Here is a 106,226-nt window from a genome sequence, read left to right as displayed (position 1 = left end):
GTGAATCAAGTCTGGGGAGTTTAAAAAAAACAAGCATAGAGAATGCCACTTTATATGCCACTGGAAGTTACCAAATTGTTCCTTGTGCTTTTTCTATATTCATGTTCACGCACAATAATTTCAAAACATGAACTCATATCAGAATAGAATGGGTAAAGTGGAACAGGATTAGATTTAACAGTGTTGCAGGGTTTAAGAGAAGTTCAGTTCGCAAAATAATCCACTAAATGGCTTACCGAGATAAAGATGTATGTTACTTACATTATTACTACTCCTCTCTGACTTTTGCTTTAGTCTTGGAGTTGATACTCAGTCATTTTCTATTAGATCCATTCAACCACCCACCATCTACTTCTTATTTTGACTCTATCAGTCTTTGTTCTTCCTCACATGACAAGTCAACACCGAATGGGATAATAACGTTACCTTCTTGTAGGGATCAAACACTATATCAAGAAATGTGCTTATGGTACCAAAACGTTCTGTAGAGACATCAAAAAAGACTCCCCTGTATGTACCTGTCTCTTAGCAATGCAAGATACATATCTAATTAATGCAAGTCTAGAAAGCAGTGGCTACAGAATATTTGTGGTAAAGACTGCTGTTAGCATATACACCACATTTACTTTATTTATACATTTTATTTTACATTCATTATAAACAAAGTATGATGATGTATCATGTCAGGACTTGGATTTTAGAAACTTGACCCAGTTTGACCTTAAGATTTGCCAAGTGGACTCAGTATGATGTGTACAGATTTTGTATCATCTGTTGATGTAAAACAAAATGAGCTTTCAGTGAAGAAAAAAAATAAAAATAAAATAAATTATAGCAATAATATGATACTTCAATAATAATAACAACAATAGTAATACTTATAATTTGTTCAGTGTTTCATTCAGTGTCATTTAAAAATAATGTGAATTTAAATATGTTTATCAACTAATTACTAATATCCTGAATTTGTAAGATTTAAATACAAATTTTGTGCATTTTCTTGCAATGGAGCCAAATCAGAGGTTTGGACAATCTTTGACTGAGTGAGTCAAAATTCTTACATTATCTCTTCAGCAACTTTCAGAACTTTGCAACCAACACTTGTGCACATATGCAAACTATTTCTTTTGACATGCACACTTCGATACATTTTGTATTCGGGATCAATATTAAAAGTATATAATTTAAAATACATAAAGAGATTTAACACTTTAGAGTTTTAAAGTTGATCATTCTATAATGACAGTGGATTGTAGTTTTATTTATGTCCATCAAAAGTGGCATCAAGATTAAATGACTGCATAAGTGCGTACAATGAAAGAACCAAAGTGTCTTGGGTCATTGTGACAATTAAAATTTGTTCACCAATAAATGGGAAAAAAAAAAAAAAAAAGAAACAGAACATGCAATCAAGATAAAAAATAACTTTTGAGTTCCTTTATCCACACAGTCATGTGAAAATATATAATGTCGGTGTCTCATCGGTGGGATGCTAGAGAAGTGTCAGTGTGGCTCATCGGGCTAACAGCCATGCTCTTTGTCATCCATACTTGAGCTGGAACTGTGGCAGCTGCTGACGTTGCTAGAGGCATCTGGGGACATCGAAGACAGCAGGGGATCACTTGGGGAAATTGGCCCGAGGGTGTTGTCCCTCACCAACTCCTTCATTTTACAGGTCCTGGAGTTTGCATAGGGGCCTGAGTCCCCAGCATCTGAAGGAAGCTGGTCGAAGGTGATGGTGCCGTTGTTTAGGTCCAATGTGGTCGGAGGGGACATGTCAGGAACAGAGCCATGCTGGTAGAGCTCTGATGGGCAGTCACTGAGGACAGGCTCCTGTTTAATGGCTCGAGCCATCAGCTCTGATGTGCAGAGAGATGGGGATGACACCACTGTAAGGCCATGAGCACGGGCCTGGATTTCCAACTCCTACATCAATAAAAAAACATGATATACTGAAGTACATTGCCACATTTGGAAAAAAGAACAAAATTACCCCCATCCTCTCAGCTTAAAGTAAAGAACTGTTTTTGGATCAAAAAAACAAGATCCCGGCTAATAATGTTTCACTCTAAAAACTTTCAGAGAATGCAATTTTCTCTTAACGTTGTCAGCAGGGAGTTTTGGTTGTTTTTTTCTTTTGTTCCCTGAGTTGTTTTTTTTAAAGGTTGGATACATTCTCTAAAATCTTTCTCAAAATATTTTGTGTTAGAATGTTTTTCAGAACATTGTCAGAACATTAGGACCAAATTCTTAAACTGTTTTCAGTGGCAATTTTTTTTTTTTTAAATAAATCGTGCTGAACACATTCTTACAACATTGCATTTTTATCAGTTGGGATGTCATGTTTTTCCTCACTTGGGCATGAAAAATAAGGTACCTTAGGTTTCGGCACCAAATAATAACGTGGTTTTAGGAAATCCAAATTTTATGTAAGTAATGTTACCAGCTAGTTACTTGAAGTTCTGCGCAAAACATCACACATTTGACTTATATGTAGTATATATAACGTTTTATGTGAGTTAAATAGTTTACTGAAAAGAAATCTAAGTCACTTATTCACTGACTTGAACCCAGCCTCCCACAACCTGTCTCCCTCCTCAGACTGTATCACCCTTTGTACTTTGTTACATGATCTCCCTCTTCCATGCTAGTTATATGTACTTTTCAAATTAAGGCAAGGCAAAATATGACACTGACATGGTATCCTCTAGTGGACCACCGGGTGTATTACACATCGGTCTGTACCTGGCTATGTCTAGTGATTATAAGTAAATCTGCATTAAAGCACCTTTAAGATTCACTAATTAGTGTTCTATTTGTTCAATCAGAAGAAAAACAGAAATGTAAAAACAGGGGTTCTGCAAGAATAAAGAGAAATGTGCAAAAGTATAATTCTGAGTGGATCAGTGTTGTATGGCAACAGCCAACTTCCTGCAAATACTACAAACACTGGTTTTGTGGAGAGGTTCTGGTCGGTGAATTTAGTTTTTTTTTAGGGCCAAGCTGTGAAAAAATAGCAGACAGAAATGATTTTGCTGTATTGATTTCCTAGCACTTAAGTGGACAATGATCTCTGGTACTATGTTCTGTATGGGATCAGTCTACTGTTTAGTCTGATAAAACGTACAACTTTTTGGTTGATGTCTCATGGCCACCTTGACCCACCTGTATACGAAGCATCAGATGGCGGTTGGCATGCTCCAGCTTCCTCTGTCTGCACTCCAGCTCCTTGGCTCTCTGCTGCTCCCGCTGTAGTTTCCTGATATAGTCTACTGAGGCTTTCAGAATGGTGCCCTTATTCCAGCGCATGTCTCTGGGATATAGAGGAGACAAAGGTCTACAGTCAGAGTCAGCTGACCAGCTGACCAGAACAGCACAGGATGCTTTATGGCCTCTCTGAGCAAACAAATCATTGCACTTTAGGGATAGTTCGACGCATGAAGAGTAGGGTGTTAAGTAAAGCTAATTAAGTTAAATTACTAAACAGGCATTTGGATGGCTGGGTATATGTATTCATAAACGTGAATATATATAGAAATACTTACGGATCATTTGACTTAGGTATTAAGGTTCCCAGCTCTTTAATGCGATCATTGATGTTAAATCTCCTTCTTCGTTCAACTAAAATTTGTCAAACAAGAATATACAGTAAATACAGCAGCCTGGTAATCCATTACTTTTGACTAAAATGGTTTGATTGCAAGTCATAAAACTAATTAATAAACAATTTAATTTTACAAATAAACACTTTTAACAATCTATAATACCTAAATTAAACCATTTTCAATTTGATTCAATGTGATTAAATAGGAAAAATCACACGACTTACACACAACACAATCAGAGAGAATAAGAAAATTAGCTCTAAAAGTTAAACTCTATTTTAATTGACTCACTTAAATTGTGGTTGTCTTTCTTCTGTCTCTCTTTAGCCATAGCCCGAACTTCAGCCTCTGTGAAGCAAAGAGAAATATGAACACCAGTGCTTTGAGAAAACGTCCTAATTTGATTTAATGATAATTAGGCACCATGTCTTTAAAATGAATGAAAATACAAATTAGTATTCCACATACTGTGAAGTAAATCTTTTACTTTGTATATTAGCACATTTGAAATCTGTTAATTACAGCCAATAAGAAATGATCTACATGATCTGAGGGCTACAGTAGCAAGATAAGGTTAAAATTAGTTTCTCAAATTTTACAATTACAGATCATTCCTATTGTGTGCAATTTAGTCGTAGAAAACATACAGTTTCTGAAAATCGGATTGGAAACAGGGTTTACATCACATCATCCTTCTCATTTTCTACATTTTGCTTTGCTTACCTACTGGAAAGCCCTCTGGCCTTTGATAGTTTTCATACTGGCCACAGGATCCAGGCTTGTCCAGTACTTGCTTCATTCCAGGAGCTGGAGTAATTATTTGGAACATAATTGACTCAATAGTATGTTGTTGTGCACTTCCACATTGCAAACAATATTGACATGAGCCTGAAGTAATGCTCTCACTTTCTATAGTCTGATGAAAAATATTTCTGATTTTCTGATGACTGGGATTTAGTTATATAAGCAAATGATATGTAGTTTAATGTTTCATAAAAAAATGTTTTAATTTGATTTGATAACCAGATTAAGGTAGGTCACTGAAAGTAACAGAAAAGTGTACTAAACTGACTGTACAATGATTTCACAGTCTGAATTTGCAATGTCCAAAACATATTTAAGTACAATAAAATCAATATTGAAAAGAATAAGCAAATACTAATAAACTGGGGTTGTGTTTGTCTCAGTAGTTTACCTGTGAATTCCCTTTTAATGTTGGGTGGGCAGGAGTTGCTGATGGCGAGGCCTGAGAGTGGAAGTCCTTGGTTGCCATACACATCCAGTAAATTACCAGACACAGGGAGCTGGAGTATTAAAGACACACCATTACAATGTAGACTTCAAAAGAACAAAAGTGTTTTGTGTTTGAATGAACTCATAGACATACTGTAGGTATTGACATTACACAGTTAAAGAAAAAAACAAGGATCTTGATAAATTACCGGGTTGTTAAGTTGGAGTCCTGGGTCCATCAGTCCAAGAACTTCTTCATTGTAACTTGACTCCAAGCTGATAATGTCATCAATGACATCATCCATCTGTGTAACAGAAAACCACATTTCATTCAGTAACACTGTAGCAGGGTGTATAAATGCAATGACATCAAAGGTTTTACGGCGATGAGCAGGTGTACCTCTTTCTCGCAGTTGGAGCTGAGGGTGAGCAAGGCCATGGGACTGTTGGGCGCGCTGCTGCCAGGTCCGGGTGGCATGCTGTGCTCTGGGGGCTGGCTGCCAGCTTTACCACCCAGGGTGGTGGACAGATACTGCCTCACCTGCTGCCTCTGAGCCTGGTGGAGGTGATACTTGGTGGGATTCTCCAGGTGGGACGGCACCTACGGGAGCAAGACGTTAACTTTACAACCTATGATTTTGGACTCATTCTTTAACTAGATTTAGTATATTATAGAGGATATGCTATTTGCACTGAAAAGAAAGATTGGTAAGGTTGATGATCGAAATCACAAAACTCACTTACAAAACCTGTAAACCGAAAGGCGTATTCAATTTAATCTTGTGTTTGGAAATTTTTGAGAATAAGGTCACCTTAAAAAGTAACTCAAGCAAATAAAACCGTTCTACTGTATTGCAAATTAATATTTTCTTTTGTACTACGCCTACCAACAGATCTGAAGACACCAGTTTGAAGGTCAACTTTTATTTATGAAAGACTAAAAGTTCCTCTCCCCAAACCCCCAAAAGTATTTCAGCAGTGTCACATGATCGGTGACCGCTAAAACTATGTGCAGCCTTTCAACAACTACTTCAAGCAATATAAAAAATGTTTGCCTCTGCCAGCTTTTCTGTGTTAATGCGTAGTTTTCATGGCACCACACAGTTGTAAACTGTATTTAGTGAGCATACATAATGGTCATGCAGAAATAATAACACAAAACATAAAGAAGCTCCAAAAAAGTATCATCTTGTTTTTAGTCTAAAACTGTGTCCATCATTGATTTTTGGAACAATATTAAACAAAATAATCAACCCATCTCACCTGATAGTGGCTGTATTCAAGCATCTCCAGCATTGTCTTGTTGTTATTTCAGATTTAACCGATTAAAAACAATGTACATGCAGTAAAGATCCCTTTATCTTGTTAGCCTGTAGTGTGGACAGCAAGCTAGCTTGTGCAAATCTGAAAGCAGTCTCCAGACCTGCTTAATTTATCCAGAGTTTAGGGCTCATTAGTTATGCAAGTTAAGAAATGGAGGAGGACACCAAGACTCATCCTCCCACTGCTGTGTTGTTCCAGATTAATTATGAATTTATGTCTTTATAGACCCCATTTGACGTCACCACCACCAGCTCACAAAGGAGCCTTTCTACTGATTGGCCAGTAGTCTGCGAACTGACGCTTGCTTAAGGCCAACTAACATTTAATCTTTAGTTCTGCTCATCTAGCATAAAACATCATTTGTTCTGTCCACCAGAGACACAATTGACACCACTGTTTCACTACAAACTAACCGTATGAAAACCCAAACGTATGCTGTGTTTACTAACCCCATCCATGTTTTGGGATTTCTAGAGGTTAATAACATTTAACCATTGACTGTTATGCAGTCACATTTGCAGGGTAAGGAAGGTAAACAATTTGATTTGGATGAAAACAAATTTTAAGTCTGAGGAAAGATTGCTGAATTTGACTATTTAGATACGGTTTTCTCTGCTTAATTAAGTTCTCTTTGTACTAGAAAGCATTTATTATATAATGAAGGAGCAGTCAAGGGGAGTTTGTCTCTTGTAATGCTATTTTTAAGCTTTATATTTGTGAATCGCTTGATCATGACGCCAAGCAAAACTCACTGATGCACTGCAAGGAGCCCAGAGGGTGTGGTTATTAACTTAGAAAAATGTTGTGGCCAGAGATGCATGGTGGAAGTGTAGCGCTGGTGGAAATAGGCTGGGTTCATGACCTGTCAAATCATATGATTTCTCTCAAAAGCAAATGTAAAATGTGGATTTACCGAAAAAAGAGTAGAAAACTCAGCACAAACATCTTTTAAACAAAAGACAATGAGTGACTATGACAGCAAGGAAGACCACCTACTGGTAGCAAACATGCAAAGAAGATGATGTATGCAGACGATGATACTCATGCTGTGGGGGCATAAATCTGTTTTTTAACAAACAGCAAGTTCAGATGATGTCAGTTGTTATATTTTAGGGTAAAGACATCATTTAATAAGTAAGGTAAGTGTTAAAGTTAGGCAAAAATAAATTAATGTAAATCAATGTAATGTCCTTTAAAGTAAAAAAAAAAATACAACTGTGTGTGTGTGTGTGTGTGTGTGTGTGTGTGTGTGTGTGTGTGTGTGTGTGTGTGTGTGTGTGTGTGTGCAGCACATTTTCTATTGCCAGCAGTCATTTGGCATTGATTTTCTTTATTTTCTTAAAAACAATGTCAAAATGCATAATACTGTGGTCATCAATATGTTATTTGTGATGTGCTAATAAAAAATGGACATAACTGAGTGGAAAAATCCTGCATGAGAATCTCAACCACAAAGATCTGCATTGTAAGGCTTGTTGTTGTTGGTGATGTTATATGTACTGAACATACTTTATTCCAAGGACAGCAATGTGCCGACACTCTGATATTTTAAAAAGAAAAAGGCCTGCATGCTGGAAGAGCTGTAATGACCAAAACCATGGGCATTTAACCTGACGGGATATTTGAAGAAAAAAACAAAAGCACTGGCAGTAATGGTTTTTCCAGCCTGTTTACCAACCCAGGATTGGTAAAAAAAATCCTCCATGTCTTGATGGCTCACAGCTAGTAACCCTTTAAAAGCAGAATGCCCGTGTTGACACACAATTGTTGTAACTACTGTTTTGTGTTATAACAAATGAAGTTATTTTACAACTATCTCTGGGACCTCAATCAAGGAACCCTAATTTGTTGGGATGAAAATAATCACATTTGGAACCTATATTGGAATAAAAGGGGTACATAATCATCACTATTTTGGACCGTCATCTCATTCACATTCCCAGGGTGTAAAATACTGCCATTTTGTCAACACCATTGGCGTCAAAGAGATACACAATAAATGCTCTTTAGTGTCAACACATGACAAAGCAAAAGTCAAAATGGATTACTTTTAAATAACACAATGTTTTTAATTTACCTAACTTATGTAAAGTATATAATGTTACTTATGTAAAATTACAGATTGTAACCCAAACCATGGTATTTTCCTAAACCTAACTATGTTGTTATTTTTGTGTCTTTTTAATGCAAGCATAAAAGGCAGTTTTAAGAGAAAATGTCTTGCACTTGCAATTAAATATATATTTTTTTTAAGTAAAAACATATGAACTGAGAATGAAATTATCTGGATTGCAAGCAAATTATCTCTCACAGATTTGAATTGGCTTTGGAATCCTCCTTACTGTGTCACAAAATATTTTGATTGCCAAACAGGAGTCTTTGATTGCGAGTCAAAAATCTTTTGCTTGCAAGGTGGACTTGATGGGGAGGGTCATGAGATGGATGAGACCAGAGTTTTCATTGGTGGGTTTGACCAGGATCCACCGCATAGCTGTACACACAGCTCCCTTGCTCAACCACCAATATAACCTTTTGTGTCTTCCATCAGCAAAAGCAAACCTTTTTTACTGCAATCAAAGAGGCCTGATTCGTAAGTCGAACGTTTTGGGACGTAAAAAGAGTATTCATAAGCAATATATTAAAGTGTGATTGAAACTAACAAAACTCTAAGGGATGACTTGTTTGCAATCATGATAATTTTGTACTCAATTATGTTTTCACTAATAAATTGGATTTTTGATTGCAGTGCGATTTCTTCTCAGAACTGTCCTGTATGGTTGCATTTGGAAAGACAGAAAAATAACTTAATAGTTCGGTTTTGGAAAAGATCATAGGTGCCAAAACCCATGCTCCTTGTGCTTGTCCATGAGACACAAAAGACCATGACAAAGTGGCAGTATTTGGCGCCATGGCATAAGAACGGGTTGAGTTGACAGTAGTTTGTGTGAAATGTGTGAACTTTGATCTTTGTCCATAATAGGAAACTTACCAATCAATTAGCCAGTACCTATGATTGTGAAGAAAAATGATTACATTTACTAAACTAAATTATTGTCAAAACTTTACAAGTTTCATCTTCCATGCACACCAAAAATCTGAAATTATTCAGCTAAAAGTCAGTTCTGTCTCTAACAAAAAAAAAAAAAAAAAAAAAAGTTTTGTATGTTATCGAAATGGAGATGCCATTTTCACTCTATTGTTGAGTCTCGAGAAGTTTTCCAGTTTTCTGAATTTTCAATCAAAAATCTGGACTTTATGTAAATTTGCTAGACTCATACCACTTTTCAGACATCTGTCCTCTCTGTTTATTTAAAATGTGTATTTGGGACATTTCATTCATAATAACTTGTTGTAACAGCAGCATTGGATAAACTGTACGCTTTGTACCACCGACACAATAACTAGCTTTTTAGGCTGTAATTAATACTCCACAGAGGGATAACATCAACGTCACACTAAATTCTTTTCCAGTTCAGGCACCGCAATTTAACTGTTTAGTAGATTGCCACACTGTGCTCCCGATTATTAACGCGCTCATCTAAAAATACATGAAATGTTTTTCTCTTTAAAAAACTGAAGCATCGATTATTTACACTTTTTCAAATTAAATGTTGTTGATGATGATGATTTGAGTGTGCTTACGAGGAGAACACAAAGAAGCAGGAGTTAATACCCTGTGCTTCAAGTTGATTTTACGCCTCTTTATTCAAGATAGTGATAACTACCCTATCTCCAGAATATTGCATTTATACAAAGAATGAAACTGCTGATTGGGATCCTCACATATAATAAAGGGCAATCATGCCAACGTCTGACGCAGAATCTCGTGTAAAGCTGCTAGTACACAGGATATCATGTCTATGTCTGGATAAGTGGAAAAGCTGGTGAGGTGAGCACAAACACAGGGGAAGTGTCTGCTGGCTGGATGGAGTTTTATTCAATAAAACAGAGAGGGCATTCTTTGTAAACCCATAGTAGAGTGTTTCTTTGTCTCCCCTTTGCAATTTGGCCTTTTCCCTGAGCAAAACCTTTGGGTTGAGAGGCAACTATTAACAAGGGATGCATTTCATCTATCCCTACAGCAAGCCAAGCACTCACTTTATTCATAGACTCTTTGTGAGATAGGGGTTTATTACCTTCGCAAGGAAAGCACATGGGTCCGTGTTTTCGTCCTATGCCTTCAGGACCAATAACGTTTCGAGAGATTGTCGTCACTCTTTGACTCTTGAGGAGAAATAGATCCATTCATGTACTTCTGCTTCGATCCATACTCCGCTGTTTCTCACTTCCTTGGTAAACAGCCACACTTGAGGGCATTTTGTCAAAGGAAGATGCTAAACATTTACTGTGTGCTAAAATGTAAGAAGATGGCTACAGTAGAGGTCCTGACGGATGGATAATTAATTAAAAAAACAAATAAATGTTAAGTAATGAATACCTAAAGACCTCTCGAGAGATATTAGTGTTGGGAAATTTTATTCTTTAACTGACTCAGTTCTCTGCTCTTACTGTTGATAATAATTGACTTATATCCATTCATGTCATTTTAATAGATTTTAGAATATTGTGGTGATACAATTTTAGAAAACATGAGTTTAGCATTGAATTTGAGATTAACATAATCATAGCTTCAGAGTTTGTGATTTTAAACTACAAATCATACACTTTTCAAAGATTATTTCGGTCTATATACAGTAGATAGTTGCTGTTGGTAAGGTCAAGTTGAGTGTGACTGAAAGTGGTATTCGGATGGCATGAGTGTTATTGTTTTTTCGAGCAAACATATCAATTTTGAGGTTATAGTGGAGCAATAAGACATGTAATGGGGGTCAGAAAATCAGGAAAGCTCATAAAGCAGGGATCATGAAAGCACACGAAATTAACAGAATGTCCAGGTCCATGTGACCACCTGACTGTTTGACCGTTGTCATATTAGTGAATTGGCTTTTATCATCCCACCTCTTTCCCTAATATTTGGGCTAGTGTAGGCCTACTAAACCTGTAAGCAGGTTCAGGAGGCTGTTATTAACCACATACCATTGGATTGTACCAGTGACCAGTATACCAGACCTTTGTCATGGTAGTAAAACTAAACACATTTTACTTAACATAATGTTGTGACAGGCGTAGTAAGGATAGGTTTAGACACCAAAACTATTTGGTTAGGTTTAGGAGAAGATCATAGTTTGGGTTACAATAATAAGTAATTTCTTACAACCCAATTTCCAAAAAAAAGCTGGGACGCTGCGTAAAATGTGAATAAAAACAGAATGCAATGATTTACAAATCACACAAACCCATATTTAATTGCAAATACACCAAAGACAACATATCAAATGTTAAAAACTGAAAATTGTAATTGTTTTATGAAAAATTTGCTTATTTTTAATTTAATGCCTGCAACAAGTCTCCAAAAAGTTGGGACGGGGGCATGTTTACCACTGTTTTGCATCACTTCTTGTTTTAACAACACTCTGTAAATGTTTGGGAACTGAAGAGACCAATTGCTGAATTTTTGGAAGTGAAATGTTGCCCCATTCTTGTCTTAGAGGATTTCAGCTGCTCAGAAGTTCAGAGTCTCCTTCGTCATATTTTTCATTTCATGATGAGCCACATTTTTTTTTTAAATTTGAGACAGGTCTGGACTGCAGGCAGGCCAATTTAGCACCAGGAGTCTTCGACTAGAGAACCATGCTGTTGTACTATGTGCAGAATGCGATTTGGCATTGTTTTGCTGAAATAAGCAAGGCCTTCCCTGAAAAAGACATAGTCTGGATATCTGCATATATCGTTCAGCAATAATGGTGACTTCCCAGATATGCAATCTACCCAGGCCATGTGCGTTCAAGCATCCCTATAACGTCTCGGATGCTGGCTTTTGAACTGAGAGCTGATAACAAGCTGGGTGGTCTCTCTCCATGATTTCCCCCCAAAATTTCAAATTTATTTGTCATACCAAAGGACAGTTTTCCACTTCACGTCAGTCCATCTTAAATGATAGATGGTAAAGTTTTAACTAGCATTTGTGGATGCAGCAATGAACTGTGTTCACAGGCAATGGTTTTCAAAAGTGTTTCTTTGGCCAGAAAATAATTTCCACAACAGAATTGTGTCTGGTTTTAATGCAGTGCCACCTGGGGGGGCTGAAGATAGCGGCCATTCAAAATTGATTTTCAGCCTTGTCCCTTGTGTACAGTGATTCCTCTGGATTCTCTGAATATTTTGATTATTCTAGGTATTGTAAATAATGAAATCCCCAAATTGTGCACTTTGCAATTTTATGTTGAGGAACATTATTCTTAGATTGTTGCACTATTTTCCCACACAGTCTTTCACAGAGGGATGAACCTCTCCCCATTTGCACTGCTCATAGACTCAGGCTCTCTGAAATGCTCTTTTTATACTCAATAATGTTACTGATGTTTTACCAATTATCCTAATTAGTTGTGCGATGTTTGACCATGTGTTTTTTTTTGTGACACAACTTTCCCAGACTTTTGTTGCCCCTGTCCCAGCTTTTTTGAGATGTGTTTCTGGCATCAAATTCAAAATGAGTGATAGAAACAATACAATTTCTCAGTTTCAACATTTGACATGTTGTGTTTGGTCTAGTTTCAATTGAATATGGGTTTACATTATCTGTAAATCATTGCATTATTTTTATTCAAATTTTACGCAGCATCCCAACTTTTATGGAAACGGGGTTGTATGTAAGTTATGTGTCATACATTATGTATGTACCATTACATACATGACGTTACTTAAAGTCCCTCTCCTGAAAATGATAAACCTCTCCAGATTTGTCACTGTTAAAACTACAATCCCGCATACTGCGTGAGACTTTTCTCCAAACTTCTACTTTAAACTAACCGGTTTAAATAATAACACTTAACCAAAGAGTTGCTGTGTATGTTAGTTATGTTACCAATAAAGTAAAAAATGCTAATCTTTGATATCTTCCACTAACATTTACCCCAAAAAGATCCTAATACAGGGGCTTTATGGCGCCAAACTATACAAAGGGAAGAAAATGGGATGCTGTGGGTTATAACGTAGCTTGGTGAGCTGTCAGAGCAAAGTGCTATTGTTAGCTAGCATACTACTTTACTTTGTAGAGCACGACTAAAAGTCAAATATTTCACTAGTAATTTGCTCACCTGCAAACGCTGGTCTTATGTATGCAACTCTTCACCCACCCTACATTTAACCCACCACTGCAGCTCTTGATCTGGAAAGCTCCCACCTGCGAGTTGATTGGATTGGTTCCTTAGAGTATATGATATATGAAAGCCTGTCCTGTCTGAATCATCGTTTTTGAGACTGTCAGAGTAACTGCAGGTCCAAAGCAGAAATTCTTAGCCATAATGTTGACTACCTATTTCTCTCATGATATGTCTTCTAGCATATAAAAAACATTAGTCATTTCAAAAATTACAGATTGGACTTCCCCTGATATAAACAATTCTTACTTCAACTACAGTAAAGCTGGCTGAACTCATAAGCGAACTAAACGCGTAGCTCGAAATGTTTCGTTTTCTTGTGGCATATAATGCTATGACAAAGGTGATAACTTGATGCGTGGCGTGTGCGTTACCTGTCGCACGCTGCTCAGTTGCGGCTCGGGTTGCGTGTGTGTATCCACACTGGCTGCGTGTCAGCTGCATGTCCTACCATTGAATCAATGCGTTACTCTTTGATAATGGCCATCAGTATTGAATTTTTGAGGTCCAACAAGAAATGAGTTGTAACTATAGTCTGTATATAAAAGTGGACATAGGTTCTGGGTCTGAAAAATGAGGCCAATGAGGTCGGCTCCAAAAAGCCTCCGGCCCCATGGACTCCTGTTCAACTAGTCTCAAAATTCTCACAAAAGTCACTCCATGTTTTCCACTACTTTTTTCTGTTAAACAGGCCTCAAAAAGCTGTGTTTTGGGGGGGTTACGGCTATCGGTGGGCCGGACGAAGTATCTTCGGGTTTCCAATCACATCGAGTCAGATCCACTGCTCACTCTTCCCCTAGCTCCTCCAAATATAGTCACTTCTGGCTCCAAAGGAGTCACATGACTTTTGTCTACCCTCGTTCAGAGCGAGACACACAGACACACAAAGGCACTGACACAGAGACAGAGGAGGGTTACAGAGAAGGAGCGAGAGCAGCAGGGAAAACCCTGCCCTTTACCTGGTACAGTGTAGTCATGACATAATTAGAGCCTACACTGGGTTTGTGCTATCATTATACATTGCACATGTGATCATAAATCATTTCACTGTACATTTTACATTTGACATAAGGCGTCGGCTCTATTCTCTGGATGACGCACCGCACACGCAAGGTGTGAGACACACTTGAAACACACATCTTACGCAGGCAGCATGGCCGCTCTAATCTATTAATATGGACGCCAAAATTAAGTGACACCAAGCAGCAACAGGGAATACACAAGCCAGAACATATGGCAGTGCGTTCCGGGCCTAATACTGCTAGTTTATTCAAATCCCACTGCGTTCGTGAGAGCTTGTGTCAGGTTCATGTGCATGCACACTGAAATGTATGTTGGTTTCATTTTCATGCATAAACAGCAAGATCCCACCCCCACTTTGTCAAAGTGTGTTTTTATAACCTTGAAAAGTGGGGGGAAAATAACACCATCAGATTGAATTGCGAGAACAGCTATCAGGTAAACTTTGATTTTCTGCGCGACAAGTTTGATGTCAGCAAATAACAGTAAGTTTAAGCTTTCTTTGCATCTCCTTCTGTCTCTCTTGGTCTGTGTTGCTTGCTGGGTTGTTTGCCAGCCACTTCCAGGCCTCTGGCAAAGGGAACAAAATACATTTTTTGCATCTGATAAACGACAACAGCACAAAGTGACACACGTGTCCTAACAAAGTGGATGTAAGATATCAGTGTCAGTCAGTTCATCCAGGTTGCCATTTGCAGCTTATGCACTCTAACTTGTGTACTGAAAACAATCTTGCAGCTCCTGCTTTGCCTCGCTGGTTAATTTCTTCAATGTTTTGACCACAGTCTTTGCACAGCTTAGTTTATGCCTGTGGGTTGGAATATGATAAACCAAGCAGTGATTGGAGTGCCCCATGGCAGCCCAGGAAACAGAAAGATATGCATCTTCAAGAATCGTGTAGCAGTAGTCCAACGTGTTCTGATCCCAAGTGAAACAGTCAGCATCTGTCTATATTTTGGTAGTTTGTGGTTTAATTTTTCCCAAGGATTTAAAGTAGAATGAATTCTCCTTTTCTTTGATTTTAAACTGCTGCAGTGATCACACAGCAACAGCAGCACAGTACAGCAGACACTGTAGAGTTTCTACAGTAAAATGATTAGGTACAAAGCAGCTGTGCTCATGATGAGTCCTGCACTAGTGGAGCTGTTTCTACATTTACCACTTTAAGCAAAAGTTCTAAGATTTTTTTCCTCTGGAAAATCACAAGAACTTTTTCTGGCGTTTCAAGTGGATCCTTACAGGGAACGAGAAAGAACTACAGACACGTGAAGGGCTCTTTCTTGATAATGAAAACAACCAATCTTAGTTTTAGGTAATTACATACTAATGAAAACATGGATATTATGTTCAATTTAGGCCAATAGATTCACGGGAATTCCACATACTAAACATTTGGTGAACAAAAAATAAGGCAACAAATAGTACACCAAATAGCAAAAACAAAATTTATTGTGCAGCGTGTAGGTCACTGCAGATACTGTAGTTGCTTCAATGCACATATATGGTATGTCTGTTTGCATGCATGGCAAAAATGTCAGTTTTTCCTGAACAATAAATTAAACACAAATTCTAGTATTGTACCAATAATAATGCTAAGAGGAATCTGTCCCTGCAATGTATTTGGTTACAGTCTAGTATATTTCAGGTATGGATTATTGACCTTTGGGACCTCATACTGCATCACAGTAGTGGATGTTTTTGCCCCAACTTCCTTGAAAGGCTTGTCCCACTAAAATTACATACAAATAAATAAATGCATACATAAAATATTAAATATGGCATAGTTGCTTCTACAGTTTCCGAAGTGGATGTAAATGAAATGTAGTTTTTTAGTCTTAAAAAATTATAACTACAAATTTCAGCGCTGACATCTCTCCAGAAACAGTGTCACTGTGACTTTGGACGATTCACAGAACACAGTGTGGACGTTTTTTACTGGAAACGTTTTAGATTAAAGAAATAGCCCCAGTGAAAACTATCAAATGTAGCCTATGACCCCTCCCGCCAAAGCTGCACAACCTCATTGGATAGAGGGAAAAGGGCGTTTCCTTCTCACAAATCCAAATTTAACCACCATCTTTCATTTGTTCATTTGATGTGCAGTTAGGAACACATTTCTGTGTGTTGTAAGATATATATTAAAAAACACTGTCTTGGTGGGGGCTTACATTTAAACAAAATGTTTATTTTACAGGACATTTAACTCAATAGTACATTTAAAAGTATTTATAAGAGGAATCTCAAGTTGAACAACTACAGCATGTGCTAAAAGCTGCCATCGCCTCAACGAAGCACATTTTGCTGTCTTGCCTCATGTTCTTTGTAACGCATCTCTACAGTAAATAACAGCTACAGCAGAGACTTCATCGCTTCATCAAGAGGAGGAGCTTGGGACAAAGAGTTTTCTTCACTGCTTCTTACCCGGAGGATACTGGGTAACATTAGCAAGAATGTAACATCCTCTTCCAAGAATGAGACACATTGTCCAGTCAGTGTGGGATTAGAAACTTGCACTTGCTTAAATTCCAAACAATAGAGCTTAATTTAGCAGCTACATGAACACAGTCTCATTATCATGCTGGTGTGGAGCTACGCCATCAGCGCCGCTTGCTACAACAGAGTGAAAAAGTAAAACGCTGCAAGATTTAAGCTTTAGATTCCCAACAAACAATAAGGACAAAGGTCATACAGTTCAGCACTATCATATTTTACAGATGAAGTGCAGTACTAAAATAAAACACCAAATTGGACAAAGCGGGAGGAAAAAAACAAAATAATTTCTGTGAATTCTAAAACTTGTACAGACATGTTCCCCTCTTTGAAAACGTTATCTTGAAGAATCTACTGGCTACTTGAAATTGAGGACAGAGCTCTAGGTATACTCTGAAGAAGTGTTTAACAAACAAAAGGCTCTCTCTTTGCTCGGCCTCAGTTCAGTTTGAGCCTACCCAGAAAATCAAAAGAGCACAAAGATGCAGCATTATTCAGCTCAACTGAGTTTGAGGAAAAGGTCAGGGTAAACCACAAATGGTTGCACGTGGAATTGTATCTGATTATTTTTAAAGTCAAGGCTTTTCAGGGCTATCAAATACAATTCGAAAGTCTTTGATGCCATTGTAGAATACATTTAATGCCCAAATTTAGGATAAATATTTTCTAGATAAATCAGTTTAATGGTCTGACTTTTAAAAGTATGAAGACTGACTACTAAATTTTCTCTAACATTTTTAGTTTATTAGTTTATTATTAGAGGGTTTTCTTTATAGACGTACTGTATAAACAGAAATAGGAATACAGATACAAGCTCCCACGTTACCACAGCAGATTACATATGCAGCTATGCAAATGTCATCATTTGTGTAATATAACTGCACCATTATAAAGAGCCCTCAAAGACAATAAAGTATGGATTAAAATGGCAGTTTATATATGGACAATATATTTAATTTGGTTTGATAGAAATTACCAAATACAGTAGTTACCTTATGGATATAGAATTAAAAATAAGAAAATAACTGGCATTAAACATTCAAACCATACTTCAGAGATGAGGTTCATTAAAAAAAAAATGGATGCAATGCCTGTGGTGTCAGACATGTAAGAGAAAACCTGAAGAGGGAAATGGCATTTCAAATATACATAATGATAAATGGCAAAGGCACAGGACATAGATTTTAATATTGGATTCAAACTAAGTGGTATCCTACTTTTCTTTGAGCTGCCATTTTGAAGTCTTGAGTCTGTTATTTTAGCTGTCACTGTCTTGGTTTTTTGGAGCCAATAGTGACCACATTTGGACACGCTACTGTGGAGCAAGTTGTGGATCTGACAGAGATTGAGGATATTATGCCCCACCCACCGATACCAGAAACTGAACTGCACTCCAGGCATGTCAGTCAAACCAGGTACCCCCCAAACAAACCTTTCTTTGAGGCCTAATATCTAATTAATCACGACATTATTTTCAGAAGGACCACCAGAAGACTGATTAGAAAGAGTGTGTTTAGCTGATGACACCAAAATGACTTGTGGGAAGAAATGTATTGACTTTATATTTCATGAAAGAAGTTCATACTTTTTGAATTGGAGTCTGTTGGAGGGCCAGAGGATTTTTGAAACCAGGCCACAGTGGCTGTCAGTGGTATAGCTCTTTATGGCACTTTGTATTGGCTTAATTTTTTTTGAATCTGAGATCCAAACATGAGATGAGTTTTTTTAGTCCCATAATTGAATAAATTAATAAATGCATGTTTTGCTTCTGTTACTTGCCACAAATACCTGACGTTCACTGTACACTGTATAAATGATGGACAGCACTATATTTGAGGAGTTTGTTACTTCTTGAAGGTTGGAGTACAACTGTAGATGGACTTTAAGCCTTTTCTCCAAAGTTAAGGGAACACTTTCAGTTGAAACTGAAAATGGAATGAGGAGCTTTGATTTCATCACTTTTGAATACAGTTGACAATCAGCACTCACATCCTCCGGGGTATCTAATATACCGTAGACCAAAGATAATCGCCAATACTTGCTATCTGATTTGCTACAGTTTTGTAACTGTCCTTTCTGAAGGGACACAAGTATAGATACATATTATGTTACATCTTACAGGGGTCTATATTACGAGTAAAAAAAGTATATTTAAAGTCTATTTAAAGTTAAATAAAAGTTGATTTATAGATTAGGAGTAACTGTATTCTGTTGTATAAAAACAAAGTTACTAAAACTATCCTTCATTATCTCTTTCAACAGTTTTATTCTGGTAGAGAGGAGGCACTGTCTCTTATTTTTAGGGCTTTGTATTATTATTTTATATATACATATATATTATTTTATGAAAACTATGTGATATTCTTATACAAATTTCAAAAAATTCCTTTTTAAGAAAAAGAAAATTACATTAGACCTAACAATGCAAATCTGTAGTTCTCATGCATTTTGGAGGGGGACAGTGTAACCCAGGTTGTTTTCTGTGGCTGCAATTAAAATATGACCCAAAATGCCTCACAAACAAGTTATGGCAAGACACTACTAATTACCCATTTCCTGAAACACCTCATGTGTTCTCATTGAATAGACACTGGCTAGCTGGCTGCAGAGAAGCCTCACAACCCAGACAGGTGTGTGGCCAACATTTTGCTTGAAAAGAGTAAAATAAGGTGTCCTTATGTAACACTATAACTCCAGAATTGGCCTGAGAATCATTACATTTTAGAAGTTGTGTGCACTATCTACAATAAACTTGAGATGTGGATGTCCATAAACACATTGCAAACAAGAAGTACCTAATTCTGCATGCTTTTATTGGTGCTAAATTGACAAAAAGTACACCTAAAAAGGCAACACAACAACAAAATCTGTGTTTAAGTTGTAACCCACTGAATGTTTACATGTGGGGGATTTGATTATCTTCCAGTATTTTAATTTAGTGTTCTGCTTAAACATGTTCTAGATTAAACCTGATTATGAACATGTGTGGCTGACTTGTGAGCTGAGTGTCAGATAAAAGGCTGACTGCCTTTGTCTTCTTCCCTGAACAGGTTTTACACTTGATTCCCACTTGGGTCAGAGGTCACCTGGCTAATTGAGGGTCCCCCCTCCCCTTTTGGACAGCCTCATCTGAGCTTTATGTTTTCACTTTCATGGTCCAGCAGGTCTGCCTGGTACTTCTAAGCTAATTTTGCCTTGCCTGCTTGGCTTTTGGAGGTGAGCACTTCTATAATCCACAGACAGGTTAGGTTCAAACTGCCAAAAACTGTTTGCCCTGGAAACTAGCATCATTGTCTGGAATCTGTTCTGTGAAAATGAAGTTTAAGAAAAAACTTCCTCCTAATTGATTTTCCAAATAATTTTCTGAGTTTTTCTGAGTGAAAGACACAATTGGAAATTAAGTACAAAAATATTATTAGTGAGACACAGTAAAGTAACTTTCTGTTTTGCAAACAGACACAAAATCACATGAAAATCACAGAGCCACTTGCCAAGTAACATTTTTATGCTGCAATAAATTGAAGAGGTATGGAGCTGGAGGATTATGTTTCTCAGTTATCAATAACCACACTGATCTGTCAAAGACAGAATTGTACTTCACACAAGTCAACAACTGATGTTTATGACCTTAAAAGAATGTCCTCAATCATCCAACAGCAGACATGTCACACTCATCCTAACCTAATCATATCAGAAGCATATCTGTAATAACTGGCAGAAATGATGAGGATTATATTTATTTAACTCGTATGCACAGAAAATCCATAAATCCAGTGCAAATAACAACATGTAAATGATCTGACAGCTGGATTTTCTTCAACAGATGCTGTTGACAAACTTAAACACTTTGAATTTCATGATGGAAACTCATATCGTATATTAACCCTCAAAATGCAATGTTTATATAATCTCTATTATCTGATATTAATATAGTACGAGTTTAAAATGTATTTATTTCCAGTATTTGTGCAGGGTTCTTTCTCTTCACAAAACATCTTCATATTCTCACATGTTTAGGGTCCATTTGGTCATACCAGGGCTCAAATGAATGAAAATATGTCAGTGTAGTCAAGCAAATAGGATTAAATGAGTTGAATGCCAAATGTCTGGAAACAGGAATTCTGTCAAGAGATAATCCCCCTATGGATTTAACACAGTCCACTCTCAAAGAACTGTGTTTGTCTCTCAAGAGCTGACACAGGAATTTCTGAAGCCCAAGTCCATAATCATGTGGATTTTGTGATTTAAAGAAATGTAAAAATTATTAACTCGGTTGGGAAGACGTAAAGTCAAGGATCCAGAAGAGGGTGTCCATCATCATGTTTCGTACAGAGTATTTGTCAGTGTTCACTCATACAGGTGTATCAGAGAGTTTGTAGCCTTACCTTCAGGACTTCCATGGACGGCTGGCTCACAGCAGGCCGGCCAGGTGAAGGTGGGACACAGGCAGCGAAGGTGTGTTGGGTGCGGTGGTGCAGAGGTTTGCTGGTCCTCCTCTCACAGTCCTCCCTGTGCTCTTGACCCTGGCAATGGGCTAACACCGGCTGCTCTACGAGCTGGACCCGTGACGTCACGGTGGGGAGAGGGGGGGAACTCCGGTGGCGCTTGTGGAGGCCATGCAGGTCCGGGGGAGCACTGAAGACCCCAGCCCACCCAAGGGCAAAGAGAGAAAGGAGGAGTTAGGGAAGCCAGGCTAACTAACACACTGGTGTATGTATGCCAGTGGCATTTTTCTGAGCCATCCTGAGTCAGGCAGCAATATGAGGTATTGTAGTAGAGTACAATGTCATGATTGAGTGTGAGGGAAGCCAGAGATTCTTTTACTGAGAATATGTTATTGTTCTGTGAATGAGGGTGAAAGGTGCATTTATGTATCGGGGAGGTTATACAATATAAGAGAGTGGGGTGAATAACTACACAGCCCTGATTAAATGTTTAAATAAAGAAGTATTATTGTAGAAAATGTTTCCTTTACAGTTGTATCAGGTGATCTTTTTCTCGTGTGATCTCAGAAAACTCTTGAGGGAAATATCTTTTTAGCTGCTAAATACACCACAATATGCACTACCTATAGGTGCTAACTTTGTCTGCCATATAAAACCTACAGCATCTTAAAATAGCATTTACGATAGTGGTGTGACTGAACCAAAACATTAAAGTCGTAGACCATTAAACCAAAACAATAAGCTGACCTGCTCCTTAGAGCTGAGGGGAACTCTTTATAGGTTCATTGTAACATGCAATGCCTTTCACATGTAGTTTGATCCGTTGGTCACATAAAATATTGACTGAAACAGCTTTAAATCATGATTTGTTGCTCTAATTCAAAACTTCCTGGATTATTAGAAAGGAAAAAACAATCTCTGACTGAACTAAGGAGTTACATCGATTGTTAATTCTGTTAATTAGCCCCCCCATCAGCAGCCAAATCAGTTTGGTAATATTATTAGGTCTAAATTGGTTTACCCTCCATACCCTGCCAGCACAGAGAATGATTTGGAGGTAAGCTGATGTGGATTATGTACCACCAGACTCCCAATAACTGATCTGCTGTGAGGTCGAAGGCAGTACCTTAGCCCTGTGGAAAACGTCTAATCACTTCACAGATTTACTCATGTGCAATAATACTTTGAGCAAAAACTCAGTCTGTCCACTCTCGAGTTCACCCATTCAAATCTGCCGCATATTTAAGCAGACAGCAGCTGCACCTCCGAAACTGCAATGGATCTGGCAGTGTACACGCTGTCAGGGTGAGGCATTCGCTGAGAAAATGATCCTTTTGATAAAACCACTTCAAATCCTCTCAGACTCTGCAGCTGTGTGATAATCGCACTAATTAGGTTGGCCTGTCAAATCTAGCCCCAGCCGACAGCAAGTGCTTTAACATCACCAGTGGCAGTGCCTCAGGAAACTCAGTGATCTTTTTTGGTTTTAGTTTTAGTTTTTTTTACCCAACAGTATCTTGACAGTCCATAGAAATCTGCACCTTGGCTGTGAGATTTTTTTGGGGGGATGTCTTTTTTTATGATTCTATGTATTCACAGATAAAAATAAAAGTGCCATATGTTTTCTGAGCAGATGTTTATCATTCTGTGTTTATCCAGATTTTCTGGCTATGACTGTTTGTGTACATATTTTTTATTCTTCTAAGTGATGATTCTTTGCCCTGTAAATTATAAATGATATCTATATGTAGATATAATTAGATATAATATAATACATATAATTATCTATCTATCTCGATATTTTTATTGTTTTCCGTATGATTATTACAAAGTATTTTTAGTATACCAAACAACAGAGTTTACTGGGTTACTGCAGAAGTGCCACCACTTTGAAAATATTTGAATCTTCAAGGAAATTATACAATTTCATTGTTAAAAATGAGTTATGCTGGCCATGGCAAGCATTTGCACAATCGGTGATTTAAAGAAAACATTGACAGTACTGATGCATGTTCAGCTGACCTCTCCGCATTGGTCATGGCTGTGCATCCATGACCAGGTCGACAAAGCCAAATGTTAAAACTTTACATTTCAGATGCATGAATTTCTGTTGTGGGTTAAATGTTTTTGATGAGTTATTCAGGTATGAAAATAACAGTTAATTCAGCAAAACATAATTTGACGATGGCTTTTCTTTGTTTCTGAATTTGTTGAGAGTCAGTAATATAATGCAATACAGCATGTGTTATTTCATCAATCTGTCAATCTGAACACTGTAAAGCAATGTTTAATCATGCAGTTGGTATCACACCTGTGAGCCATCCAATAAACTATTGTTTTAGTGAGCTCACATTGTAAAAATAACAAGTAAGACATTTAGATACCAGATGTAGCCTACAACTAGGTTTTGTATTCTTTAATGTAGGGCACAAGTAAAATGAATGAGATTCGACACACACACACACACACACACACACACACACACACACACACACACACACACACACAGTAGAAAAAAGTACAGAATTGAGCTTGAATAATTTATTTAAAGCAATATATTGATATTTTGAGAAATTATCTTTCTTGCTGGGAGGTGAGAAGATGGATATTGCTCTTCACCCATCACACATAATACAAAAACAATAATCTATTAGCTACTGTCACAGCATAAAGTCTGGATGCAAGAGAAAGCACCCTGGCTCTGTTCAAAGGTACAAAACTCCACTTGTTAGTATACTAGCATGGCAGAAGATACACACATGTTTGTACAACTATCTCGGTGAGGACATGCACTGACATAATGCATTCATTGCCCCGTACACTCAATCAAACGGTCACAAGTAAGTGCCTAACCTGAACCATTACCATAGCAGTATCCGTACCTAATTCTAACCTGAACCCAAAAAACAATTCTAAACCCTCAAACAACCTTTGAGGGTATGTGACAAAGTGAGGACCAACAAAAATATCCTTACTGTAATAGTCTAAAATGAAAACTAGTCCTCTCAAATATAGTTGTACACACACACACACACACACACAAACACACACATTTTCACCACTTTACAAGACACTGACTTGCCCTATAACCATACCCACTACTTACATAACCCTAACCTTTACTCTACCCTATAAATAAGTCTTTACCCTAAAATTTTGTGATTTGCTCTATGAGAACTTTTGTTTTCATCACCAAAAGTGGGTCGGGTCACCATCGTGTCATTGTGTAAACATATTTATGTTCCTTCAACATAATCCATGCAAACACATACACACACACACACACACACACACACACACACACACACACACACATACACACACACACACACACACACACACACACACACACACAAAGAAAAGGAAACATGCACAAAAGTAATACATTATTTTTTAACATCTAAAGGAACAAATGGGATGTTTAGTATATTATGCTCATGTGTAATGTTACAGAGTAAAATGGTTAAGGCTTGCCAGTGTTGTGCAACACCACTGTATGCTTTATAGCAGAGGCTCTGAAATCACTGTGATAAGGTTTTGATGATCGGGGGAACTGTGGAGTGGAACTAAAGATTTGTTTCAGGACAATAAACAAAAGACTCCATTCACACAAAACTCCATCATAACATGTTCTTATTATTGGTAGATTGCCCAATAAATTAAATTATTTTTTACAGAGGCATCTGCAGAAAGATTTTCAGAACCACAGCTTCATAGTATTACCATTATGACATTTAGAAAGTATGACACTTATGTAAATTTTTGTGCTTCTGTCATAGGTCAACAGATTTGTAGTGACCTAATAAATTCCCTAACCTGCATTTAACCTTTAAGTAGTCAAAATAAGAGAGAAATATGCTTCACATTCAACTTCTTTAATGTCAATCCACCATATGATATACAGACATACAGATGGATACATATAACTTGAACCCTTAATATATTGATAACACACTTTATGTTATTTTCACATTAATAATGATCATAGAAACTGAATATGTACATCAAAAGACTCCAAGTTAACTGCTGGGAAAATGGGAACTAGCGTGAGTGTTGTTCTGCCTACCACTGCACATAGCTTGTTCCTCACATCTGTTTTAGGACTTGCTCATCACCTTAAATTGAAAAACTATTATCTACAGTAACCAAGCTAAATTAAAACCACTGCACACATGCTCACACATGCCTCAGCAGACTATTGTTGACTGTTTATTGCTCAGGCTTTTTTAAGCACAGGCAGAACACAGATTTCTTGTAACTATTAACATTCCTTGACCTAACAGCAGTGCACTGACCTTTTACTGTCCATTATGTCATTTGCATGTTGACATGCTGCGCTTTAATTAGGTAATGCATTGTCTCTACACCAAAATCAGTCTAACAGAATTCTGTTTGTAAAATTAAGATACTGTCCCCGAGCAAGGGCCTGCTGATTCCGTGAAAACCACAGAAAGCCAATTTTCTACAGTCGGCATTTAACAGTGGCACTTAGAAAAAGCTGCACTTGCAGCTAGGGCACACAGCTGATGTATTGTACAATTGGTAAGATATGGAGCTCAAGCATAACACGCTTATGTTGATAAACATCCATCAGTTAAACATGGAATACGGATACAGTGAAAAACATCTGTGAACTTCATCTCGAGCCCAAGAGGCACAAATATCCAAAACAAAATAGAACAAAATAGAATTTATGGAGAATAAAGGAGGTTTTCTTACCTTTTTATTTTCATGCTCGTCAGTGATTCACAGATCCCCACTTCACTATTGCTTTGGTTTGAGGAATTAGGTCTTTTTAAAGATGTCAGAACTTCCTGGTGTGACACAATAATGTCTCACTTGCAAAGTTGACACGATGACGAGTCCCGGATGTCTTGGCTTCTTGTCAAGAGATCTTGCAGTTCAATACATATATTGGTTCAGGAAGGGGGATCAGCAGTTTTGCAGTTTGCAATCGGAACAACCAAGCACGCTATCTCAAATCACTGCTGCAACTGTGAACGAATCCATGAAAAGGTGGATTGTAGAGTATTTTCAGGACCTTTTCTATCTCTGTCCTGGACACAATCTCAGTGTCTGCTGGACCATTAAAATATCACTGACTATTTGAGGAAATGTGTAGATAGTCACAGAACAGAAAATGCCGGAAAGAAAGAAAGAAAGAGGACTCTGGCACTGATATACCTCCAGGTGCACTAACAACACCACAGAATCACACCAACTGTGTTCTTGGGGGGGGGGGGGGGAGGCTCCTGAATTACTCAGAAAATTTATGTTAAACACTACAAACTCTTATTGTTGCGCTCAAACAAGCATCAGACTCTTCCAAATGTACAACATTGAGCTTGGATAATTCATTTAATGCAGTTCTTTGATATTTGGAGAAATTCTCTTTTTTGCTCGGATTTGAGAAGATGGATATCGTTCTTCATCGATCAAACAGAGCAAAAACAAGAATCCACTATCTTAGCTTAACATGAAGTCTGGATGTAAGCGAAAGCCGCTTGGCTCTGTTCGAATGTAGAAAAGTTCCCTTGTTAGCTTATTAGCAGTGCAAAAGTTAACATGGTATAATTCCAAATCATGTTAACATCTTTCACCAACACACATGAATTTGGGATTTTAGGGTCCAAACAAACAAGCTCTGCAATAACCATCATTATGCAAAACAAAGATTTAAGCTCCAAATGTTTGTTTTATTACATTTCGGGGCCATGAAAAAGCGCCTGAGAGAAGAACACTCTCAGCAAAGGCTTGTTCGATAAAGGATAGTCACGCAAAAGCCATGTGCTCCTAAAAATGAAGTAAAATCTGTCTACATGTGTTCAACTCAGGGCATACCTGATTTAATGTGAAATTCATCACAGCAATACATCTTGTTCAAATCAGCAAGATGATTAGAACGGCGCAACAGAGGCCGTGTCAGTAAAGATGTGCTTGTGCAGCACATGTTTGGCTTCAATTTTGAGGTAAAATTTCGCCTCAAACCAGGTCTAAGTGCAGCGCAGCCGATAGAGTGATATTTTCTTGGCTTCAATGGGCAAGAGTGCAAACAGACCTTTCCAAATTCCCACAGGTTTCCGTGATGTCCTGTGTATTTTGTGTAATTACTTACATAAACAATTAAAGCAAGATTTTTTTTTGGAAAGCAAACTTCCAAGACTGTTAATAGTATAAAAAGATAAGCAGATCGTCTATTGAAATAGATATGAATCAAGCAGTTGGCGCGCATCATGACGCAGTACCTACTCTCAGCCATATAATATACCAGGCAACTTGGGTTGACCATGAATGTATTATGGTTAAATTATACATAAAGGGTAACAATTTAAAAGCCTTTTCATCTACTCATCTGGTTTAGTAATCCACAAAGGCGGTGTACACTGCTCACATGTCACAAGTACAATAAACACAATAATAATACTTATTTCATCAACATAGACGCCTTTGCACATCTGGTTTTAATGTTTTATTGTTTTGCTATGCCACTTTGCTGATTACATTAGTCGTCAGTATATAATATTATTAGGCCACATGTATTACGTACGGGTTCAGTTGGTGCTTTTTTTTGTTGTTGTTGTATTATGTCTTTACTGTGCAGATTATGTACCTTTATTATTTGTACCTTGTATACATATGTGTGCAGCACTTGTGGCTTGTGCAAATTTTGTTTTATATCTTATGTTATCTCATTATATATAATCAATTGATATGCTTCTGTGTCTGCTGAGCTTTTACACATTTTTGTTTCACAGTGGTGATACCAGATGTGAAACACAAAACAAACTGTGCTATTTAGTCCACAGGGTTAATGTACTCATACATCGGATTTGGAATTTTTCCCTAGTTTCACCTCTTGTTTATGTACACTGAATGAGAACGTGTATATGAATGTCATCTTGACATCCCTAAACTGGATTTCTAATGATTTGTTTGTTGTTAGAAGGTTGTTTTACTGTGCTATATTGTCATTGTGGAAAGTTTCTGTAAACACAACCTTAGTGACCTGTTAGTGTAATTATGTACATTTTTCTCAGAAAGATCCCTGACTCCACTACACATGTACAGATGGACTAATGGAACATTGATAAATATGGCAAAAAAAACTTACGTCAGTTTTCCTTTAGAAATGTACATTTTCCGAGATTGTAAATAAGACACATTTAGCGCAGCCATTAAAAACAGGAAGCGTAGGTTGTGATTCAGACATTTCCATGCTGAAACTAAGCTCTAAAATTGGTGCTACCCCTCCACACCAGTGGCAGCCACTGCAGGAGGCATTTAGTTATTTGAGTTGTCCGTGCCATGTACTTCAGGCTACTTCGGTACATTCTGTTCTTGTGAAGGCAATATTTAAAATACGCCTTGAGGTAATATTTTAAAACTTGGCAAAACCTTTACTTGTTTTTTTTAGGAATGCTTTGAGGGACCTTCTACAAATTTGACACGAATGTTTATTTGGACTCAGCGATGCGGTGAAATGATTTTGTTGATAAAAAGTCAGAGGTCAAGGTCACGGTGACCTCATGCCTGTCCCATGCATTCATCCCATCATTGTGAACACGATATCTCAGAAACATCTGATGAAACACTAGCAAAAACGTTTACTTGGGCTCAAGAATGAGCTGATTAGAATTTAGTATTCAAAGGTAATATGACCTCACAAAACATGTTTGTGAACACATTTCAATGTTTCATTCATTAATTGTGACAACATGCCATAACTGAAGGACAGAATCCATAATTATGACATAAATGTTATTATATTTTCCATTTATGTCAGACGCTGAATTAATTTAGTTTTTTTAACAGTGAAATATGTTTCAGAATACTCTGTCATTTATAGTTCCTAACAACAACAATAACAAAATCTCACATCCAGTGCACAAATTGCCATTCACTACACCAAGTAACAACAATACCCGCCACAGATTGTGTGAATTAGGAAAATATGGCTTGTTGAATGTGTTTGCTTCATGCAGTATTCACTGGAAAAGATCCCCCTTCCATCCCTCAGCTCTCCCTACCCCCAGCCCTCCTGTGTCTCTCTGCTCCATAACTGGGTGAGGTATAAAACTGTATTTTGCTGGTTGATGTTTGAGGATGCGACTTGTTACGAGGCCAGTTGTCTTCATACAAAAGGACAATTCAAAGCAACATCTTGTGTTCTCTCTCCATGTTAATCAGTCATTCACAGAATCTACTGTAGAATAGCACGGATAATGCTTCCCTTTTCCAAGCCCATTAATACCGTGGGTACGGAAAGTATTCAGACCCCTTTAAATGTTTCACTCTTTGTTTCATTGCAGCCATTTGCTAAAATCAAAAAAGTTCATTTTATTTCTCATTAATGTACACTCAGCACCCCATCTTGACAGAAAAAAACAGAAATGTAGAAATTTGTGCAAATTTATTAAAAAAGAAAAACTGAAATATCACACGGTCATAAGTATTCAGACCCTTTGCTGTGACACTCATATTCGCACTTAGCTGGTCGCATATTGATCCGCCTTTAGAGTAGCTTGTACGTTAATACGAGCAGTCTATCCAGGCTATCATCACAGTGAAGAACTGAAACTGTGACCAATAGTCTGGAGGAACCAGGCTAGATCACAGAGGAGCTAAAGCTTAACCCAGCTGACTTTAGCCAATTTAAAATCACCAATTAATCAAACATTGGGAGCTAGTTGGAGCACCTGGAAAACCCCCACAAAAGCACAGGAAGAACACAAAATCTCCACAGGCACCAAGCAGGTTCAAATCCAAAACTTTCGTGCTGTGAGGCAACAGTGATAACCACTGCATCATCATGCTGCTCTAGTTGAGTATTTATTCCTTTTAATTTCTACTTTTATAACTGTTGATCGAAACAAATACCAGCCAAGTGCCATGCTTTACAATGGTCTTGTTGTTGTTGTTGTGACTGAATGACAGAGGGATCATAGTTTCATCATTGGTTGGCTTAATGGGATGTGACTAAATTAATTTGTACCACTCGTCAGTCAAAAAATGTACAAGTAGAATTGGAAAGAATACAGTGTTTTCTTTATATTTGTCTAAGAAATCCTTCACTGCCCTCTTTACCTTCACCCAGCATTTGCTGGGATCCCTTAACATTCTATACTTGGTCCCTCTCCAGCAGCAGTTAATTCATTTGTTATAACCCCAGCTAGCTAATTCTGAATCTTATTGTAAAAGTCCCCTCTCATACATGGACAGATTCAAATCAGTCAAGTAAATGGCTGGATTATGTATGAAACGCTAAAGGGAGTTTTTCATTTGAAACAAGGTTTTTTTTTTAATGTAATTTGGGTGGGAAAGTGGCAGCAGTAATGCAGTCGCCGTACTGTAGATGGGAAGAAGGAGCTGAGTTATAACAGCCTGGTGTCACCAAAATTTACTGTGTGAATAGATAGAATCTACCATATCCCCATTTAGGATTTTTTTTTTTTTTTTCCCAGTCGTTGCATCCTAATAGATGAAGACCTTGAGTGAATTTGGAAACTTTTGGAGCAGCCTTTAATCAATCGGTATTGACCACTAAATAAACACATATTGTGTGCAATTGCCGACCTTGTTGGAACTACTACCCCCTACTCGTTCCTGATTGATATACCCTTCAAGTGAGCAAACCTTAATGCAAACAGGGTTTCCAGATTAAGATTACAACAAAGACTGAGCAATAGTCATCAGAATCCAGACTAGGGCCACAAGGGAAAGCTGTAAATTTACAGGTTTGTTCTACATCGCTACCCTCACCCTCACAGGTCATGTCTGGAAGAATTAGACTGCAGAGCAGCTCCAGATGTCCGGAGACAAGCTGAAGGAAGTTGTGGGGAACAAGTACATCTAAGCGTCTCTGCTTTCGCTATAAACACTGAGATGTGCTTTTCATTTGAAACGGAGAGTTCCTGCTTTTGACTGACGAGTAGTACAAATTAATTTAGTCACATGCCATTAAGCCAACCAATGATGAAACTATGATCCCTCTGTCATTCAGTCACAACAACAACAAGACCATTGTAAAGCATGGCACTTGGCTGGTATTTGTTTCGATCTAGTTATAAAAGTAGAAATTAAAAGGAATAAATACTCAACTAGAGCAGCATGATGATGCAGTGGTTATCACTGTTGCCTCACAGCACAAACGTTTTGGATTTGAACCTGCTTGGTGCCTGTGGAGATTTTGTGTTCTTCCTGTGCTTTTGTGGGGGTTTTCCAGGTGCTCCAACTAGCTCCCAGTGTTTGATTAATTGGTGATTTTAAATTGGCTAAAGTCAGCTGGGTTAAGCTTTAGCTCCTCTGTGATCTAGCCTGGTTCCTCCAGACTATTGGTCACAGTTTCAGTTCTTCACTGTGATGATAGCCTGGATAGACTGCTCGTATTAACGTACAAGCTACTCTAAAGGCAGATCAATATGCGACTAGCTAAGTGCGAATGCCGCCGGAGTTTACTGTTTTTTTTCTAAAGACAAGTGAAGCTGTGGCAGAGTGTCGGCCAGTTTTGGCACGTATTGATTGGTTAAAGTTGCTCTAATAGTTTCAAAATGAACCCGACATCCACTTCCAGTTGGATGCAACGACTGGAAATAATTCCAGTATACTCAGACCCATACACTCAGTGAATATTTGGGTCTGCGAACACCTTGCTACCCTTCACCCTGTTCAGGATGAAAATCAGGTACAGATAATGAATGGATGGATATATGGAAATAGTCAACAAATACTTTTTAACTTTGGAGTTAGTCACACAAGCTGTTAGGCCGGGGACACACTGGATGCATGACGTGTGTTGTGCCTGTTGCTGCTTTGTGGGTTTTCATTTCAGGGTCTATGTTACCAGATTACAGCAGCCACACTGCCTGGAAGACCCTGTGTGTGTCCGTGTGTCTCACTCTGAACAAGGGTAAACAAAAATCACCTGCCTGCTTTTTGGTTACAAATCATCACTTGTCGGATCTCAAAAATTCAATACTGATGGCCATTATCAGAGAGAAACTCATTGATTGAATGGTGGGACCTGCAGCTGCACTGCTGCTGACATGCAGCCGGCGTAAATACACACACGCAACCAAGCCGCCGCAGCTGAGCAGTGCGTGACTGGTAGCACTAACTGTCCCAGGCCTTGACTCCGCCTCAATATAGACTATTTACCTTAATATTGCAAACACATAAGAGTATCACTAAAGAATATTAAAAAAATATATATTTTTCAAAATTCATTGTCGCTGACCTGAAGAAAATGTGTATATCCACCCACCTGAATAGCACCAACACTTTATATTTTGCCATTATGTCTTAATCCCATGTCCATCTTGTTCAGAATTCTAAAGAAAGGCTCAAACCTCCTCCACTGCTTCCCTGTTAATTATTGAATTGAACTTCAAATCTTGCTGTTTGTCTACAAAATATTGAAAGTTCTTTCAATACATTCTTTACATTCATATCATTTTCACTCTATTGATCCTTTTAAAAGTCCACTTAACACACACTTTCTGTCCCACAGTAGGAGTTTGTTGTCACCGTGTGCTCCATTTCTCTGTGCACTGTAAAGTACACAGAGAATGTTGTTTTACATGCTACATAAATCACGCAGAGTTGGATGTAGCTCAAACTTACAGTAGGGTTTGATCATAATTAATATGTATGACGTCAGTACATTGTACGGTACATTGTTTTTTTTTCTTTGTTGTGTGGCTGAAATAAAACGTTCTGCTGTTTCCTTTGACTATCAGTTGAGCATGAAATTGTAGAATAGACTTGAGTTATATTTTGACATGGTGGATGTTCCTGTAATTTTACACAGGTTAGTCAGTCACATGTTGCCACTGCTGAATATGTCTATTCTGCATATGAAAGCGAGTTCATCGAATAGGCGATCATCTCTTCTTCTACGCTTGCATATAGGCAGAGGTCGTATACGTTGAATGTTTAACCATTGTGGAGGGCAAAGATAACGTAAGATAAGAACATCAATTAATAAGTATAGACATGCAGAGAGATACCAAGCATAATATTGATAACAGATTATTTGATTTCATGTGTTGCCTAAAGACTGGTTTGTTGTGGTTCAGGGTCAGCCAGACTGGAGTTTACAGGAGTAGAAGAAAGTCATGCAGCTGATTAAGGCACGACTGCAGCACACAGCTTGAAGTCAGATGATCAGTTTAGCGGCTGTGTGTGTCTACTAGACTGGAGGAGAAATACCAGAGAAAAGAAGATGTATGTTTATGTGCTGCAAAAATTACTCAACACTGAAAGGTTGAACTTTAGGGTGATTACTGTAGCTAAACATCTTCACCAGAGGGCGCCAAAGACAAATAAGAAAACACACCAATAGTACCATCATCTTTACTTTAAGTAATGTCTTTTGCTAATTTAATTTAAATAAGGGTTGAAAGTAATTATCTTTAATTCATCACAATATCGTTCTCTCTAATTAGGGCATGAAAATATTACAACGTTGGCCCAAACTTTAAATATTTATGTTATTATTATTTTTTTAAATATCTACCTATCTGAAAATATCTACCTAACATTTTGCACACGAGCCCTTAACATGAAGCAACATGTCCTTATCACAAGTTGCCTGTCTATTAGTTTTAAGCACATTATATCAAAGAGCATTTATTGCCTTCTCATAATGTTTCAAATGAATCATTTACCTTTCAAGGTCTGAAAGGGCAAAAATACAGTATTCTCCAAGAAAGAGGAAGAGAGCTGAGTAAAATCTGAGAAAAAAAACCAACAGATTTACATGCACCACTATTTACTATTTATTGTTTTATTCTTCTTCCCCACACATCCAAGACATAATCAGAGGAGCCGTAATGAGTAATTTGTGATACCTGTGATTAACTGTAACTTTTAATCTTTTTAATGCATTGCCTTCATCTTTCATACTCAATTTTTGTTTCCAGTTCGTATCTCATTCTATTTTACCACTCTAACTGTCATTTTAGCTTTAAATCTATCTTTTACATTTGTTTTATTTTTATTGTCTTGCGTGCATTGGGCTCAGTGTTTTTTAAATCGTCTTATTTTCCTTTGTATTTGTTTTTAATCGTGCTTTTAATTTGTTCTCAAATTGATTTTATTTTTCTGGTATACAACTGTCTGTCTTATCATTGACCTGTTAATCACTTTGAACTGCACCAAAATGTACGAAAAGTGTTATGTAAATAAAGTTTGATTGATTGATCTATATGATGTTAGAAGAGCTGTTGACGATAGCACAATACGTCTACCCTACATGGTGGTACTGCAACAGCAACTTATAAATGTAGTTTTACTCACTATCAACAAGCAGTGTTGGAAAGGTTACTTATGAAATGTAATAGTGTACAGATTACTTTAACCTTTTAAAATGTAATAAGTAATTTAACTATTTTAATTACTACACTACAAAGTTACATAACTTATTACATTTAATACATTTTTGACTACTTCTCCAGCAAATGTTCAAAACTGGGCAATTCTAAAAAGTACATTTAAACGAGTCAGAGTAAGCCTCCCAATAGTGCTCAACACTGATAACCATACCATAAGTAAAAGTTCTGTAATATAACTTAATTTAAGATTGGAAAGTTTTGATTTTAAAGCAAAATCACCAAAACAAATTATTAATATGTAGATCACAACTGGTTGCAGTGAAGTGAAAATGTACCCAGAACTTCAAACCAAGGCATTCAGGTCAATTATCCGTACTGTCTTCTAGTTGGTTTCACTTTTTGAGTGCTGTTTCTTTACACATTCAGCTTCCTGGTGAGTCAGTGTCTTTCCACCCTGATGACCCCAAAAACCAGAGGATTTGATTTTTCTCACAATGTGATCACATTTGGTTTTGAAGCAAGCAGCCAAAGGAAAAGTCACTAGGCATCATTGAAGAAAATCTACACATCTCAGTACAGTAGTCCTACACATCCAGTGCAGCCTGCCCTCTTGCCCTCTCTTCATGATATCATAATTACAGGATAACGTGAGGAGTCAGGACACAGACATAAAGCTCTCTCAGTAGCTATACAAGGCAAAGTCACATGGGATGACATGCATAAGATAAATTATTCCAAATAATTACAACAGATACCATCTGTTCAGAAAAAGCCACACGATGAAAGTTTGCCTTAAGAAGAGTTTGAAAGGATGATATTGAGTTTGCCTGTCTGTCCTCTCCAGGCGAGATTTTTCACAGCTGAGGGGCCCGAACAGCAACGGCCCAGTCACCTTCAATAACAAGTCAAGATTTTGAAACCATTAGTCGGGCCCTGCTGGACGATATCAAGTAGCGATGAGGCAAATAGGGAGCCAGCAGATCGTGGATAAAAAAAAACGGTAAAATCTTCTAATCACTTCAAAAACTCACAGGTACCCAGTAAAAGGGCGCAAAGAACGTTCTATAATGTTGTCACTTCTCTTAGTACGAGTCAAAGGCTTTTGAAGAAAAGTTCTGAATCATCTTGTTTACAAAGAAATCTCCCAGGCAGTGCAAATCGTTTAACGGTTTTCTATAACATTCAGAGTGTTGATATCTTGTAAACTGTAATCAGTAAAAAAAAATGTTTTGTTTTTTGAAACTCCTATCAATATGTTTTCAAAGACAAAATCTTATTTGTAATTCCAGGGTGATCCTAGTGTAATTGTTGTAATCAACAAAAACCACAGAAGGCACAATTACTGCGGACCCTGACCTCCTCACTCTGATTATGGACGTGGGGTAGCTTCAGTGAATCGTGAGCCCAGATTACAGTGTATAGGAAATTCGAAGTACTTTACTTAAATTTGTTTTCATTACAAGCCACTCTGCATTTAATACTGTTGGGAAAAGTAAGCACTTTCAAAAGTCACTAGTTACTTTACAAATTGCGGTTTTACATGCAAAACATTGGTCAGCGTATACCTCATATATCAATGTAGAGTATTAATCATCTAATTATTTTATCGCTGTTATGATCAAAGTAAAAAAAAAATGTACAGCATGTCTTTTTGCTTAAATATCTACTTATATTTACATATTTTACTCTTGTCCATGAAAAGAGGTGTAACTTGAAGGTTGACGAATAAATGAAAATTGTTGCAGACCACTGACAGCTTTGGTCATTAAAAGAGTGTAAATAGGAGTGAAGTACATTAGTCTGCATTTTAAGGGTTTGGAGAGTAGAATAAGAATGATCTGCTTTAATAGGATGCAAATGTTATTTATGTAGTAAACCTGCCGCTGGGAGAACAGAGACCATGACAGGCAACAGAAGCTAAGGGGGGAAGGGTGTGTAAGGCACATAATAAAAAATAAAATTCTATGCTCAGTCGAAAAGCTATATATTTATATTTTATGCAAATGAGAAAATTGTTTCTTCCATTGCCTTTTACCGGTTGTGATCTGCAACAGTTAAAAACGTGTTTGTTGTATGAATGATGTTTTTCACGTCAACATACTTCTATAGCCTCAGTTTTTCAAGAAGATGCTCCTCATTTTTAAAGAAGTTGTGGGGGTGGGGTAACCCACAGTGGAGGACCGCTGAATTTATTCACCCTGACCTGGAAAATACTAAAGAAACACTGAATTGACCAAACTATCAAGAAGAATGAAGACTGCTGGCACAAGGACAACAGCACAACAGCTGACCTGCTTCAAGGTCCGATGACAGGATGAGATGGAATGGAGGGGGGTCAGTGCTCACTTATTGTTTGATGTTACTTATTTTCATTCATTCTTTGTTGATCTCGAGCTACTCGTGAATGCAGGGAGTTTGCTTTTGAAGGAGCCCTGAAAGTTGACAAGAGATAATGTCTGTCAAAGCACAAAGGAAGATGACATTACCAGTCCATCAAGGTCAAGGCTGGTGGCAGGGGGGCCGAGTTAATCTGTATTGGAGGGGGTGGGGGCGGTATGCAACTAAAGACTCAGATGACAGGATGCACATTGACAATGGGCCAATGAATATGGGGACAGTGTCAGTCAGGGGCCACTCTCAGGAGGGTAGACCTCTCCATGTTAACATCTGTTCCACGAGCACAACATAATCCCCTTGTACTGAAAATTCATAGTTTCCTCTCTCTGCACAAACAAAGGTCCCCTTAGACAGTTTGCATTCTCTGGTCCTCTCAGTTGTTCTCAGTTGTTTAACTTGAGCAACACGTCCCTTGTTGGAATTGATATCTATTTAATTTTCCGTTTTCATATCTGCATCAAATCGATAAAAATCAATTCTCACATTATTATGTCGGTAATACCTTTTTGTTATTTCCCTCCGTATCTACTATATTTTTGCATTACACAAATCAATTCCAGCAGACTAACAGAAGACATCTTTTAGTTTTCTAAATCATCAAGTATGTCATTGTATTATCATAATGAGAGTATAGCTGAAATGAAGTGTCAACAGAACAATAGCTAGTGGGCTAATCTCAACGGGAGCTGAGGCCAAGCAGAGATTTGGTGTGTGTATATGAGGTGGGGGGGGGGGGGGGGGGGGGGGGGGGGGGAGTTGCGGCACTTGGTGCACACATGGCACTGGGGTGAGCCTAATCACGGGCTCGCAGAAATCCTCACAAATGGGGAGGGGGTTGGGGGCAGTCCCTGGGGTGAGTCATTTGGATTTTGAAGTAAGCATTTAGCTCCAGTAACACAGCCGGCCTTTGCCCAGACACGAGGACTCATCTTTTGTTTTCTTCTTTTTTGTTCTCTCTGCGCAGCTGAGATAGCCGAGGGAACGTCACCTTGTAGCTGCCCTGACACTTGGTTCAACTGGTTTGTAATAAAATGGACAGTTTCATCCCTCCCATTTCCTTTCTCCTGCAGTCTAGTGGATTACTGGGTTTTTCCATTGTTCAGCCAACCATGGAGGCACAACAGTGTGGCACTCCTTTCCTTCCCTTCACAGCTTAGTCACTGGAAACCCTACAATATGTCCAAAATGTTACACGTAATGTTCTAGCAAACCTTCAAATGGATTATCACGTCAGTGTAAATTGTCTTTACAGTATTTATAACAATTTGTGACGTCAGACAGGTAGCCGAGAAAAAAAAAATTAAGAAAACTAACAACAGCCATTTACAACAACTAAGAAAAAAACTTATATCCATACTATCTGCAGGCTGATGTCTCGCTGCGGCATCAGGATTTAGTTTTTGGGCTCTTGTGGGCAGTCAGATAAGATTTGAACACAATTCGTAAATCTGTGGGCAAACAATTACCTGCCTACACATGAAGCAACATTCAAATTTATTTGTGGTAATGTTTCTGGTCAATGAGACCAACATTAAGTCTCATTTTAGCTGAGTTTTGGAAAAGTATGCCTTTTTAGTTGTCAAATGCTGCACTGTGTTGACCAGCTGCTATTTTTGTGTAAGTGCTGTTTCCAGATTGTTTTTTCTCACTGCAGCTACCTGCTGCTGCTGCTGCTGCTGCTGCTGCTAGAAGTGGCACAGATGAGATTAATGAGCGGTGTTGGGTAACTATGAACATGTTACATGTTATGGAATTGAATTAGAAAATAAATATAATTGTAATCAGTTACAGTTACTCATTAAAAATCTATAATTTAATTACAGTTACTATTCAAAATGTTGGTGATTACAAAGGGGTTACATCTGAATATAATCTTTTCAGTAGAACATTTTTATATACATAATATTGTTTCTGTTGCTTTTTTATCTTTTTGCTACACTGGAACGATTCTGCTTACATCCAGACAAGCTCCATTCATTGGGCAGAATGTGTTTATATTTTGAGCCTTGTTTTTGATTGGTTCTCTTGTTTGAATCTGCACTAATTCTCATCTCCCAATTAGGTCAATGTGCATTGCTCTAAGCAACCACGGCATGGCAGTTGTCCATGTACCCGGATAGGATGAAGAAATATATAAAAAGATTCATTCAGGAACCAGTGTCAAAACATTGTGAACAGTAGCCAGCCCTGTTGATAGTTCAATCATGACTAAACGTGGAGTTGACCTGAATTTATACTTGGTTTAAGGATATTGGAACATTTTCTTTTCCTGCAGTAATTTGTGATCTACATACTTGTGATTAGTTCCGGTGGTTGTGATTTCAAAACAAAACATGTCAATCACAATTTCAGTTATATTGAAGAACTTGATCAAAGTTTGACAGTAATCAGTGTTGAGCACTGTTGGGAGGTTTACACTACCTAGTTTACATTTCTAGAAAAGCTTTATTGCCCAGTTTAAAACATTAAAAAGTGGGCCAATTGAATGTAATAGGTTACATCACAAAGTAATTCAAATAGTTCCATGACTTATCACAGTTTTAACAAGTTAACAGGTCAACTGTAACCTATTAACCTATTGCTTTTTATAAGTAACCTTTTCAACATTGTTGATGAGAACAAACATTAAAGCTGCTGGTGGGAAGACCAAAACAAAGAGCTGAAAGATGCTAAAATGCTTCGTAAGGGAATTTAGAGGATGATTATCTGTGAATTTGTCACAGGTGATCTACTTTACACAACACATGGTGATTTGATCCATCGCTGGTAACTATTTTTTTTTTTTGCTATTTTAAGACAGCTACTTTAGGCTCTGTAGGCTATGTCAATAGTATGGCTGATTTTGTGTCATTTTGCAGCCCTAGATTGTTTCTCAAAGTGAAAAGTGATTTTACTATCTAATAATTGATTAATGGAAAATGTAGAATATTTAGTTGTTTGCTAAGACAAAATACTGGTCGAATTCTGACGAGATTATCCTGTAATATAGGGTTAAGATATAACATTGCATAGAATGCTGCTTGGTATTTGTGTACATATTGTGTACCAATAGATTAATGTAAAAGAACAGCATAAATAGATGGGAAAGTCTCTGTTTGTGTATGTGGACTCATTTATCATCAAATAATGGTCTAAAATTAACTTTTACAAACAAAGACGCGCAGTAGCGTGTACATGTTAAAATATGAATTGAATGTGGTCAATTCTACCTCGCACAGTGTTATGACTTTAATTTTCTCTTCCACTGAGCAGTTGTGCCTTTACGCAGCAGAGAGCGCTCCTCTATTGGCCAGCAGCCGTGCGCTTAGACAGCAGCAGAGGGAAATTCATCTGTCCCATCCTGAATCCGTGGAAGGTAGAGAAGAGGAGGAGGAGGAGGAGGGGGAGAAATAGGGGGTGGAGAAGTCGGGGAGTGTGAATAGATGGGACTCACTGTGTGGAGTGTGGGTGACGGTTGTAATGCCGAACAAGCAGCAGCTTCCCCTGCAGGACTTTTCAGCCCGATCTCTGAAGAACTCTGCAGAAGCGCCTGTTCATTCTGATAAAACATCTCATTCTAGGAAGCCTCGTTTTTAATAAGGGAAGTGGCTGTGTTTGACTGACCGGTGCTGAGACGCTCCGCGGACAGACAATAAAGTGGGAGCGATCAGATCACAACAAAAGACAGAAGGTGAGAGTCGCTTCATTTCCACACAAACACAGCTAATTAGAGTTTATTCCGCGTCCCGTTTAAGCGCTAAACCACAGCCGGTGTTGTGATCACCTTGTGACAGCTTTCCAGACAGCCACGCGCTTTGTTTTGTTGTCTTACAATTTGAATATCGTGCACCCTTTTGCTCATTATTGGTACGCTACCTTAAAACGTGTATTTGACATATATTCAGCCTTTAAATGTATTTTATACTGTAATAATAATGGATCCCATAAACTACATAGCCCACATGTGTTTTACCTGACTCCTGCTGATTAAATGTCAGCTGCATGGGCGTTGAACTGTTGACATATCAACATGAATGTCTTGTTGGTCAGAAAGGTGTGTTGAAGTTGTTCATTAATTATTTGGACAATGATGTCTATAAGGACAGAATATGGCAGATTGTTTGTTCTGAACTCGTGCACTTGTTAATCTTACCCTGTGGTCAGCTGGCCTGCTCTCCTCTGTGTGAATATCCTGTTTCCTGGACTAAACAAACAATGGTGAGGCAGGCATCCTGTCACCTCAGACCCTGAAAAATAGGACTGTGCGTGATGATGGGGATGGCAAAAATTTTCTAAAAAAAAGAGCTCCAAAAATACAATTTTAAATAAAACATAATTATGCCTGACACAATGAGTGGTTCATCTTCATTTTTAGTGCCATTCATTTGTTGTGACACAGCTCCGGTGTGAGGAAACCCAGCGACAGGAAGTGTGAGAGTGATACAGAACAAAGGCACAGGACTGCTTTGTATAGGTGACTATATTGAATTTGTGCCTCATGAGAGCAACATGTGCTGTTTCTTTTTCTCTTTCTGACACACACACACACACACACATACACACACACACACACACACACACACACACACACACACACATACACAAACACACACACACAAACTGCAAAGGCAGCGCTGCTTTGTGTTGACTTTAGTCTAGGATGTTCAGCTGCTTTTAATGGGGTCAGTGCGCTTCCAATTCAATAAAGCCATTAACCGTCACAGAATATTCCAACGCCGCTGCTCTGCTCATCACAGAGGACTCAAACAGGGTCCATTAACAACCTTGTACACACACCAGTCAGTCTTTAAAAGGATAAACAGGATTAATCACCACATCCAGTCCACCTGGGCAGTGTGACCTGAGCTGGTGAAGTGTTCCCACCTCTCCTCAAAGCCCCTGTTTTGAGTTAAAAAGTCATTCATCAGCATGTTTTCTGTCTCTTTCCCACGCATCTTCATTGTGACGCTTGTTGCTCAGATTTGAATGATAGCATTTGTCAGTGAGGCTATGTGATACAGTTGTCACCCAGGTTCACATAATTCAACACCACTGCTAGAAAACAAAGGTCCTGCCAGACTGGTTCTGACAGATTCATTCCACAGAGAAAGATCAAACTGTTGATCAAAGGGTGGCTTGTGACAGGAAGAGAATGTAAATGGGAATCCTTGCAATTTACAGCAACACACTTTATACATTCTGTTTAATGTGAAGGTACTATTGGTTTTCATACATTTATAAATTAATTCACCCCGGCAAGCTTATGAAAGCTTCTGAATGTAATCCTCTGCTATTTCATGAGGGAAAGTCTCTGTGAAGCAGTTCTTACAGTGTAGAATATTACGGAAAGTCATTTCCATAAAGTTGGAGAATACATGAGATAATACTTCTGAAGGAACAATCAAATTTGTAGCAGGAGTGGTAGAGAAATCCTGACTTTTAGCCTCATCATCATCATCAGAGCCTCGACAACCACTTTCATCCGCTGCGATCTGTTGACAGTCAGACCTCTTGCTTCTCTGGCCATGACGGTAGTCCATTTCTTGATGTCGTCTATCTAAGTTATCCTATGTTTGCCTCGGCAGCGGCTTCTTTCTACTTTTCCTTTAAGCACATTGCGTTCCAGTGTGTTATCAGTTCTTGAGATGTGTCCAAAATAGCAAAGTTTCCTTTGGTTTCCAGAGGTATTGGTTTTTCTAGGATTTAATTGTTAGGTTTTCTTTTAGTAAGTGGTATCTTTCGGTTTGTGTGTCAAATGTTGTCAACCTCTCTTTATCAGTTACTTTACGGGTCTATGCCTCACATTGACACAAGGCTACTGGCCAGACAAGAGTCTTGAGGATACGTATCTTGGTGCTATCTTTCCAGATGTTTCAGAGAATAGTAGTGCTGGTGCGTCCCATTGCTAGTCTTTGACTTCCTTGCTGCATTTTCATCTGTAGTACAATTCAAAACACTTGATCCTACATTAAAATCCCAAAGACATCATGAGGGGTTATTTTCCGTGGCTTTGGGGCCACAATTCAGAACTAGAGATGTAATCCCATTGTTTTGTGATGAGTTTTTGAGTGTGATCTGTATAATTGGTGGTGAGCAGCCACTGATGAATGTTAAACTACTGTTAGCTAGATTATGGTTTCCTCTAAATGCTAAACTACTGTAAAAATGGCACAAATGGACAAGCGTCACAGAGTCAACCTACTGAATCAGGCATGTGCATTACACATTAAAGCCAAAATTTGCAAATGCACACTGACATTAGCTCCCGCAAGCTTTAGCAGCAAAGTGTGCTGAAGGATAACTCCACTTTATTTCAACCTGCAGTATTTTCCATGTAGTTAAAGTGGCTCTGTGTCATGCTAACTTTTTTTTGTACAAAACAGTGTATTTAGTGGCAACAGCTTTAAATAATTAATGTAAAAATCAGCTCCCAATTGTCCCAATATATTTTTTTTTGTGTAAACCTTGCTTTCCCCACCTCTCTACAACGGAGGTGAAGAGTGCAAAGTTGGCATGACCCAGACACACTATCGATGAATTAATGGAAAATCCACCTAAACTGGAATTATCCTTGAAATTGAGTAAGGTTATGTTCTGCTGCTTATGACTTCAGCTTTGTCGTTTGAGAGAGCAACATTAACCTACAGAAATTCCAAACAAAGAAATGTCATATTACTTTTGCAAGGCAAAAAAACCCAACAACAACATCAGAGCATTGATAAGCCATTTCAGGCTCGCTGCTTGAGGCCTAATTCAGGGTCAGGCACAAGTGTTTTCTAGTTAACGTGTTTGTGGGTCACCAGTAATCTATAGGCTTAGCAGTAGAAATCAATTCAGATCCCCAGACCAGGGACGACATCTGAGTGAAGAGGATATGTGCACGTTTTAGGAAAGTGATTTCATCCCGAATGTTTTATCACTAATGTCTCAGTCCTCCGATGTTTGCTGTAAATGTCTTCAGTACCTCTAGAGGTTTCTGTAACATAATCACTGCAAACATTGCTCAAACCGAAAGTAGTGTCAACAGGAATCTGTTCCTCATTGGCTTTAAACCAGTTCAGCAATGCGCCGACACTACATCTCTTTTCCTTGTTTCATGTCTGCTTTGTCCCCTTAGACAGGACATCCTGAGTAAAACAAAGAGTCTGGACTTTAGTTTCACATGCAAAACATAAACATTGTGAAATCTCCCACATTCATTGTCTGTTTCAAAATTTACGATTCTTGTACACCAGAAAAACCATGTGCAAAGAGTTTTATGAGACAAAAATACGAATGCTTTTTGTTTGATTTCTGAGGGATTTAGTCCTTTAATGTGTGGCTGTCTTGAATAATGATGCTCAGAGATGGTTGTGTGTTTATTTCCCTTCAGAGTAAAGCAGAAAACACAAGTATTAGCCCAAGGGAGTGACTCTCAGCTGGTTGGGAATTCCTCTGGGAGCTGGTTTCCATATAATTTAGATGAAAGAGACTGCATTATAACAAGCTTCAATCTGTTTAAGGACAGGGACTTGCCAGTTTGTGGACAATTTTCTTTCAAAATGCATTGTTTGAGCCCACCTCCTTATGAATTATTTAAAGAATGGACACAAGGGTGGATTTATAGGTTACCCATGTGTATCAGTGGCTATTGACCTAGGCACTTCAGAGTAAAAGCCTTCTGTCCCAAGGGAATGTTTGTAGGAAATTAATCACAATTTCAACAGTGCATGGTTTATACCAGTGCAACAACCTAGACAAATTAGGTGAAACAGTTGGTTGGTGATAAGTCATCATTTACCCATTGTGAAGACAACTGTTTCATTGAAAAAGATGGACAGAAAGTTAATACTTCACTCTTTAATAATAAGCAGTCTTTAACTATGAAGTAACAAAACATACTGACAAATGATTCAATAATTTTATTTATATAATATGTCTGTTTGAGTGGTCCAAATTCCACAATGTTAGACCATTGTAAAGGCCATGTTTTTGACAGCAGAGAAAAATTTAAACAAGCTGGAAAAATGACATTAATTGAAAGCCTTCGTGGACATCACAGGTATAATCAATTTTTTATCGAAATTACAGTACAGCTTTGGACCGTATTTCTTTTACCATTATGACAAAGTGCTGTTCCTAACAGTATCTGATATTTTGCTGAAGGTATCAATGAAATGTCACTGACAACCTCAATCATCGGTTTCCTGCCAAAATTCAATCTTGAAATGCAATATCTGCCTTTAGCAATAAAAGCATAATTGAGCTTTTTAGTATTACGGTCCATCACCTGAGTAAGGTTAGGAGTATGTTGAGGTCTGACTTAATTGCGAAGTTGCTTAAACAACAGACTCGACTCAGGATGTCAACCGCATTTTTTCGTGTCACAGTCCGGCTTTGTACACCCACCATCCGGCCGACCTCTTTCCAATATCCTTTGTTTGGTGATGCTGCAAAAAGGAAAATGCAATCCAGCAAAATAAAAAAAAAACTGGATTGCACAGATAATTGAGAAACTGTTTCAATAATAAATGTCCTATTGCAGGAAAATGTCATAGAAGCTGTAAAAATGTAATTCCAACAGTAAAAGGGGTAACAGATACTCATGTATTTCAGAATATAGACAGTTAAACCCTGGAACATGGAAGGAAGAAACCCTAAATGAAGCTTGCATTGAAGTAACGTGATTCCACACCAAAGCATGTATTACACTTGTCAGTAGACAATATCGTGTCAGTGCCACCTAGGCCTAGGCGTAAAAAGTAAGGTCCTCAGGTTTTGGCACTGAACCATGTAGTTAAGTCCAGGCAAGCATTGTGGTTTGTTTGAAGGTGACACGGTGGAAATTTGGTTAGGGATAGGAAAAAATCATAGTTTGTGTTGAGTAAAGTCATTTTATATAATTAATGTTATTTAGATAACTTAACGTAGGCTATGTTGCATAAATTAAATATGCCATGTTATGTTACTCAAAATAAATGTATGTTGACTCTTGCTTTCTCATGGACTCTCCTCCTAACTGGAACCTCATCACTTTTTGTCATGTGACCTCTGTCACATGACCTCCTTCTTGGACTCTGGTCATACAAATGTCTACTTTTCACGCCTAGGCGAGGCAAAATGTGACACTGACACGGTATCGTCTACTGAACTGACAGGTGTATTACATGCTTTGGTGTGATTCAGGCTGGCTGATGTACACATGAAAGTGGAACAGTGTCTCTCTTTTAGGACTTCAGCTGTCGATAATTTACTACATACCTGGAAAATGAGATAGTTATTACAAAGTAAGTGGTTTGTATGACATCATCTGATGACATCTGAAGGCAAAAGGAGTGAAAAGCCTTTTAGCTCATAATTGGTTATTTGGAACATACTTTAATGACGTTACCATCCATTATCTATACCCACTTTATCCTGAACAGGGTCACAGGGGGCTGGAGCCTATCCAAGCTCACATTGAAGGCAGGGTTCACCCTGGACAGGTTGCCAGTCCATCACAGGGCCAACACGTAGAGACAGACGGAAACAAAGACCATTCACACCTAAGGGCAGTTTGTAGAATCACCAATTAACCTGAGGTGCATGTTTTTGGACGGTGGGAGGAAGCCTGAGTACCCGGAGAGAACCCACGCAGGCACAGGGAGAACATGCAAACTCTGCACAGAAAGGCCCGGCCTCAGATTCGAACCCGGAACCTTTTAGCTGTGAAGCGACAATGCTAACCATTGCACCACTGTGCCACCCTGCACCACTGTGTCGCCCACATTACCATTCATGAGGATAATAAGTTAAAGGCTAAAACGAGGAGAACAATTTTAAAGACGAAATAAAATTTAAAAAAATTCTGAAATACAACTTGTATGTTCAAAAGAGCTGTTTTGTCCCTCCCACCACTCATAGTTCCTAGTGTTCCCACTTTTCAGTATTCATAAGATGGCTAAGAAAAATATTGTATGGTGCTGCACAGGTGGGCAGGTGAGATGTAGATCTGTTATCAGATCCAAGAACTGGAGCATCTTCCTCCTGGTGGGTTCACCCACATCCTCAGGCAGTGGAGGGAACCTTGAACCCACAAAGATCTATGCAGTATTACACTCCAGAGCAGAATACCCGTTTTTGTTTGTGTTTGCCTCCTCCTTGTTCTCCTCCTCTATGTTTCTCTCCAACTGGGATGCAATTGCTGTGAGGCTGAGAAAATGAAAATAGCAACAAAGCAAAGCCCTCCACCACCTTTCTCTCTGCCTGTGTTGCTGCTGGCTTGCCTGGGAGGTTTTGGAGAGATAAAGGGGGAGTGGTCTTTCCTGAAATTATGCTGCTTGTGACACTCCATCCATCCATCGATGGATCCCATACTTTACTCTTACACCCACACTACACAGATATCCCACATGATGTAGAGGGGATGCTTGAAAGCCTGAATGGTAATCATCAGAATCAGACATCCCTGCACTACAAATGTTTGTAAGTTTAAGGAGGAGGGGCGGACAGAGAGGGCCTGAGCTGCTATTATTACCCTCTCAGGCACAAATAGAGAGGTACATGGTGTCGAGTCTGGAAAAAAACAACAACCGTGCTTCCACAGCAGACATACCCCACAGCCTCATATCCACAGTGATCGATAAAACCCCATGTGAGTGTTTCACACATTTAGTGCCAGAAGGGATGGAGGCATGGTAAAAAGACACACTGGAGACTTTGTGAATATACGATGTTCTCAACCCCCCACAAAGTGATTTCCTGTTGAGTTAGTGTGCTCAAATTCTCTTTTTTTCAAACCATACGACCTTAAGTTAATTTGGTTTGGGTTGCATTTTCCAAGGATTTGTAGAGTGCTTATAGAATGTTTGGTGGACCACAGAGATGGAAACTGGGAAGGTGGTCACCCTCTAGAGTTTAGCATCCATCATTAATGGAGTGTTACCTGAGCATCCTGTAGTACTGGTTTTATAATGGGAACCAACACCCCCACCTGGAGTTATACTCACACACACATGGATGCTAGCTGCTAACAACTCCTATCCCCTGCAGTTCAGAAAGACAGAAATCATCCAGCTGTGGTCACCTTCACCACTGCAGCTGGGGATGAGGAGGAGCAGGGAGGGGAGGGAAGTCATTATCACCTGCCCTGTGGACCGAAACCAAGCACCCTGCTGGTCCACTCAGACAGGCCAGGCTGAGCTCTGTGATGAGGACGAAGGTCTGTATGTTAGATGTAACATGGAGGGAAGGTGTGGGAGTTTGGTCATATAGTGACAAGGAAACCATATGAGCAGGGAAGTGTAATATAATAGAAAAAGTCATCTTTGATCTGGAGATTTTTTAAAGTTGCATTGTGCTGCTAAGAGGCTTGGCTACTTCCTGTTAAAATGCATCATCGTGCATTGTCCTAAATGAGTGAGCGAATGCCCTTTCACCTACTGTACTCTATTGTATCAGCAGCACACATGTTGGTAATATTTTACAGGAGCGTTTCAAGCAACAGCTTAAGGTGTCCGTCAGCAACATTACCCCCTTCAGCCATAGTCAGTTATCAACCAGAAATAAATGATGTCATGACGATGTTTGGTGATACTGCAGTGGACTAGACTTGGATAGAAAGCTGATATGGAGGTGATGTGCAAGGCACAGTTATAACAGGTGTCACGCAACACTGGGTAGTGTTACTAAAAACTAATACTCAGTGTCCCCAAGGGAAGGCAGAGGTTCAAGTGGGGAAGATGATTAGTGGTGGTAACATTTGTGCAATTGCATATGTCTCCAAGACTACACTGCGTTTTGGAAGTGTTTACTTGACATTAGTGCTGAAGAAATTAGTTAGTGATAAGCTGATTGACAGAAAATGTACAGAATTATCAGAATCAGTTGAATAATAATTAAGTCATTCGGCTTACATTTTAAAGATTTGCTGCTTTTGTCAGTTTAATATTTGATTCGTTGATTTAATTTGTTTTTTTTATTGGTTACACAAATTCAGTAATTTCAAGATGTCACTTTGGGCATTTTATACCATATTATTATTTTATTTCTCTCTTCATTTAGAGAACAAACAATAGGCTTATTAATCTGTGATAATAATCAGTAAATTGTGTTTTATTATGTTAATAAGTCAAGTCACAATTTGCAATCACGGTTTGGATAAATAGTTGCTATTAATATTTTTTGTTATATAAAACTCAAACTGAAGCCAGTTGAGGTGTAAGGCCTATTTCAGTGGCTTTATTAGCATAAACCCCTCACTAATTTGCATGTTCACATGACTGATCCTCTTTGTGGGCAGCTCAAATGAAATTAAAGGCATCCTTTGTTAATACTAACAAATACCCATTCCAGATAAACGTATAGTGAATATAGGTCGCAATGATCTGGAATCAGACAGCCTTTGACTGGACAACGAATCAAGAGGGCCATCTTGCATTCCCTTTGAAAGCCAGGCGTGCTCGCACCTTAGCAGATTGCTATTACACCAGTGGATTTTACAAGTTTTTGGAAAGAATGCTTCTTTGCGGAGGAAATGGACAATGATAATCTTTAACATTGTAATCCTTTTATTTTAATCCTCTGCATGTTTGTGTGCTGCTGTGTGTCCCTGTGTGTGTAACAAGCACGGCGTATGTGTGTTCTGCTCTTGCCAATGTAGGCGCATATTAAAATTGTAATAATGCAGCCTTAAAATAACAGTAGAATACTGCGCTACTGATTTAAGACCACATTTTAGTGAGCCAATTATGCAATCACTTTCAGCTTCGTCAAGATAGGAATCCGCTGACAATGCACTTGACCACTCCTCATTTTAAGACCAACATACCTATCAGAGCTCAGATAGGTCGAAAAACATTTGCTATTTAAACAACGTGAGCGCTGGACACTTGTGTCGCATTGGTCAATATTTTGTGCTGAGTGTAAGATAGAGCCAATAGTTATTTAAACCATTTTAAATATTAAATTATTGATCAGTGCAGCTTTAAGTTTTGGAATGCAGCCTGATGTGTTGAAATGTTGTCAGTGGCAGCCCCATCTCTCACCCCCGCCTCTTGTGAAGATCTTTGTCTGTTTCTTTCCCAAGAACAACTGTGATCCTGGGCTTTGCTGTTTGAGGTCAGCCTGTGGGACTTTTTCTGTCCTCATAGCAACTCTGAAAATATCTGTGCAGTTAAAATTTTAATTAGTTCACATGTGGTGTCTTTTCTAACCCATAAAATATTAAAAAGCAGTGAGAAATGTTTTCCATCTGCAGTGTAGCATCTGTTTCAGAATGTGTGAGCATATAAACAGTAAAAGTATTGAATTAGACATTGTAGCAGCAGTAAAGCGGGAACAGCCCTGTTTTGAGGCTCTTTGCTCTACAAGCTCTAGCTACTTATAAATCCCCATTTGACTCCCAGTGAACTCACCCTCCCCTCGAATCATGGCACCTCGTGAAATTGCACTGACAATGCCCTCACCTTTGAGAGCTTTAAGCCATAGAGCTTTTGTATTCATACAACAGGATAAAAATAGAAGTTGTCCACCATATTGGTGGCTTAATACTGACAGGAAAGTGGCAAGTATTCCTATAAGACCATTAGTCTTTGTTCCAAAGTGATGTCTACTTGAGTCACACGGCGTCTGTAGTGTGTTTGTACAGCACAGCGGCCAGAAGTGTGTTTGCAACTGCATGCACGCACATTTCCTGTGGTGTCTCAGACGTGTGCTGTGTGGCCTGATAAGGCCATATAACTGAAGTTACTATATTTTCAGTAAATTGGATTGGGGGTTTCAGACATGCAGTTGCAGATATCAACTGCCCAAATGCCAATCAGAGATTCGAGTCCAAAATTTGTTATTTAGGCTGTTCAGTGTGTCTATACAAAATGTTAATTTATTGGTCAAAGGGTTTTCTAGTGTTCTCGACTCCACATGTGTTAAAGGCATGATTTATGGTATCACATTAAACCAGACTGATATAGATTATAAATATTTACCCACCTCTGAAATCAGATAACCAAGAACTAATCAGCAACATCAGAGTGACTTGTATCCACAAATATGATGGTTAAGCAAATATCTTGTTTTTAGTCATGCTAGCAGTACTTGAGGGATAGAAATGTCATTTTGTCAGACATTTGGTGCACCACCTTTGTCCAGATATATCACAAATGGTATGGTTAGGGCTCACTCCACATGGTTGCAAATACCATCAGCAGTGAGATTCCAGTTCAGTTCCTAGCTACTGGCCCTATATGGATTATCAAAAGGATAATAACAAAAACCTTGTATGTCATTTATGAAGAACAAATACTGTTCACTGGTTCCAGTTTCTCAAATTTGAGGTTTTAGTGTTAAACATAGTATATCTATACAAACAATTTGAAGAACTCACATTGGGCTCTGGGCAATTGTGATAATATTTCCATGCAATTATATAAAAAACTGTTATTTGCAAAGAAAACAATTGCTTGAATTATAATGAAATAATTAATATCCTCCAAATCTGTTAAAACAATGTTTTGCATGTAAACAATCAAAGTACTGTGTATTTCAAGCCTTACTACTACCAAGCAGTAGTATGGTTGCCTCACAGTTACATTTATTGAGTTGTTTATATTGTAATGTTACATTACGCGGATGCTTTTATCCAAAGCGACTTACAACACACCGATGGTACACCATCGGGAGCAATTTAGGGTTCAGTGTCTTGCTCAGGGACACTTAGGCAGGGGTGGACAGGAGGTGCTGGGGATTGAACCACCAACCTTCTGATTAGTGTGCAAACCACTCTACCAGCTGAGCCACAGCCTCCCATATTTAGCTTTTTCTTTCTTTTCTAATTTCCTTTCAATACCCCCCCCCCCCCCCCCCCCCCTCCCCCGCATAGCCTCAAGGGTCATTATGGACTGGTAGTGGCTTCTCCCTTCCCCCCTCTTAGCTTCATCTTGCTCTATCTTTGTTTCATCAGGTCGCCTGTGAAGAAGTGCGCTGTGGCCATTCATATTTTCCATCACTCTGATATGATATTGAAAACTTGTGACACAGGCTCTTTATACTCCTTATAAGTAATGTTTGGGCAAATCTGGGCACCCACAGTCCCTTGAGGCAACATTTTGACACAGCAGACAGTGTGACCCCCGCACCCATCCCCCGCTCTGACCCCCTCCTCTGCGGAGCATCTGGGTTATGCACACACATGGTTTGCCATGGCCTGTGGCCTCCAAGCGTGTTCCTGAGCACCGTCCTGTGTGGCGAGAGAAGCTGGCCCCAAATCCCCAGACACAACTGACAAGCTGAACGGTGGCAGCACCAAGCCCCAGGCCCTCGCCTCTTTCCCTGCCTTCTTCTTTTTCTACCCCCTGGCAGGCCACACAAAGTCAGGCTTGACTGTAACGCAAAATGCTTTTCTGTCTTGCCATTCATCTGCCAAATGGCGCTCTATCACACAGTGTTAATTGAGTGTAATTTAGATGCCTTGTGGTTTCTTAAACAGATGCGGTGGCAATTTCAGTCAAGCTGTATAATGGCAACCTCTGGTGTATTGGCACAGATGTCGAATCTGAAGGCCTTAGAGTAGACACGTTTAAAAGGGAAAAAAATCGGGTTCCATACAATATATTTCTCTCTAAGAATGAGTCAAAGGGAGATTAAATAATATGAGAACAGACAAAATGCATGATTTTTTTCAGGATACTAATAGCAATAGAGAAGCCCATTAAAAAGTAGGCCATACTCTATGCGTGACCAGAGATGGCCTTCTTTCATCTTTTATGAATCTAATCTATTCATCTATGATGTATGATTACAAATCGTCCTCCTGTCGGGTTTCGTGATCTCTGACAGCTGCGTCCACCTGCTCCTTCTCTAACCACAAGTGACGGTCAGGGAGTCAGATAAGCGTGCAGTCAGGGTCCTGTGAGGCAAGGGCATTATAACTGGGGGTGAACCATACTGCATGTGTGTGTGTGTGTGTGTGTGTGTGTGTGTGTGTGTGTGTGTGTGTGTGTGTGTGTGTGTGTGTGTTAGGCATACTGTCCAGAACGTCTTCCATTCAGTGTGTCAGCTGCAGTCTCAGTATGTGGCACAGCTCGTCAGCTGCAGGGCCGTGTGGATGACAGCTGTTTCCCTGCCCCACTCAGGCTCTGTTACGTTCACTGGGAGGCCTTCCCCATTTAGACTATTAATCTACCACTTACTGTACACAGTAATTGCCATCCCATGTTGAAATGAGCCCCGGGACAAGAAACAGTGATGATCTTGGCAGCGTGGCTGCCCCTGTCATGCCCTGCCTTGTATTCTCAAAAGATTCAAACCTATTAAAACTGAACTTCTGGGAAAGAACAGACCTAAATTATAACAGCCTGTCTGTCTGTAGTTCTATTAAACTTTCAATCCCAGCGTCACAAATGAAATGAGCCCCTTATATTAGGAGAAAGGGCATGACATTGGCATGAAGGTAATAGGAAAACCCTTCAGACAGAATCATTTACCACACAATTTTCTGCATTTAAAGAACCATATTTGCTCTATTTGTCCCCCAGGGTTAGGTAACACTCAATTTCCCCATCTGCTGGCTATAAAGGGTCACTGCAGCACAAACACTAAATATGTCAACCACTGCTTCACTTCTACAACAATTGATTGTGCTCAGCCTGAGGGGGGAAATACAACAACAGCTTGAAAAGAATGAGCCTTAAGTGAGCAGAGTCTTGTGTGTTGCACATGACTTGTGTAGAGAAATGGAGTAGCACCACAATGACATCAGAGAGGGTGATGCCCCATGGTGTGAGGTCATGGTATTTACAAGTGCTGTGCCAGGCAGAGATTGGGAGCCATGTAGAATAAGCTATGTAGGCGATACATGCTGTCTGTGATATGATATTATTGAGAATGAGCACTTTATCTAAAAGAAGCTGACAAATCTGTTCTCCAGAATATAAAACAAAGCTTGTTTGGCTTGAGAGCTAAGAACATATATCTTAATTTATCATAATGATAAATAACCAGGAGACAAAGAACCCTCTTTTTTTTTTTTTTATTGGGTTGCTTATTTAACACAGACAGATTAAAGCAATAGTTTTAAAGCTCATGAATACCCGAAACCAGACAGCCAAAGTGAGTAAACACTTAGAACAAATGAATTGCACAAAATGAAACATTTAGCAGCTAAAGAGACAGATATAGTTGATACGGACCACAACAGAGCTAAAAGGTCTGCAGATGTGTAAAAGACCAGGTGTTTGCTGGCACATTCACCATATCAGGTTTATGAGGTGATAATATGTCAGATGTGTCGTTAATCTGCCCTCATCTGACTACAAAGTAGTTAACAAATGTTTAATGAGAAAATATGATTAATATGGACCCATTCACATTAGAAACTACAGACTTTTAAGATATTACAGGCACTTGTAAACAGAGCATCAGTTAAACTGCTTGTAGTTTAGGGATTTTTCCTTTAGTTCAGACAGTTATTAACCACTTTCTCCTGGGAAAGTCTGATTGTAGAATCCTTCATATTGATTCTAGCTGAGGTCGTCACCCCTTCCTACATATTCAACACTGAGACTCCATATAGAGTGTGAAAATCAACCTGGATTATCTGATGCCTGCAGGTTTGATGTGTTACGTGTGTTCACAAGAATAGTGTGTGTGTGTGTGTGTGTGTGTGTGTGTGTGTGTGCGTGCGGGCGTGCGGGTAGCTCGCAATAAAGACAATGCCTGTATGACCTTACACTGAAAAATATTTTTTTGGTTTATACTCAGCAGATTTATGTAGGTAGCCTAATTTAATTTATTTAGCAGTCGCCATAAAAACAACTTCTACCTACTATTTAGATGAATCTGATGTGCTCTGCTGTCTTTTTTGCAAGACACCTCATCTGAGGTAAGTTGAAAGTTAGCATTATATCACAGAAATATGTGCTGCAGATGCATTCGAACCTGTGTCAACATTATGCAGACCAGAACATGCTGCTCTCCTTTAGACACGTGGCGATCATGTGTGTGATCAACAGCGGTTTGTGTCCACCATATGTTTGGCAGATATGCCTGCTGTTGCTCTGACCAGCTGTGGCCTTGCACGTCTGTCCATGTTTATCATGGTTAGCCGGTAAAGCTGCATCTTTACATTTCAAATGGGTTTCTGACAATGAATCCTGCCCTCCAGAAATAGATAGATGTGGTTCATACATTACAGGATTACAGCATCAGTAATCCTGTTAGGACACTATTTGCAATTTGAAAGGTCTTTAAAATTACAGGAGGAAGACATTGTCTCCACTGAAATGTGCTCTGTAGAGTAACAGCACATTTGTCATTCTGTTTTTACTTGAATTTGTTCCTCCAGGATGTTAAGAAGCTTAGTATAATGCATTTGAAATAAAGCATTTTGCAGGAAACTCAAAGCCAACCAGATACAGGCTGGGATTTAATTTGCCTAAATTTAAAGGAATGGTTCAACATTTTTTTCCTTTTATGCCAAGAGCTGGATGAGCATCTCACTATAACACCAAAGCATCTAATACACCAATCAGTCCATGATACTGTGTCAGTGTCGCCTTGCACAGGCATGAAAAGTAAGGCGCCTTAGTTTTAGCCCTCAAAAACCACGTGGTTAAGTTTAGGAGAAAATGACTTGATTATGGTGAGGTAACAAAACCCCAGTCTTGTGTTTGATTAATCCCACAACCCTTCCTCACTATTTTCACTTGACCACTTTTTGTACTTATGAAACAACTTACTTCTTTGACCCTGCTCATACATGCGTATACTTTTTACGCCTTGGCAAAGCAAAACATGATACTGACACAGTATCCTCTAGTGGATTGACAGGTGTATTACACACACTTTGACATGATACCAGGCTGGAATGAGAAGAAGAATATCACTTTATTGTCTGTTGATTAGTTTTTAATGTCTCTTAATATGAAGCTACAGCCAGCTGCTGGTTAGTCTAATTTAGCTTAACATAAAGACTACTATTCCCGGTCTATGTTTTAAGATACTTCATACTTATTATGATTATTATTATTATTTATTATTAATATGCTTCATACTTATTGTTCAGACAAACGAGTTGTATTGATCTTTTCATCTAACTATTTGGAAAAAACGAACCAAAAAAAAAAAAAAACCTGAATGTATTTCTCAAAATGTTGAACTATCCCTTTAAAAGTACAGTACATGGGTCTGCTTGTGCCTGGATGATGCACATTCATTCGCATCCTTGAGAATTGCTTATAATTCTATTTTCTGTATGACACCAATGTCACAGCTGTGACAGTGTAGCCTTTTACCTTCCTTTATAGGTGTAACAATAGATGTTCATTTCCAGCATGTATGCTTCAGAGTGGACTTACATGCGCAGCTGCACACTTGAAGTATTTACATCCATGGCGGATAGGTGGGGGCCAAGATTGTGTTTATTGTTTGTTTGTTGAGCGTAGAGTGACTGAGCACTTACTGAGCTTAATGTGACTGTCCCATATGCCTCCTGAAGTGTATAACCAATGATGCAGAAAACAGCATCACTCATTTACAGTCTGCCATGTTTTTTTTCTTTGTTTGTTTTATTTTATTTTATTTTATTTCTATATACATTTTTCACTAATAGGCCTGCTTCTCTTAACTTAGTCTGCACCCTTCTTCTGCGTTATTTTTGCAGATGTAGAGATCACAGTCTACCTATCATGTTTAATGAAACAGCACCGTCTTGACTGTGGACACTTAAGCACTCTTGGAAACTGGGGTCACATAAACAAACAGCCGGATATTGTTTCCAGATGAACTGTAATACGTCGCCACTGAGAGCTGTTCCATACTTTCTTTTTCTTCAGCATTGTTTTTCTCTGTTCTCCCTGAGTTTTTTTTTTAATTTTTGGAGTCAGGTGTGGCATCATTTTGTATATTAATTGCAGCTGTAAAGAAAGATGTCTGGTCTGCAAGTCCTCTACACTTTTACATCAAAGCCTTTTCTAAAGCCCTCCTCCCTCCCCCTCAACATACACACACACACAGTTTCACTTTTAGTTCTGCCTTGTCAGTGCTACCAACCCTGCTGATCCAAACAGGATCAATTATTTTTAGTGTTCCTGCAGAATAAAAAGGGTGGGAATGTCTGGTCTCCTCAGGAAATTGCTCCCACGTCCCAGACAAAGTGACAGACAATTCCCACACCCTTTTCAGATAATGAAATTGAAATACATGCCGAAATAAAACAGTAGCATAAAAGATGAAGTCATTCTAAAAACAAAACATTTTCAGTGCAATATTACTGTGAGCCACAAAGGAAAGCATTTATTACTTTTTAGAGGTTTGAGTAGCCAGCCAGAGTTTGTTTCGGTGCATGTTGTGTTTACATACAAATGTGTTTATGTGGAGGGGAGACGGAGCCTCTGCAGCAGGGGCCTCATGGTTCTGTCCTGCCCTCCCCTGCACTCTATGAGGCAGTGTTTTGGACTGGGGCCCAGGACCAAGCCTGAGGCACGCTGCTCCGCTCCAGCCTCTCCAGAGCTCCGACTCTCACTGACATTACATCAGCTGGGGAGACATAGTAGACTAGTGTGTGTGTGCTGGAGTGTAGATGCTCCTTTCAGCTTGTTGCTCTGGAGCAAGACAAAGTGGTCTGCAGATCATCCCCTCTACTGGTTCTAAAAGCGTGAGGTGTCATCAGTCGTTGCCGACAGGAGAAAGGGCACTGAGCCATGGCTGTGCGCATCATACGCGGAATGGAAGACCTGGTGGCATCGGGCAGCCAGCTCGTCTGGAGCCTGGCACATCAGACACTGACAAGGTGGTACAATCGTGGGCTGATGCCATGCAGACGCTTCCTAGAAGCCTGGTTCAGGATTGGAAAGTGCTATCAGGTATGACAGCTCCTTGAGCAGCATAAATAAATTCTGTAAAGAAAACAATGACTTTATTTATAGCAGATTTGAGTGGTTGCCTTATAGATAGCATTTGTGGTTAATTAGTGAAAATTTGTATGGCTCAACTTTCCCTGAGTGCAGTGACTTAGTACTTTTTTCTCATCTGGCTCATTAGGGTATGCATGTGTTTATTTGTATGAATGTGAGGAGGCGCAGGCTGCCTCTCGATGAGTCACAAAGTCAGATTTTTAACAACAATCCCTCTCCCTGCACATATGGCACTCATCTGAAAAGCAGCACGACCGATCGTTTGATCTTCCTTGTCTGGCTCAAGAGGAAAACGTTCAAAGTTGTCTTTGAAATACATTGTTGGTGGAGAAGCTGAACATTGCCAGTGTGGTTTACACATCTTCCTTGGATAGTGTAAACTTGAAAGTGGTCAGGATTCTCTGTTTTGTTTTTTGCCAGCATGCTGCCATGTGATGGTATACAACACAAATTCCCCTCTCTGACATCTTTTAAAAGAACATCTAAAGCTGTTCTCTCTTTTTCATTTAATTTTAAAGCCATAGACCACAATTGTTGTTGTTTTTCTCCTTTCAGAATCACTTACTGTATAGACAGTAGTGGAATATTGTTTTCAGAACGCTGTCTTCAGTAAAAGTATAACCCAAATTAGTTTCATTAGCTCTGAACAAAAAAATAATCAGGTATCAATAATTTAACATGTAGAAATATTTTGTCTGCTTCAATGCATCATGTTTTATGAGCTGATCATACTGTATGTCACGTAATTAAACATTTTAATCTAACATTTTAATCTAAGTGTGGTAGAGTGAAAGGTGCCATATTCCTTTTGAAATGTTGAAGGTAGAGTGCACCAAAGTTTCATTTAAGTACAACAAATAAATGTAAGAGTTACTTTCTGCCACTGTACATTTATACTTTTATTCCCCACCTTGGCTTGTGGTTTCTTTGAGTCAATGGGAGAACTGGAGAAGGTTATAGACCTGGTCAAAGCTGCAGGGTGGGCCCACTTGAGCCTGAGCAGGTCAGTGGGCCAAAGGTCGTGTGAAGAGAGGACCATCGATGCTCCTTGCCTGTAATGACAGGGCTTCAGGGCAATGACCTCCCCGACACAGTCGTGACCTTTTTCTTTTGTTTTGTTTTTTATCACCGGGTACCTTGCTCCTCACTTCAGTTGCACTGAAGGCAGTGGTTTCTGTCAGCTTTTGAAAAATACAAAATGAATAGTAGTGTTGCTGGAGTGCACCTCATTAAGTTTGTGAATATTCTACAGGAAAGATTGTAGGGAGTGTTTTTGGCACCTCATTTGATACACTTACACAGGGAGAAAAGACTTAATAAGGGATTTTGAGTCACATGAACAGTTTCTGATGGTGAATCTAAAATTCAATGGCGAAATGTGAGCTTGAAGTCAGACTGTTAACTAAAGGCCTTTGTCCATGTTTTGATGTCATTGGCTTACAACAATACAGCATTGACAAATAGGCTCTTGGAAGGATTGTGGCCTGGACAGCCACACCAACTCATGAAAGGGTTGCTATAGTGCTTAATCCTTGTTTAAATAATACAAAATCTTCCTATTTAAGGCCAATCACTTAGAGATGTGATTTTCAGTAGTTCTTCTTTTTTTTTCCTATTTTTGACAGTAACAAAGATTCTTGCCTCCTCTGGACCACTGAGACACGAAGCTGAAAAATGCCCCCCTGTGAAGCTCGCATCATACTTGGACATGCAGCACAAGGATTGAGCATTATGTTACAATCTGGGACTTGAGAGCAAAGTTAGCAGAACACCAGTTGGCATGACTGCAAACACAAGCCTTTGTTGAGAATTACAACTCTGCCCAAAGAAGGGTAAATCTGATTGAGGTTTAGGGCGTTGCAAAAACAACCAAGTGGAAAAGCTTGCTGTATAAAAGTGAAATGACAGCTCTGTTGTGGTGTCGAGAACAATATGCCCTGGTAGATAAAGGTTTAGCACTGTGCCAGAAGGCGTCTTCCCGCCCTGTGGTCGCACTGACTGGACGTCAATATGATGACCCTCACTTTCCACCACAGAGGCAAAACTAGTTTGATGCCACATGTTTTTCTCTGAAGTCACAGAAATAAAAGGCGTCCAGGATGCGTTCACTGGCACAAAACAGTCTCCAGTCAACACGAGCACACATTCTTGGCATTGGTTCTACCTGGTGTTACTGAGATCAGTCAGCAAAATACTGTTGTTACTACTGTAACCAAGAGGTACACAGCTTTTTTCTGTCTATGGATTAATTTCCCAGCTACAAAAAGGCAAACATTTTTAAACAAAAATGAAACAAACCCTTTCTGATGGGGGCTCTAATTTTGTGGATCTATTCGATGATGACACTTGCTCTCTCAGTGAGCTGATTTTAAGTGAAACTTTGCAGTTTTTGAAAGACTAAATAACATTTAATCGGAATTGGAGGTTCTGGTAGGTGGACTTTGTGACCATCGGACAGAGCCAGGCTTGGTGTTTTCCCCTTTTTCCAGTCTTTGTGCTAAGCTAAACTAAGCTAAGCTAACTGGCTGCTTCTTTGGAGCTTTATATTAACTTTACAGAAAAGAGAGTGGAATCAATCCTCTCGTCCAACTCTCAATAAGAAACAAAAGGACTGATTAAACAGCTGCTGCCCATGTTGGTTAAAGTGGGTATACATTTATTTTACAACTCAAATAATTACAGAGGCATAAGGCATATAATGTCTGAACACAGGGACATGAATACAATATAAGGTCACAGTCCACGACGCTAAGTTACTCAAAAGTTTCTACATTATTTAATTGATCGTAATGACAGCTGGAGTAGCTATAGAGATTGTTTTACGTCATCATGACTTGTACAGAGAAATTCAGAATATTTGTAAATAGTGGTGGAAAGTAACTAAATACTCGAGCAGCCTACTGTACTTATACTGTAGGTACAATTTGGAGGTAGGCCTACTTGAGTACTTCCATCTAATGCTACTTTATTCTTCCCCTCCACTACACTTAGAGGAAAATATTGTACTTTCTACTCCAATACATTTATTAAACAGCTTTAGTTATATTTTTTTTACCTAAAATATAAGATCAATTGCTGTATATGCATTATTATTCAACGATTAGATGCTTCACCAATCATCTGTTTAAATGAGCTCAACAGTATATGTCAATGACATAGTATTTCAGTAATGTATAGCCTATATGATAAATATAACGCTCTAAGCTGGGCCAATTTGCATCATGAGTACTTTTGCTTTTGATATTTTAAGTACATTTTGCTGATAGTACGCTACTTATTTAATTTTTACCTCCGCAAGATTTTGAGTATGACTTAGTTTTAGTTAATTTTACTTAAGTAAAAGATTTAAGTACTCCTTCCACCACTGGAAATATCAGAACCTAACAGTTTAACACTGAAATACGACTTGATTATGATTGTTCATTAAACAATAATATTTTACTGTGCTCTGCTTATCAAGGCAGTTCTGCTGACTTCAACAGAATGAATCTTAAAACCATTCATTGTAAACAATAGAGTCGGAATTCAATCAAACTCTGGACCAGGATTTCATTGTCTTTTAGTTGTTGTTATTTTACCAGAGAAGAAAATGTGGGATGATGATGATATTTCAAGGATTTTTTTTTTTTTTTCATTAGACCAGTGTTTGATTCAGAAGAAGGATGTGTGGGTGAAAAGGACAACAGTGTGATATGGGATCATAATGGCTAAACAATCTACTTTACAACACTTTAAAATTCACCTTGCCCTTATTTAGGACTGAAATATGGCTTTTGCACTTTTAAAAATATTTTAAGCAAATGAGGATCTTGTAAGGACTTTGATCTTTCAGTGCATGGATGCCCGCCTGGTGGCTCCTCTTACCTATTCATTCAACACAAAGCCAAACATGACACTGAAGTGAGTCATCGTTCAACTCCTTAGAAAGAGGGAAGCATTTCATCCCATGGCTGAACCAGTGGAAGCACAGCTTTGAATGGAGAGGCACAGGTGCAGGTGGAGACATTGTGCTTTTGCAGTGTTATCTTGCAGGAGCTGTCATGACTGATATCATTTATTTTCCCCTGCAGATGACAGAGGGACGTCTCTGCCAGGTTCACCTCCTCGATGGCAGGAAGCTGGAGCTGCTGGTTCAGGTAGCTCATCTGCTCAATTTATTTTTTAAATGGAATTTTCAAACATGTTCATTAGTTTTCCCCCTTCTGTAATTTTTCGTTGTGTTTTTCCATTCATAACACAATGCTGTGATTTAAATTGAGATAACGTATTGCATCCAAAACCTTCCAGCCCAAGCTCTTATCCCGAGAGCTGCTAGATTTGGTGGCCTCACATTTTAACCTGAAAGAGAAAGAATACTTTGGATTGAGCTTCATAGATGACACGTAAGTTTATCTCCTCTTGCAAGACACATAAAAGTGCATCAGGCTAGAAGTTAGTTCTCATGTGTATCAATGTGAAAAAGGAGGGAAAAGAAAAAATAATAAGATATCAGTGTTGCTAACATATGATTTATTCTTTTAACCCTGCTCAGTGGCCAGAATAACTGGCTCCAGCTGGATCGTAAAGTCCTCGATCATGACTTCTCCAAGATTTCAGGGCCTTTGGAACTCAAGTTCCTTGTGAGGTGAGTGCTCTCCCTGCAGCTTGGCATATGTGGAATAAGAGTGATTTATCAGAAACATCAGCTTATACAGGCCATTGTAAATATATTTTTTACTGTACATATAAGACAGAGTTGTGAATAATCATAGCCTATTTTTAAGGAAGTTGGTGAGAGCTTCATAGTCTCGTTCAGAGCCAAAGCTTGTCCCAACCAGCAGGTGGCAATGATAGAACACAGTTCACGTCTTGCTGTGTGACTGCCAAAAAACATTACTCTATTGAATATGATAAAGGATGTAGATGATGCTGAAATACTGGAAAAATGCATTGACATTATAGTTAAAGTGAGTCTTGCTGACCCAAAATAAACTCTTTGCAGGTTTTACATTGAGAAGATCACCTTCTTGAAAGACAACAGAACAGTGGAGCTGTTCTTCCTCAACGCTAAATCTTTAGTGTTCAATGTAAGTCTTTTATATATAGATATATATATATATATTACATTTATATATACCCTAACCAAACTTGGTATTCAATTAAGTCACAGATAATAATACACAATATATGTTTGTGTTATAAACAGCTGCATAATTTAACTATTGATTAATCATCAGTCATGTTGGTTAATACCACAGACTTAGCAGAGAGAAACATTTGATTTGATCGAGGTGTCAAAGTCAAATAATCAATATTGTGCAAATATTTTTGCCAATACTATATTGATTATGTACAACACTGTCTACAGACTTACTATAGCACCTTTTTAACATCCATTGCTTCAGAGAAATTGTAAAAATGTCATATTTTAATAGAAAATACATACAGTTTTAATTTCATAACTCCACACATTATGCCCTTGTTTCCTCTCTTTTGTTTTTTATGCCGAATTTTAATGCATACAATACTTTTTTTTTTTATAATATTCTCTTGAATGTGGTTGTGTGTCTCAATATGAGCCCCACAGCCCCTCAAAATCACACACTAACATGCCAAATGAAGTCACAAATGCAGTAACAAAGTGTTGCTTTCCATTGCTGTTGAAAATGTTTCCAATATTATTTTAAGTTGTTTAACTTGTCATACAAGTTATATGTTATTGTTTAGCAATAATTCAAACATAACAAAGACCTTTGCAACAGTACAGCTTAATAAAACATGACATACACGGGCCAACATTTAGGGATATGATAAGGTCAGAGCCCAAGACACTAAATCCATTTGTCACCATTTAAAGACTCTCCTCGCCACGAGACCAGAGTATCAAAGGTCCACAGACATTTTTCTTAAAAAAATTAAATAAAAACCAAAACACAGGTAAAAAAATGAAACAATAATGCCAGTTATTTATGCCCATGAATATCAATTAAAAATTTTTTTACGAGCTATGTATCAGCATTCGGAAATGTACTATTAAACCTTATAAAGTTTAGTGGATTATAAAATGTCACGACATTGTTTTTTTTCCCAGAAGTGTAGAGGGGAAGGGGAACATCCAACTGTACGAGGAGCCCTGAAGGCAGCACGTAATCAAACGTTGCAGTGCAGTTTTGTTTTTTTTTTTCGCGGGGAGAGCAGACCGGTCACCATGGGAGACGGAGACTGTTGAACCTGCTTTCGGACCGTACCACTTTACAGAGGGGTCTATAACTTCAGGCAGGATCTTTTTTGAAGTAGGCTTTCTACGAACCAGTTTGTGTTTTACTTCTTACGGAAAATGGTCGAACAACTCAGCAGCTGAGAAACGTATATAAAAAAAAAAACAATCCCTTTCACGTGTAGTTTTAAACACCGTATTGTCTCTGCGGCAGTGGTTCAGTCGGTAACGGTGGGACCGAGGTACGGGACGGGAAGATTTTCTCTCAAGTCAAGTGCTTCAGACAGGCTGCACTTTGTGTGTGTGTATGTTGTTGTTGTTTTTTGTAAGAACTGTGCCACTTCTTTTTTTTTTGTGCCTCTTTTTTAAAACAGGAAACCATCGAATTGGAGAGTGAGAATGTTTTCAAATTAGCCGCATTCGCATTGCAGGTAAGAAAGCTTTTGTCGCAGCCTTTCCAAAGCTGAAATTTTGTCACTCACCCCAAATGTGAATGAAGACGGTCGAGACATTAGAAAACAGTTGTCTCTTGACGGGGCTGAGGTCGGAGCTATTGTCAAAGAAACTGACCATTTATATCAATATTAACCTCTAAAAAAAAAAGAGTCTGTGCCTCGAGCACGTTGTTCGCCTTCAGTTATTAGTAAATTCAATTATATTTTAATTTAATGTGCAGACGTTAAATCTTACACCCTTGAGTATGTTGTGCAGGCAGCACAATGTGCTCAGTATTATCAAGCATACTGGTCAACTTAGTGGGTGCTGAATGTTTTTTTTTTAATCACGCCAGTACTAACTACAATATATTCTCATTTTTAGGAGGCCAAGGGAGATTACACCAGGTAAGACTTTATTAATAGTATACAGTTAAATCTTTTGAAATAAGGTCTGTCTTTGTCACAACAAGCAGATCTTGTATTTTAAGTTTTGAGTGACAAATACACCACAATTAATTCGTAAATGGGATTTCATTCCTGATCAAGTTTATCTACATATGCAATGTTTTGTGGACTGACATAAAATATAGATTATTTTTGTTTTGTTTTGTTATGTTATATTGGCATACACAGGTACACATATGTAAACATTTTCATAAACTACAATCCACATTTGAATGAAAACTCTGCGCAAGCTACGAAGTGTTTGCTGCTGTACTTTATCAAGGAAACGGTGTCTACCGTGTGGTTTGGTCAATTCCCAGTGTGTAAACGATGACTGTCTGTTAATGTACAACTTCACTGGCTGAGATTGGTTTTTTTTTATGTTGGACTTCCTTCAGTTAATAATTTCTTTGATTTTGCTCTTGTGACATTGAACTGAACCCCTGCTGGCTTGCAGCCATCCACATGGTCCGAACTTTAAAGTCAGAATACTCGCAGTCACACTATTGTCTATTCACGACGTAATGTGTTTGAACTTTCCACATGCAGAAAACTTCACAGAGTCAGTTCGTTCTGACATGTTGTGATTGCATTATCTCTGAGTAAATGTCACATACCCTGACAAACATGACCTGTGTGACACACGTACTAACGCAAGGACGTAGTGTGCAGGATTTGGTCGATGACACTGGTGAGAGATTCTGCACAAAAGCTCCATAATCCGTTCACTAGAGTTGATCATGTTTTCATACTGGGCCTTGCTCTCACAGGCTTGACCTGCTGATAAGGTATGTTTTTTTTGTGTGTTTTTTTTTGCTAGGCATAAGAATGAAAGGCCTTAGCTGCCATTAGTAAACACTACTTTGTGTGATGGAGTGGCTGAGCAGGTTGAAGCAGCAGCACCTGTGTGTTGTCTCTGTGCTTTGCCTCTAAAGGCCTCTCTGGCCATTATGCAAACACAAAGATTTGTGCTCCGTAAGGAATAGTATGGTCTGAATGGTCATATATGCAATGCTGAAAATGCAGTTTGACCTCTTGTCAAACTATTTCCTTTGTTCTCCTGCAAAAAAGAGGAGTGCAGCTTGGCTGCATCTGGCTGTGCTCTGTTATTGATAAACACAACTGACCTGGTAAATATTAATTGCTATTCATCGCCGCTTCAGTGCAGATTTATGCCTCAGATTTATGAGTTACAGCTACTTTACAATAAAGTGCAGGGTGCACTGTGCAATCTGAACTTTCAGTTCATGTGGGGGTGTGGGGATGGGCTGCACTTTGTCCTGACTCTGAAAGCACAATACAAGACAACTGGCCAACAAATCTGTTAGAATCAATGAGGATGGAATTGTGTCCAAAATCTAAATCAAGCTGTCTTTTTCTTTATTTGCACAGACACTGCTTTCCACATGCTCATTCTGATTATGTTTCCTAGATATTAAGTTGAAAAACACTTTGCACACTTGTTTTGTTTCACTGGACAACTAATACAGGAATATAATCTGTCTCCTTCTGTGGCAAAATATGTAGAGAATGCAAAGTAAAGATGTTTTCTCCAGACTTCTCTTGAGTATAGCACTCCCTCCCCAATATCTACCACTGTTATTGTAGTGGTGCATCCCCCGCTGTCCCGTGGCAGTATTTCCCATCCCTGTTAGTGATCTCCTTTATTTCCATTTCTTTGAGAGAACTGTCCCAGTAAATCCCCTCATGAAGCATACCATATAAATGTGTCTCTTCCACACTGTATCAGCAAAGTGTCCTGGAGCAGTAAGATTAGCTGTGGAGGAGTCAGGGAGCCCTCCTCCTTCGGCCAGCCGCCTTAAGAGGGATGAGCCAGACTCACTGTCCAATTGCAGACAACTTGGCTCCAGGAGGACTGACTGTAGTCATGTTATTGTGGTGGTGGTGGCCAGCCCCCTGCTGTGCATTGAGTTAATGCACCATCAGGTTTTTCATTGTACTTGTACTGTGTTAGCATTCCCTCTGCTATGTTAATATTGCATTGTAGTTTATATTGCCAGACTAATTCACATTGTTATTGCTGTTGGCTCCCACCAGCGGCAGATATAATACACACTGAGTGCAACAAGTTGCAACTGCTCTCTTGGGGTTGATGGGAGGGATTGTAGTAAACGTAAGGATTCACTGAATCGATTGATGTCTTTAATTACGCCTTACAGTTTTAATGGCAACTGGGGGATTTTTAGTTCGGAGTTTCAGACATTTGTCTCCTCCAGCACGTATTAACTGCAAGTGATTCTAAATTAAATCCTGTTTCAGTTGTGTTCATAATGTACTACACATGAGCTAATATTACACCCTGTTAGTTTTTGTCCTCAGTTCTATTTGCAGGTATAGCCTGTAGTTAGTGGTTCATTCACAGCAACCAGCTCTCTCATTGTGCTCCCTCCCAAGTCACTATGTCTCCGTCCTGTGGAATAGCTGACACATGAGTATTATCTCTCCCACAGTGGGTAGGCTGCGCTGGGCTGGGCTGTACCGGGTGTAGGAATTGCCCCCATGCTGCAGGCTGCAGGAAGATAACAGACGTAGTAATGAATTCCAGATTGCTGACACGGCAGCGCGGCTGCAGAGTAGATCACCCCGACAACACCAGGGCCCAGCTCCCCATAAAATGTATGCCATCAAACACGCCGCTAAATGCCGTGGCAGCAAAACCCAGTCAACCTAGGAGAGGTAGCTACAGGAAAGAGTGATTCAAGGGTCTCTGCCCTTGTAGCGGCTCACCCTTGTTTTTGTTTAGTAAGCTCGTTCACATAACTGGATCATTATGGTGCCGTCCTACCACGTCACGGGTGTTAGATTCTATTACTCTTTGAAGAAGACTTAAATTCATGCCCATAAAGTCAACGTAAGGTCAAATGGCAATCAGTTTAAAATCATCCAATAGTCTTGTTTTTTATATTGAGATTATTGTGTTAGACTTATCTGGTAGAGGAGCTGAAGATGCTCTAATAGGTTTATATTACACATGGTCTGACCTACACATTAAAACCCAGTATGAGAGGCCACGGACTGTTTTATAACAGCGCCAGGCTATACAATGCGTTTCAACACAGGCAGACGCTGCCAAGTGCTTGTGAATGGCTTTTGTTCAGGCCTCCACTGGACTGCCCCACCAAGCCCGAGCTGTTTTTGTCCGGCAGAAACTGTAGACCCAGGGCTCCGTCCTACATGAGCTTGGAGTGACTAATAGTTCATTATCACAGAACTTGACTGTGACAAACATCACACTTTGTCTGTACAGCAACTATGCCTGTTGCATCTACCATGTAGCTCCGTTGGCTAATCTGTGACGGTGAATTACAATACAGAGGATAACTGTGAAGTATGTTACTGCAGAGAACCTGCAAGAAATGACTTTGATATTTTTTTAAAAACGATTTCTGTCCAATCCTCTTAATAGACTCCTTATGACTCAAAGGCTCTGCATGTGCGTTTGTAAGTTAAGTCTGGCAAGACATGAGTGGAGCTCAAGTTCAGTCTTGGCGAGGAGCACTGCTCTTTATACTGCAGATAAGAAAGATGAAAACAATATCCTGACACTGCACCTTTTCAAAAGGTTTGCAGACATGAATTATTGCCATCATGCCTTATGATACAAATTCAAACCACACTGTAAAAGTTCAACCAGGTAGAGAAATATTTTCTTATCCTATTTTAGACTTTGCAAAGACTTACTTTTGCTTCCTTTATGATCAACGTGCTCGTGTGGAATGCTCATTTTAAGGCCATAACAGGACATTACGAACTTCAGAATGAGGTTTTAATACACATAGGAACTTGTAAGTAGATCGTAACGTGTTGCGTAAGACCACAATCAGTTAAAATTTCCATGCCTTACTTTGTCTTTCCCAGCTCAAAAAGAGAGGTGAAAAACTCTTTTTACTTCTCAGATCTAGAAAGGACACAATTATTATGAATGAATATAAATGAATGAATTTCTGTTTGTAAAGTTTGTGTGCGATTTACTTTTTCAGTGCTGACACTGCCACATCGGACCTGAAGCAGCTACCAGTTCTGCCCACCAGAGTTTTAAGAGAGCATCCATCTCTCAACTACTGGTAAGATATCTGAGCTCTTGTGGTCTCAGATAACCACAAAATGCTTGAGGGTGAGGGCTGGGTGGGTACGTTTTAAGTAGCCGTTTGGATGTTTGGGGTTCAGCCAATACCACAGCCCTTCCTTCAGAATATATGCTTACAATTCAGGCGTCAAATCTCCTCACTGGTCAGTAACACCTGGTTGTACAAAGCTGTGATTTCCCCAGAAGAGCAGTTTTAGGTGGGAAGGTGCGTACAGTCCTCCTGACTGTTACTTGGCAGAAGGTTTTGCATCTAATGGGGTGACTCATTAGTGCCTGGCTTGTGTTAATTACGTTTGCTCATTAGCCCTGAGAGCACTGGGGGGTGCTGACAGCCACTGACTGTCTGAAAGATTGCGGTCTGTCTGTTCAATCCACTTTGCTGTTGTTGCTGCTCTGCTTGGTCCTTCTCTGACTGTACGTGTCTGCTTCTCGTTTTGTGCGTTGGGCCGCAGTGCGTTTTCAATGTGCTATTAAAAGAGATGATTACAGTGGGAAGTAAATGGGATGCATTTGCAGGAGTGGTAGATGAGAGGCATCGGCAGGCCAGTAGGCCAGACTGCATTTTCTGCATGAGCAGACAGAATGTGTATCAGAGAAAGGCCCCAATCACAACAATCCCTCTGTGGCCAGAAAGTGTTACACTTGATGGATTATTCATTACATGTTTTATCTATCCATTTACAGTGAGGACAAAGTGACTGAACATTACAAGAAACTGAAAGGACTGACCCGAGGACAAGCCATTGTACAGTAAGTCTTAAAAACAAATATCATATTTTTGTAATGAAAAGTGACTTGCAAATAGACGTGTGTCTCTTATGCCTTACTGCCTCTGATCTCACAGTGTTTTCTCCAGCATCTACTTAAAGTTTATTCTTTACCCTCATGTGTCTGCGCTGTGGTGGCTGTTGTTTAAGAGGTGGCTGTCACCATGCCAGAATGTGTCATTAATTAGAGGAGGTGCTCTTAGAGTAGGCAGCCAGCCAGCCAGCCAGCCAGCCTTGGGAGGGTGTCTGTTGTCCACTGTGTTTTTTTTTTTTCCCCGGGACTGTAACTCTGGATCATTTACGCTCAGATGATTTGTGCCCTTGAACTGATCAATGGACTTTCCCCCCCCCTCTGTCACGGCCCTGAAACAAATCGATCGGCTTGCCACTGCAAATGACTGTGGCCTCTCAATGACTGTAGCTTAAATCCCGCTCTGTCTGTTGTATTACAGCCACCGGATGACAGTGATGAAGTGCAAGTGGCTGAATTTCTGTTAACCCGTTCCTCTTTCACTGAAGGTATCTGGCCCTGGTGGAGTCCCTGCCGACATATGGAGTCCATTATTACGCAGTGAAGGTAACAGCGGTGCTTTGAGTCATACATTAGCTTAACCTTTGAACAAGCACATGTCAGCATCTTCATTTCGTTTTCTGCATCTAATCTTTTTTTTTTTTTTTTGCTTGCTGCTGAAATTGTCAGCCTTTTCCTGTTTGAAATCTGTATGTTACTACAGGAGCACATAGACCTATGTTCTGTCTGGTTAGGTGGTGACAAACTGGCTTGTTCCAAAATCAACCCTTAAATAATTCAAACGAATTAAACCAAGGAAAGAGGAAACCATTGCAGCATGTTTAGTTTATCAAATTTCAAGCGATCCATCCATTCACCTTTTCTTACTTTTCCGCACCTCTATTGACTTTTTCCTCCCAAACCCTATGAAATCAAGGTGTCTGACGAGATCAAACAGCAGCGTTAAAATGACTCTGTCAGGCTTTCCGAGATTTTAAAGCCATACATGTATTTGATCTCTTCTCATGTTGCTATTGCTGTGAGCCTAATGGGGGTAATTGCTTTGGTAGCAGGCCTCATTTTATTCAAACTCCCACCAATAAAGCTTCCTCTAATGAGTGGGGGTGTGGGGTATGTGCTTTCATGCAGGACAAGCAAGGAATACCTTGGTGGCTGGGAGTCAGCTACAAAGGCATCGGCCAGTACGATTTGCAGGATAAGCTGAAACCCAGAAAGGTAGGTTGACCTCTTTTTTTGTTGTTTTTTTTACAGCTGCTCTATTTGCCTCAGGTGGGAAATTTGATACCAAATTACAGCCATTTGGAAAACATTTTCTTGTTTGTTGTTTTCTGTGCGTGGAGTTTATCCTCATCCCTGTCAAAGATCGGAGTTTAGGCCTTCTGGACTTTACAAATAAACTTGTCTTGGTTTTCTTACACGTGACATTTAATACTCAAACAAGTCAGTCATCACATGCAACGTTAACAGCACTTAACTTTGTGTAAGTATGTAATATTGAGCTCTATTGAAATGCTTTGCCAGTTGAAAACTCAGCTTTCTTCCCCACGTTTCTTGTTAGCCGGTTAATGATCCATCCAGACTGTAAATAGGCGTAATTAAAACCCTGGTTCCCATGCCAGTCAAGCGAAAGAGGAACACAGATGGAGAAAATATTTTGGTGTCAGTATGTGCTCAGTGCAGTCAAGGCTGTGTAAGTGTGAGAGCAAATACAATAAGGAACAATACTCTAAAGAGTGGAAAGGAGAGTTATTAAAGAGAAAAATAAAACAAACACCTACACTTAAGAAAACATTTTTGAATCGTCCTTTTTTGATTATAGAAGTTTATCATCAGGGAATTGCACAACACATGGACATTTAAATACCTGCTCTTACAACTCGTGTACCTCTGTAAATTGTAACTCGGTAAGTTATGTAGACTTTTGGACCACAAGCGACAAAAAAAAAACAACCTTTTCAACAATTATCTTAATTTTGTTTCACCCTAATTCAGACTAAGGTAGCTAAATAGAAGTGCTTCTTTAAAATATCAGGCTGCACATTTTTAGTGGATCTAAAGATACTCATCTTTCCCTGCAACTGTGCCACAACCTTTGAGTGTGTACTTGTCTGTAACTGCTGTTCCCTTTTGTTTGAGAGGTGTTGTTCAATAATGTCCCACCCGAGCATTTCTCTCCCACCTCTTTCATTAGACTCATCGTGGCTGTTGTTATGTGGCAGGGACCTGTTGACATAGCGGAGTGTGCTGTTACACTGAATACCGAGGCATTAATGGGCACAAGCACAGCGTGTCTCTCCTCGGCCCACCTAGTGGAGGTGTAATTATGATGCCCTGTGGGAAGCTGCAGGGCTCTAGGACAGCGGTTGGCGCACTGCCAGCCAAGTGTGTGTCTGTGGGTGTTTGGAGTTAGGGGGACACTGATGAGGGTGTTGGGGTGCTGAATGGGTTTATCAAAATTAGACTCTGCCTTTTCGAATTCCTCTACTCATGGAGGGGAGAGTCACGTGAGAACTTCACAAGAGTTTCCTGTTGTGGGGGGAAAAAATGCTGCCTTTTAAATGAAGTTGTGTGTTGACTTTCCTTTTGCCTCGAAGGGGACCTCCACATCTTGGGAATATTGATAGTGCTTCCTGTCTTAGTTCACAGCCCTTGTATTCAGCCCGGCCCATCCCTACTTGCCCTCTGCCCAGCCCCTCCCAGCATGTTGCATTCATTATGGTAATCTATGTGTGTGTGTGTCTTGGAGGGAACACAATTGATCAAACAACACAAAGCAGTTATCTGTGAAGGAGGCTAGGCCTGGATTTAGCATTACAACTAGTGGGAGGTCAGTTGACCACCAGTGCAATTAGAAATTGACTGTAGAGTGCTGTGAAAAAGTTTCACACCCTTAAAAATACAGTAATGGTGCTTTCAAAAATGCAATGAATAGTTTTTAATTCTTCTTCTAACTTAAGTAGGAGGATGGCTGTGTTTAGCATCACTGTCGCTCTGCAGAAAAGGACTAATGCTTCCTTGATGTAATTCTGTGATAAATCCGAATCTAATCATCTACAGTGGCTTAAACGTTTCCTCCGCACTGTACATTTTTGTTATTCTTTAAATTTGATAGAAATGTTTGAAAGCAGCTCCGATAGTTTAACCTCACATCCTCTCCTCTGCAAAATGCCAGTTTGATTGCTCCTCACTGAATAGCTTGAAACTCAAAAGCCTCGTCTCCCTGCTGTGTTGTAGAGAAGTGACACATTTAGCAATGTGAATACCCTGTCATTTCCATTATGCACATGTTCAGTGTATATAGCACATGTAGATCAAAAGCATAGATGATGTCTCCCAAAGATCTGGTAGGGGACATAAGAAGGAATAGAAGAACCGACATTTTATTTAGGAAGAGAATTAAACACCAGGAACAAAAGTGGAGCTCCACAGCAGCGCGTGTTTCTGAGACATTCAATTGGACGGAAGCAGATGGTCAAGACTGAATTCATGAATTAAACCGGGAGACTTTTCTGTCTGTCTGTCTTTCTCTCTATCACCGGGGCTCTCTCCAAGCATTAAATGCGACCACAAGCTGGGCCACATATACGATAAGTCAGCAGAACCAATACAAATCTTCAGTTTATTATGGAGGACAGCGTCGGTATGGTATGAAAGACCTGAGAAATAACAACCTTCTTCTTTGTCACTTATATTTTCAACTTCCTTCATCTTGAATCAGAGCAGGCTAAAGTTCCTTCCGGTGTCTTCCATGTGTGCAATTCCCACAACTTTGAGCTGTGTGTCATGTTGTGGACACAGAGGAAATGCAGCCAGCCAGAGCTGGTATGTGACGTGCTATGTGAAGGGTGGGGCAGATCTTTTTCTGTACGGGCATGTGAGTCAGGGCCCTTGACACATTTTCATCCACGTATGATTTTGTGGACTAGTGGCCTGGGGGGGTCCTCGGGTTGTGGGTGTGAGCTGGATCTGAACAGCCTGATCCCATCTGAAACCACAGGCATTTCTGGCACACTTCCACCTGCCTATAATGAGACATTTGGCGAAAACAAGGGACATGTAAATACTGAAGACACAGAAATGTTGTGTGCTGTTATGCTGGTTTTAAGAATTTTAAGAAAATGGTTGCTTTTGTTTTCCATGTACATAATTTGTGTTATGAGTCACTGAATGATTTCTTGAACCATTTCCTCTTTAAAATGACTGCTTGCAGTCTGGTGATTGTAGAGTTTGAGGTGTGTCACATCTTTGACATATTTTGGCAGTGGCTCCTCCAGCAGCCACAGGAGAGTCTTCTTTCAGTCTCGTCTATGCACTGGCACACAGGTGTGGAGTTTCTCCAAGAGGATGAATGATGGACTGGAAGTGTGTGTTTATTGGCTACACCTTTTTTTTTTGTTATCCGTTATTATGATGTAAATTATGCTAAGTGATAGTGACTGGGCAGGGTGAATTGGTGTGAGCTTCCGTCTACAATGAGATTAGGTTTTGAGTTGCCGGCTGTTTCCCATTGTTTAATGAGTACAATGCTCCTAGTTTCATCAGCAGTCTGACTCAGGAGTGCAGTGTTGGTTGAAATCACATGTGGAAGGATTCACTGCGATACCATGTATTTAATGCATTTATAATACATACAAAATGGAAATTGTACAGTACACAGACCAACTTTGTGGCTTGATACTCTGATAATAGTCAGCTAGTTCAAGTAAAACAGTTTATTATCACCCGGTTAAGGACATTGCTGTGTCACATGATGCCAAATAAAGCCCCTGCTATTAATCATTAGACCGCAGTAACATGTTTGCATGGTGGGGGAGATGGCTGTAGTGGATTTGGCTGCAGAGCAGTGCTTTGTCTGGTGCTTACAATATGAAAAGCAGAGAACTTCCCCGATTAAATGTGGAACTGTGGAGTGATGGGAAGCAGAGCAGGGGAGAAACATAAGGAAGAAAACTGGCCCGGCAAAAACCTGAGCACAACCTGCTCATCTGGTCTGACTGAAAAGGAAGAGGGCTGTATAGGAGAGAGAGAGAGTACAAAGCCTAAGGCAGCCTGAGGTGTCTGTGATGTCAGAAGAGGAGGAGCTGTGGGTTAAGGGGGGCGTAACCATCTCAGCTGAAACTCTTGCAACACCTATCTGGCTCCCTGAGAACAGACAAGAGAGAGTATTGTTCGAGGAAGCTCTAGCCCTGTGGGAAAGTCAAAGGATTCAATACAAGCCCAGGAGAATTCCGCAGGGATTTAATAAGCGCAAAAATACCCTCCACAGTAAGCCCTCCTGTTGTGTCCCCCAATTACCTGGCAAGCTGATTTCAATAGTAAATAGGTTTTCATGTTTTAGTTTTCTTGTTTTCAAAGTGTTTTGTGTTTTCCGTGATGTAGAGAGACACTCTGTGTTGTAAAGGAAGATATGTAATGTGCTATTGTTGCTTTGTTGAGTTTAAATTCAGCTAATATATTTGTCCCAAGTGGGATGTGTCACCTTATGGTGATATCATACCCTGGGTTGTATTTACTGTCCCAGTTGTATATGTGTATAATATTCCCTTTTAGTTTGGAGTGTTTAGGCTAACTCCTAGGTTGGTACCAGGTGAAACTGTTTTTATGAACATGAATCTCAGTTCCAATGTCGCTTTTATTTGTTTTCTAAATGAAAGCAGGAGAGTTGTCCAAAGGCTATTGCTTCCAAATCTGTTTAGTTTGGCCAGTATCAGTGGAGCAGATGCTTCATTCTGTCACAGAAAAAAGTCCTGCCTCTATTTTCCTACACAGCAAAATGAAATGAATAGCTGGCATGCCGCCTTGCACGATTTTGCTGCCTGCAGTTGCAGCAGCGTTATAATTGCTTCTCTGTTAGCTCCTCCGTACACCTGACCGGCTGGCCCTCTGACTCCCATTCACAGTTTCAGCTGTTATATTGTATATATTGTAATATGGGAAGCGTCTAGATTTTCTGAGTATATTGATGCAAATGTATCTTTTACAGCCTGAGTATGAAATTATATTTCTGTATGTTTTGTAAATCCACATTTTAATCAATAGTCATGTGTTGGCTTAGTGTGTAATCTCTCTCTGCCCCACCTTTTCTCCCCCCCACCCTTTTTTTTTGTTGTTTTTGCTGAACCGTCTCTGTCTCTCTGCAGTTGTTTCAGTGGAAGCAGTTGGAGAATTTGTATTTCCGTGAGAAGAAATTTGCAGTGGAAGTGAACGACCCACACAGGTCAGAAGACAAAGCACTTAATTTATCTGAACTCATTTTAAGAGATCCTTTGATTGTATTTTGAAGTGTTCCCATTTTAGCTGCTGCTCTGGCTTCAGATGTCCTTATCCTTCACCTAACTCTCTGAAGGGCATCTGCAGCCAGTGGCCCATTTAAGGCACCTTGTTAATGGCTCTAACCTGTCTGTTAAATGGGTGCTTTCCTCCTGTTCAAGGGCCCCTTTATTATTCTAAGGTTGTTGTAAAACCTCTGACCTTTCCTCAGGCTTTAATGTGGCACTTTCCCCCTCTGACACTGTTACTAAATCTTAGACTTTTAAGTTTGGAGTTGCTCCTCGTCTCTTCTTAAGTATGCTACGTTGTTACCCGCAAGTTTGATTGGATAAAGATCAAACAAGAGTTCTCTTCTAATCTTTGCTTAACACGTAGTTTTTGTATTTTTTATTAAAGCCTTGTTTATCTATCATCACGTGTTTAGTTTTTGGTGTGCAGAAATTGGATAGATTTGCTTCTCGGATCAGCACAAGAACCGATTGTCTCATTATCTTCTACAGAAGAACAGTGACCAAGAGAACTTTCGGACAGGCTGGCCTGGTTATTCACACGTGGTATGCCAGCCACTCATTGATTAAAACCATCTGGGTGATGGCCATCAGTCAGCACCAGTTCTACCTGGACAGGAGGCAAAGCAAAGTGAGTGTCTGTCTTCTCCTGCCCGCTTCACTTTGCTTTGTGCACATTGTCTGCCTGCTCATCTATCGTTAAAAAAAAAAAGAATAAAGAATTGGTGTCTGATGACCTGCATAAGTGACCCACCTTGTGCATGTGTGCATAAGGCATGTTATGCAGAATGACGCTGGAAGAGCAAATCGTAGGCTCACTTCCAGTTTTAGAAGCCTTGTGACCATGTTATGAACTTCATTTTGGGTGATCATTTGATTGAGTCACCTGCTTTCAGTGCAAGCTGTACTGTTGACCTGTTTTCATCAGGCTGTAAAATAAGTGGCCACTAAATGGATGAAAACACATTGAGGTCGTCATTTTGTTTCAGTTTGAACAGGAACATAAATGCTGTTTAAACAGCTTCTCGTGTCATAGCCTCTTCTAACAGTGACTCGTCATCATGTGATGCATTGCCTCATCCGTGTCCCATGCCTGTGACTTATGTAAATATCCTGACATTGGGATATTCCAGGAGTCGAGTCTTAACATGTAGTTGGATTTCATGCTGGTCAACTTTACGTTGAGAATTGTTAGGTTCCTTTTATAAAATGAATATGATTGCCGTAATCGATTGGCCCTCCCTTATAGTACTTAACAGTAGTTAAAAAACTCAAAAGGTACGTAAGGTTGGAATACAAGATTTGTATCACTCTGTAAATATTATATTCAGAGTAATATAGTAGTATTTTACCCTTTTTTCCTCGTCTTAATAGTAAACACTGAGCTGAAAGTAAACAACAACGCGCAATATAACATGAGAAGTGTTTAGTTGATATATTTGCTGAGCACTGGTACTATTATGCCGTATTAGAGGCCTGCGATGTGTGCTTCGTGGTGGAGATGGATGACCGTGTATGGCTGCAGTCAAATGAGGTTATTCAGTCTTTCTCGAAAGCCGATGGTGTGTCAGTGTTCATCCAGGAATAGAGCCCACACTTGATTGATGAGAGAGCAGCGCACTCGGAGTAGCGACCATGCAAATGTAGCCACCATTATCGCAGTGCGCCATCATTAAAATGAAATACTAACAGTCCCTCCTTCACTTCTCTTCTCCCTCCTCCCCCACTTCATCCTCCTAACTGTCTTACCTCACCTACAGTCAAAAATGACCACAACAAGGAGTTCAGGAGACATCGCCGTGGACCTCACAGAGATCTGCGCTCCACGGATCAGTAAACTTTCCAGCATTGAGAGCAAAGACCAGCTAATAATGGCAAGCAATGGAAGTCTCATCTCAGCCGGTAAGCAGAGGGTTAATCAGCTAATGACTTCTCTTCCACACCGGATTGATGGGTGATGATTTATAGCTATAATTTGTAGTTAATCAGACGCATGCTTATTCCAGGCTCTGCTGAATCTGAAGTCACTGAGGAGCAAAAGAAAGAGAAGATTTCTGAATTAAAAAAGAAAGAAAAGGACCTTAAAGACACACTGCTAAAGAAACTTGAAGAACTGAAGAAGATCTGCATGAGAGAAGCAGTGAGTATCTCTCTCCCATTAAACTCGTTTCCCAAAGAGTCCAAACTCTCAGCTGACTTCTTGTTATTATTCTCATTTACAGGAGCTTACAGGCAAACTGCCTAAAGAGTATCCACTGGCCACAGGTGAGAAGGCTCCTCAAGTGCGGCGCCGTGTTGGGACGGCTTTCAAGCTGGATGACCTTTTCCCCTATGATGAGGTCAGTACAGATGTTGTGCTGTGTTTTTGTTATTATGTATCGCTGTCTGTTGTGTAATGTAGCATGTCACACAATGGGACTCCACTATTTCACAAGTGTGTTTGTTTACCAAGAGCTTATTTATTCAATAATATTTTTGAAATGAGGATGAAGAATTTAACATGTGCTTTGAGGCTTACGTTTCATAATGTTTTGAGTAAAACATTTGCTGTGAGCTGTAGCAAGTAAATTCAGCTGGAAGAATGAATCTGAACTAGAATATGAATATGAATTTCAGCACTCAGAAAATAATACCGTAGAGGGTTTATTAATTTGGGCTGGGGGTATTTGAAGTCTTTTTCTTTATTCAGAGGACTGCCGCTGACAAGATCTGTGTGTGTTTTTTCGGAACTTCCTCATTAACTGTGTGGGTGTTGTGTGCTTTCCCTGAAGGACCCACATCTGAGGAATCTGGAGAGCAGGTTTGCCTTGCAGCAGAAGATTGTAGAGGCAGCCATGAAGCTGGCCAACGCGGGCGACCTCTGCAAAACAGTGAAGAGGAAGAGAAGAAACAACTACCTGGATGCGATGAGGAAGCTGGAGGAGATTGAAAAGGAGATTAACAGCTATAGGATCAAGAAGGGAAAGAAACCCACCGACAGAGCCTCACTGATCTTAGCAGGTAGATGTCATTAACAACTACAGCATATCAAAGCTTGTGGAGCAGGAGTCATACAGGACAGAAGGAATATCAGAGGCATTTCTGAGGGCTATTTTCTCTCTTCTCAGATGACGTCCACCCCTCAGACCTCAGCTCTCTATCTGACAGCCTCACCCTGGATGATGGTATGTCTGCTCAGTGCAAAGTGTTTTTGCTCCTTCGTCTCTTTCTCTATTGTCGATCAGTTTTAATCAAACTACTACTTTTATCTCCCAGATGACGAGCTTGGTTCCCAGAGGCAGCGGTCCAGATCTGTCCAATATTCCCCAAGACCGCACCATGCAGAGACTCTGGACATTCATTACAACAAAGACAGGCGCGCTTCTGCCAACGACCAGCTTGCAGACAGCAGGTATACAGCGTGAGCAGCATGTTAGCAGAGTGGCAGCAGCTACACAGGATGCGTTCAGGCTCAGCATTGTCATGTTTTGACAATGCTATGAACCCAACAAATAGTCACTCTCGTTATTTGTGTAAAATGCAAGAAAAGAAAAATACAGTTCTGTGTTTTCATGTGTAACAGCTGTTGCATCGATTGATATAAAGGAATATCTGTCCCATCAAACACAGACCAGATGAAGGACTGTAAACATGGTTGAAATGCTTTTTGTGTAGGTACGCCAGAGCTGTTGTTTCTTCAAAGCACGGAGCTAGTACAGACCTGTAGAGTCTATCCACAGCTGCATTCCTGCCAGTCATCTCCCTCCCTCCTTCTCCTTTTCCTCTCCAACAATCCTCCTCTTATCAGCCCAAATGCACAGCTTTAAAAATAGATGGAGAAAAAAACATGTCGCTGCCTGTGAAGGAGCAGACAACAATCCCAAGCTGAGTGGAGAGAGGAAAAGGGGAACAGGAAAGTGGTGCTGGGAATTTAGTTGAAATAGCAGTTACCGCATGAGTGTTTACAAACTGATGCATGTATATGTAACATTCAGCTTCAGAGATTTTATATTATTTTTTAACAATCATAATGCTTGCTGTAGCGTGAAAAGAAAGGTCAATGGCCTACGTAATGGCAGTCTTTCAGGTGTAAGCGATGACTAAAGTGCTGCAGTCAAATCTGCAGTCTCCTTCAGATCTGAGAGAGAGTGAAGAGAGGGTAACGGTGTTAATCTCGACGAAAAAAAGTCTCTGCCCTAAAGAGGAGAATGCCCTGAAAACTTAAGTTCCTATCTGTGTTCCAGATTAAATTACGGCCAGGTCCAGGAATCGCTGCACTACAGTAACCACGATGCCTCATCTGGCTACAGCAGCCCGTTTAAACCAGCATCCAGACAACCACGCGACGCCCGCAGCATGCCCCCCACCCCCCTCATCACCCGCAACGCCTACAGCAGCACGCAGCTCAGGTAAGGCCTCAGCGACTCACTGTTTCTTTCTGTTTTTTTTTTTTCTTTCATTCTCTTTCGATGTCCGCTTCATAAACAGCTCTCGCGTATTGTGGTGCCTGTGCGAGTAATTGTGATTTTTGATTGTAGATCAGAGGACGTGCCGCAACATTTCCGGCAGCGCAGCGGGAGTCTGGAGTCCCAGTCTCAGTTCACAACGGAGACCACGCTCCCTGTGCCGGCGTTCCCCGCCTCCCCAGCCCGACGCAGCAACAGTTCCGAGGTGCTCGATGACGGCTCCTCCTACACAAGCCAGTCCAGCGTGGAGTACAGCGTTCCCGGTAACCACACCAACAGACGCAGAGCTCGTGGCCGCCACAGAAAAGACATGTACGCCAACACGGGCAGCATGCCCAACCTGGCTCAGCCAGACACCCGTTGCCACGCCTACCAGCCTCGGGCTCGACCCACCACCACAGCGTACTATGTGACGGGCTATCCCAGTTACGCGGAACCAGAACCTTACTCCAACGGAGTCTACGTGTACGACAATGAGATGGAGGGACACTATAACGTCAACCCGTCCTACCACCCCACCCAAACAGCTTACCGCTGTCACGACATGCACAGTCACTACGGTACCGATGAGATGGACGGTATGTCGCAGAACCCGTACGCCACACTGCGGCCACCCAGGAACCGGGCCCCGGCCCGCAGCAACGAGCAGGTCAGCAAGAACATCCAGAAGGCCCTGGTCGCGGAACACCTAAAAGGCTGGTACCATCGCAACGCTGCACACAAACAGCCGCCGTATAACTACGACTACGACAGAGGCTCCCAGCCAAACCTGGGCTATCAGACCATGCCTGCACCCTACAGCCACAACAACCGGAACATCTCCTACTCATCGGGTTAGTCCACTGCACCGTGCGTTACAGTCTCCTGTGTATGATGACGTTGACCCTGGTTTTCCAAGTCGATGGGTCGTTTGTAAACTTGTAACACTTTTCCCCAGTGTCCTCAGCGTCCTCCAGCGGAAACTGGCACGGCCACGTGAGTGGCGGTAGTATGCTGGAATATGACGTGGCCACGCACACGCCGCAGTCCTACACCTACAGCACAGCCCCCTACAGCCACTCCGCCCACAACAGGTGAGAACAAACAACCTGGCCTCAGCTCCTCTCCTTATAAGCCGATAAGCAACTCCCTGATCCTCTTTATCCCCGGAACTAAGTGCTACTGTTTAATTAGCTAGAATGGATGGCTGCAGAAAATGTACACTGAGCACTTAAATTATGAAACTGAATCCGCAACCATTCAACTGTTAAATATGAGTGCCTGGTTCAGCCGTAGGACTATAGGATCTGTGTTGCCAGCACTCAGTTCTTCCTCAGAGCTTAAGAATGCCTCTCCTCTCCTTAACTCCTCTCCACCGGCCCCTGCTTTCTCGCAGATACGGCGCCTCCCAGCTTTTTAAGGGCTCCTGGCAAAGTCCTGATGCCCAGAGGCGCTGTGGCTTTTTCCCCGCTAGTTCCTCCTCCTCCGGTTCCCCTTCCGCTTCCTCCCTGCCCTCCTCCTCCTCCTCTCCCTCGTCCTCCTACTCCCCTGGCTGTCGGGTGAGGCAGGTGGCCTCCAGCCCTGTGCAGCCCCAATCCTCCAGAGGCCACAGGCTCAGTAAGGTGTCTTTTGCTAAAGGTAGCTCATAGTAAGTAAACGGCATCGGCCGGAGCCTGTGCGTTTGCCCCTTTCAGTGTGTCTGCAGCGTGACTCCGTCCTCTGCTTGTCGATGTTTTGAAGTGAACGTTGCATTTTTGAGATGTTTGACTGGCCCTTCATTGTCATGTATGATAAGATAACTGCATGGCTTCTTACAAAAAAAAAAAAAATACCTCATGCCTGCCTTACTTGCTCTTCCAGTTGACATGTCGTCATCCTGTGGTCACATTTCTCTGCACTGGGCCTTTACTGCTCAGTTGTTGTTGTTGTTTTTTCCTGCGCTGTTTGCCGTCTTCTTGGCCCATGCAGAGCCCCTCTGCCCCCGTGTGCTGCCATTCACCCTTGACCTTTGCCACTTTTCTCATGCACAGATGCCCCCCAGAGTTTGAGTGGCGAAGCGGTGGTAGGATGGCTTGCCCTGCGGGGCCTTTAGAGAAGTGTGGTGCTGTGGCCTATGCTACTGACCAGAGAAATTTACCCCCTCCCCCCCAATAATCAAAGTCACAGCACGGAAGAAAGGGTGAGAGACAAGACTGTAAAAGTACCCCACGTGGTTGTCATGGTGACGGTGACGTGTCCTCTTACGCTTACGTGGCAGGGACTGACAGAAAATGCCGAATCAGTTCATGTCACTGTTTTGATTAATTTCTCTGGGTGTCTCGTGGTGGTGGGAGAGCACTTGTGTGGCAAAGGGAAAATGTGACCCCTGGCTGTTGTTGCATTTGAAGGCTGTGTGTGTGTGTGTGTGTGCGTGTGTGTGTGTAACGTGTGTTTGCATCTGCTATTTTATTGGGGAAGAATGCTTGACCCTGGCTTTGAAACTGACATCAGCATTAACTTGCCTGAAACACAGGTGGTGGCCTCCCTTCTTGTTTTTATTGACCTGTCGATCTTTAGTACCACAGCCCAGGATTCATTCATTCTAAGCCCATACTAAACCGGTCAGTCTACATTTTTTAGTTTGCAGCCTAATGTGTTTCAATCTCGTGTGTTTATTGCAGATCCTTTATAGATGTCAGCCAGATGGACTCGCAAGTCAGCAACCAAATACACACGAACATGGACCCAGAAGACAAGATTTATTGGCATGAAGACTCCAAACCGGGAACAATAGTTTAGTCGCCTGTCGTCGTGCTGTGTGACATTCTCACCCTGACTAGTTGTCGTCGTGCCTTAGAATGCACTTACCTGTTTCTGTGTGAAGGGGACCCAAAGAATTAAGGAACTGAACTTCATGCATTGAGAATATGAAGTATTCTCATTTCTGGTTCCCTTGAATGCAGTTGTTGCCAAAACAGACGCACATTCCTGTATTTAAATCACAAGAAAACCAAGTGGGAGTGTCTACAAGTGTTTGTGGTGATGACGCTTGTGCACTGAAACTATACCAGGCCGTGCTGTGGACTGTGCAGTATTGCCAAAAGGGAATGTGGACCAAACCTCTCCAGTGTTTCCCTTTAGAGATACCAACTTCACAAACCAACGACTGAGACCGTCTCTGTAAGAGGATACTGAGCGCAATGGACAACGAAAATGACTGTTACTGCTCTGCTACTTACAGACGCGCATGAACACTGTAACCATGAAGGATTAGACAAGGATTGATAAGGACATTATCAAAATGAAGGATAAAAACTCATTAAAAATGAGTTTAAAAGATGGCTACTTTCTGGAACATTCTGCAGTCACCAGATCCCAGACTCTGCTTCCTGTACTCTTTGTTTTGTTATTTACAAAAGTATTCAACCCATCCCACTGTCAGTACTAACAATATGTTTGAGCCAAATACTTGTTTGTTGCACCATTTGAGTATTACCCAACTAATTTTGACTTTACTGCCACTGCAGGAATACAGAAAATCCTTTTTTTTTTTTTTTTAATGTTAACATGGTTATTTCATCCATGCTGGAAATCATGGACTGGTGCTCCCAATTTCTCACAAGAGAATGAAGCTGTTTGTAAATGTTGGTAATGTAAATACACTGGTTTTCTCCTTTTTTTTTTTTTTAGAGCATTTTTTTTATGTATTTGAAAAGCATGTAATATATAGTAAACACTTATTGTTAAGCTGGTTCTTAGTAATTTGTATAATTGCATTTGTTTGAATGAAAAAAGAATCTGCGTTTGAATCGGGTGTTTTGTTTATATTTAAGAGAAACACTTTGGCACGCCTCCTCCCGCTGAGTGCAGGACAACACAGGATTTCAATCCAAATCCATTACATTTGGTAAATGAAAGTCTGCTGAGCCAGTTCAATTAATGAAATGGGAGTTTTGAAGAAAGTAACAATTTTCTCCATTTAAAGTGGAAAACGGCTACATAACGTAAAGTCTCATTTTACATTTTATAGCTGAAGGACACGCTTGTCACGGTGGTCGTGGTCAACTGGAGCTGAAATGCTCTCCTCGCATATGAATGGTTTGGAGGCTGCTTATCTGCGGTGCATTCGTGGAAGCAGATTCTAATTATAGAGATAACAGCAAAGGACTCGGCTACATCCCGGTTGTTTTCTCTCATGAGCCTCTTAAGAATGAATGCAGGGCAGCAATCAGTCGTGATGAGAGCCAAGTATGAATAAAAGATCCGATTTTTAAAAATGCACTCCCCTGCAGAGGTCCGTCGCTCTGCTGCAGTTTCTCACCGTCTTAGTGTGTTGCTAGGTGTGTGTGTGTGTGTGTGTGTGTGTGTGCGTGTGTGCGTGTTAAACTGCAAACCAACGAAACCAGTCTTTAAAAGCCGTCGCACCCACTCTGGGCTATAACCTCTCCTTCTGTCTTCCCTGTGAATGACAAGCTCGTGTTTATAGCACCAAACTCTCCCTGTGGGCATTCATGTCGGAGAACTCTGCTCTACACATGTCGACCATGTACCCCCCCCCCCCCCCCCCTCCCTTCCTTCCCCGGCCGGCGCACGTTTTCTACCACTACGAGAGTATCTTGCCTCCCGCTCTCCTCCCAAAGAAGGCCACAGTTGAGCAGATGCACTCGCCGGCGGTTCCCCCCCCCTCAGCGTTTGTGCTCCTTCGGCGAGCTCAGGGGAGGTCTCGGGACACTTGCTCGGCTTCACCCCTGGCAGTGAGAGGGGCGGGAGGGTAGGGTGTGTGTGTGTGTGTGCGTGCGTGCGTGCGTGCATGCGTGCGCGCGCTTGCATCCAGCTGTCTCCCTCTGTCTCTCTGCTGCTTCACACCAGCTGCAGCCAGACATCAGGGGAGGAGGCCGTTCCAGCTGACACTCGACTGCAAAAACAATAGGCTCCTGTGTACTTTCCCTTCCGCTAACACACTACAGATAAAAAAAAAAAAAACTCCTGTAAAGTGGAGTGGGGGGGGGGGATTAGGGGTCGGGTAGTACATTTGGTGCAGAGAGGTATGTGTCCCAACACGCAGATTGGAAACCTGTGAAGTACTGGCTTCGGATGTCTTATTTGTTTACAGCCTTGCCCGGCAACAAACAAAGCTGAAGGACAGTTATCAAGTAGGTAATAAAAACAATGAAGCATCGGGCAGCTAAAATCAGAGCTTTATCCAAATGCAGCCTGACTTCTTTTAACTTCTTGAAGGAGGTTTGGCTCTCATCTGAAAGGCTTCTTCAGTTCTGACAAACAAGAGGGGAGTTCCAGGTTTTAACCTCTGGTGGGGGTCATTAATCCTCTCAAATTGTTACCAACCAGCCCCTTGAGGGCCTCAGGGGTGTTGTACTTTTAAAGCACTTCTGCAATGGCTGTCACATTTCAGACATTCTACAGTGTACGGGGCAGATTTTTTTATTTTTTTCCACAGGAGATGGTGGAGCGTAAAGCATGAGCAAAAAGGAGGTTATTTCATCGAAGTAAAGTTCATAAAATGGATAGAAACATTAGTCCAAATGAATGCTAATGTATCTGTATCTGCTGGATTTATTAAATGGGAAAACATTTGCTAACTTGTAAGCTATATCCCCTTTATAAGGCAAGATCAACTCTGTTTGCATCCCCAAGTGGTCAAAATTATTCAATATAACCATATATGACAATTTTAGACGATATTCTTTAGATGATTTTAATTATGTAACCGTATGCGTTTTAACACCATGAGCACTTTGGGACTTGATGGTTTTATTAAATGGAAAAAAGGGTTCTAGAAAAATCGATTTCTCAAGTATTGAAACATTGCTTTGGTGCTGATGGCAAATGTTTGAGCAGTTTCAAACAGTTTCTGATAACAGTCAACCCTGGAGGACACACAGGAAGTGTCTCAAATGAACTATGAAACGTGGTCATAGGGCTCAGCCAAGCTCAAATTAAAGTGGCTGTGAATCACGTTGTGCGGTGTTGGCTTCTTCAGGATCAGCACATTAACTTGATCAAGGGAGTAATGGCGCTGACAAGTTATGAAGGGGGAATAGTTGGATTAGCTGACCAGGTCACATTCACTCAAGTGTTGTTCTTGGGCTGCAGTAAGGATGATCTTTCTTCAAGGAGGCAGACAAAGCCATGTGGGCGTACGGGAAGCTCGGAAGAGCTCACGTGAGGACGCAGCAGACTGCAAAGGTCACGGCGGGTCACCATTAATGTGTCACATGATCAGCTGTGCCGTAGGTCTAAGCAGCCAGATCTGCTGAATGACAAGACTGTTTGAGTTATGAGGCTAGTTAACCAGCTTAGCCAGACGAAGCCTGTCAGGAGGGGACGGTGGGTGGGAATGGGCACAGGGGTCGAGCGGAAGGCTGTCAAAGTGTGCTTAAACGAACCAGAGTAAGCGCTGCGTGCTGGACGGGTGCCTGTCCCGGGCCTGTGGTGCAGAAACTACGCGGGAGGTAGACGGTGCAAGTCAGAGCCCTGCGCAAGAACAACGGCGTTGTCATGTAGCAGCTGGTGCAAAAACATTACAAAGGCTTGTTGCCTCTTCAAACACGGTCTTTTCAAAATGACACAATTCAGTATCACTTCAAAGTATGTAATACACCTGCCATTCCCCCGGAGGTCAGCGTGTCTTTGTAACGTAACCCGAGAAGAACGCGCACCAAACGTCATGCGATGAAGGTCATTAGATAGAATACAAAAGTAACAAAGTCCTTGTAAAGAAGATGGAGGGGGGGGGGGGGTGGCTGGTGGTATAAATTGCGGACTTTGGCGCGAGGATTAGCGGACTACGTACCCCGAACCAACGTTTTATGTTCCCAAACCCTAACCACGTGAAAAAAAAAAAAAAAAAAAAGTTTAACCCTGATACGCGGCAACACCCTTTAGTGGATGCTCAGCAAGAAAAGTGTCGTTGATTAATGCTAAACCAAGAATAGTGTTGTTTTGTACTACGCAAAAGAACTTCCACATCTGCTCAGGAGAAAACACCAAAGACACACGCCTGTTGGGCATGCACACGTGTTGATAGGATCCTCACAAGCAGCTGCAGCAGCAGCGCTGAGAACAAGGACCTCCACTGTGCCCTCCGAGACATGACTTTACTTGATTTTTTTATTGCCACCAGCGCTCGTGTTCACTCCTTCCCGAGTTTCACAACACGAGGATGAGGATGAGGCAGTGCGGGAGCAGACATAAATCAATACCGTTGCACAGAGGGGTAAAAGGCCTGCAGCTCCAGTCAGAGTTAAACTGGAGAGCCACTGGAGTCGTGGTACACCTGGGTACGAAGGGGTCATCAGGAGCAGGGCTCGTTTCCTGCGTTCCGCACGGAAATGATGCCCGTTTTAAATAATGGATTTTAGTCTCTTTGAAAGCAAATGGTTAACGCGGACACGTTTGGAAAAACCAGCTGGCTTTCTTATCACCGTGTTTCCCCCTCTCCTTACACACTGCCGCTTACACAACATTATGTTCCAGATGGATTTTCATTATCTGCAGTCAATTTCAAATGGAATCCAATGGAAAAAAAATAAAAATATATATATATATATATATATATACACAGCCCAAGTAGCTGACACAGCGACTAACTCGGGTTTGGAGGTGAATGACTACAGATGAAGGCACTCCGTCACTCTGCTGCTCTCAGCTTTCTGCACTGCAATCTGCTGCAAACCCATTGATGAGCCTTTGGGGTAAGTGGAGAGGAAAGCAAAGCTAGCCAATCCATCACCCAGGGGGCATTGTCAAGGATTAAACACTCATGAGGTTCAGGAGGAATACTGATTGGCATGGGTTACCTTTGAAGTTTTCATTTCAAATATTGTCAAATAGATGTGAATCAAGACAAATCTGCACTCTCTTTTGTCTGGTTTTCTTTATTTGAGGTTGGTTGGTTTCTATTCAAACATGGACCGAAGTAAACAGTTACATCATATGTCAGGAAAATATTCAAAAACTTGAACCAAACCAGCCGTTGGGAGTTTCTTCGCAGTTATGTGTGATGAGTGCGCACTCTTTTTTTTATTTTTTATTCTTTGTTAAAAGGCAAAGACTTGTGCTGCTATCACAGTTTTAGTTCAGACGCAAACTGGCAGAACTGACGGCTGTTTCTGCGACTGATTAAACACAGATTTCGTACCTCGGGAAGAAGTGTGCAACTATGTTGCACAGGAACACTTGCACATTGCATAGCAGAGGTGTAAGGCAGCACTTGGATGCCCTCTGCACTTTTAGAGAAAAGTGCCCCGACAAGTTCTGGGTGGAGTGTCACATACCCTGAGGGAAAGATAAAGCCCTTCAGATTACAATCTTTCTTTTCAAACCACTTGCTGCTCATGAAACTTGAAGAGGTTTTACACTGAGACACAGAAATGTGTTGCATGGAAGACAAAAAGTCACAATCTTCGGCCAAAACGTAAGTGTGTGTGTGTGTGTGTGTGTGTGTGTGTGTGTGTGTGTGCGCGTGCATGCGTGTGTGTGTGTGTGCGCGTGTGTGCGTGTGTGCGTGTGTTTCTTCCCAAGTCCAGTCACTCCTTCGGTTTTCCCTCCAGAAGGCTCTGGATCTTTTGAATGTTCTCCTCTTGCTGACCCAGAGATTCAAGCAAAATGCCCATCGGTGACTTCTTCAGTCCGGCACATTCTATCTTGTTCCCCAGTTTATTCATCACGTTACGGAGCCGAAAGGAAGCGTGTCCAAATATCACTGAAATGCAGATGGGAAAGGGACTGTTAGTGTTTTACAATTGGCAAAAACAAACCCATAAACCAAGTTAAACCATATTAATATCACTTCAAGAATCTGGAAAACATGTTTCATTGATTTTGAATCATTTCGTGACCTTTCAAATTTAGAGATCATTATCACTCAACAAGTATTACTTAGTCAAAGATATCTAATCAACTAAGGACTTTTATATTAGCCTCAAACTTTATATTGCACTAACAGGTACACACTAAATCTACGCATCACTTAGGGTCTATAAAATATCAATGTCCACTCTCATCAACTTACAAGCCAGAGGTAAAGTGATTGAAGTCATGAACACCATGACACTCCCCAGGATGGAAATCACCATGTAGCTGGCCACCATGATGGCGATCATAAAAGCAGTGGGATTCTGCCTCTTGAAGTTGTTGATCACAGCTTTGTTCTCCCCGGCCCACACCGAGGCCATAAAGACGCAGGACACCACGGCCACGGATGTGAACATCCCCAGAGGGTTCAGGAACCTGCAGGACAGCAACACAGGAGGCACGTTTAAGTAGACTTTACAGCGCTGCGATGCAGGTGGCATGTGTAGTCACTGGCTCCACCTAGTGGTTAGAAACGGTCTGTACAACAACATGACCCCCTGACTGACATAGATTGACAATCGAAAATGAGCATCATTTTATGTAGATTTAAAAGGATCAGTTTCCCATGAATAATGAAATGTAAAATGAAATAAGACCCCTCAACTAGATTAGTTGACTGCCTGATTGGTTGGTCGGCAGAAGGTCGATCTGCAGCTGCCGTTTCTGATCTCCTGACTTTTTGTAAACAAATGATTTGTTAATTAATCAAGAAAATAATTGGTGGAATAATTGATGACAAAATCAGTAGTTGCAGCCCTAAAACTCTTTTCAAAACAATATATTAGATCATATGTTCACACCAGACTGAGACGCGCACACACGCACGCACACACGCACGCACACACGCACACACACACACACACACACACACACACTCTCTCTAGTGGAATATAAGTAACTACACTTTCTCAAGCATGCAAATTACAAATTCAAGGTACTTTACTTGATAATTTCAGTTTCATGCAGTTTTATACTTTTACTCCATTAACACGGTACTTTTCACTCCACTACTTTTATCTGACAGCTTTAGTAAGTTTAACATTTACAATCTTGAATACCCTTTGTGTCCAATGGAGACCACGTATATCCAGCTGTGTTGATTTTGAATGTTTCTTATAAACTGAAGGATTAAATTTGAAAAAGTTCTTATTCAGGACTGTTATCTGAGCTCATGAAAAAGTGACTTTCAGAAATGTGTGTTTTTTTTTTACAGTGAAGTGATGATAGAAACATATGTTTATCTTATAGAATATGATGCATTACTATAGATTAAAGTGAAGAAAAAATTAGCTCCACCTTCAACATACAGCAGTAAAATGCAACACACACATTAATAATAATGATCATGATAATAATCAACTTTATTTGTATGGCACCTTTCAGACTAGAAATGCAGCTCAAGGTCCTTTACAGCAAGAAAATGACAGTGTTTCACATACAAACAGATATAAAGGAACATTTGAAAATATAGATAATAAATGAGATGCATAAGAACAGGTAAAATGCAATGTAAAGAGATATGTTTTTAACTGAGCTAGCTTCCCTGATATTTACAGGTGGTGTGTTCATCAGCTTTGGAGTGTAGTTGACAAAAGCGGAATCCCCAATTTTCTTTCAGCTGTTGCTGAGAACCTCCAACATTAATGCAGCAGGAATATTAATCCAAAAATATCAAATACTTTCAGGGTTTTCCCTCTTAATATAAAGTTTTGTGCACCACCACAGCCGAATGTATGAAAGTGGAAAAACTAACTTAAGGCTTTGTCATGAGCCTTTTCAGGTGTTGTTTATTTATTACCTGCTCTCAATTTTTTTTTTTTTTTTTTTTTTTTTTTTTTTTTTACACAGATATGGTATTAGTAATGGTCAAAAATGATGTGAAATTGCATACTATTAATAAAAAAAAAATAAAACAAATTGTCTTGGGGAAGGACCCCTACACCCCCCACTAAGTACACGTAACTAAGTCTTCTCCAAACTTACAGGGAGCATTTTACTGCACAATGAGTATATTCACTTTTAATATTTTAAGTACATTTTGCTGCCAATACTCAAATACCGGAGGAGGATTTTTACAGTATGGAATTAGTACTTTTACTTAAGTAAAGCAGCCTGAATATTCCACCCATCAGCCACGACATTAGAACAACTGACAAATGATGCATAAAGTATAATACAGCCCCATTCAGTTATATGGGAGGGGTGAAAAAAATATGAAGAATACCTCTCAGGACAACCCAGTACAGTTCAATAGCGCCACAACTCACAGTCTCCAAAATGATCATTAAAATGAAGCAACACCTCACTCAATCAGATTCATTTGTACATTATCCTTGTGAAGGGAAGATGTGTTGCTCGGTTGTTGCATTGTACTTAATGGTTCACCTTTCAGTGGTTTCTCTGATCAGTATACATCAGAGGCACTTTATCCGTTTACTGCTCCAACAGTCATTCACACACACACACACACACACACACACACACACACACACACACACACACACACACACACACACACACACACACACACACCTCTGTTGTACTCTGCGAGGCCAGATTGAAACGCTTTGTGTCAAATCCAGCCTTGGCACGGTGGCGCGATGTCATCAAGTCCATGAGCTCAGTTTAAGTATGACCCAGGGCCTGTCTCACACAATAAGTTGAACTTATTCAGGCTCTCTTTAACGTATTTGGCATCACAAACATTGGTAATCTTGGATGCAAGATCATAAAAACATATGGCAGTACATTTTTTTTTTTTTTGAATGATTTAGCTCTAAATTGTATTCTTCCGTTGTACTTATTTAATTTCTCTGTACGTTTATACAGAAATAATCCCTGCATGCTGATGATGGAGGTGTGTTATAAAATGCTCTAGAATGCAATAATCTTCTTGCGGTTGTTTCCAAAATGGACGCACAGAAAATCACAGGGTTTTTATCAAAGGAGTCAAATAAATGGGTCAAAGTTCAAAGATTTCTGCTTTTAAGAGTCAAAACACAGGATGGACTCGTTGGCAAATTTTCCTATACTGGATTTTCTTCCTAATCAAGGGACCAGAAGCAGCTGATTAAGCTGCTTTTTTTTTTTTTTTTTTTTTTAAATATATATATATATATATATCTCACAAGTGTCCTATCTGCAGTGCAACAACTGACTACACAGAGGGCTTATGAGGCCTTCATGACCATTGCAACAACATGTCATCACGCAGGTCAGCAGACTGACCATGACACAGACTGGGCATCACTATTTTTAGTCAGCTGGCCTTTAGTTGGAACAATTAAAGGCAGGATGTTTCATACAGGGGAGATTTAACCTCTGATCTCATAGGCTGCCTTGTATGGTGACAGCAGATAATAGACTGGTTCTTCAAGCTCCATTCTTGGTCTGTGTACACCTCATGCTGACAGATCTTGATTTGAAGTGCATGACATTGGTTGCACGCCTTCCTGTTCCTCTGTCGGTGCCCGCAAGTTCCTCATGTCATTGCATTTTAGCACTACTTGAAATGTGTGAATCATATTCCTATATATATATATATATTTTTTTTTTTTAGTTTTTGACTTTGATTGCCATCTTGACCAAATGTACGAGAACATAACGGTGCATCCTCCCTCTCCACCCTCGTCTAGATCCTCTGATCTAGTTTATAACAACAACGAGGCGACAACCCGTGAAACTGCGAGACACACGTTGAAGAGATAAACATCAGTTTAAACACCACAACAACTGTTTGTTACCATTACGATGACTTACCCGACAACGAGGAACACCGCTATGGCCAGGGCCAGATAATTTGTTTGATAATAAAGCAGGTTGCTGACAACCCTGTTGTTCCATTTCGCCAAGTCTTTCACGTCCGGTTTGGCGAATCTTTCCGAGCCGGGGAAGAAGTCGCCCCACGGTCTGAGCGGCGTCACCTCCACTTTAGCCATTTGCCTCCTGCCCCGTTTTACTGATCTGACAGTCCGCAGCAACAGACCTCCCCCCGGAAATGTTCACCTGGAACTACAACCGGGAATCTCGCGAGGGCTTGTGACAACGCGCGGTTCTTAAACCGCCGCCTCGCGAAGTCTGGTGAAATCTCGCGCTATTTGGTCAGCGAGCGCACGTTTTGGGAAGTCTTCCTGTAAAGCTTTCACGGGAGATGACGGAGATAATAACTGCGTTGTAGTAAATCCTTCACACAAAAAAAAAACAACAACAACAACTCGCTTTAAGTCGCAGGTCAGTTGCGCCACTGATATTTGGTACGTATGCGTTGACGTGTCATGTTAAAAACAAAGTGCACGCAGAGCGACTTTTTTAACAATATGCAGCGAGCTAGCTCGATAAAAGCAGACAAACGTGAAACGATGCAGAAGAATCGCGACGACGACTTTTCTCCTTTTCTCCTTCTCCGTGCAGATGTGGAGCAGACTGTTGAACCCTTGTGTGACCGGTGGAGCGCGTTTCTATTGGAGGAGTCTTTTTACCATGCGGCTGAAGACCAGCGAATTCCGGTCTCTGTTCACTGATGGGATGAACACACTGGCAGGTGAGCTCCAGCTGTGGGCGGACAGACAGACAGACACAGACACACAGACGCGAGCAAAGCACCGGGACAACGTGTGCAGGGGGGACTTCATAGATGTACCCCCATTTGATCGTCATCAGCTTGTTTTGATCGTTTCAATATTACGTTGTAGTGAAGGTGCTCACAGTTTACGAAAGAAACTAAAGCTAGACACGTTCTTTTCTTTCTTTTTTTATTATGCAGATATATATATATATATATATATATATATATATCAGTATTGCTCTTTGTCACCTGATAAATTAACAGCATAACTTGACTGCAGTACATGAATGCTTTAGTTGCGTTTGAGATCATTTGAATAATTTGAGCCAATTATTAACCAAATATGAAGTCAATTATGACTAATTGTTATTGGTAATAGAGGATTTCTCAGATATTTGATCAAGACTAGCGAATAGGTTGTTGTTTACAGCTGGAACTCTGTTATTAGACTGCATTGGGCTTTCATAAAGACGAGATACTTGCGTGGATTTTTGATTACTAACAATAAGATATATTATCTTGGAAAGTCTACAGTTTGACGAATGTTTACAAGGTGGCTTTTCTTCCGTTTTTGTCGACCTTGGTTTGATGTCATTAAGCCAGGAAATCTGTCATTCTCTGATAATGTCTGTTGATAAATTGATTTCAACCTGCCTGAAGAAAATCCCTCTTGATTAAAACGTTGGCTGGCAATTAATAATGGAATAGTGTGGGAGCGCAATGGTGTGCAGACCTTGCCCTCATTCATGCTGTGAAGATATTTCTCTTTAGGTCCAGCACCTGCAAAAAAGTTCCCTTGGATGACCCTTTTTCCTCCAGACATGCCGCCCATGAAAAGTTCTTTGACTCCTCTATGTGTGTCTGGTCTTTCCAGAGGTGTTTGAGAAGCACCAGCATGAGCTGAGGATAGCTGGAGGTGCTGTGCGCGACCTGCTGTCTGGGAAGCGACCTGAAGATGTGGACTTTGCCACCACCGCCACTCCAGATGAGATGAAGCACATGTTCCAAACTGCTGGGATCAGGATGATCAACAATAAAGGAGAAAAGCATGGGACGATTACAGCAAGGGTAAGAGACCGAACCGTCTGAAGAAGAAGTAGCCGAGGCCTTTTGTTTGTAAAAGCTGCTTTAAACGGGACAGAAGTAGCTGCCAGTTAGTTTACTGTGGCAGAAGATTAAGTAAACTCACCCTCTTTAATGCTAATTAAAGTTTCTTGAGTTTAAAGTATTGGATACGACATGGAAAGGGCCGTGGTTAGATTCAATTTGTGTAGGTTTACATGAATATGGACAGACCTTTGTGGGAGTTGTAGCCCACTTTCACACATACCACCTTATTTTTAAGGGTTCAAAAGTACTTAGTTCCTACTAAAGGTTTCTTGAGCGGCTATGTTTCATTTCAATATTAGTTAATGCACAGAAAAGCTTACACTTGGCTGCCATTTAGATTAAGGTGCAGTTGTCTGGAGTAAAGAGGTTAGAGTTAATGCAAAATACTGACCCTAAAAATAAGCAAAAACCAGTCAGTGATATCTGCGTTTGTATTAATTATTTAAAAAAAAAAAAAAAAAAAACACATGCACAATGTACGGCCAAACCAACCAATGAGCTTTTTAGGGTGATGAGGAAGAATATCCTTGACGGGCTCATTCACCTGATCTCATTTCAATTGAGCTTCCAAACTAAAGGCAGAGAGACTTTACGAGAAGCAGGAAGGTGCGAAGGTGGCTGCAATGAAATCTTGGGAAAGAATTGTCTATGGCGACAAGACTTCAGGGAGTCATTGACTGCAAAGGATTTTCCACAAAAAATTAAATATATTGTCATTGTTTTACTCGATGTGAGTCTTGTCGACTGTAGTATCCTCTACTTTGTGCTGAAGAACAAAAAAATGGGCAATTGTTTCAGTACTTAGGATCTGTAAATGTAAATAGCTTAAGGAACATTTAAAGAAATGTAATTGTCCAAATAAGTGAACAGTTTTATTGGACAAAGTTTTAAAATTAATCTACAGATACAAATACACAGATATTCAGTAAACGCACCAACACAGACAATGGAACACCTAATTATACAAAGATCATTGTAATGGTGTGTGTTGGTGGACCAGACAGATGTACCCTCACTCAATTACAAAAAGAGGGTCTTAAATCTTGATTTAAAGATTTTTTAGAATTACAATTATCCTGATGGATTGTGGGGCAGCATTCCATTAATAAGCAGCCCAGTAACAGGAATCTCCACCACTGATTGATTTTTTTTTTTTTTTTTTTTTTATTCCTGGAAAATGTAAATAAATTCCATCTAATGAGCAGAGGTAGCAGGCTTGAGCATACGGCTCCATAAGCTTGGAGACATATAAAATGGTAGTATTACCATGTGCAGAGTGTGACACATCTATACTGTATGGGCCTTTTTGAAATATCACTCTTGAGTGTGTGTGTAGACACTTCAGAATAAGGGCATAGTATGAACTAGCACATCATTGGCGTTCCATCACAGCACCATGAGTGCAATCCTCTCCGTGCCTCTCGTCACGCGTTTTATTTACCGGTTATCTTTCATAGCTACACAATGAGAACTTTGAGGTGACCACGTTGCGAGTGGATGTTCAGACAGATGGACGTCACGCAGAAGTGGAATTCACCACCGACTGGCAGAAAGATGCTGAGCGGAGAGACCTCACCATCAATTCCATGTTTTTGGGTAAGTGCCTTTGTACTCGACTGAATCTGAACAGAACTGTGCTCAATGATGACTTGGATGATCCCTTTCGCTTTGTCCTCTCTTTACTCAATTGTCATTTTTAGGAATTTAATGTCAAAATTCTGTTGACTTTCTTTCCCCTCTTAGGGCTTGATGGCACATTATACGACTTTTATAAAGGACATGAGGATCTGCAGAATCGGCGAGTGCGGTTTGTTGGCAGTGCTGAGCAAAGGATTAAAGAGGACTACTTGAGAATATTGCGATATTTCAGGTAGGTGACCTCATTCACTTTCACATCACCCAATTCAGACTATTGACTAAAAAAGAGGGAGCGAGGTAAGGAGCTAGTGAAAAATGATATCGTCTCCCTAAAGTGTTTGAAGTGATCGCATTGACTTTAAATCGCTCCTTTCGCCCCAGGTTTTACGGCAGGGTGGCTTTTGAGCCGGATGACCACGAGCCTGAGACACTGGCCGCCATAAGGGAAAACGGTCGTGGACTGGCAGCTATATCAGGAGAGAGAATTTGGGTGGAACTGAAGAAGATGGTGGTCGGTAACCACTCTGCTCATCTGTTGGAGCTGATGTATAGTCTGGACTTAGCTCAGTACATAGGTGAGAGACGGGGCACAGATAAGCATTGAAAGGACTGTTAACCACAAGATTACAATAATACATCTGCATGTTCAGCCTTTGTCATTTATCTTTTTTTTTGTGTTTGTTTTCATTTTATTGCTGAAGCAAGACAAAGAGACAAAACTAAAAAATAAACAATGAGTCTACCTTTACGTTACAATTTTTTTTTTTACTTTAAAGGGAAGACCCTGTACAAGTTTTTGCACAGTTTGAGTAGCACAGTTGTGCTCTTCCCTTCTGTCCCTGCTCCTCCTCAGGTTTACCAACAGATGGCGATGTTGACGAGATGAAGCGAGTGTGGCAGAACGCCAAAGACCACTCTCCTAAACCCATGACCATCCTGGCTGCCCTGTTCCACTCCCCAGAAGAGGTGGAGAAGATGGACCTCCGACTGAAGGTGTCCCGGGAAGAGAAGACTCTGGCTTTGTTCCTGCTCAAACACAGACGGCAGCTCTGCAAGAGTGAGGAGGAGACGGACAGCCTCAAACCTTTCACTGACTTTATTATCGATGTAAGTTTCTGCCTTTTCTAGTTGGTCCGTGGAAACAATCAGATGTCTCTGTGTGTGTGTGTGTGTGTGTGTGTGTCTCTGTCCATTCACACACACACACACACACACACACACACACACACACACACACACACACACACACACACACACACCTCCAGACAGAGACGGAATTCACCATCTTTCACTTTAACACCATTTAAAAAGTAACTACAAGTATTAAATGCATGTGATGGCTGCTCGATGATCCATCTGTATGTCATATGGTGGATTGTTGAAGTAGATGTCATAAGACACGCTTTAAACATTCAAGTTTAAATGATTAACTGATCAACAAAACATCATTTTGCAACTGTCTTTACAAAAATATTTCATTCATTTTAAGGAAAAATAAGGATAGGTTCCCAGGCTTCATCTTCTTAAATGTGAACGCTGTCTTGTTATTTTGTTCTCGATGCCAGTTAATTCAATATTTGGACTGTTGGTCAGACAAAATAGTCATACGTCATTTGCATCCATCATGTTGGGCTGAGACTGAGATCGGCAGCACTTCCTTGGAGAACAGTTCATTGGGAGAATGATTGTTAGATTAACTAACCCTGCGAATAACTGTATTTACGGCCTCAATAGAGAAATCATCTATCTCACTTCCCTTCTTATTGCTGGACATCAGTCCTCCTGCATCCATCACCCACAACTGAATGCACCATGTTCCCACGCATGCTAATAGGGCTTGGAGAAAGGCATTGCAGGGAACATTTATAATCACTAACTAGAATTGGGTTCCAACAAGCCAAATCAAAGTGGGTTCCAAGACGGTGAAATACTTTCTTTTTTTTTTCTTTTTTTTCCTAAATTGAATAATCCTCCTGGCTTCCTTTTTATAATCAGAAAAGTCTTATTTCCAGAACATTTTGATAGTCCTTGAATTAATTCAAATTCATTTTATTTATTTATTTGATTGTGATGCAGGTCTGGTTGCTCTATAAATACTGTGAAAGTGTCAAAATGCTCCACAGCGAAAATGCACACGGCCTACATTCAGTAATTGTGCCGTTTGGGCATCGGTAAGTTTGTGATGTCACAAACTTGCGCTCATTTTCACATGTCTGCCCTCAGCACGGCCAGCTGTCCGACCTTTTTATGTAGAAGAAAATATGGGGCGGTCATTCTGTCGTGGAGCAAGCAGGCTTCAAGACAGATGAGCTGCGGTTGGCTCGGGTGTGCATCATTCAGTAAAGAGTCAACCAATCAGAACAGAGGGTCATTACACTCAATATGCCTTAAAGACGGTAACAAAGCATCCTGTTGGTAGATTCCCATGGAGAGGCTTAAGACTGAAGGTGATGTAACATTATATTGAGATGGTTTTTGGTACTTAACATGTATATTTTAAATAGGAAAAGAAGGTAAGACTAGATTCAGCTTTGATAACCCTAAACCTTCCAGTGACCTAATGAGAGGGAACCCCAAATAGAAAGAGACACGGAATGCTGGTTTCCCTCGTGGCTCGTCTTGGCTCATCGACCCGATCTCCGTACTTGGGTTTCGCTCTGGTTTGCTGCAGGCTGTGGGTCAGGTGGGAAAATATCTGATCAGACCCACACCTACAGTGCCCTGAACCGTTCAGCTGAATGGTCAAATACTAACCTCTAAATTACTTGTCGTTTTAGAGTCGGGAGCTTGATTCCCAGAGTAAAGTAATGGAGCTGCTAAAGTATCAAGGTGAGGAGAAGCTGTTCTCAGAGCTCAGCCAATGGTCCATCCCTCGCTTCCCCATCAGCGGCCACGATCTGAGGAGGATGGGCGTCACCTCAGGCAAGGAGATCGGTGCCACCTTACAGAAGCTCCGCGACATCTGGAAGAAAAGTCGTTACCAGATGGACAAAGATGAACTGCTTAGTTACATAAAGCCTTAAATGAGCCAACAAGCAGCGCACGATTATAAACTGGACACTTACCGCAGCTGCATTGTTCTTGTTAAAGCAGCCCGATGCTTATTGTTGAAAAAGGACACTACAAGAAGGGAGACTTCAATACCTGCTGATGAATGCAATTTCAGCCTAAATGACCCGACGGCTACTTTTGTTGATTTGCTTTGCTGTGTAAGCCTGAAGATCACGCGCTATGTTGTATCTCAGCATGACGGAAAATGCGTAGCACCACTGATTTTAACTGTAGGTATTATTACAGAGCTCTGATGTTTGTGTTAATGGTAAAATTGCCCGATGCTCAGTCAATCGAAATCCTAAACTTTATACCATATTCACTCATTAGACTGGTGAGACAAAGGAAGATGAAAAATGGAGGTTTAATCTGTCGTCGATACTGAAATACAATATCAGATGGGATGCAATAGACACATTTTTTTCATTGTTAAAATAATGGAAAGCAGAAGTATGTGTTTGTTTTCTTCATCTTAACTGCAGTTATACCTTATGTCTTTACTTTGTTTATTGTGCAGAAGATTCTGCAGTTCTATAAAAAGGTGATCGTTTTGTTGAAATGACTCATGGTGTTTCCTCTGTGAATGCTTTGTAGAACAAATTTCTGTCTTTGGCACTGTGATAAATACATATCTTGTGCTGGAAGGAGGTTGCTCCTCCCTCCTGCAGAGAGGGGATATAAAACCCAGAGCTCTCCTTTACCAGCGCCACACTTTGTGTCTGGAGAAGATCAACAGTTACTGCTTCCTGGAAATTCATCTTGTAAACTTGTTTTTGTTTTTTTTAGGAGTTAATTTTTTTTCTTAAAATGTGAACTTGAAGCTGCCTGCTAACACCTTTTTTTTTGTATTTCAATACCTCTACTTCAGCTGGATTCACCTGGAGTGGTTATGTAATCAGCTACTGTGCAGTAATTGGGGTTAAAGCATGGCTTGGTTAAGTGTGAATCTCAGTAATATCACACTGGGGAGTACAGTCTATGGTGATGACCCTCGAGATGAGCGCTTGGCTCAGGTGGAAATTGCTCTTTTGTCCATCATCTTCATCACTGCAGGAATCCTAAACTTTGGGCTCTTGTTGGTGCTGTGGAAGAGCAGGAAGCAGCTCTCCAGAATGCGCGTCTTTGTTTTCCACCTGTGCGTCGCCGATCTGGTGGTCACATTCTTCCAAGTTTGCCCCCAACTCATGTGGGACATTACGGACAGATTCATCGGTCCAGATATATTGTGTCGCGTGGTAAAGTACCTGCAGGTAGTCGGGATGTTTGCGTCCACATATATGATCGTAGCGATGACTATAGACCGGTATCAAGCCATTTGCAAGCCCATGGTAACTTTCCAGAGGCGCAGGGCGCGTCTGAACGGTCCGGCGTGCGCTGCCTGGTGCGTCTCCCTCATCGGCAGCCTCCCGCAGATCTTTATTTTTTCTCGGGTCGAGGTCGCCCCCGGTGTGTACGATTGTTGGGCGCAGTTTATTAAGCCATGGGGACCGAGAGCCTACGTGACGTGGACGACTTTGGTCATATTCGTTCTGCCGATTCTCTCCGTGATCGTGTGCCAGTTGCGCATCTGCCGCACCGTGCACATTAACTTCCACATGAAGACGCACCACGTCGGAGAAGCGATCAGTAAGTCGCTGTCCTCCAGGGCCAGCAGCGTGGCAGGGGTGTCGAAGGCGAGGGTGAAGACGGTGAAGATGACCGTGGTCATCGTGCTCGCTTACATCATCTGCTGGACGCCTTTCTTCACCGTGCAGCTGTGGTCTGTCTGGGATGCCGAGGCGCCCACTCAGAGTAAGATCACACGCATCTCACAACATGGGGGGGGGGGACAAAAAACGAAATAAAAGAAACATTTGAAGATTCCTCTCATTTCTTCCTCCTCCTGTGTTTCCAGCGGCAACATTCACCATCCTGATGCTGCTGGCCAGTCTGAACAGCTGTGCGAACCCCTGCATCTACTTGCTGTTCAGCGGGAAACTGCCCAAGAGACTGGTGACTGTGATGTGCGTGGGGCAGCCTGATCTGGAGGAGTCCATGCAAGAGGAGGCCACCATGGTCAGTTCCCTGTAAATCGGCTTCAAGAGCCTGTCAGACTGCAGATAAAAGTCCTGAGACTACTCAAGAAGTTATTTTTGCTTGTTTGTGGGTTTTTTTTTTCACCTCAGGCCTGTTGAACACGGTGTGAAAATACAGCCGTCTCATGATAGAAGTCATGTAAAGACAAACGTTCCAACAGAATCATTTTTCCACTGTAAATGATCAAACAGCACATTTTGAGTACAGTATACACTTTTGTAGATATATTAGGGATTATACGGGTGCTATAAAAACCACGATTATATGATATATTTTTAAAATGTCAAAAAATATTTCGATTTTTTTTTTTATTTTTTTTTTTTTACCAAAGTTGCCAGTTGGTCTACTGAATAATCGAAACAGAAATATCTCAACAAATATCGGATGAATTGCCATACAATTTATGCATGTAGAAATTCATGATGCACAGAGAGTGGTTTTTGGTGACTTTGATTTATTCCCTCGAGTTTTCCTCTGGTACCAACATGAGGTTTACATTTCTGGGTTTGAGTAACACATCTCAAATACCTTTAAGAGAAAATACCTTTAAAACTACATTCCAATCAGTCTGACTCGTGCATCTCTTTGTGTTTAGTGCTTTTGAACCAGACTTTTGAATTAAACGGAGCACTAATCAGATCAGGTCATTAACAAGCATGACATTAAATGGACAGACTATTTGCATTCAGGATGTTACTAATGTTTCATTGCATGTGATCTTTTTTGAGGTTGTGTATCAGCTGGTCTTGTGAAATGGTGGTAATTCTCTAATTTCATTTGTTTAATTTATCCACATCATGTGTAAAACAAGTGCTTAACTAAAATATGTCATTTCCTATTTATTGTTTGTCCTTTTACCTTGATTATTCAGTCTACTTTACATCCGCATGTGCATATGATCATATGATATGTTCAAGGCTTCAAGATACTCAATGATAAATGTTACATGTTAATAAATGATTTCAAATACTTTTTCCTCTCAACCTCCAAGGAGGGATGGACTCTAAGGTGTTGCCAAATAAACGGTTGTGACTTTTGATCTGACTGTTTGCTTTTTTTCCCAACAGCACTGTCTTGTTGAGAAAAACGTCCTTTTGGATTTCAATTTGAAATGTTTATTTGGGCTCTTGGAAACATCTCACCCACACAGACTTTTCTGTTTGTCTGCAGTTTATTCCGTTTTTTTTTTTTTTTTTTTACTGCGGGCCTCTGCTTTTCTGCTGAACGTCATCTGATAGTATCCTCATCTTCCACTTGGAGAATGGAACATAAGAGCAGCTATCAAGTGACATACAGAAATAAGTTTTCATATGTATGTGCTGTATTATTATATATCATATCTTTATAAGAGTCAGAGAAGGAACATTGCAAAATCTGGCATGGCAATTCTTTCAGAAATGACGGGGTAAAAGCTGTGAACGTCTTGACTAAAATGAAATGTGTCGCAACGTTTCTGTAAAACTGGTCCGCAAATGCATCATTATATGCACAAGGATATACACTGTCATCTTTTCAATAAGCTGATGAAGCGACCTGCCAGATATTTTCCTTCAATACATCTTCTTTTACCCTCATCAGCGAGTGCCTGGCATCTGGCCGGGACTCAACTCTGACCTTTAACGCTAATAGAATGACCAGCAGACACCACGGCAGCATCCCCAGCCGCCAGACTGTCGGAAAGGGGGAGGTGAGCCGAGGTGCAGCTCAGCTGTCGTGGCATCATTCTTAATTTAAAGCACTCAACATACAACCTACAGTCTTAAAATTATTAATCATAGAGAAAAACTTGGCATTCAACCTTTACAAGTGACAAATGTTTCAATATTAGCCAGGTCGATTTAGCTTTACATGCATAATTAGATGGACATATTTTGACTTGTGTTCTACAGGATTTGTTTGTAGAGTGTATTTACACAAGAATGTATTATTACTGCACACGCACTTAACATTTACTTTGTAATTACCTTGAAATAAGAGCGAACATAAGACTGTTTTACTGTACAGTCTGCACGCTAAATAGGTACAACGTCTTTACAGTTAAAGGAGGTGACTACTTTGTTCCAGTGAAAAAGAGGTTTTGCTTTATTTTACTGTCTGTGCAAAATGTTGTAATAATAGGCCTTTCTTCCACTCTTCTTTGCTGTACGACACCAAAAAGTAAAGCCTGACTGATATCGGATTTTTTTGGCCTATTCATACACCAATATTAGGTAGTAAAAAGAAGTCTAATATTACATACCGACCACTATTCTTTGAATTCATATAAACACATTTTTAACACATAGTTTATTGGCCACACTTGTTACACCTCCACCTGACTGTGGTCATGTTTTTCTGTTTAAATTTAGTTTTTTTTTTCCTGTTTTACTTTTGTTTCTCACCCTCCCTTCTCATTTCAGTTGTCTTGATTTCTCCCCTCGTACCTACCTCCGCCCTAATTGCTTCCACCTATGTCCAATTGTCTTCCCACCCTCTTGCGTATCTGCATGTTTCTGTCAGTCAGTGTCGGTTCTTTGTTGTCCACTGCGCTCTTCGTTCCAGGCCCCCGTGTTTCCCAGAGTTCCTGTGAGTGCCATGGTTTCTTAACCATCACCCAGCTAGTATATCAGTAAGATCAGTAAAGATTAGTAGCTGAAACATCTGGAAAAAGTGTTGTCCAGTAAACTTCAATGATTGTCTGTTAAATATTAGGCTCATTAATTGTTTATGAAATTACGAGATATGCAGAACATAAAAGCTGCTTCATCTTGTGACATCAGTATCTATCATCAGAGGGATTCTTTATTGATCCCAAATTGACATTAATGTTCTCCAGAAGTGTATAATAAAGAAAAATATACCACACATGATTTCATTGATATTGTTGGCCACATTTGTTGCCACTATGTTGTCCCATTTTTTTCTGCCTTGTTTCCCAGTGATAATATTACTGTTTGCTCTAATTGTGTTACAACTCATTAAAATTAAACAGGGTACTGCAAATTAGAATACAAGATGCTACAGGACAGACACTTAGCAATGACGCATACAGAAGTTATACAATCAAAAGCACCTGCTGGCATTTATGCTTTTGCTGCAACCAAAACACTCCATCAAAGTGTTCAGGTGTGATGTTTAATGTGTTCTTCTCATCTATTGAGCCTTGCACTGACTGTCTGTTTTCACCCAACAACAATTCAACAGAGTCTCCTCAGCAGGGACTTTTAATACCTCTAAAACAAAGCCTGAACGAATCTGTCTATCTTTGGAAATAAAAGACACCCCAGAATACTCCATAAATGTTGCGTCTGTTTAGGCACCTCCGCTTCATTGTTTTTTTGTTTTTGTAGGTCCTTTTTGACAACAGAAATGTAAATTTCAAAGATTTACATTTACATTGATTGGATAAAAGTGCGATAAGTGAGATGTTTATCATCCCTACTGATAACCTAGTACATCCGCTGGTGGATGATGAAGGCATTAATCAAGAGACAATTTCAAGAGTGTAGGTAGGAAATAAATTGTGTCCATATCGAGCGGCAAACTACCCTGACATCACCCACTGGTTTGTTCACTGCTGTTTTGAAGCCTTAAGTTTGGCATTTCCGCTGTGCCCATCTTAGATTTTTAGAGCCAGAAGTGACCATATTTTAGATTATAGAGGAAAGCTGACTTTACCCCAGGCCTGTCAATCAAACACATACCTAGTATATTGCTCCTTGAGGCCTAATATCTAATTATTATGGAATTCTTTTCAGATAGACACTGATCAGAAGGAGTGGATTTATCTAATTACACCATAATGACTTCATGAAGAAGTTGATTGGACGTTTACTGTAGCCAGAGACTTTTTGGAGCCACCCCTGGCGGCCCTGGGTGGTAATGCAGTTTAAAGCACTTCTGCTTTGGCTTCACTTTTTAGAACTTGAAGCTACATACGCTTTATATACAGTTTATGAGCCACACTTAAGGTCAAGCAGGGTGGACATATATTTACTTGACAGGGTGTTGTTGGGTCATTTAAAAACTACTTTAACCCTGATGGTTGTCTAATAGTTTGTTTTTGTACTTCTATTTTACATTAAAGTCTATGACGAATGCCACTTGTTTTCCCCCAAATTTGGGAGGGGGCATGTTGGAGGCCAAATCCCAGATGTGCCAGTCTAATCAACAATGGTATCTGAAAATCTTCAGACTAATTCACTTTTGGACTCTTTATCTATTCAATAAATATGACAAGAAGCTCGTAACCACTGCACTCTTCCTACAGTTAGATGACAAGAAGACAAAAACTATTTTCCACTGCTAATTGTCACATCTAGTCCTGTCCATTAAGTTTTCTGTCTCTTATTTTGCA

The 106,226-nt window shown here is 40.2% G+C and overlaps 5 protein-coding genes across 9 annotated transcripts; 3 read left to right on the top strand and 2 right to left on the bottom strand.

Annotated features, from left to right (window-relative positions):
• Positions 1-1,431: 1,431 nt before the first annotated feature.
• mitfa (melanocyte inducing transcription factor a) lies at positions 1,432-21,520 on the bottom strand. 2 transcript variants are annotated; one of them, XM_069151696.1, is made up of 9 exons: positions 21,277-21,520; positions 5,239-5,439; positions 5,048-5,143; positions 4,801-4,909; positions 4,329-4,412; positions 3,897-3,953; positions 3,546-3,621; positions 3,166-3,313; positions 1,432-1,926 (listed from the first exon to the last, which is right to left on the bottom strand). In XM_069151696.1, exons 1-9 carry the CDS (start codon positions 21,289-21,291, stop codon positions 1,522-1,524), a joined length of 1,191 nt encoding a protein of 396 aa, XP_069007797.1. In that variant the 5' UTR covers positions 21,292-21,520; the 3' UTR covers positions 1,432-1,521. The 2 variants fall into 2 exon arrangements, with proteins under 2 accessions (XP_069007797.1, XP_069007787.1); XM_069151686.1 differs by lacking the exon at positions 21,277-21,520 and adding an exon at positions 6,102-6,134.
• Positions 21,521-40,523: 19,003 nt separating this feature from the next.
• On the top strand, positions 40,524-84,325 carry frmd4ba (FERM domain containing 4Ba). Of its 3 annotated transcripts, none has more exons than XM_069163735.1 (24): positions 40,524-40,734; positions 61,981-62,046; positions 62,198-62,292; positions 62,442-62,534; positions 62,892-62,976; positions 64,481-64,537; positions 64,926-64,948; positions 68,989-69,072; positions 69,780-69,845; positions 70,382-70,439; positions 71,022-71,108; positions 76,034-76,110; positions 76,664-76,802; positions 77,932-78,073; positions 78,178-78,311; positions 78,394-78,510; positions 78,943-79,171; positions 79,279-79,335; positions 79,427-79,562; positions 80,395-80,559; positions 80,689-81,449; positions 81,554-81,689; positions 81,992-82,243; positions 83,256-83,339. In XM_069163735.1, coding segments are annotated over exons 2-24 (3,060 nt in total). In that variant the 5' UTR covers positions 40,524-40,734; the 3' UTR covers positions 83,257-83,339. The 3 variants fall into 3 exon arrangements, with proteins under 3 accessions (XP_069019836.1, XP_069019768.1, XP_069019816.1); XM_069163667.1 differs by lacking the exon at positions 40,524-40,734 and adding an exon at positions 57,560-57,859; XM_069163715.1 differs by lacking the exons at positions 40,524-40,734; positions 81,992-82,243 and adding an exon at positions 57,562-57,859 and having other exon boundaries at positions 83,256-84,325.
• Positions 84,326-88,456: 4,131 nt separating this feature from the next.
• arl6ip5a (ADP-ribosylation factor-like 6 interacting protein 5a) lies at positions 88,457-93,436 on the bottom strand. The gene is made up of 3 exons (XM_069163532.1): positions 93,211-93,436; positions 89,609-89,826; positions 88,457-89,299 (listed from the first exon to the last, which is right to left on the bottom strand). The coding sequence occupies exons 1-3, from the start codon at positions 93,387-93,389 to the stop codon at positions 89,124-89,126; spliced, it is 573 nt and encodes a 190-aa protein (XP_069019633.1). The 5' UTR covers positions 93,390-93,436; the 3' UTR covers positions 88,457-89,123.
• A 113-nt stretch (positions 93,437-93,549) lies between these two features.
• Positions 93,550-100,465, top strand: trnt1 (tRNA nucleotidyl transferase, CCA-adding, 1). 2 transcript variants are annotated; one of them, XM_069163278.1, is made up of 8 exons: positions 93,550-93,681; positions 93,862-93,991; positions 94,890-95,083; positions 96,583-96,721; positions 96,869-96,995; positions 97,145-97,338; positions 97,617-97,870; positions 99,541-100,465. In XM_069163278.1, exons 2-8 carry the CDS (start codon positions 93,862-93,864, stop codon positions 99,784-99,786), a joined length of 1,284 nt encoding a protein of 427 aa, XP_069019379.1. In that variant the 5' UTR covers positions 93,550-93,681; the 3' UTR covers positions 99,787-100,465. The 2 variants fall into 2 exon arrangements, with proteins under 2 accessions (XP_069019379.1, XP_069019296.1); XM_069163195.1 differs by having other exon boundaries at positions 93,550-93,704.
• A 19-nt stretch (positions 100,466-100,484) lies between these two features.
• On the top strand, positions 100,485-102,144 carry avpr2b.1 (arginine vasopressin receptor 2b, tandem duplicate, 1). Its single transcript, XM_069163406.1, has 2 exons — positions 100,485-101,605; positions 101,709-102,144. Exons 1-2 carry the CDS (start codon positions 100,741-100,743, stop codon positions 101,882-101,884), a joined length of 1,041 nt encoding a protein of 346 aa, XP_069019507.1. The 5' UTR covers positions 100,485-100,740; the 3' UTR covers positions 101,885-102,144.
• The last annotated feature ends 4,082 nt before the right edge of the window (positions 102,145-106,226 follow it).

This window comes from Embiotoca jacksoni, unplaced genomic scaffold (genome assembly GCF_022577435.1).
Source record: "Embiotoca jacksoni isolate LCO1_2020_lvr unplaced genomic scaffold, fEmbJac1.0.p SCAF_1, whole genome shotgun sequence".
In the NCBI taxonomy this organism is placed as follows: Eukaryota; Metazoa; Chordata; class Actinopteri; family Embiotocidae; genus Embiotoca; species Embiotoca jacksoni.
This window is presented reverse-complemented; position numbering and strand designations above follow the sequence as displayed.

Excerpts from the sequence above, each read along its gene's own strand:
- frmd4ba (XM_069163667.1), top strand. The coding sequence starts at position 57,698 with ATGGCTGTGCGCATCATACGCGGAATGGAAGACCTGGTGGCATCGGGC. Across the intron at positions 70,440-71,021 it reads TCCATTATTACGCAGTGAAG|GACAAGCAAGGAATACCTTG; the intron begins GTAACAGCGGTG and ends GCTTTCATGCAG. Across the intron at positions 81,450-81,553 it reads GAACATCTCCTACTCATCGG|TGTCCTCAGCGTCCTCCAGC; the intron begins GTTAGTCCACTG and ends ACTTTTCCCCAG.
- avpr2b.1 (XM_069163406.1), top strand. The coding sequence starts at position 100,741 with ATGGCTTGGTTAAGTGTGAATCTCAGTAATATCACACTGGGGAGTACA. Across the intron at positions 101,606-101,708 it reads TGCCGAGGCGCCCACTCAGA|CGGCAACATTCACCATCCTG; the intron begins GTAAGATCACAC and ends CTGTGTTTCCAG.
- trnt1 (XM_069163278.1), top strand. The coding sequence starts at position 93,862 with ATGTGGAGCAGACTGTTGAACCCTTGTGTGACCGGTGGAGCGCGTTTC. Across the intron at positions 96,996-97,144 it reads AGAATATTGCGATATTTCAG|GTTTTACGGCAGGGTGGCTT; the intron begins GTAGGTGACCTC and ends CTTTCGCCCCAG. Across the intron at positions 97,339-97,616 it reads GGACTTAGCTCAGTACATAG|GTTTACCAACAGATGGCGAT; the intron begins GTGAGAGACGGG and ends GCTCCTCCTCAG.
- mitfa (XM_069151686.1), bottom strand. The coding sequence starts at position 6,134 with ATGCTGGAGATGCTTGAATACAGCCACTATCAG. Across the intron at positions 4,910-5,047 it reads GACTCCAACTTAACAACCCG|CTCCCTGTGTCTGGTAATTT; the intron begins GTAATTTATCAA and ends TTAATACTCCAG. Across the intron at positions 3,622-3,896 it reads GAAAGACAACCACAATTTAA|TTGAACGAAGAAGGAGATTT; the intron begins GTGAGTCAATTA and ends GACAAATTTTAG.
- arl6ip5a (XM_069163532.1), bottom strand. The coding sequence starts at position 93,389 with ATGGCTAAAGTGGAGGTGACGCCGCTCAGACCGTGGGGCGACTTCTTC. Across the intron at positions 89,827-93,210 it reads GCGGTGTTCCTCGTTGTCGG|GTTCCTGAACCCTCTGGGGA; the intron begins GTAAGTCATCGT and ends GCTGTCCTGCAG. Across the intron at positions 89,300-89,608 it reads AATCACTTTACCTCTGGCTT|TGATATTTGGACACGCTTCC; the intron begins GTAAGTTGATGA and ends TCTGCATTTCAG.